The sequence below is a fragment of the Typopeltis vanoorti genome, chromosome 3, assembly GCF_054136105.1.
Source record: "Typopeltis vanoorti isolate ZY-2024b chromosome 3, IOZ_Tvanoo_1.0, whole genome shotgun sequence".
Lineage (NCBI taxonomy): Eukaryota > Metazoa > Arthropoda > Arachnida > Uropygi > Thelyphonidae > Typopeltis > Typopeltis vanoorti.
In genome coordinates, this window is record NC_143551.1 from 154,579,966 (window position 1) to 154,724,144 (window position 144,179).

At 34.1% G+C, this 144,179-nt stretch overlaps 1 protein-coding gene across 1 annotated transcript; it reads right to left on the minus strand.

Annotated features, from left to right (window-relative positions):
• Nucleotides 1-5,381: 5,381 nt before the first annotated feature.
• On the minus strand, nucleotides 5,382-65,240 carry LOC150108677 (nose resistant to fluoxetine protein 6-like). Its single transcript, XM_090390502.1, has 15 exons — nucleotides 64,943-65,240; nucleotides 51,839-52,086; nucleotides 48,013-48,127; nucleotides 43,572-43,668; nucleotides 39,926-40,011; nucleotides 34,948-35,118; nucleotides 32,729-32,822; nucleotides 30,113-30,205; nucleotides 28,504-28,669; nucleotides 26,406-26,485; nucleotides 19,006-19,128; nucleotides 17,435-17,555; nucleotides 13,362-13,548; nucleotides 8,557-8,699; nucleotides 5,382-5,690 (listed from the first exon to the last, which is right to left on the minus strand). The coding sequence occupies exons 1-15, from the start codon at nucleotides 65,238-65,240 to the stop codon at nucleotides 5,382-5,384; spliced, it is 2,331 nt and encodes a 776-aa protein (XP_090246628.1).
• Nucleotides 65,241-144,179: the final 78,939 nt, after the last annotated feature.

A 144,179-nucleotide genomic window follows, 5' to 3' on the forward strand; every position in this document is an offset into this window, starting at 1 on the left:
TTCCTAAATACAATGATAATTAACACGTATGGAAAAGATAGCGGGTTTTAGGTCCTTGATATGTTTCACGAAGTTGGAAACTTTTCAGAGCTTTTGTACATCTTTTTGATTCTATGCTGCTTTAGGAGGGATCCCAGTTTATCTTCTGTACCTCTGATGGGCCGAGAGAAATGGGATATGTGTAGTCTGTTTGGAGGGATTGGGTTAGTTATTCTTTTTAAGGAGTTTCGAATATCCTTTAAATAGTATGTGTCCATTTAGTTCGAATGATACAAGACGTGTGCTTGCAGTTCCAGAAGCAGTGCACGTCCCGAGGACCAAACTCGCTCTGCTCTGGACGTTCAAGTTTTGAAAATTACAAATTTTAGGCAGTGAGAAGTGAGCAGCACGTAGGCATTCGATTAGGCGTATAGACAACCGCACACAGAAAAAGCCCATCCAATTGCCCTGTAACCAAAGTATTCAGTAAGGATACAATATGTTCTATTCTTTATGATTATTTCAGGAATATATATTAATTGTACAAAGTTAGACAGAGCCTGTGGGCCATGCGTCCAAATGGCAATGGTATTATCAATACACCTCAGTCATATTTTGGGCTAGAGAGAGATAGAGAGCAGAATTTATCACCAGAATTTAAAATACTTTTGTTTAGGGTAAAGTACATTACTCTGATTTAAAAGAGTATCAAATAATTCCAAATGTCAGGAGAGAAAATGTTGGTGAAAACCAGTGTATCGTCTACTGAAACATTTGTAAAAAGCAGACGACACATAGAAATTAACTGAGCGCCTCAATGAAGTTTCTGGATAGTGGTTTTAGAATGTTTGTGGTTATATATATATCCCTAACCAGTCTCTACATACACCATATTCTGTCCAAACGTCAAAACGCACAACAGATAAAGTTAGCTCGCTCCAACAATCAGATCACTCTGCAGACTTCTGAACAATGTTAGTTTCCACCTTCCTAAGTCAGATTCAAAGACCTCTAGGTCCTTCTATCCTTGACAGATGTCAATAGCGTCCCCTGTAAATTCGGAACCCACTATTTCGGACAGAGACACAATTGGCCACCTTGGTCAGGAACAAAGAGCGTGAAAATTACTTCGGGATCAGCAAAAAGCAGCCTTGAATGAAGCCCATTTTCATCAGGTGGAAGAAAGCCAAAATTATTACAAGGGCTAGAAAAAATATCTTAAATGCAATAGAATTGATGGTGTAATCTTGAACACATTTTGGCACTCTTTTGTGTCATCCGTGACCATTAAATCACACAAGACAACACAATACTACCTAGGCCGCCACTGTCGATCTTCATGCACGAACTGATGTTGTCCTCGATATTATTTCATTCTTCGTTCAGAGTATCTTGTATCGTTAAAGTGCCTTTGATAACAATAGCGTGAGATGAGGAAAACTTGGCTTGTAAATAAATATTTAATAAATCATTTTCATTCAGTCTTAGCTACATCTTACTCCAGAAACTTCGATATTAATTATTGCAAGCGCTAAAAATATTTCAAAAACTGGAAATATTACTGAACTTTTATTTAATGATTGAGGTAGACGTTTCACTTCAACAATATTTAATGTAGAATATACTAAAAGAATATATGATATCTATTATTTTAGGCATTTGGTTTCTCTTCACGAAACGGTTTTCATCCGCAACAGGCAAACTAGCCAGGAGAACAATCCAATTTACATAAAATATATTTGGTGTAAGACTAACCACCTTATCTTAAAATTATGGTAATGAATACCAAAAATACTTAGTAGGTTGTGGATCTTTAAGGTCTTTGAGCATCGCAGTTATCATTTATTATTAATATATGTATAATTAGTTCTCTTTCTTCTAATTTTTCTTTTAAAGGAAATTCTTCTTAAATAACAGTTTTCAAGTAACTTTATCAAAGTAAATTCGTACATTCAGAACAGGAATCTGGTTACCGAGTACAATGATTGGAGTATTTCTCATGAGCTGTGATAGTCTACTGCTTAGAAAAAAAATGTTCTAGTGGTTAGGACATTGTGTTGTGACTGCAATAACCTATGAATCCTGGTCCCGGCAATTTTTTTTTTATTTAATTAACAATGCAAACTGTAGACATTGGAAAATTCTGTCTAAACATATGTCAAATTCGAGTCAAGAAATTGTTGTAGCAATCATAAAAAAATTCATTTCGTAATTGCATTCTTGTGTAATGACGTCATCGTTCATTATCTTAACAAGCACAACCTGGAACTATTATTGGCATTATGGATTGTACACATACCTCTGTATTATGTAATTTTGCTATTAAAATGATCCAAATGAAAAACTCGCCATTAGTCATTACACTTTCATTAATCATTATCCACCCAAATCAGTATTATTTATTTATTTCTGCAAACAGAGAGACAAAATACATCTGATCAATCCTAAAAATTATCCGAAGCACATCGCCTGTGTAGCTCAGTGGATGTGGCGTTTGCATACCACGGCGCTTGACCGCACTAAGGAAGACTTCTTGGTTTCGAATCTAGTCGGCGACTAGAAGAAATTTTTCTAAGCCGTTTTTCGACCCGTTAGTCGATCTCTGGCACAGGCAAGCAGGTTTTTTCTCTAGGAAAATCGGGTTTTTCGTCCCAAGAAAATCTACCGGAGAAATCCACATTATTTCAGACATTAAATACTAGTGTTGGGTTAGGGACCACGAGATGACGGCACTTGTTGGGCCGTCTCTCTTCACTGCGTGCCGCTTCATTAGTGATAGCCTTGGGCCAGCTATCTCTGATTGGGTACCAGTGGAGATCGAACTGCCCATTCAGTCTCCAAAAGATATAATCTCCTACTCCCTATATACGGGAATAAAAAAGGGTTAGCTGATTTTTTTTTTTTTGAAGTAACTTTGTGGTTACTGGTGTGTTTCAGGAGTTACTACCGTTACTCCCTGGTGGAAGGAAAAATGAAGACACATAAAAAAGAATGTATATTTCAGAATTAATTCGAAAATGAGTGGAGAAAATCGTGCATTCAAGGTTTAAAATGCATTTCGACAACACCTTGTTATGTTAACAGTAAGACGTAATAACCGTTAATACATATCTTTTTGTAACGTTAACTACAAATTACATCTTTTTTCGCACAAAATAAACTTTATATATTATTAATTATATGAAGAGCCAAAGGCTTATTGATCTTTATTATTATACTGTACGTTTCATTCTCACAGGGAATGATATTATCAACAGTAGGAGGTGAACAAATAATATTTGGATGTTAAGGATGTTTTCTGAATAAAGTTCTGATCATTTGAGTCTTTCTACGTTCATTCCGATGTTTTATCATAATTTCATCCATTATCCTATTAATAATAATAATCAGTACGGATTTTTATTGTTAAAAAGTGGGGAGATGTCTTCTTAACGTTTTTGATATGATGCGTCGAAAACAAACATTTTAAAAATATTCGACTTTTGTTGATATGTTAGCAATTTAGCAATGGCCAGTGAACAGGCCTAATTGACTTGTGAGCTGCATGTAATATAAAGTCGTCCGGTTTGTCTTTGAGATGTCTTAAATTACACCAGCAAAGTGAATGAGTGACTGTAAGTTATCATTAAAACTTGCTCTTCTTCACTCGCGAGCGCGTCTGTGCATGTGAAAGAAAGTTCAATAAATTGGGAATTTAAAGCATAAAGTACTTAGTGTTGTGAAAAAAATAAGGAAACTAATAAGTACACTAAGTGATATTTTTATTAACTTTACAAAACCAAAGGAGATCCCTTTCAAATGACTGAAACAACTGATGATAGATATAACGTGGCAAGAAATAAAACAGTTCTATTTATTATGTGAAAACAAACAAAATTAAAATTTTAGTTTGATTAAAATTATATTCAAGAAACTTGCTTTGTTGTTATTATTGTTTTTAATAAGCACTCCCAACATCCGAAAATCGCTTGTTTTCAATTTTAAATTTAGGAAGGGAAAAAAAAAGTCAGTGACTCGAACTGATTAGCACAGCAAGGGAATATTTAATAAATTTACATTTGCAGAGAATATCAACAATAATATGCACGAAAATGTTTTCAGGATCAGATGAATTCATAGGTGAAATCCAAAATTCAACCTAACAAAATTACGACTGCATGATGTTCAGGTATATGCATTTAATTATTTTTAAAAATAAATAATTAGAAACCTACGAGCCGACGTAACTTATTCGGTTTTCACTCTTTGCTTGGAAAGTCGTAAGCTTTAATGCCTTCTGTCACGAGACGGATATTTATCGGGTCTCATAGCCGTAGTGGAAGTGTTTTGAAAAAATGATTGAAAACTTGAATTTCTTCCTGGAAATTCGAGTTTTTCATCCCATAAAAAAATGCATATCTGACATGTCATCTGATCTGATTATATCAGGGTCTTAAGAAGTATGACGGTTAACTCTGTTTTCAAGGTTGCAAAATACGTGATATCACAAATGACATTAAATATTTTCAGACCTTTGATAAATCTAAAATTTGATATTATCATGATGCACAGAAGTGGTGAAATTTCTTTTCTATCATTAGCCCTCATCCTCCAAGAAGTTTAGTTTTGTGCAAAATTATTTATGGTTTTCCAACTAAATTTTAGATAGACTGGCTACAATGATCAGTACATCAATACAGAATACTTAAGAAGTCGTGAAATAAAGAACGTTATTCGCTACACTTGCTTAGGCAGAATCATAACACAACTAGTAGAAAGACCCTCTTTAGTTTACATGTCGGAATACGTGGTTCGAATCCAGTCTAGGACGTAAGGGACTTTTATAAAGGGTTTTCGAAGGTGGCGGATGTTGCAATAGTTTCTTTTGTTTGATTTTCCTTCCTGTAAATCCTGTAAATCCTGTAAATGAAATAGTTGACCGTAAATAAAACAGTCCTATTACCATTTCGAAATCAACTCAAAAAGAAGTTACTGAACTTAATTACAAAACTAGAGTTGATTGAGGCGGAGTATGCAAGTGCTATCCTTATAAATTTCTCTGAAAGTTATCAGGTGATTATGAGAAAGACGACAAATGAATGCTTGAAGTATGATTATCCACATGTGAAAGCATGGTAACAATTAATGCCATATTTTATCTTTGACATAGTTTATGCATTTATGATGGTGTGTGTATCGTTTCCCTTATATAATGAAATATATATTAAAGCAGAAGAAACGTTTTAATACTTAAAAACGATATTCGCAAAGAAATATTACACAGTGTGATACAAAATTTTAAATTAGACTCTCTCTCTCTCTCTCTCTCTCTCTCTCTCTCTCTCTCTCTCTCTCTCTCTCTCTCTCTCTCTCTCTCTCTCTCTCTTTCTCTCTCTCTCTCTCTCTCTGTTAGTTTGTGCGTGTCACATTCGAGAGATGAAACATTCGTTATCTATTCCATTAGCTAAATGTTTCTCTTCTTCGCAATTATTTGAAAGCATAATACACTCGGAGATTTTTAATTCTTTTTCTCGCATTTCGTCCACTGTGATTTGCATCTTCCCACCGATGTCCGTATTAATTTCTGATAAGTTATCGTTTTTCTTATCTGCTCTTTCCTTTCCAATTCTAAAATATTTTTTTTCTAAGGCGAGCATTGGTGATTCGACGAGTAAAGAGATGCAGTAGGAAACTCCATACGTCACCATTAAGTTACCGAAAAAGATCCACACCTATAACACAAAGAGCAAGATAGATTAATTAAAGGACGAAAACTATATTTCTGCGTACATACTAAAAACATGATTCATTCAATAAGATGGCTTCCTTTAATATTTAAAATGCATATTTCCATTAGAAAAAAGTGGGAAGTTGTATTCATTTATAATCGGATGACTGTGTTTTAATTTTTTTTGTGTACATATTAGCTTAATTTGAAACTTTCAGTGCAAGTTATAAAGACTATAAAGGACGTGAATTAGCGTTACAACCTTTCAAATTAAAATTAAATTGGTTTTAATTTTGTTTGATTTTTCTTCCTCCACGCTACCGGCCAGGACGTATATATACGCCCACATTTCCATGGAAGTAGATATTAAAATTGTATTATCATTGATATTACATTAAAATTTATGATGGATACGAAGCTTTTGAGGATGCATATTTGATCTTTAATGTCATCTGGTAAGGTGGTTAAATCAGAAGAAATATTTGACCGTAGATGAATGAAGCTATTGAACTTAATTACAAAACTAGAGTTGATTGGGGCGGAGTATGCAAGTGCTATCCTTTCCACTTGTTCACCACCTATATATCACGACCTTTTACAAAATGATTTATAAAGCGGCTTTGCAATCTTCGTCATAGTTAACAGGTTACCACCAAAAATAAGTTTAGCACCACTTTTCAAAATTCAAAATGCATTTTTCTGCGAGCGTGCTAATAGATCTAAGTTGTAAAATCCAATCCGCTTTTTCCCAAAAAATCATTTATATATTTATGAGGTTATGGTACAGATAAATGTCGAAATAAGATAACTATATAAAACAGACGTTCTGAAAAGTGCTTTCACTTTGGAAAACTAACTCAGCTCTTTGTTGCGTTCTTGATAACTGTATCATCATGAGCAGTGGAAAAAAGCACATTCATAGTTCTTACATCTGCGCGCAGATGCTCAAAAATTAAATAAATTATTGTACTCATTTGGAGAGGATATCCTAAAAGGAAGCTTTTCCTTCCCGGAAGCTACAAACAGGCAAACTTCCAGAGGTTCCCAAACTTTCTCGGTTCACGGTGCCCTTAGACTCTCAGTAAATGCTTATCTGCCTTGCAGTTTCATTTATTAAGTAGTTAGATATAGACTACTTAACTGTGTGTGTCCTAGCCATTTAGTGGCCTTTTGCAAAGGCCACTGATTTCCAAACTGGTCACGCGAAATCCCAAAGCGCGGCGGTGTCCAGGTTAGGAAACACTTCTTCTTCAACTTAGCTAGTCCTTCGTCCAGCAGTGGACGAAGGACTCACCACATTTTCTTCATTACATTATATTTTCAGCTTTTCTCATCCATCACATTCTTACAATCTAAACAATTTCATCTTACACATTGTTCCTTGGTTTTCCCTTTGTCTACCGCCATCCATAGGTCTCCATTCTGTAAATAATTTAGGCCATCTTGCGTTGTTTTATCTCGAAATATATGTCCGGCCCATCTTCATTTTGAATGCATGATGTAACTGATGTTCTCTACATCCGTTATCGATCTAATCAAATGGAAAATTATTCTGTCTTTCAGTGTCACACCAAGCACGTTGTTTTCTATTCTTTTCTGAGTAGTGACCAAGTAGTGACGAAGGCAACAAATCTAGCGTCTAATTTATATAAACGTACTTGCACGTGCTTCATAAGTCCGAAACAAACGAACACAAAATCGTTCTCTCCTCACAATCATTTTCCTCACAATGCTCATTTCATAATTAATATAGTTACTTAACATTATCTCCCTTACACACAGATTTGCACTATTCCTTCCATCATAATTTAGTTTCTCTGACTCTCTGTGTTAGGTCTCAGTATTATAATCTTTGCGTTTCGTATCACAGCCCGCTCTTCTCAATTTATTTATATCATATCAAGGTAATATATTTATTTTTTTTCACTTTCTAACTCTTTACTGTCTCTCTTCATCTTCCAACAACCCTTTCATATCTTCTCTCATACTGAACTTATCGCTTGTTAAGTCGCTCGTCCCTACTAGAATTACGATTGCTTTTCTTTTCTGTTTTTCAAATGGTACATTTTTAATTTTTGCGCCGGAAAAACTGGATGTTGTAACCTATTCACCAATGGTATGTTTTATGATATAATCGCCATTTCAAATAATATCATTAGTCATACATTACCTAACTGATTTTCGTTATGTTTAGTTGTGTTGTTCTTTCCCGTCTTGCTGCTTAATTTTCTTATCCTCCCTATGTTCCTTTAAATTCCACTCAACTTTCCATAATTCCCACCTCATTTGTCTAATAATCTGCTTTAACCTTGCCATTTTGGAGATTAAATCATGTTCATTATCCTGATTAGTGAGGCAAGCTTTCTTGTTCTTGACTTCGGTGTTCATGTCAGCGTTTCGTTTCTTGTGCGTTTTTGGAGCTATTTTACAGCTCTATTTAATATTGCAATATCTCATTAAAACATGTCACGAAAACAATAAATAGTATAAAAACGAGCAAATCTACACTAATTACAATAATTAATTACACACAAATTTTATCAAAGAAAATAGAAACAGATAATAATCTTCAGTTTTGCAGGAGTACTAACTTTAGCGATACATCAACCATATATATATATATATATATATGACCACCATTAATTTTCGTCACTGAAAAATGAACTTTATCCACCGTGATCCACGCTAAAGATGACTTCCGAGCTAACTGCTTATCTCTTTCACAGGCCAGCATACTGAGTAGTTGCCTTCATTTTGCTGCGATCTGATGGATGGCTTTAATTAGGACAGCAGTGCATCTGTTTTTAATATTTCGTAAAAAAGGACTAATTTTAGTAATATTTTATTGATTCATAATAATGCTAACTTACAGCAAAATGATGCCTGGGACGAATTTGTTCTGTAACACAGCCTATTAATACTACTTGTATCATGGGATGTATAAGAAAGGCGATGTACGACAGTCTACTCAGGGGAATGAATGCTTTCCAGGAAAGTATGGCATTCGCCCAACCTGCAGAAATATGTAAAAATGTTTTAAATAAATATTTAATTTTAAATATATTGCCCTGAATGTAAACAAATAAAATGCCTTTAGGCGATATATTATTTTCATTGTTTTATACAAAAAAAAAAAACCTTAGTTATTGAAGTCCTGAACGATAAAATCCACCCTCTATTTAAACGATACCTCGCTTTGTTTTATTTTTCTCTTTATTATATATATATATATATACATATAGAAAAAAAAAAAAAAATATATATATATATATATATATATATATATACAGGGTGTTCGGGATAAATTTGACAGTTTCGTAAGGAAAAAGAAAATCTTCTTTGTATCTATTAAATTTAATGAATTGACAAAAAAACATTACAGGCAGAGTTAATTACAATACTATCAACAAGATTTACTCAAAATAACCACCATTAGCATCGATCACAGCTTCAATTCTGCTTCGGAACCTCGAACAAGCTGATGCTACAGTCTCCCTGGGAAGGGCCGCAAAAACTGTTTTAATTTTATCCATTAACTGGGCGTTTGTATTACTGGAAGTGCGATTGGTGTCTTTTTCAACTGCGCCCCATACAAAATAATCCATGGGGTTAAGGTCTGGGGAGTTTGGAGGCCAAACATTTGGACTGGTGAAGTCGTAGAAATTTTCAGACAACCATTTTTGACTTTTTCCAGAGGTGTGGCAAGGGGCCGAATCCTGCTGCCATACATACGGCCTACCATTGGCTACCCTTGTTATCCAGGGCTTGACTACAGTTAGCAACTCCACGAACAAAGCCCGAATTCCAATGCCAGGGTTCTTCAACACCTGTTCCTGCAGATTTGCGAGGAATTCTGCTGTACGAACGCAATCAGATCGTCTGCTAGGGATCTTTCTTCTTGCTACATCCTCGTAGTCACCATTGCAAGTCTCTAGTTCATGCCTGATTGTTTTTACTGTATTCAGGGAGCATTGGGCAGCAGTCGTAATATCCTTATTTTGATGGCGGGCACGAATCATCATGATACAAGTTATTCTCTTCCATGATTCAGGTGGGTTCCAGCTATCCATCCTTTCTGACATCTTGTATATGAATGAAGAAGGGTCCAAACTTTTAAATGAAGAGAAGTGTGTGTTAATACAGGTAACTTACGGAAAAATATAATTAATTATAAATATGTCAAATTTATCCCGAACACCCTGTATATGTATATATATATATATATATATATATATATATATATATATATATATATATATATATATATATATATATACATATATATATGTATATATATATATATATATATATATATACATATATATATGTATATATATATATATATATATATATATACATATATATATACAAAAACATTCATTTTTTTTAATTTTAAAGACAAATAAAAATAAAACAAATCTAGTAGATCTCTTCCGAGTTATAAAGAAATAATTCACATATAAAGTGACAATCCATTTCCTGAAACACATGCATAGTACAAATTCAATAAGTCCATCTCCATAAAACGGTTGTTTCTGTTAAGAGCGACACATTAACCTTATCTTTTATAGTTGTTTCCTCTATAGTTTCATCTTGCGTTAATTAGATAAAGGATATTTTTGAGTTTTGCGTATTCGATGACTGAAGCATTTAAACCAATTTGGTTGGTTATTATATAAGGTTACTATCTATATTATCGAAGCCTTGACTTGCAACCCTGAGATAACAGTGTGCTTAGTTTTAAGGCATTTGTGGATAGGACCTGAGATGAATATTAACCTAGTATGTTGTGCGAATAAATAAGTCGTAATTTTCTGCGTCAGAAAGTGAATAAATGCGTGTGCCTCAGAGGTTTGGTTTTTCAATAGCTTCGTTTATTACAATACTTCTCTTACGAATGGAAAAATATCTTATTTAAAATGATACAGATGGCACAATGCACTCAAAAGCTAAACATAATTAATATACCTGTAGCAGATATGCAGATATCTATAGAAACACACTACATAATTATATATACATGATGATGCAGGGTGATATTACACAGACTGTTATTTTGTGAGATTGGCTCGAGACTCATGCTCTCTCTCTCCGGTTGTTTACGTTATCCATATGAAGTGCCTGCTGTTTTATTATAACTCGGGTGAGAGCTATAAGTTCATAAAACTTTCGAATATACAGGTATAATGAAATCTTTGTTAGAATAGTCTCTCTCTCTCTGCTACTAGTAATTTTAAACCGTTCTTATTTCAATTGCCATCTCTTTCACCTTGTATCTCGTGCTGAAAACCTGGACTACTAGGAGATGGGATTATCGATCATGGCAACAGAATACTGCAATAAAGAAATAAGTCAGTAATTCCCCTACTGATTTGCTCCGGTAAATACAAAAGAACTTCCAGAAAGTAAACAGGTCAGCAATTTTTAGTATTTATGTTAATATAGTAGCAAAAGTTGAATTATCGCAGCGAAAACACTGCTTTCACATACTGACACCTGGTCAACAGCCAATTAAATATCACTTACGCAAACAACCACACCACAACGTCATTTCCTGAGAAAATACAACATTCATTAAATACTTCTTTGGAAGATTATCTGAGAGCAACTGCCCAGATTAAACCGTTAACAATATTGCTTATGCATCTCCATCCTATCAAGAACCGTACAGTTTTGCTTCGGTCACACCTCGGAGGCTCAGATAGTGCTGCGAAAATGACATCGAATTCCCCTGAGATATGTTGTCAATTTTACAGAGGACTCAACTAAATACGGCTTGGTTACCGGAAAAACACACACACTGTCAACAGCCATTACAAAGTACGTGCGAATCTTCCGAGGTTAACCACGAATGCTCCATGGACCTCCCAAATAATGATGCACTAAGCAACTTGATGATCATCAATTCAGATGTCAAAGGTATCATATACATCTTTTTTGCATCCGTCTTCTAACACTGATTTTATTGGCAACAAGAAGGTTACATCAGAAAGAACCGCTCCACGCTTCCAGTGACATAGAATATATATTCGAACACAGAAAATAGTCATCAGAAACAAGGCATGTAGCTCAATGCAACGTTACTCATGAAAAACTTGAAACAAAATGTTGACATCACACCCGAAACGAATAAACCTGTACAAAAAAATAATAATAATCCCTGTACCAATAAGAGTACATCATGTGAAAAATCACGTCGTGAAACGACATTTCCCAGCATAATGATGGGTCACTGTAAATAAAATCCAACATACGAGAATGTACATTAACAACAGGAAAGAGAGAATTTTCCTCGCAACAGTCTAACTCTCAGCTTGCAGACTTAGAACTGTAGCCAAATAAAGAAAATACTCCTGTTCTTAATACAGCCTCACTTGATTCAGTGAATCAAGTGAGCAGAAATCAGCAGATACAAATGCATGTATTACTTGATCGACCAACTGGAATCACAATACAAATGAACCGACTCTAATTTTTTCAAATCATTTAATCCATAAACGCCTCTACATTTGCCTTAACGCTAGAAGATACAACTATTATGCAACATTTCTTCCACATGTTAATCTAATCCTTCTACTAGAAACAAATATCTATTCAGTTCATCATCCAAACTAACAACAACTGCTGGAGGACTAGTCAAACAAACTCCAAACTCAGTCACCTACTCAACAACATCGTGAAGCAGAAATCAGAAGTTCATCAACAGTACCTTTTCAAGGTCAAGTCGATCTCAAAAGTATCAGGCTACGCACTGCATGCTCGCCTTGAACAACAAACCATAACACTTTCCATATCAATATCTACTTACCGCAGCAGTATACTATGGCATCAGAAAAAAAATCTTGAACTCTGGCTTCAGGTGAACTTCAGTTTTGCAAAACGTTGATATTTTCTTTCCTATTAAGGAAAATTGTTCACAACCAAGACATAAGGATAACCCCTCGCATCTGCTGTTCTCAACACATTCCAAGTGTTATCGATTTTTTTTGAAATGCATGAAATGTAAGTAATAGTGAAAAGTTAAGTTCCTGATCCTTATGAACTCCACTCTGCACTATTATTTGTCCATTGGTCCACTCGGAAGCTATAATGGAATGTGTTTGTAGGTTACAAGCTCGTATTCTTATGAAATGGGTATCGTATCTCTAAAAATATATATAAAGCATATATATATATATATATATATATATATATATATGCTTTTTTTTTATTGCGAGTGTCCTCTTGCTCTCATTTCTATCCCTCGTGACACAATTTCCTAGCAGTCATCCAAAACATCAACTGGCTCATTTTCTCCGTTTTTATTGATCCAGCTAGAACAGCTTGACAACATTTGGCATCATCCACTATCTTATCGAATTAGCACATCACTATAATTTCAGCTAAAGCCCTCGTCAACAATACCATTCCAAGAGTAAATGGTGACATCCAAAGTTTAATTCAAAACACAACTTGGTACAAATTTCTTTGTCAATGAAACAGATCTCTAGCAAATATATTTCACTCGTCTTATAAACTTTCAAATATGATTATGCCTACTAATTAGACTAATGTTGGTAGTTCTCACACGTTGAAATGAAATTCATAAAATATACAAGGAGGCATGGAATATTTAAAAATTTCTAAATTTCTCGTATATCGTTTTTCTTAAATTAGTTAGGACATTTTCACTTACCTCCATATCCGCTGCAGCAAGCTAATATAAGCCATGCAACACCTAATGCCCACGCTGTCCTGCTGACTGATCCATACAATACAGACTCCAAGATAGTAGGATCTCTCCCTTTGTTCCAAACATAAATGCCGTACAGAACGGTCAGATTCGTTGCTGTTGCGGTTATCCATCCAATCAGCTTGAAAACCTACAAAATTAAGATAAGGTATATATATATATATATATATATATATATATATATATATATATATATATATATATATATATATATATATATATATATATATATATAGTTCGAAACCTATTTTGGACTTGAAAAAATATTTTTCAGAGCTTTCCAATCGAAATTGAATGATCCAGTCTAATACGAATATCTCATGAAAATTTGGATTTTTTAATCTCCAGGCATGCAGGAGAAAACACTCAATTTACACACACGAATATTTCATCCTTACAATCTTATTCTAAAATTATCATTATGAAAGCCGATATGGAAAGTGATAAGCTTTAATGATCTGTAAGTACCTCAGATTCGTATTATTATTAAGGGCAGGATAACATCTGTAACACATAGCTAATTAACACCGAGGATATACTGATCAATAGAAAATGGATGAACCATGCGCTAGAGACCACACTTACGGGGTTTATTTCAAGACACCTAAAGTCTCCAATAAACAGGATAATGAGCTTACATTGGAAGATGAAATATGCCTCCCAACTGAAGTTGCTCGTATAACATCCATGTATACGGCGTAATTCGAACACGCAGGCTGTTGGTTGGACGGTGGGTAATGCCAACCGTTACAAATCTCCTTTATACTCAAAACACCCATCTCAGTTCTTTCTCAGCCTCTCCTTGCTGCCTAATAAATTTTGTGAACCCGATTCATACTGAGTAGATGATACTGTATGTTAGTAAAAAAAAAAAAAAAAAAAAAAAAAAAAAAACAGGTTAACAAATAAAATTGGTCAGTCAAGGATCACATGCCAATTTTTCCATTAGAATCAAAACCTTTACCAAAAACTAAGTTAAACAAGCACCTCGAAATAATGCATGGATTGTACACAGAACAAAAAGAAATTAAATTAACTAATGTTTATCTCCGACAGTTTCGAATGTCAACTCTCATTCCTGTACGTGTACGAAAAACATTAATATTCATTTGTAGGATCATTTTTCTGTGGGTTATGTACACATGCGGCCACTAAATCAAGATAATATAGATAGATAAGATAAAATTTATTATTATTCTCATCATGTCTACATAATATTTATATTATACAATTCAAGTTACACAATTCAATGTACAATTATTATACAATAATAATCGTATTTTTATTATTATTATTATTATTATTATTATTATTATTATTATTATTATTATTATTATTATTATTATTATTATAGGGCCGTAGCCATACTGTTTACTACAGAATTAATTTAGCTCAATACAGTCACTGCAAAGTCCAGTGACTGTATCTATGAGGGCTCACAGAACATGGGATATACCTGTTAATATATTAGCGTCATAATTGGATATACGTGTTAATATATTAATGTAACACTTGGATATACTTATTAATATATTAGTATCATAATTGGACATGATATTAAAGTTATAGTGATCACTTATACCATATGTTTTTAAAATAAATGTCAACATGATTTATTCCCATGATGTAGTCTCTCAATCTTTTTTTGAATGCATATTCTGAGGTTATAGATTTGATTTGATTTCATTTGGGAGTTTATTGTAGCTGTTTGTTGCTAGGAATTCACAGGATTTATGAAACATTTCTCTTTTTTTTGTTTTGGGTACTACCAGCATGTTCCAGTCGCAGCCTAATTCATAGTTCAAATTATGTACCGAAAAACCTGCAACGTTCATTCTTATATATAATAGACAACAATAGAGATATAATTTCAGTAGTGGCAAAATATTATGAATAACAAACATATCGTTGGTCAAATGTGCGAAGCCAGTAGTGGTTTTAGCTCTAATTATTTTGTTTTGTATTCGTATCAATGGAAGTAGATTGTTATAATAATCTCCACCCCAACTGGTGATACCATATTGCAGTGAGGAATTTACCCAGGAATAGTATAAGCAGCTTAAGAATGGTACAAATTTTTAACATAGTATAGTCTGTTAATTATGAACCCCGAATTATTTGTTAAAAATGTGATATGGGAGGACTTCCACTTCGAATTGCTATCGATGTGGAGGCTCAAAGACTTGACTGATTTTTTTTTTAAGTTATTGTTATAATTTAGGATATCATTATTACATTTCCTTTCATGCAGTTTTATGGTTATATTGTGGTCTAGCATATTTGTTAACGTGCAGTACATATATCTCGTTTTATCGGTATTAATTTTAAGACCATTATTGCTAAACCACTCATTAGTATCAACATATCACGAGTAATCCTATTTTCTAAATCCTGACGGGTCGTTTCAGTATATACTAATGGCGCATCGTCAGTGAAGGATGTCATTTTGCCAAAAAGTTTGCATTTACATAAATCATTAACATTAACATGGAACATAAATTAAAAATAGGATCGGTCCTAGTACTGATCCTTGCTGGACTCCGTATTTTATTATTTTTGATGCTCTTTTAAATGTGCCGAAGCTGGTATATTGTTTTCAATTATTCAGATAGGATCTGAACCAGTCATTAATAATTCCTCTAATGCCGTATTTGGCCATTTTCAGTAGTATTAGGTCATGATGAACACAGAGTCGAACGCCTTAGATATATCAAACAAAAACGGCTGCTGTGTACATTTCTTTATTTATTCCACTACAGCCTTTTTATGAAACTCGAATAGCGCTTTTTCGGTGTTATATCCGGATCTAAACCCGTATTGATCAGTTGTAAAAGGATATGGTATTTAAATAGCTATTTAATCGTTTTTCATTAGGATTTCAATAATCTTTGAGATTATGGATAGTATATTAGTATAGTAGTAAATTAAAAAAATTTATTTTACGTATAGGAATGCGATTGCTAATACCGATCCTTTTCAATTCCCTGTGCATAGTTCGATGCGATATGGGTTGGAAACAACTTTCATTAAATGTTTTGGTCAACTGCCGCACACAGAAAGTTCTGTTTGTCCGCACAAGAGATATCGTTCCTGACAGAGCGTCTTTGGGACCACAGTTACTCCTCTTAGACAAGCAAAGTGAGTTATTTTTACACTGGTTAACTATGCTGGATATCTCACCTTTTGAGAACCCAGTCAGCTCTGCTGTTTTCGAAATCGTGACTCAAGCCAGATATCCAAAATAAGCCCTTTATCGAACTCTGAAAGCTCCTTTGTTTTTCCTACACGTGATCAATACTATTGACGATTACTGACCAGCAGCATTCTTAAATAGTTGCCTACGACACGTGGCGACGGATGTGACCAACTATTTTCCACATAGGCTGCATAAGTAACGTTTACGTATATCTGCATAAATGATTCTGATTCAATAGCCGGTATGTATATTTACGTTTAAAGTAAAACTACATTATATTAGACGGTGTCGATGATTTTGTGGTGTATTATTTGTAGGATATCATATTATAATTCTTGATAACGTCTTTTCAGTGTAGACACTCGATGCACTGAAGTCAGGATTAACCGGGCTATCAAAATATTATTTAGGTTGCTATGAAACAGTTACTTGTCGAGTAACTATTTCATAGCGTCGAGTCGAATACATCAAGGAAAGTGAGATAAGAATTCGAAGGAGAATAACAAGAAACTGTACGAGTTGGTTCTGGAAAGTTCTAATAAATACATGGAACAAAAATGATATTAAAGCAACTAATATAACCACAAGAAAGAAAGTACGGGGATATAAGAATATAAGAACATAGTTACCTTCATAACTCTGCTACTAGGATGCTCTTTCTTGTAGTTATATCAGTTGCTTTAATATCATTTTTGTTCCATGTATTTTTTAGAACTTTCCAGAACCAACTCGTACAGTTTCTTGTTATCCGCATTAATCCACGACAATATAATGACAGGTTTATTATCTTTTATTAAAGTGCTAAATCTTGCATGCTTACCGGTCTTATTGTGATCGTAGGTCGCGTGGCTAAGTAGTAACCTAGAAAGACACCCACACAGTAAGAACCCAGATGAGTATGTGGAAGAATGTAAGTCTTGGCCGAAAACTCAACCAAATACCTGGAAAGAAGCAAATTAATTTCGCTTTAACTTTTTTTTATACTCAAACTTATATTCTCTTATACCAGATGTCCTTAGTATTATTACCTACCTAAATCAATGTAAGCAATGTGAGATATGGGAAAAATCTCTTTCAAATGAATATTATTTACGTTTACTTTCGAGATACATGTGTAAATCTATATATGGAAAAATAACATTTGTTTTTCATACCTTGTAAAATACAATTATATCAAACAAAGAATTTTTTTCTTCTGTAAGAATTTGTTTTCGCTGTAAGAGTTTTATGTGTATTTTCTACAAATTTTGTTATTGTAATGTACGATGTATACTGGAATAAACAAGTGGACCAAGGTGAACGAGATGAAATAACAAAGAAATTTGGCCATGTACAATTCATGAACGTGGACAAAGACTAAGAGACTTCTCCCTGCAAACAAAAAAAAATCTATAGTTAAAAATATACCTAGTTTCATGTACAAAAATTAAGATGATAAACCTAGAAAAATTCAGGTAAAATGAGTTAATCTCAGGTAGTGTATGGTCACTTAAAAGAATGGGAAAGGAAAGATTAGCAAAACAATTGTTCTCTGCCAGGCTGGAAGCAAAACGACCCACAAGAAGACCAAGATATAGGTGGATTTATACAGTAAAAAGTGCCTTAGAGGATAGAATTATGAGATCTTATAATGTTAGAGTCTTGACAGGTGACAGATTGATTTGGAGGAAAATTGTAGATAGCAATTGTAGATAGTAAGTTTTTCCTGTAGTATATCATATCCTATGCACCCCTTGAGGGTACAAATCAGGAATTTGATGATGATGATGATGATGATGATGATGATGACCGACTTAAGTCTATTATCCCAATGTGTCGAAACCAATCCAGAGAATGAGAAAAGTTAAAGCAATTAATGTGCCAAAAAAGTAAACTCAGAATTATTTGACATAACGATTAATGTTTAAATTAAATTAAACTAGATATATTATCTGAATATTTTACATCGAAATCTGCAGGTTTTTTAATATTTTGAATGGTTTATGAGTTCTGTTGTTTTAATGGCTAACTTGCAAGATCTATTCATATTCATCACATGTTTTCTTGTTTTCTTTTTCTTTTCATCTTAATGAAATATATAAGTAAAATGAAGCATTTTGGAAATAAAAATCAGAAGATATAACAGTAACAGTACTTGTCTTAAACATAGGTGGTGATATCTGAGAAAAAACATGAAGCATAACATTATAAATTGTTACATATGTAAATTGCTGCCTTAGAAAAAAACTATACATAGAATAGCAAATATTTGCTATTCTGTGTATTATAAAATTTGTGTATTATAAAATGATCACATGCAATGTGTTCCTTCTCTTCATTCTTATATAGGCTTATAAATATTCTCAACACTAATTTTGACTTCAAAATTTATATTAAAAACTACGTACTTACTTCTTATCAAAATATAATAACAGGATTGTTGGCGGTAGGTCATATACGTAGATAACCAATCCAGCGGAAATTATCGAAAGAATGATTAGAATTCCATTTAACGTTAGTGCGAATTTCGCCCACCTATGGAAATTATAAAACAGTTTATTAGAGACAAATTACTATTTCATGAAAATAAATGAGTTATATTTAAATAATCGCTACGTGTGCAATATATGTTTACAAATTGTTTATCTTCCTGAATGTTTATATTCCTAAGATATGAGTGTTTTATGTAAAATTTTAATGATAATTCCTAAAATTGTTTTCTTTTTAGCACTAAATAGTTTCTTAGTAAGATCGCAATCAGTCAGAGCACTGAGAAGTATACACTGTGTTGCAATAATGTATGAGGAGACACCACTATTTTTCTCCAATACTGAGTAGCAGTATACCATTATTTACCAGAGAGTAGCATCATGTCTGTTAATTGTGGCGGCCGTGTTGTTATGGGGGGGGGGGGGAGTGCTGCTCTTCATTTGAACTAGAATCTCCTTTAGTAGATGTTCAGAAAAATGAACAGTGCGGTTGCATCCTAATAGTTCAGTGTTAGAATTACTGCTGTTTTTTGGAAACTATCCAGATTGCTATTAACTTAATAATATACCATATCCTACTTCGAAGGTTTTGCCAAAAGTTTGAGTAAATAGCAATGCGACGGTAAGATCGGATAGAACAGATTCCAGGTTCAAACCTTTCATAACACCCGTTGCAATAGTCACACTACTGTTGTTGTTTGGAAGTAAGCCGATGTGACTAAGTCTGTGTGTCAAGTGTATCTTATTTTCTATGTATTCTCTGACAAGTTCTATTAGCGGAAAATTCTAGATTCCGGAAGAAAAACAATTATACGTTAGTATGAGGCCTGCTACCTCGCAATGAGTTAAAATGTTCTTCTATGGATGGAGAACGTCAGTTGATGACAAGGTAAAAACATCTTTCTTCACTAAAGGAACTGTCGGTCATTTTTCAGGAGAAATGGGCCAAACTATCTATCTCTTTATTAGCATTACTAGAAGTCTATTCAGAAGAATGACATCTGTAATTGCAGCAATAAATGTAATTTAAAAAAATAAACAAATAAATATTCGAACGCTATTTATTCACTAACGTTAGTAGGGGGAAATCCTTTAGTTCTATCTTTTGAAGATCTCCATCCTTCAGCCATCACAGAGAGAGTGCTCAAACCACCAATAAAAATAGCTTATGGAGTAGAGAGAGAGAGAGAGAGAGAGAATTAGCTGCCGCCAACTAGTGGCGAAAACATTAATGCAGTCATTAAGTGTCTATAATAGTGTTTTTTCCACAGGTTGTTTTACGGTCAATTTTTGAGATGTGGGTTTGCACACCCCAGTTTCTGGAAGAAACGAAATGATATTTATATGTGCCAATGATCGACTAATTCGGATATTTGCCTAAAATTTGCAAGGCCTATCAAAAAAGAGTTGATGTCTAGAATTCAGAATTCATTCCCTGCTTTTTTATGATGAAGTTTGTAAATGGGACAGCTGTAATTTAGCCTGACGTCGCGCTTCTGTTATAAGCGATGTCATTACGATGTTTACCTCACTTAATCTCATAATTGTTCACAGTCTGATTGATTTAAGTCTATCTGCAAGAACCGTGAATTTTACAGTCCCAGGAGACTTGAACGCTAACTTTCAAAAGATATGACCTTTAAGATACTACAAGAAATTTATTTTATATGTTTGTGCAATAATCTGAACTGCAATCAGATAGATGCTCTGTGTCGCGCAGTAGATAGTAATAGAGCAGCATCGTTTATGTTCTCACTTAAATTACATGTTTGAATAGGTATTTCCTCCAACGAAGGGTGCAGTAAGTATGCAAAATGTAATGTAATAAATATAAAATAATTATCTTACCTCTATTGCATGGTAATAAACCAGCTAGAATGGCCATTTTATTGGCAGTTACAATTAAATTGTAAATTACAATAAACATACTAAGGCTAGTCAAATAAAACTGCGTGGTACAACAGTAATCGCACAATGCGCTGGGATTATAATGAATCGGGTTATGAGAGCAAAGAAGACCATTAAGACTACTCAGATCATCATCATTATCATCATCACCACTTATCTAGTGCTGGAAAGGCCTCATCTAAAGTCTTCTATTCTGGCTGACCTTGAGATTTTGTATGCTTCTGAGTTCCAACCATATCATTAAATTCATTCCCCACCGCTTCTTTTATCTTCTTTTAGTTTTCTTTCCATCTGTCGAATACCATTCAGATATTTACCATTGCCCATTTTTGAGTGTCATATATATATATATTCATATTTTTTTCACTGACTGAAACCTAGAAATTAGATAACGAGTTAATTTAATGGAGCACACAACATCTTTCGTCAAAACCACTTATTGAGGTGTAGTAACACTTACAGCAAATTAAAAAAAAACATAAAAACACTGTGCAATTATAATAAGAGACTTGTAAATTGAAGTTAAGTTTGAATTGTCGTTATAGTCCGCTCTCTAATTCTATTGTTCAACTGCGAACGTGTGAGTTCATACGCCAGTGTCTAATGGTAGAACTATGCGAGTCAGGTAGACTATAACTGTGGTTGCTGTTAATGTGATAAGGGTCTAGAACAATTTTTTGGATTCAACTATGCGCCGTTCCACTTCATCGTGACAAATATAAACGTTTGATGTTGCGTTCCAATCTACTCCGTGTTGGAGGCCTTCATCGTTTGTATTCACTGAAAATAAGACGTGACTTGAGATTGCGCTTGCTCTGATTCTATTGCATGAAATGTCTCTCTGATTTTCCTCTAGCCATAGGAGGATTGACTTCTCAGTCTGGCCATAGTATGGCCTCCCACAATCAATATTATTTTATATACACCGAGAAACTGAAGATGGTTGTGAGCTTGTTTTGAGTGGCTAAGAACTGACCTTAGTTTTGGAAGAGTTTTGGAACACGTTTTTATATTAAATGTTTTCAAAATTCTTCTTAGTTTCCTGGAGAGCGAGCTGGCGTACGGTAAAGAAATATATCCCTTGGGGTTATTAGAGATCTCTGTGTTGTTTCGAAGGCGCTGGTATAGTTGCCTCTTAATGTTTTTGGAAGAGTATCCATTATTTAAGTAAGTTTTTTCTATATATTTTAGTTCATGTTTAGTTCTTCATTAGACAATACTGAGCGATCACGGTGAGCCAATGTGGAAATGATACCTAACTTTTGTGCTGGATAGTGATGTGAGGATGCGTGTAGGTATCTATCCGGGTGTGTTGATTTCCTGAAGAATAAGATCCTTAAAGAATCAAACATCTTAGTAAGCTTCATGTCTAGAAATGAAAGGGAACCATTGTCTTCAATCTCGATGTAAATTTTATTTCGGTGGAAGTTGTTTAAATGATTTAGGAAGATGCGAAGATTCTCTTCACCATGCTCCCAAATAAGGAATATATCATCCACATAGCGGAGCATCTTCTAGGTTTTAATGTTGCTTTAGAGATGGCTTTGTCCTCGAAATCATCAAAGAAAATGTGCCAGTATTGCAGTCTAGCTATAGGGGCTACCTATAGCTAGTCCTTTGTTCTGTTTATAAATATTATCTTCGAACTTAAAATACCCAGAACTAATACAATGTGAGAGGAAAGCAAAAGTCTTTTTAGAGATCTTTTTTAAAATGCTGAGAACTTCTTTCTTTGGAACATTTGTAAAAAGTGCAACAACATCAAAGCCCATCATAATATCGGAATTCTTCTTTATATCTTTGATTTTAGAAGCGAAGTCAGGTGAATTTTTAATATAAGAGGAAGATTTTCCTACTAGACCTTTTAAGGAGAATGCTAGATATTTTGATGATTTTTATGTCGGTGAATCAATACTATCAACTATTGGCCTGAGCGGACAATTTGTCCGCTCAGGCCAATAGGTCCTTCGGTCCTTACATCCACTTATATGGATGTAATAACCGAAAAGAAAGACGTGTGTTTTTTGGAAGTTCGTTGTCGTGTTAAGGAGATTGCTCGATTAGGTATCTCTCTCTCGTTGGGTTTCGGTCACTATACATATTTAACGTGAAAACATTGTAGTTAACGTATTCAAAGTAGTTCCGTCGTTGGTCACATTGTTGGGTGAGTGCGTAGGTATCTGATTCTAGTAACGTCAGGATTTTTTCGCGATAAACTGTTCTATTTAGTACTACCGTTGCATTGCCCTGGTACGCTTGGAGAATGATAATATCTCTATTCCTTTTAAGTTTTTTGATTAGCTAGTCTTTCACCAGGAGAAATGTAGTCGACTTGCAGTTTTATTTTACGTTGTTAATCGCAAATATTGCCTCCATACGAAGTAAACTTGCGTCTGCTGTAGGACGCAGTGAGCTAGCTTTTTCTATCATAGTAAGAAACAATTCCCTACGGATTGATTTTGGAGAAAGAACAAAATTAAGACCTTTCGAGAGAATATGTTCTTCTTCATGACTAAGGGTGTAAGATGATTTGTTTATTACGAAGTTTTAAAGGCCTTCATCATGCTTATTAGGTGCGAATCTTTCTTGTGTTAATCTGAGTTAATTAAATTTCTTAATTTGCTTAGATTTATTTATTTTCTGAGTTCTTGAATCCAGGTGCGTGCTAATCTCTTTTATAGTGTTCCACGACACGGGGTCTAAAGATACTGCTAACGATTTTCCAAAGTGAGTTAGCCTATCTAAAGAAGTAGGTTAAGTTCTGTTTCGTGTCACCGATTCGTTCTAATAAAAGATCTAATTTCGCTTTCTACGCCCTTTCTGTTGTGATTATTTTCATGAATTGTAGGAACTTCGGAATGATTGAAAAGGACTTAAAGCGGTTTAAAAAGACAAGCTTTTTGATGAATAGTCCAATGCTTCTAGTTGTTTTCTGATAAGCTTTTGTAAGTTTAAATGTATCCTCGTCAGAAGGAATATAATGACCATTAGTTACATTGACTCAGTGATTAGATATATTTTTCGGTGATTAGATATGATCTAATCACACACAGACACACACACTGTGTGTGTGTGTGTGTGTGTGTGTGTGTGTGTGTGTGTGTGTGTGTGTGTGTGTGTGTGTGTGTGTGTGTGTGTGTGTGTGTGTGTGTGTGTGTGTGTGTGTGTGTGTGTGTGTGTGTGTGTGTGTGTGTGTGTGTGTGTGTGTGTGTGTGTGTGTGTGTGTGTGTGTGTGTGTGTGTGTGTGTGTGTGTGTGTGTGATTAGATCATATCTGCATAGATGAACCTCCATGCACGTGCATGGAGGTTCATCTACTCGGTTGTTAAACATTTTTTAAAAAGAATTGAATGACAAAAACCGAGGAAAAAGGAAAAAGGTTTAATAGTAGCACACGACTAGTTTCAGCTTTTTACAGCCTTCTTCAGGTGTTTTTATAAAAGAAAAAACCTTAAACATTGAATATAAAAAACTGTGAATAACACAGGAAAGTCACTATACATATTTAACGTGAAAACATTGTAGTTAACGTATTCAAAGTAGTTCCGTCGTTGGTCACATTGTTGGGTGAGTGCGTGTGTACGGCATGTTGTGAGCGCCAGTATGTGATCACAGCAGAATGACAGTCTGGGAGGTTATAGCTTAAATTATTATTTAAATGTACAGGGTTTGAGGATGATTTCTCTAGATTCTACAATTTTCTCTCCAAATATATCTAGTATATAGGTATACTATACCTATATACTAGATGTATGCATTTGGAAAGAACGTTTTTTGCGGATGATATTGCTCATTAACTCTACATCACACTACTTTATTTCTTAAATTCCAATTTCTGAACAATCAGGAAGAGGAAGACCGAACTGCGCAAACACTGAACCTAATTCTCCGTTTAAGAGTAGCACGAAATTGATTATTAGCGTGAAGTATGGCATGATGAGCAACCATGATAGTTTAAAGTTTCCAAGCAACACCTAGTTTGATCTAGCTCTGATTAGGTCTTAACAAACAGCAAAGTGAGCCTCCGCAGCTCAGTCGTTATAGACGAAGCCCTTTGGTGGGAAACACTTGGGTTCGATTCCCGTCCATGACGTGAGGAACCTTAATCTGATCTCTTTCAACTAAAGGTAAGTTAGCCGGTCTCATATGTGGGGGTTTTTTCCACCGGGATACTAGGATTTTTCGTCCAACTGAACAGTCAAACCGGCCCTGTGAGCATACACATCTACAGACATAGGACAGAATGGGAGGCATGGAACCAACCACATTATCCTCTAGATGGTTGTGGTTGCAATAATAAGGACACATCGACACCGTAAAAGGTAGAAGAGGAGGATTAAGAAAGAAAGAACCAGCAAAAAATTCTGGGTGGCCATAAAATAACTTTCCCTCTTTGGAGGCATCTGTTGCTAAAATCAATAAACGGAATGAGACCAAATTTTATATTGAGACTCATGAAGGCATGGGGAGATAATTTCGGCAAAAAAAGAAGATTTAGTACCAAAAGTCGCCGATATAGGAAATTTTGGCGCTGGCGGAGCTGCAAAAATGCGGATAATTACATTAAATTCCATTGACTTTTGGCTCTAGGGTATTTGAAACCGTTGTGTTTGTTGGTGGCATTCCCAACTTGCATGTCTTGAAAGAATAAGAACATAAAACGAACTGTTATGAACATTCAATCAGACTCCTTACGCTCAGCTGTAGAGCATGTCGCACACCGGATGCAATTTATTGTACACATGAAAGGTCAGCACATTGAAAATCGTGTATATGGTCCAGGGAACCCCGATTCTGATGAATAAAACATTATTTTCTGTGAGTTTAATCACTACATTAATTTCTGTTTCTCTCGCTAGTTGTTGTTTTAGTCTAATTATTATAATTATTATTACCATTGTAACGTGCCACATATCCAGCTGGAATGAGTGACGCGGCTGTCACACCGTCGAAATGTTATTCCATTTTATCTGTTTGTTATCAGTTTGTTTTAGGCTCCGCCAGCGCCAAAATTTCCCCTATCGGCGACTTTTGGTACTAAATCTTTTTTCGGGGAAATCATCTCCCCATGCCAAAAGTCTCAATATAAAATTTGGTCTCATTCCGTTTATTGGTTTTAGCTACAGATGCCTCCAAAAGGGAAAATTATTTTATGGCCACCCTGTATATAATATATCAAAAACATACACTTCGTATCCATATTATTTTCGTAATATCCAAAAGTTATATGGACTACGATCGATACTTCTCATTCGTGTAATTATGGAAGTATATACACGTCATGGCGGGTGGTTAAACTAGATCAAAATACTCTATGTAATCCTTAACTGCTATTTTTTCCGAATATTAGAGATGCACAGTTTACAAATTAATCATATATTTGTTGAAACTACTAACAAATTTGAATAATGCTTACCTGAACAAAGGTAGTAACACAATCAGAATGAAGACGTACATTTGAAAGTCATTAGCAATATACCAGGATTGTGGGACGCACTAAAATAAAGAAAAATGACACAGATCGTTAATATATCATTTCGATAAAATTAGGATGTAAAAATGAGTTCATGAATATGACTATAAAACAAATGATGTCACAAATGACATTATGAAGATACTGTTTTATGTTTTCTTTCGATTTTAGCACGTAGAAAGCTAATAATGGACATTAAAGCTTTAATTTATAGTGTCCAGCCTTATTTGGGAAAAGTCATGGTTCATGGACAAAGATTATATCTAGCTTGTGGAGTTTTAGAGAAAGGCACCACTATCCTTTCATAAAGGTAAGTAGAAAAGACTTTTCACAAATTGAAACAACACATTCTTGGAGTTTGACCCCTCTAAAAACATGAAGGAGGTCTTCTTTCTCCATTAAAATTCCCCACTTTACACCAGTTTACCTAAGGGACGCATTTCCAACAATCAACTGGACTGAGTTTTACATCACGTCCATTGTCCCGATCTGGCACCCTCTGACTAATACTTGTTTGACTCTCGTAAGAATGCACTCCGAGCTCGCCTATTTGTGAACGATGAGGAGCTAAATAAAGCTGTTCATAAAGCGCTCCGATGTCGCAGTAAAAACTAAACCCTCTTACGGTGTCAGCAAACACCGACTCAATCAGTAATGGAAAGACTTTAGAAATAACAGACTTTGTTATAAAATGAAAGAACACTAACGACAGATGGTAAGTTTTAATCTAGGTAAAAACCATTATTAAATAAATTAAATGTTCTGAGATAAAATAAATGGCATTCTTACTTTCGTACAGCCCATATTATGTAGTTAAAATATGCACGAAATAAATACGATATACGAATATATGAATATATTTTCTGCAACCACGAACTTTTATAACCTATCGCACATTGCTATAAGTGTATAAAGGGGTTATTGTATTCAGAAACCCTACGCTTGAGACCAAGCATGAGATACTTTCAAACAACTCCATTGCGCAAGGTGATATCGCACACCGAAAAGAATTATAAAATATGTAAAAGAAATGAACCCAATAAGAAAAAAAAATTTATATGTCTCTGTCGTTACAGAGAACCTACTACAGTTCCAGGTTGCTTCTCAGCTATACAAGAAAGTTTGAGTTATATTCTGTAATCCAGAAGAGGGCACTACTTGAATTCCATCTTCTTTAAATTGTGGTCAGAGTACCTCGCTCTCAGCGGTGATAATATTCGAATAACAGATGTCTACAATGTTTATAGTAGAAAATATAATAATATTTTCTTATTCAAAATTAAGTGGATATTGAATACCACATTATTTCGTAGCGGAATAAGAAATTCAAAGATAGAAATCTAATCAAAGTGTTGCATGCCGAATATAGAAAACTATAAAGTTCGGCGATAGTACAATGCTGGGGCAACTCGTAGTAAAGGTGGTGTAAGCTCCGATCACTGTTCTTAGTTTTCTTACATTTTCTTATTAAAGTTTTTCATTGGTTGTTGGCTAGATTTTCTTGCATTGTTAGGAAATAATTGGACATGACAGCATTGGTAGCGATCAAGATGACATTATATTTTCTCTGCCTTATATGATCTGTACACGTAATGGCTGTCTATCTGGTTACATGTTTTACAGGCAGTGTCTAAGGCACATGCTGTGATCTTTTTTTTAAGAACAAGTCAGGTATGTATATTCCAATGTACCCTGTGAGTTGCAGAAGAAACAGCCACCTGATTCGCTTAGTCAAAAATGTTTGAACTTTATAAGGGTTATTATAGCGCATAAATACTCTTCCACAACAGTCTGTATATCTCCATATGGTGTGACGCTTCTTACACTAGAAGCTGAATAGCATATGTAGGCATCTGAATGAGGATGAAGATATTAATGCGCGTCCAAAGAATAAGGCTAATTGTAGTTAAGTAAGGAAGTAATATGTTTTTCATAATGCTGTAGACAAAGCAGTATTCAGAAGACACAAGCAAAATTTCAATCAAATGCGGTTAAGAAATGCAACCAAAGAGTGCAAACGTCTAGGAATACACACACTTACCATATGTTCCATGTCAACGAAATTGTGGATAAAAAGTATATTTCGCCACCAGTTCTCATAACATGCATTGATATACATCTCCGTAGATTCATGAAATAGAGGACCTTGTCCAAGCAACGGTAGCATAAATATCATAACCATGCAGGCCAGATGCGTAGGCTGCAATCTGAAGGAAAGAAACATTTTATGTTTAAGCAACTATAGGATGGTTTTAATGTAACTCCTACTCAACTTCTGTAATTATATTCGTTCAAGTCAAAATATAGTAATCTAACTAAACCAAAAATTAAACAATAAATTTATACTCGTAGTCGACATTTGTAGCAAATATCATTATAACAGATTCAGTCAATAAAATTAAATAATAAAAAAATGCTGAGAAGTTTAACCAAAGTCGAACAGGCTTTAATATTCTATAAGAAACTTCTTATATACTAAATTATCTACACGTCTCATCTGTTTACGGTAGTACGAATCAAGTGTGTTACCATCAAAGATTTTAAATAACATACTGCAGAAGTTTGTATTGTTCGGAATAACTGCCTAAGCAGCCAGGGCTGTAAGAACAGCATGTTATGCAAGTAAATTTAATGTGTTCTTCTGAAATTTGCCTGTTGTATAGAAGGAAAACTCTGTCGCCTCTGTCTTGACTGGATTAGAAACCAGTTCTAACTACTTGGTATAGTCGCTGCACCGACAGAGACACACTGCACAATCTTTGATCGACTCGCCACTAACACGAATAAATGTCAAGTACTTCAGGTTACTGAGCAAAAAGATTAGATGGTACATCCAGCGTAAAAAGGTTGATATCGTACATGTGTTCTGGTAATTTCAACTCAATACAGGAACAGATCTAAATTTGATTTATATATTTCTTGTCCTACCCAAGAGACAGAAATGTTTTTCGTAAAATGCAAAACGTTAAAATCCACTTCTTTATCTTGAAATATATGTAACGATTCTTTATTAAGGAAAATCTCTTATGAAGAATAAAAAGTTAAATGAAACTTCATTCGTTTGGAACATCAATGTTCCAGAACTTTCACCCACATGAATTAATAACATCTTAGCAAAAAAAAAAAAAGATTCATACTGTTTTTTAAACAAATGAAGAGCAAAACGTTTTTGCTTGGAAGTATGGCCTAAAATACATAAACAATGATTAAACATTTTGTTGTTAATTTCCATCATAGATTGCATATCTGAATACGGTTTGTTGAGTTTCCGAAGTTCAGTCGATTAATAATTACCGTTTGATTGAAAAGATCTGGATTGGAATCTGGATTAGGACGCCTAAGAATCTTTAAGCAATTTACATCATGACGGCAAGTTGACGGGTCTTATACATAGGTAGCAGGATGCTTGTTCATGGAAACTCGTGTTTTCAACTAATTTTTAGTGATTAGAATCAAGCGAGAACATTCGGAATATTAACCGATGCATAATGATATAATCTTCGTTAAAATAACTTCTGCAATGTAACTTGGTTACAAATCGTACCACATCTTTGATATGTCTAAAAATTAACTAGTGTGTGGATTTTAACCTTCCTATGGGACTACAAAGTATGGGGCTGTTCATGTAGTAAGAAGAAAATAATATTTACCTCCATATTCGATGAAATATGTACTTAGGAATGCTGAATGGTTTCTTCAAATTAAGCACTGCATCAGTAGTCACATAACTGACAAGAAAACCTCTGAAAAAGAAACGGTTGTGATATGTATCAACAGTTAATCGCTCGAAGATAATCAGAGCATTCAAATGACTATTTAAGCAATGCTTCATTGATGATTCAAGTAGTCATTGTCTAGTGGTTGATGAGTAATAATCTTAATTACAAAAAATTGCAATAAGTATAATTAAAGTAAATTCCATTATGCTACATGCAATGTTATTAATGCACTTTTGATTAAATATCAGAGTTAAATTTATTCTGGTCGCAAGTTATATAATGTATAGAATTTTGGAAAAGTATTGAAAATGCATTATAATTTTTCGTACCGTCATCCCTTCATCCTCTAAGACTGCTAATTGATTATATCTTCCTAATTATATCTTCCTAATTGAGTATATTACTCACTTCTTACAGCACTGGTTATTATTTTGGTATAAGCCATCATCTCACAGACTAACTTCCGTTCATAATTAGAACAGCAGTAATACTGATCCCTTCATTGCAGCCGTGAGAAATCATATGGCAGTAATTGTGAGGCGATGGACTTCATTAATACCTAATTATTTTTCGTCATCTGGATGTCCACCAATTAATTGACATTTTTAGCAAATGAGGTTTCACATTGGTTTGATACGGAGGACTACTTACCAAACTATCATCATATGATTTGCATTCTATTCTATGAATGCGTTTGCGTTTCCTCTATGATTGTATGCACAAGTTTGCTGATGAGAATATATTATATTCATCGTTTTAATTTTATTGTTAGCAACGCTACAGCAATAAATTAAAAAAGAACGGGTATTTGAATATTCCGTATACAATAAGACATGTTTTCTTAGAGCCACTGTACTTTGTTTACTCCACTGAAGACTCTTCGTATAGTGTCATATAATTCTGAATCCAATCTCTACTCATAAAAAATATCAAATATCACAGCTGGTTTCGACCTAAAACAAATTTTATATAAAATGACCTTGAACTCGAGGTGAAAGATGAATTTCTTCCCAAGGTGCGCGATAACTATTCATGCTTGTCATAGGACTGGAGTGGCCAGACAAAAATTTCTAAATTTCTGAATTATCTAAATATAGTCACCAAGTTACTAATGTATCATATGTTTAGAAATTTATATAAATAAAGAGCGATTTTGATCTCGCAAAGGATTTTTCAGATATTTTGTGATTCAGCCTTCAAGCTAAGAATATACGTAGTCATAAATCCGGCTATATTGTGTTTTTCTTTCTTTCTTTTTTTTGTGGAAATGGGAGAGGAGAGATCGTAGTCATCATTGGAAGTAGAAACAAGTTTAACAGTGAACCAAGGTGACACCATATCGTAAAGGTTTGGCTAATAAAAATATCTAGAGGTCCTAGTTCGTACAATGAGAAATGGTTTCAGATCATTACACTTCTGCCACCGAAGTTCACAGTTGAAACATACTCGGACACAAGGCAGTCCCCAGTTATCATACAACCCAAACTTGCTCATTCCATGGTTCGCACGATTCTTACCTCCATATCACGACCATCCAACACTTTAATGAAAGTCTTTCACGAATGTTACTAATGGATTAGCTACTCATATTCAATCTCATAAATGTTGATTTCCTTTTTTCAAGTTTGACTCAAGTTTCTCTTTTGTAGAAATTGAGACTTGTAAATTGTTTGAACTGCTGGCAGATATCACCAGTCGGGCTGCAAATATTGTATTAAAAAGTTCCGTGTAATATTTAGTACCCTTGATGTTAGCTTCATGGACCTTCTTTCTCGTATATTTCTTAGGTACGCATTTCCACTATCTGATAATGTTCTTCAGTTATTGGGTAGTTCAGTCTTTCACGAATGTTACTAATGGATTAGCTACTCACATTCAATCTCATAATAACACCTCTTTCAAAATTCCTAAGTTCTGCTCCTCCCGCCAATGAGTGGACCACAGTAAATATTTCATTTTTCTTGATATCGCATTATAAGCAAACAATAAATATTTTTAATATTTTGTTACTTGAACAAATGATTATATGCGTATGTGTACATATAGTTTTTTTCGAAGCAGTTTGCGAAAATATGTAAAGAAAGATAGCAAAAATGACGAGGATAGTACCAAAACGAAACATAGAAACTTCTTTTAAAAATAGTAGTCTTGTACAATTGTTCATTAACAGAGTTTGTTAATGAACAAAGTTATGAAGAAGTTAGTTCAGCACCCCAACAGTTTAATGTGTGTGAAGTAATGCAATTCGTAATATTATGATTTATTTGAATGTAATCATTTCATGTAGATTAGATTAAAAACAATTACATATGTTGCTTAAATTTAGATAAAAAGAAATATTAAATAAACATAATGTAGTGATAAATTTCCTGGATAACATACAGGTATAAGTACTAAAACTCTTTTTACTGTTATTAAAAATAAACAAGATTTAAATTTAAAAAAATAATAATATATATATATATATGCTCTGCGAACAAACTAACAGGCAGACATTTCTAAGCAGTACGTTCTATCGGAAGAAATATTAATTAATTTTTACTTTACCCAATTAAGAAGAAGGTGGTCACCGATAATGTCGCATTGGCAATGACTTGGAACATGAAATCTTTCTGAAAGTCAATAAATCGTTTCAAATCCCCTATTGTAAGAAAAACAAAAAAACAATATTTTAAATTTTGCACGCTATCTGGATTTAACTTGTGAGAACTAATCATATGGAAATGCATCTCTTTCTCAAAGAATTCTGGTATATACAGTAATAAAAAGAAAAATGTAGAACTGAAATTTAAATTTAAGCTTTAATTAAATTTATCAATATTTCTTACATAAAATTATTTTCCTTCTGCTTTTTAATGTACCGTTGTGGTATAACTTTACTATATACTGTAGTTTGTGGTATAGTTTCTATAAAAAGCAGTGAATTATCTATAAATATACGTCTACTAGTAATTCTTAACTTGAGGATGTAATATGAAGTTTTTTTCATTTCATTGCAAAGTAAATTATTCTTGCAAAGACATTACAGTATATTCTTGTTTAATTCTTTATCCATAAACAAACAAAGGTTGTGCGTGAAATATCTTCCCGACTGGGCTACTTGTATATAGAGGATAATGACTTCACATCGATTATCTCAGTATCCCATAATGCAAAGCACGCATCTTTACAGACATGTATAATGCAATACATTATGGGACGGGCCACTACTCAGACCAGTTTCGACCTTTATTGAGGTCTCATCAGTAGGTATCTCAGCCTTGGTATCTCTTCTGTATTTGACTCCCACTGTTCAATCTCGCTATTCCATAATGCATAGCATCACGCACGTCCAAATGGTTCTTTGCATTAAGGTAATTGATGCTTAAATATTAAATTTAAGCATCAATTTAATCATCCAGTCGTGATAATACTTCATGCACAAAGTTTGTTGTTTACACAATAAAGGATTAAATAAGAACATAATTTCTTGGCAAGTTTAATTTAAAAACCTGCTATGATCAAAGTATTGGCTGAACACAGCACAGCAGCACACAGAGTGCAGGTATTTCCACGCAAAACGGAAATACCTGCACTCTGCCCGTAAAACGGGGGGGGGACACACTCCAAGGAAGTTGCTAGACGAACATTATAAAATTTCATCATTAGGAGTCAGATCCTAATGATGAAAGATCCGTAATCTATCGCTAGGTTGTGGGCAACCTAGCGATGGATTACGGCAAAGAAACGATTATCTCGTGGCAAATTCCCATAAAACAGCACCGAACAGGCAGTTTAAAAAATGTACTGACATTAGTCCACAATGGACTGATTGGTACTGTGGTTCCTTATCCCTTTATCGGATGTGCAAAGAAAATTTGAATTAAGGAATATTGTGCGCTTGGCTCGCCCATTGTGGGCTAATGTCATTACATTTTTTAAACTCTCTGTTCGGTGCTGTTTTATGGGCATTTGCAACGAGATAATCGTTTCTTTGCCGTAATCTATCGCTAGGTTGTGGGCAACTAGAGACTTCAAATATTACTGAATCCTTGTTCATGTTGAGCTTCTGACAGTGAGTTTAAAAAATTATAAATTTTAAATAAATAAATAAAAAATTATATAAATAAATAAATATAATTTTAAATTTAAATATTTTGTAAAAATTAAGTTAAAATAGATTTATAGTTTTCTAAGGGATGTGATATTTTATGAATTTTATGTGCATCCTACCCATGAGAGATTGTTTAAAGTTAAGAAATGTTTAATATATTTGACAATTTATCTTAACATGAGCTAATTTTTCAACTTTTAGAGCGTTTATTTAGATTTTTGTTTCAAATTAAAATCAAGAGCATGCTGCTTATATTGAATTGCCACTGTGAAAATTTGATCATTTAAAGATTATTAGAAACCTACTGAGCCTCTGTTGATTTGTCGGTTTGCCGATGCCCTTTTAGGAAAGATATCTCTCTCTCTCTCTCTCTCTCTCTCTCTCTCTATGTGTGTGTGTGTGTGTGTTTTATTTAAACCTGTCTAACTTGTTAAAAAGTTTGTTTTTACGCAGCAGATATCCTTTTCTCGATTTAATCTCCTGAAAAACAATTCTTGTGTGATAATGTGAAATTTATTGTGAACAGTTGATTAAATCAAAACTGCTTTGAATAATAATGATGGTAGAACAGCAGTAAAATTAGATACGAACAAAATAAAATTCACTCAAAATAATACATTTGTTCCAAAAATATAGTTATAAATAATTCTATTAAGTATTAATAGTTACTTACGTAGAGCTAGATAGTTCATAACAAAGTATGTATGTCCAATAATAACCCAAGTCATGGAGAGAAAACGGATTCCATGAAGACATGTCATTCTGTCTGATTGGGTACTTGTATCAAAAATCTTTCTTGTATTAGTCAACAGTGAAAAGCACATCAAAATACGGCTGCAACAATCTATAACGATAAGAAATCGTATTAGAATAGAAATCCTGTTTACTTGTACAATCGAAATATAAATACATTGAATGTAAATTTTCATTATCAACACAGAACTCTTTTCTATGAGCGTACGGTTAATGGATTTTAGGCATGTTTATTCCTAGGATGATCCTTTTTACTCACGCAAATCCGGTACATACAACGTTTCTGATAACGAAAAAAAAAAAAAAAAATCAGTGAAAAATTCATACAGTATGGCGCAAAAAAAAAAAAGTACTGAATAACTACAACTATCTTTGTTATGGAATAAACGGGTGTCGAAGTTCAGTACTGTTTTTGTGCCATAGCGCATATGCTGAATTTATCGTCTTATTGTGTCAATCTGCACAATATTTAAAAATTATATCACAAAAAGTCACAAAATAACTATAAAAGAAAATAATATATAGTTATTTTATATTTAACTTACTTGTGCATATTCAGAAACAATATTTATCGATTCAGTGGATTTTTTAATTTTTTTTTTAATTTTGACTCAATCGCCGTCTAGAAATCTTCGCAAGAATCTGCAAAATTATGTTTGTAATTATCGCTTTTAAAGCTTTCAAGTGTTCCAGAGTGGATCGCATTTTGTTTAAAACACCTGACAGAATTCGAATCTGATAAATAAACGAATTTAGGTATTTATTTACTAATTAGTTCATTAATTGTTTGTTCTATCAGCAACATAAATATAAGAAATGTATTAGTTAACACGGTCGCTAACACTATTCACCTTTTGAAGGTGGACAAAGACGCAGGTAAAGACGACTTCATTTAAAAAGCGAATTTTATTTGTGTAAAAACACGATAATCACACTGCTTTCGGTTCCTGCTGGCGAAGTGACAAGAGTACAACCAGTCTTCGTATACTTAAGAGTTCGCGCGAGATTTAAAAAAAAAAATCTAAAATTTTAAAATTGAAAAACACCCGTCAATCGCAATTTTCGTGAATTTTTATAAAAGTAACTAGCATCTTAAAAACCGAATTATTTTCAAATGCCAGTGCGTTTTCTGCGACATTTACTAATTCCGCAGAATGTTCTAGAATTCGGAAGGTGGATGTCTTTTTTTTTTTGCCTTAAAGTTGCTGATTGCTCCGTTGCGTCTCTCTCTCTCTCTCTCTCTCTCTCTCTCTCTCTCTCTCTCTCTCTCTCTGTTGAGCTAATATAACTAAACGTGTGCTGTTTCTTAGCAAATTTTGAGATCACTAAATTATTACAATGTTACCAAAAAGACACCCTACATATTTCGTTGCAGTTATGGGATGTGCACACAAATCTTCTAGATGTTTCATCACTTTAAACAGCGATGAAATTCAATCGAAAGTGATGAGCACTCTCAACGATGACCTATGCCTTGAAATTACGAATCAGTAGAAAACTTTGCAGTTTATTTCGACGTGATCAACGATTAACTGCACACACTAGTTAGAATGTGGAAATATGCATAACAAATTAACGAACGTAGGTTTCTATGGATTAATACTACTCAGTTTTTTATTAGCAAAAGTCAGAACGAGAGCAGATGGTCGCTGCTTATGATAAAATAAAACCTTAAATTGTAACGACCTGTCGTTACTTTTATTTAACACACAGTTAATGCAATAAGGCGTTTTCTTCATTCAGTGTAATGCCATTTAATGGCTAATTAAAATTTTAATATTTTATTTGAAAAGTTTCTGCCTTGATCCGCATTAGCTGTTCTTTATCACTTTCCTTGACATAGATTACTTGAAAAGAATACCAATTAACTCAGAAGACACCTTTTCTATTTTGTTCAATATAAATGTTATCTTTAAAAAGGTATATTATTAATAAATTTGGCACTACTTTCGGTTCATTTGTGTTCGTAATTTCTTGTATCTACAAAATCTAAGAATAAACATGATGACATCAACCAACATGTACATGGCCGATATGTGTAAATGATAATTCACGTATCCTGTACTATTAAATGAATGACCTTCATGTTCCTCCAGCATAGTTATTTGCATAGCTTGAGAGAATAAATTAAGTAGTTAGGTAAAAAAAAAGGGCGGGGAGGGGGGGGGGCAGTCTCTGTGGGTCGGTACACTACTCAGGAATAACATTAAAAATAGCAAGGTAAGATAGCAGCCAAAGAATTCATTAATTCTCAGAGCATTTTCTGTTTTTTTTTCACACTTATTGCATAATACGTGTGCTAGGCAACAGTTTGGAGCCATTTCACTAGAAAATGACGTGCTTTCTTTGATCGATTTAAATCACAAAACGTGATGTCGATTGTTCTCTTCTGTTACGTTGGTCTTTATTTCTAAGTTACACAAGAACGTATTTTTCACAAACATTAGTATTTGGAAGGGTGAAAATATGGATTAAAATAAACAGAAAAAGAAGAAAAAACCTAGATATTTACTAAATTCATTTAGTAAATTTCATGTACTAAATGAAACCTTCTCCAGCATTTTTCTAGGAATGCTGCTTAAGTTGTTCTGCAATATTGGACCAACCACATTATTTGCTTAGGGCAATGCTCTTCATATTTGTGTATTATTCTGGGTGGGTCTTTCTCGAATTGATAATACCTTACAAAACACATCTTTATTGCTGCCAACATAATTAAAAGAAAACCTAATTGGGGGGGGCACTTTTCTTGATATAGAAAAGTTTAAAAGGCGATTTAAAAACTTCTAGAATCTTATCCAAAACTTATGTAGGTGAAAGCGTTCGTTAATATATCAATATTTGGTTTCGTAACAGCTGTTAAAGACATTAATATAGACCAAAATTAAATAAATTACAGAGATAAAATTAGAGGGAACAATTAAAATAACATTGAAAAAATATACTACATTATATGGTTCGAAAAAACAGCGACATTGGCATAAAAGGCAAGAATAAAAGGACGAAGAATGAAAATAGGCAGAAACATTGAAAACATCAGCTGTATCCTGAATGATGAATTTATTGAACAAGTAAAACGATTCAGCTATTTAGGCACAATTTTAGTGAAAACGTTATATTAAACATGGAAATAGACAACATAATTAGTAAAGCTGGTATGGTAGGAAGTAAGCTGAATAAATTTATATGGAATAAGAATGAAATTAGTCAAAACACTAAATTAGCTGTGTACAAGACGGTTTTAAAACCAATTTTAACTTGGATCTGAGACTTGGTATCTCGGACACTTGATAAAAGACTAGAGATTTCTGATATCAGAATTCAGAAAAAGACGTGGAGTGAACTGATGACATCAATGACGCTATCAGATTAAAAGTGGTGATATTAGGAAAGAACTTGCCATTGTTAGCATTCAGAAATGTGTTAGTAAAGCTAATCTCAGGTGGTATGGTCACTTAAAACAGAATGGGAAAGGAAAGATTAGCAAAACAAAAAAAAACAGAATGCTGGTTTTGTTTTGATTAGCAAAACAAGTGTTCTTTGCCAGGTTGGCAGGAAAAAGACTTAGGAGGATGACCAATAGGTTGGATTGATACATTAAAAAGTGTCTTAAAAGACAGACGTATAAGATCTGATAATATAGGAATCTTGACAGATAACAGATTAATTTGGAGTAAAATTGTTGATTGGAAGTCATTAATGCAGTAACTTTTTCTTATAATACTGTCATAAGTATCCTGTACATCTCCTGAGAATACATATCAGGAATTTTATGATAATGATGATGAAAACAGCGACAATTAAATTATAGAAAGAAACGTAACAAAACATTAAAACATAAGCCAGCAGGGAAAAAAATGGAATTTTAAAGAATAGTTAAATGATATTTAACATTAGATTAGATAAAATTTGAAAATATAAGAGGTGAGTTATACATTTACAATTTAAATGAAAAGATAAAGAATGCAGAGAGAAATGGAAACGATGGGAGATATCGACGAGCAGAAGAAACAAATAAAAACAAACCGTAAGTAGAGAAACCAAGAAAAAGAGAGAGAGAGAGAAGAGAGAGAGAGAGAGAGAGAGAGAGAATCTGATGCACTGGAGGAGCAAATGCTTAATCACTGATTTTAAAAAATGAAAGAAAAGAAATTCCTTATTTTAAGTACAGTTAAAATATTTTCTTCGAAGCAAAAATCGGCTCTCTTTTCCCTTGTGTCACAGACAAATCAACAAAACAAATAAATGCCAACATTGAAAACCGAAACATGTTTGTTCAGATTTTATATAAAATTGCTCTGCTACGTTACAAATGAAATTACCTCTTAACTTTGCAATTCTTAGCTAGTCACCCAGCACCACATTCGTCCATAAATTCGTGCATAAAATTCTTTTTAGGGTTTTATGGACGAATTATGGAAGGGTAAAAACACACAATACGAAAACGTTTTTGACTACCTTTGAATTAAAAAATTTGTCAGCGGTTGAAATAATGTTGAAAGAAGACATAAGAATTATTTTCACTTCCAAATAGTTCACTTAAGAAGGATTCCACCGTACTTGAAAATAGAAAATATTCCTTTTAAAACACATATGTCTTCAAAAAACTTCTTTAATTACTTTGAGTCAATTAAGTAAAATGTTATTATTTAATTCCAGCCAGTTCAGTTTGTGTATGCATTGCTAAATTATCCTATAGATTCTAGATTAAGTTTAACAAGAATAATATATTACATCATTTTGACAGAATGAAATTAATGTTATAATTTCGTTTTATGAAACTGCATAAAATTATTAACCGCATTACCGTCTGCAGCTGATGAATGTCATGAAATTCGAATCCATTTCTTGCAGTGAAAATTAATAGTTTGTCATGATTTAAAGTGAAAAACACTTACGGTTGTACTGGACATTCTTCTTTTCTTGCCAGACATCTAATATCGTTCCTAACAGGACTAAAAATCCCAAAAAGCTGAAGAAAGCCCTGTAATAAAATATTCGGAAACTATTATTGATATTCATATCAAAATAGGATATGAAATCTTATAAACATGTCCCTGTAGGATCCAAACTTCAAAAAAAAAAGTCGCACAATTTTTTTTTTGGCAATATGGAGGCTCCGCATTATTTGACAGGCATAATAGTAATACAGATTATATTAAAGATTCGTTTTAAGATGCAAACCCATCTTTTTCTATATAAAACCGGACATTTGTTTTTACGTCATTCTAGAATATATAATAAAGAGTATTGACTTCTCGAATTCAAGCATTTAGACTTCTAAAATTCAACCATTCTAGGAAACATAATAAAACAGCATTAACTGTTATAGAACGTTTCCGATAACATCCCAACTTTTGTGAGAAATTAACTTCCTTTTTTGTAAAGTACGCGGATCGAATCGCATTTACTCGAAGATGATAAATGCCTTCATCATTAGTTATAATGATGAAGGCAGTTATCGTCTTTATTTATGCATGTTAACTGAGTTTGATTGTAGCATACTCTACATACTAAATGTTTGATTGTAGCATACTAAACAGACTACCTCTGTTTTTCAGAATCTGGAATCAACGCTTCAAGAGGTTCGACAAGTAGATTGATCGAATCAAAGCAATGATAACTGCCTTCATTTATTACAGCTATTGAGGAATCTATTCTGATGCCAGTATATGTATAATCAATTCAAGGGGGAATAAATGTTTCAAGAGGAAGAAACAGTATAATACTATCTCCAAATGGGAGCTAACTCACTTTTAGATTAAACGCTTTTATAAATATTCCGCGAACCCTAAAAAGGATTTTATGGACGAATTTATGGATGAATGTGGTGCTGGGTGACTAGCTAAGAATTGCAAAGTTTAGAGGTAATTTCATTTGTAACGTAGCAGAGCAATTTTATATAAAATCTGAGCAAACATGTTTCGGTTTTCAATATTGGCATTTATTTGTTTTGTTGATTTGTCTGTGACACAAGGGAAAAGAGAGCCGATATTTGCTTCGAAGAAAATATCCTTATCAGTTTTGCTTAAGACTAGATATCTATCATTAGTTGAAGAGCCCTTGTAAAAATACTCCTCATATCCAACTGGATTTGAACACAGGCATTCGAAAGTAAAATATCGCGTGTCACAACTATAGTACAGTGAAATCCTTCTGGTTCCTCAGTCTCAAGATCTGATAATGCTAGTTTTTTTTTTCCTGAATCATAATGGAAGGGTAAAAACACACAATATGAAAACATTTTTGACTACCTTTGAATTAAAAAATTTGTCAACGGTTGAAATAATGTTGAAACAAGACATAATAATTATTTTCACTTCGAAATAGTTCACTTAAGAAGGATTCCACCGTACTACAGTTATGGCACGCAAAATTTTCCCTTCGAATGTCTGTGTTCAAATCCAGTTCGATGTGAGGAATAATTTTACAAGGGTTCTTCAACTAATGATAAGATACCGAGTCTTAAGTTTTCTTCGAAGCAAAAATGGGCTTTCTTTTCCCTTGTCACAGATAAACCAACAAAACAAATAAATGGTAACATTGCAAACTGAAACATGTTTGCTCAGATTTTATTTAAAATTGCTCTGCTACGATCCAAAGAGAATTGAATCTTAACTTTGTAATTCTTAACTAGTCAGTCAGCACCATATTCGTCCATACATTTTATCACATTTGTATCCATTTTGCTCGAAAACAGATATCTCCCATATTCAGCATAATCAACAAGCATCTCATTCAACACTAGAACTGAACTTGTAAAGTAAATTTTAAATTTTCTTATCGATTCCTCTGCCGAAACCAATGTTTTCGAAGAATTCATCAGGGTTGTATTCATGAAATCTACCACAAACTGCGTAGAACTAGACACAGAATGTATATATTTATGTTCTTTACATCCAAGATGATTAAGAAGTGAGTTTTAATACAGTCAGCATAGATTCCTTTTAAATATAGAAAGGTTGTGACAAAAGATAATTTCCACTTGGGTTAAACGTAAGCTGATAAGAATATTATAGAACACGCAGAAACGTATTACTATAACTGTAGGTTAAAGCTTCAGCAATTAAAGCTGAGTGTGCAGTGTTTTTTCACTCAGAAGCATGATTGTAGAACTCATAAACTTATCAAAAACAAGACTGATAAACGTTTATCAACAAACCCAAATCATAGATAATTACATTGGTATGATTCAAGTACTCGTTACTCGTTCTAATATTAGATATATGAAAGAGACTAGATATACCGAATATTGAATTAGAAACTTTTATTTGATACTGTGGTGAACCTCTTTTAATCCAAATTCCAGCACATACGCGGTTTGGTGTAGATGACGCAAGGTGTTCCATAGACAGTCCTTTTCCTGGTTCAGTTTTAACAGGAAAGAACTTTGTTCCAGGATCTGTTTTTCTAACATGTACCATACAAGATGGTACACGTTAGAAAATGCTGCTTTATGGTGGCTAGGGATGATGGTGGAAGTCACTGTCATGCTTGCTAAACCACTGCTGATCAATTCTTGAGTGATGGACAGTAGCATTGTTATTGTCGATGAAACAACCGATTCCTGATGAATAAAAAGTCAACATTGCAGATGGCTCTGATCAGCAACATTGACTACATGTTCCTTGGAAGACATCAGACCAGCAATATCAAGGGATTCGTTCTGTACCAAGAGAACACGCCCTGCAACATGACATCACCTCCAGAATCTTGAATTGTGTTTGCAAGGCAAACTGGGTTCATTGCTTCATATTGCTCCTGCCAAACTCTCAGTCAGATTTTTTCAGTCTTCCAGTGTCCTGTCACAATGTTCTCGGCGCCACTGTAGACAGACGTTCCGGTTCTTTGTATATCATGCTCGCTGAACTAATGCTGAACAGTTCTTGCACGATGGACAGTAGCATTGTCGTCCATGAAGCAACTATCACTTGTGTTGTTTCATTGCTTCATGGGGCTCCTGCCAAACCTTCTGCCTACTGTCGCTACAGATCAGAGTATATTGTGAGTCGTCGCACCACATGACTTTTTTTCCCGTTTTCCAGGTTCAGTCAAGGTGTTCCTGTTACCAGTGTAGACGAACTTTCCTGTTCTGCAAAAATCAGTGGTTTCCATAGGCATGAGCCTGCCAATACCTATCTTCTTCAATTCTTTAAGCATAGTTCCTAGGGGGATATGGGTCGGTAGCATCTTTTATTAAGTACTTCGATCAATTGCTGCACTCAGGAAGTTTTGTACGAGCCTTTTCAGATGACGCGATCTCGTTCAAAAACCAGTTAGCTCTTCTATTTTCAGAATAGAGGCTCTTGCCAGATAGGCACCCACAATAAGGCCTTTATCGAACTTCGAAAGAATTCTTTGTTTTCCCATTTGTGATCAGCACTATTGACGATTACTTACCAGCAGCTTTGTTAAATAGTTGCCTAGAACACGTGGCGAAGCACATGACCAATATTTTGCACATACGCTGTGTAAGTGACGTTTATGTACAACTGTATAAAAGTTTCCGATTCAATGGGCGGTATGTGTATGACGTATACCTACATTATTGATATCTGTAAAGCAGTGTAGTAGACCTTTTCCTGTTTCACTTCACAAAACGCAACCTCTGCTGATAAGCTTTTTATAAGACGATTAACGACTGAAAGAGAAAGAACGTATCTTAAAGGTTTATTTTCATTTTACATTATAAAAAATTACTTTTTTATGGATTCTTAAAATCTGTAAACAAAATTATCAGTAATAAGAATGAGTCCTACGATCAGTTATAATAAGAATTAATTGAAGACGTATCTTATGAATGGCCTGCTTCAGGGCTAAAATGCAATGTAAACAGTAAATTAATAAGTTAAAAGAAACAAAATGTTCACTAATTAATTTTACATTGACTAATGTGGCAGCAAATAAACCTGTTGGTTCCAAAGAAAATTAACAATGAACGGATTTAATCAAATTATTCCTTCATTAATTTTTTTTTCTTGTAAAAGACTCATACCGAAAATTTCCTATTGCAACTCTAATCATTTCTCCAGAAACACATAATAAGGTTTTCTATTACTTTTCCTTGAAGTTCGTCAATAGAACCCAGTCCAAAACAGGAAAAGAATCTCCACGGCAAAATACCTCCACTATACTTACTAAATCAACCAATATATAGACACACACTTAAGAACAATTTTCCTAGTAGGCGCTATAATCAAACTTTCAAGTGATTTCAAACTCAGTATTTCAATAAAGTGTTTACTGCCCAATAATTTTGATAGCACGTGCGTAGCTGAATTTTCAGGGAAACTGAACCTGGTGCAGTGTAGTTTATTTATTACTGACACGAATGTCTGCAGGTGGACGTCCTGAACACCAATCTTGTTAAAATAAGACATTGATGTATTACAAAAGGAATCTATAAATGTTTTCAGGGATTCCATGTCCCTTTCAGGAATGTAAGGAACAGGAAATTATGTAATGTTTGTCTTCATTATGTTTCCAAAATTACTTTGCCTTCTTTTAAATGAAATCTTGTCACTGCCTTATCTTGGATACTCTAATCTCACTGCGATCATGCAAGACCCATGACTAATCCAGCGACATGTAATAACACTTGATTGGAAATTAATTAACGCTAAACTATATATAGTTAAGTAGTCTTGCAATATTTGAAAATTACGTCTATTTTACTATTGAGATGAAAAGAGTTCTGGTTTAATTGCAAGTAATCCCAGAGCTCTTAAACTATTTACAGCTGTATTTAACATTTTACAGCATTACCCCCCCCCTCCCATGTTTCTAGATGTTTCATGACTGCTTCGTTGCTCTTGGAAATACTCGAAAGGAACATTTTGAAGCAAACCACCATCAAAACCTCCACTGCAATGTTAGGACGTGTATTAGTTCGCGAGGTATTTTCAATACCAGAAGTTCGCCATCTTTCCCCAATTTTAAATGACGAGAGCGGAATACTATGTTTAAGCTAGCTCTACTGCAACATGCTATATTCTTTTGATAAATAATGCACATGATTAAGTAAACTTATATAAGTATCAGGGAAATATCATTTTAGATTACATTATCTCTGTAAAATTAAACCTATGTTGACAGAAGTATTTGGACACAGTACGTGCCATGAAAATGTTGGACCTACCAAAGTAAGTCTGGTAATAAAAAGTGAGATATGCTGCATGTTTTGCACTATACTCAATGTCAAAATGCCACATTCAGCTGAACTGACACTCTTCCAACATGGGATGGTAGATGGGTGTCACATCAGTAGTCTTTCTGTCAGTGACATTGCTATCATTTTCAGTATATCGAAACCACCATTGTTTATGTCATTCGTAGATGGAAAATTAATGATCTACGACCTGGGAGGACACCGGCACTTGTTAATAATTATAATCAATTATCCTGTAGGCTGCGCCATTGTTATTTTTTATACTATATACTTATGAGGTGATTTATTATATAAATCTCTTTTACTAACAATTATTTTTATTTTGACTCCGAGTGTCCCTATATGTTATTATATTTGCACAAAGAGTTCACTCCAATTGGTGCAATGACTTTAACTCGCTCTTTCAGAATCCAACTAATCATTGACTCAATACCAAGTACAAAATAAACACATTTAATAAAACTAAAACAATATATATACACTTCTAGTAATAATACATAACTATAACTATAGATTATATGGATCCAAGGCCTTATTTAAAAATATAAACTTACTCTTAAGACTAACCACTTTTTCTTTCACAATCACAAAAAAAATGTTCATAGTCTTTTTCCCTTTCTGTTAAGGCTCTTTTCCAGAAGTTACAAGATTCTGTACTTCATTATCAGGATCCTTTTCATCAATCAATATAACACACATAAAGTGTTCTTGACTAAATCCTGTTTTCCTTTTAGTAGTAATACTCATCAGATCAGGCACCTTTAATACCTAAAAAATCTTCTTAATCAATATATTGTCCAAACTTTCACTTTCAGGCATTCTTAATACTTATAAAACTTCCTTATCAATATTTTCTCTAAGAAAAACATTCACTTTAGAATGTAAGCAACAAGTTCTCCTTTCATTCACAATACTAAATTGACAGTCTTAACTTATTTCACCATAAAAACTTACAGTTTCAAGATTTCCTTTTATTCATTACTTATTTCTCCTTGAAACCTAATATTTCCACTATTCCCTTTTTGGAATACACTATAAAATATCTTCCGACTGCCACACACAAAAAAATATCAAGTTCCTTCTAACTTGAATATTTACCGGCCAACTTACAGTTTCAAGATTTCCTTTTTATTCTTTACTTATTCCTGCTTGAAACCTATTATTTTCACTATTCCCTTTTCGGAATACATTATGAAATTTCCTTCTGACTGCCGCACAAAAAAATCAAGTTCCTCCCAACTTGAATATATCTCGGCCTGTGTTCTAAAAAACTTCCGAACGCTCTCTTGTTTACAACTGTAACTTGGATACGCAACGCTTTCCTTGTCAGCTGTCAATCACACATCAAGTTCTCTCCGGGAGCATGCGCACTTCACAAAAGTCAGAAACTACGCACTGCAATAAAATGGCTGACTCGCTGTATCCATCAGCGCTAAAAGAAAGTCTTTCACAAACACAAAATTCAACATTTTAAAATACAACAAACTTTCTTATAAGTAACACAAATAATCAGTTTAGTAAGTACTTCAATATTTTTACTTCTTTACATGTTACTTCTAATATAACATTTTCATAACGAGCACATCACAAGTGCAGACACTGCGTGTATGAAAACAAAAACTAACAAGCATAATTAATACGTAAAAATATTCAGAATTTTTAATATGATTATTTTTACACACTCACACCGCGATCGGCGCACTGTCTCTCTCTCTCTCTCTCTCTCTCTCTCTCTCTCTCTCTCTTGGAATGTTCGAGTGATTCCGCATGTCATTAGCGGCAGAGCTGTCAGTCAAACTGAAACATGAGGCAGGGACATCTGTCAGCACTAGAACTGTTCGCAGAGAGTTGCATGCCTTACGTTACCACGTCACAGCTCTTAACGCCAAAGAATGTTTGCGCTGGTGTCTTTCACACCGTAGATGATTGGAAAAGGGTTCTGTTGAGCGACGAATAATCACGCTTCCAAAATGTTTCTTTCTGGTGTTTAGATCTGGAGATTATCCGGGGAACGGTTCCGGCAGGACTGCATCATTCCAACTGCCAAGTTTGGTGGAGGCTCGATAATGGTATGGCGGTGTTTCATTTGGAGGGGCTTGGTGCACTGTTTGACGTAACCAAAAAAAAATAATTTCTAGGTTGACTGGACATCCTGAATAACTTCATGCTTCCGACGCTGTGGAAATACTTCGGCATTGATCCTTGCATATTTCAGCACGACAATGCTCCACCGTACTTCACTGCGTGTCCGAAACTGGTTTCCACAAAACAACGTTGACGTGTTAGTCTGGCAGCCTAAGACCTCAACCCAATTGAACATCTTTAGGACAATTAGAATGCCGAATTCGCTCCAGATCACAGCATCCGTCATCTGCGCCAGTAATGGGAGAAGATTTGTGCGAGTAATGAACAATATTCTTGTTGCAGAGTATCAAAAATCAGTGGAAAGCATGCACCGAAGAGTACTTGCTGTCATTCTGTCCACCCAATACTAAAAAAGTAATTAAAACGCATTTTTGACTACAACTAAGTGTCCCAATAATTTTTATCAAGATAGTGTATAGCATCAAATTATCTCTGTTCTACTTTGTTCTACTTATTCCTTCACATATGTAATCAGCAAATCCTAAAATCCATCAGGCAGTTATTATCAGTGTTATTTATAACACAGAAAAGGAACAATAGAATAGAAAAAAATCAAAAATTTCTTCCATGCCTTAAATGCAATATAGAAAACACTCCTGTCATCTCAGTCATATTCTGTTTTACGGACACATTTTTAATGAGAATTTCAACAGCATACATGCAATCTCTTACCTACTGAAGCCATTTGAGAAATGTCGTTTTCCGTGCATTTAGATGGAACACATACTCCCACGCGTAAGCTAGAATGATATAATATTTGTACACGTGCAGCTAACTCTCCTATGATCTGTAAGAAAAGAAAACTGATAATTAAATCAGGAAAATGGAATGTTATTGAGTATTTCTTGAATATGTACTCATATAAAGTACTGACAATATAAATGAATTATACGTGAAACTTTTTGTATTATTATTACTACTATTCGGCTTTTGTAACCAGCTTATATGACCGATTTTTAGGGAAAAACACGATAAACCTAAACAGTCACTGGATAATACCTGAGATCCTGAGATCTCAGGTATTATCCAGTGACATGAGCAGATGAGAAATGAGCAGAAAAGACAGGCTAAAGAATCTCTGAATAAATTATATAATTCCTGCAAAACCAGCATAAACAGGGTTGTGGAAATGCAAAAACAGATAGGCTGAATGATAAAGCAGACAAATGTGCGGAAGATTATTCACGTCGCGATTCCAAATACTAAGATTTGTTTCAAACTACTACCAGAATTCAAGTGCGGCGGAAGTTGAATATGAAAAATTATCACAACTAAAAATCTCTAAATCAAACGAGGAATTATGCAAGAATGCCAACTCTCCTTGTACGCGTTTACCATTTTTTCTCCAAAAATTCCTTAAAGAAACATTTAAAGCCGTTATTCGCCTTAAAGTGCCCTTGAGACTAATTCTGAATTGAAAAGTTAAACTTTTCGACTGTTTGCGGCTTGCTTTTAATCCCGGATATTCAGGATAGAATAAGAAGTGGATAACCTAACATGTATACTGTTTCTGCTTACAATATTTTTAAATATTATAGGTGGTTTTTCTTCTTCTGGAAAAAACTTATGAAGGTGAAAAAATGTCATCCATGTATTAAAAAAAAAAGAAAAAAAATATATATATATATATGTTAAAGATACCAAGCTATTTTAACCTGGTTTTACTCCATTTCCCAGGTAAGCAAACAGACAAATAAGTCAAGTTGGCGCCTGCAAGGGTTGCAAGTCTAGCTGACCCTGCACGTAGTGCAAGACCAAGGCAACTCATGGTAAAATTAGAATAAGCTTTAATTTTACCATGAGTTGCCTTGGTCTTGCACTACGTGCAGGGTCAGCTAGACTTGCAACACTTGCAGGCGCCAACTTGACGTATTTGTCTGTTTGCTTACTTGGGAAATGGAGTAAAACCATGTTTAAAATAGCTTGGTATCTTTAACATTTATTATACCCAAGGTAAAATACTTTCTACACACACGCGCACACACACACACACACACACATATATATATCACCACATAAATAAATATATATATATATATATTATATATATATGTATATTTATGTGGTGATCGGCTTTTACTCGGTTGATGTACATTTGAAGAAAATATAGATTTAATGACTATAAAACCGAGATAACATATAAAAATTTTAATGATAAATACTACTAGTTTCGGCATATGGCAGCCTTCTTCAGGTATTTATAAAGGAATACTAATAAACATTGAATTATTTAAACAAACTGGAAATTACAGGCACAAATTGCCTCACATAATCGATACATAAAAACGTTGTATTTTTTCAAGTTGTTCCAACTGACGTGCCATTGTTTATTGCAATCGTGCGTGCAGGTTCACGTGAACGCCAATATTGAACAACTGCAGCATGGCTATCTGGGATGTTATAACTTAAATTGTTGTTTAAGTGGACCGGGTTCAGCAGGATTTCTCTTGATTCTACAATTTTCCTCTCAAACCCATCATCACAGCGAAAGATATTTTCTGATTTATTCCAGTAAACAGAGTGGCTTTGTTGGTTATCATTAGAATAGAAGAGCATAAGAGAGACATCTCTTACAAAAGATCTCATGCAACGGCATTATCCAGTCATATTCTTTTTTCAAATAATCCTAATGATAACCAACAAAGCCACTCTGTTTGCTGGAATAAATCAGAAAATATCTTTCGCTGCGATGATGAGTTTGAGAGGAAAATTGTAGAATCAAGAGAAATCCTGCTGAACCCAGTCCACTTAAACAACAATTTAAGTTATAACATCCCAGATAGCCATTCTGCAGTTGTTCAATATTGGCGTTCACGTGAACCTGCATGCACGATTGCAATAAACAATGGCACGTCAGTTGGAACAACTTGAAAAAATACAACGTTTTTATGTATCGATTATGTGAGGCAATTTGTACCTGTAATTTCCAGTTTGTTTAAATAATTCAATGTTTATTAGTATTCCTTTATAAATACCTGAAGAAGGCTGCCATATGCCGAAACTAGTAGTATTTATCATTAAAATCTTTATATGTTATCTCGGTTTTATAGTCATTAAATCTATATTTTCTTCATATATATATATATATATATATAAATGTATTTTATGAAACTTGTATAACCCATTCGTCTAGCTAACTCAGCATTGCCTTAATCCAATGTTTCTCAAAGTGCGGTAAGTATCCCTTAGGTGTATGTGAAAGATCTTTAGAGGGCACGAGGCATTTTGTATTGCTTTTTTTTTTCACTTTCGTGTTGATGTCAACATATTGTCGCAGATAAGTGCATGTCTCTTCTATAATTAACTTTTTAATAAATAAAAAATCTAAAGGAAGCTTAAGCATTGATTCGCATATTTATAATTAATTTTATCACAAATATTAAAAAATAAATACCTTTATAATTATGCGTATTTAAAGGAAATATCATTATAACCTCTGAAATTTCTATTGTCTGAGAGGCAGTACGCCGGTGTTACAAAATTTTAAAAGGGATTCACGTGTACCGGAAGTTTAGGAAACACTGTGTTAATAAGACCTAATACACCTCCATCCCATATAGTTAGTTTTTCACATTTGACGTCTTACATTGGAAGCTGTATGGTCACTTGTAGATCAACATACGTAGGGTTCTGGGTGTGAAGTCTCTGCTAGAAGTGGTAGACTCGCAGCTCCTTTTCCACACAGGTTTAGCAACACAATCAAAATACTCATGCCGGTGTTGGAATTCGAATGCACACCTTGTTGGTTTAAGAGCAAGTACGCTATTCACTTGAACAACCAAGCCGACACTTCCCGTAAGAAAACGATTAAATCTTAGAGGATCAGCAGGGAAAACGTTTACGGAAATATTGGAGGGAAATTAGAAGGAAGTAGATTTCCTGGTACACCAAGAACTTCTTGTATTGATGTAACGAAATGGATGGATAACATGAGCTATTATGAGATCAAAAGAATGCAGAAGATTGAATACTCTGATGTACCATGATTGGTAACGTCCAAATTGAAGAAGCAAAAGAAGAAATCCCAGTACCTTATCGATCATGTGGAGAAGTTACAACTAAAATGTTCTCTAACTCCAACTCTGTGCTGTATATTAGATATTTCTATATATAGGAATGTATTTTGTTCTTAGTGCTTGGCTAAGAACAAAATCATAAAAAATGCGTTTAATATTGTTCGTTATCACAGTACCTAGCCTTCAAGCATGTTCTCATTACGCATGTCGAGAGCAGTTACTGCTATTTTCTGAATCGCCTTTATTGAATTTTTCTGCTAAAAACAATCCCTTGATAAGAAAATTTGATAGTTATCTAAATTTTAGTTAAGATCCGAAATCTATTTCAGTAAAATTAATCCAGCTGTCCAAAAAGGAAGAAATCACTGGATGATCAGATGCTTTTACAAACCGTTGAACATCCCTGCTTACTAATCTAGAATAAAAACAAGAGATTATTTTCATGTAATATAAAATAATTGCCAGGTGAAGTTTTTACTTACATTTTTACGTTTAACAAGTTCCTTTACTTCTTTCAGAGGTTCGTCAAACCTGTACCGCCTCGGCTTTGGTGGTAGACTGTTTGTTTTAAGGTTGATAGCACAATATTTTCCTCTGAAAATTTCTTCCGGTTGAGAAGATCGACGACGCTCTTCCATTACAGCGATATCTAAGCACTCGTGATAAGAACCAAGCATCGCGAATGTTCCTGTCATAATGCCATCTGATGGTTTTCCTGTGGCATCAATCACTGTAATCGAAAACAATTGTTATAACAATCGAAGTGTAAAGAATTAAAATTTCCTCTCATACATACGAGTATGTGTCAAGAGATAGTCTTAATTTGGTATCATCGAGTCAAAACAATTAAATTGCCCAGTGAGGTGAGACACTTCGATGCAAAACTCAACACACACACATACAGATGCACTCACGCAAACAGAAAGTTTTTGCTACAAAGCAGAAGTTGAGAGCGCTGAGGTGGCACCATAATTATCTATACAATAAATATTTTTGTAGCGCGCCGCCCATTTAGCCATTAATATAGCACAAGCAGGTAAATTAAAAGTATTACGTAACTATTGTGTTGCAATAACTTCTCTAATTAATAGTTCTAGAAAGAAAATGAATTCCAGAATGGTAAGTCCAGGTATTATTTTGTATTATTTGCATTATTCTGAGGCTAAATTGATTTGTTGGTTGTTTTGAATTAAAACCACCGAGGCAACAAAGTTTAGGAGTCCGATGTCCAGAACTTAACGTGTTTGCTTCTGACTGTTTCTCTATTTTATGTTGAAAAACCAGAGATTTGTGGAGAAAAACTTTGCCACTTTCATATGAGACCTCTTTAACGTTTAATTTGCTCAAACACATACACAAAAAAGGCGACTAATTATAAAGTTTAATCAGTGGAATTTCATGAAAAGAGGAAAAAAACGAATGAACCAGCATACTATATACAGAGCTTAGATGTTTCATCTTATGCATTTTGGGATAAATAAATTACATGCAGTGTATCACATTGGTGGCATTGTACTCCAGGTAATAGATGAAGGTAGCGATTTAGGGATGGTGGTAGATAGAGAGTTAAAATTTAGATGACATATTGCTAAGGTAGCCCATAAGATTACTTGGCTAGTGAAAAACACATAAAAAAGTAGAGATATGGAAGTTGTTATTCCACTTTAATAAGGCCTTGATACACCTACACCTGGATTACTGTCCTAAAGTCTGGTCAAGGTTTCTTGGGGATGAGGAAGCAGTAGTGGAGATGATTCAGAGGCGAGTGATCAAGTGGTGAGTGGCCTGTGGAATGTTCCCTATGAGGATAGATTGAAGGTGTGTTGATTGCAAAAGTTGGTTGACAAGAGAAACATAGGAGATTTTATAGGATTTTATTTTATAGGACTTAAAGGATGTTATAGGATAGATGCAGGAGAAATGTTTCAGCGCTTCGCTAGACTGACCAGAACAAGGAGTCATCCCTGGAAGTTGAATAAAGGTGTGGTCAGTAGGGGGTGCGAGGAGTAGATTTTTTTACTTGGAGAGTGGTGAATGAGTGCAATGGGTTGCCAGAGTCAGTTTTGAGTGCTTTATCTGTTAATGGGTTCAATGAGAGGTATGATAGATTGGGCCTCCCGCGATGAGTCTTCGTACTCCATGGAGGTGACGTATAATAATATTAATAATAAAATAATAGTTTAATATGAGTGGTTGCTTTCATTAGAGTAAAAGAGAATACTCGTGAAGAAACTATTCTTCGCTTCGCAGTGACTTTCTTCCTCACAATATCCTCTTTACCCGATCCACACCTTATACTTTGAGACATATGAACAAACAAACAATTAAAGATTTCAAATTTATAACTGCAGTAGTTTAGTTGAGGTGCTCTTTGAGCAACTCAAACAAGAATAATAGTGCGTGGAACATTCCAAATATGGATACTGCTAGGTAATATCATTTATTTAATATAACTAATTTATTTAAATTGAGTGAGTAATGTATTTAAGTTGATGAAATTTTAAATTTATTGAATATCATTTAAAATAAAAAATAAACGAATAAAAGTATTTAAATTTATTTATTTATGTATGGATTTGCAGGTCTAGTCATCTGAATGGGTAGGATGGAGACAGAAAGAATTAGCATATAAGCCGAGTAAATCTGCACAGGCAATCCGATATGTGGGTGGTGAAAGTCTTGGTATGCACATTGGCCACAGCCTACCGCTCATTTTTTTTATCAGTTATTGATCTTAGGCTGAGGCATTGGAATTAGTTTTCCTCCGAGTACTTCTGTTTTCTCTTACAAACATACAGCCGCTTTAATTAGATTTTTGTTTTAATAACATGTACATCCTGATATACATATGAGTTTGGGTATTTCTCTTAGTTCATTCCGCAGCTCGACATAATCTAGTTCATTCTAGAAGGACATAATCTCCGGTTTGGAGGCCTGGAGAATCTACTTGTATATAGATGCTGTTGACTTCATATCAGTTGCCTCAGTATCCCAAAAATAAAGATATTTGGGGGTAGGGTCACTACCCAGACTAGTTTCAACCTGTTATTAAAGTGCTGTGTTCATTTTCAAACCTCTGAGTCATTCAAGAGATCATTCTAAACCTTACTGTTCACACTAATTTCATCATTCCTGAATACTCACCAGTGGCTCCACCTAATGATAGGCAAAAACCTACCACCGAGGGGAGCCGCTCTACAACAAGAAAGCCAAAAGGCGAACGTTATTAAAATGGGATTAGTGTGAGCTAGACCCGAGATGATACCAAAGTTAAATCAATGGTTTTCATTCTTTATCTAAGAGTAACCACACAAAGTTTGCTCGTTAAGTATCTTCCAGACTTGTCTACTTGTATAGAAAACGTATGATTTCTACTCTGATTTAATATCATTATCTTCCTGGATTTAATTCACACTAATGAAACCTCAATGAAGGTCAAAACCAGACAGGAAAGTGCGACCTTTCCTACAATGTCTTTGAACAAAGTAAAGACATCTATAGACAAATAGACTATTCATGAAGATACCTCAAGCATAAACTTTGTTTCTTGAGCTTGAACAAAGAATTAAAACAAAATATCATTTCTTCTCATTCGTTTTCATATAGAAAAATGAAGTGCAAAAGAAATAGTGATTACTGGTACATTAATTTATCAAAAAGAGAAATGTTTAACAAATTACTATAAGAGATACAAGCAATAATTAAAATCCATTTACAAAGCATTATTAAAGTAATTAAACGCATATGCACTGACTCAGCTGTAATAACAGTCGAAAAAAATCACTAATCGAAAATTTATAATCAGTAAACTTCGATGTGATATCAACAGTCTAAAAAACTTGAAAGGAGGAAAACTGAAGAAATAAAATTCAAGAATCACTTACATAAACGACACAATGTAGGTAGAAACTAGTGCAAAACAGAAGCCTCGGACCATAATTAAAAATTAATAAGAAAATCACATTTGTTGTGAGTAAAAAGAATCATTTAGTCGTTCTTCACATTTCCAGATTATCTGGTTGTAGCATAGACCTCTTTGCCGAGTTTTTCTTATTATTTTCATGTTTCTTCCATTCACGAGAGGTTGATTCTTGTAGTGCATTAGTATCATGAGTGAGTTAAATATTTTTTCTATGTTTTATTATTATTTGTATCATTTTTATATTTTATTGATTTTTACAGTCCGAAAACAATGCTTTTGTTAGCAAACGTGAATCTATTTGAGTCACTTCAGGCCTCCAATAAGTGGCGCTGTGGTCTCACACGCAGATGATATTTTCTACCACCTGAAGATAATCACAAACATCCATACGCATAGCTGGTTTCGAACCCGCATGTGTTGGTCGGATTGTGGATATGCTAACCACTCTGTTTGCCAGGATTGCAAGTTACTATATTATGTCTATGTAAGAAGAGCCTTCTTTATCAACTGCACCAAGGGAAACTGCCTTGTAGATTACAGACTCCATTTCTTTTCTATCCTTATGTATGTTAATTAATAATAATGATAATAATAATCTTCGTCCCAGTGAAATTCTCCTATATCTCCTGATCCAAACTTTCATTACAGGAAAGTACACTTTATAAACTTTTTGCAGCTTTCACAACTCTTCTTCGGCACTACCAATTGTCTAACACCACTAACTTGCGTAATTTCGCTTCGATTTACTGCGATGGATATATCAAGGAATTGTTTCTTCTATTTTTCATAAATTTATATCTTTTTTGTATTTTGTTTTAGTTTTCGCATAATCCTGACCTTGTGTGGACACCATACATAGAACTTTTAAACCATTTCAAACCTAAAATAAGTAAGACATTGGTCTATCACCGAGCTACGAGTACCTCTCCCACCTAAGGACAATCAGAAATATCTATGACAACTTTAGAGTCAAACCTGCGGCCTGGACAGCGGATACGCTAACCAGTCAGCAACGAGGCTGGCAAATTACTACAGCCAACAGCAATGAAGATGAGACACTTCCATATAGCACTACATTATTCATTTCTGATCATAAACCACTCCAAATAACAAATTTAATCTTCACACCGCTGTTACATTTTACAAACATGTTCTTGATTATAACTGTTTCTTCTTTCCTACGTCTATCTTCCAGAATTGTTCCCTTTGAAACACAATCAACAGTCTTTTACAAATGAAAAAGAGCCACAAATAGTTTGTTTGGAGTCAAAGCTGCAGAACTGGGAGGAGACCTCCATGTAGCTTTTTAAAGAATGTCGAGAACCGACAAGGGCTTCTGACGTAGTGTCCAATCCTCACCTTCTCGTAGTGCAACCTCTTAGGTATCTACACGAGGATCGACTGGCAATTTGGGATTTAGTCGAAAACTTATATTCTTATTGGTTTAAACCACAATATAAAATCATAGTAGAACATGACAGAATTTCATGCCAGCTAGGGAGTCGCCGGTTAAACAAGTTCCCCGTTGTTTTCGCTAGGGAACCAGGCCGAACGGCAAAAAGTCGGGTACTTGAACAAATCTTGAAAAACACCCCAACTCATCATCATCAGAGTTCAAGATCAATAATATCAACATAAGAAGCCTGAATGGTAAAGAAATGAAACTAGCTGAGGAACTGGATAAGTACCAGATCTGCATAATAGGAGTGACTGAAACAAAAAAGACAAAAACTGGTGAGATTCTGAGCAATAAATATAAAATCTTATATTCAGGCAATAACAATCAAGGAAAGGAGGTAGTGGCCAGAGTATTCAACACTAAATACGAGGCTAATCTGCTTCATTGGCAGGCGATGCCAAGCAAAGTCATGTGGGCAAATATCAGAATGGGGAACTGAAAAATGGGATTTATTTGTCTATATGGTTGAACAGAAAGTTCTACTGAGGTAGAAGTGGAGAAATTTTTTGAGGCTTTAGAGAAAGCAGCTGACACAATGAAAAAGGAAAAGTTGGATCTTGTTGGGGAATTAAATATCAGTGTGGGAAATTAAAGCCATACAAAAATATTTTGGGAAAATTTGGAGAAGAGGGCAAAGCTAATAATAATGTCAAATACCTGTTGGATTTCTGCTCAGTACATGGACTGGTTATTAGTAACACAATATTCCAACATAAAATATGAACAAATTCACATGAAGAGGCAAGGAAAAAGAAAGTCTCACTGACTATGTTATTGTTGATAGTGATGTTTTCTCACTGGTGCAGAACGCTAGAGTGTACAGATACCCAACAAGGATTTGAAATTGGATGTGATCACCAATTAGTCTTGTGCAGGATAAAATTCAATTTCATACTGAAAAGAAGAACATGTAAGAAAGTTTTGAAACGAACAAAAGTTAAGCGGCTTTAAGGCGTAAAGTGTAGACTAAAATACACAAACATTATTTTAAAAAAATGAAAGAGTTTGAGAACAGGAACCAAACATTGGAGATTCGGTTGCAATTCCTGAAGAAAACACTGATTGATTCAGCCAGAGAGACATATGGCGAGGTTGTCTGCAAGGATATAAAAATCAGGACTTCATGGTGGACACTGGAAGTTAAAGAGGCAGTGAAGGAAAAGAAGAAAGCATATCAAAAGTTCCTGTCAAATAAGTCAGCTTGTGCTCTTAGAGAATATAGAGACAAATGCAAGAATGCTAAACACTGTGTAAAACTAGCTAAACAAAAGTCGTGGGAGGACTTTGGCAAGAATATAGAAAATAAATATCAAGAAGGTGGAGAAATATTCTGGAGGTTGTTGAAGAAGTTTAGGAATGGAGGAAAGAGTGCTGTAAAAGGAGTTAGAGATGATAAAGGTGACATGAAAACAGGAGAAAAAGATATCCTTGAAGTATGGAGTAATTACTTTGAAAAACTGCTTAATGAAACAAGCAGTGATGACAGCACAGTGGTAAAAAACACTGACCAGGCATGCAGGCAGTATTACATATCCATACTTGAAGTAGAAAAAGTCATCAATAGCTTGAAATATGCAAAGGCAGGTGCAGCAAATATTTGACCAGAAACGCTCAAGTATGGAGGTACAAACGTTTTACAGTGGCAGCACAGAATACTTCAGAAGACCTACACAGAGGGATGAATTCCAGACGATTGGAGTACAGCTCTCATATTATCCGTATATAAGAAGAGAAATAAATCTGCATGTGAGAATCACAGAGGAATTTCCCTTCTGAGTGTTCATGGTAATATTTATTCAAGTATGTTTGAGAAACGGTTGAGAAGAAATGTAAGGAATGAAAGGGTAGCTTGGTGCAGAACAAGCTGGATTTAGGCCAAATAGAGTCTGTCAGGATCACTTTTTCACTTTACGACAAATAGATAATAAATAATAGGAATATAACAAAGGATCTGTGTTTAAGTTTTTTTTTAGATCTGGAAATGGAATGTTACAAGAAAAAAGCAATACATAACTTTCCAGTTGTATAATGTGAAAGTGGCAATATATCAAGCAATACTTCGTCTTTATTCGAGATGTAAGTCAGAAGTTAAAACTGAAGGAAGTACAGAAAGATGGTTTAATGTTAAATCTGGTGTCAGACAAGGATGTACGTTATCCCCTCTGTTATTCCTTATCTATATGAATCACATTATAAAGGAAAGTGGTATTAATCCTGATATCAAAATTGGAGATGTTAATCTGAGTTCTTCACTTTATGCAGATTATGTTTTACTTCTAAATAAATCCGATACAAGTCTGCAAGATTCCATGACTAAATTGAATAACTGTTGTAATAGATATGGTATGAAGGTCAGCAATATTAATTCAAAGGCAATGAAAATATACAGGCGCATTGAACATATCAACTCCATTGTGAAAGGAGAACCTATACAACTAGTAAAATATTTCAGCTATTTAAGCTCGATTTTTAGTGAAGATGGTAAATTAAATTAAATAAAATAGATAACGGAATCACCAAAGCTGGTATGGTGGGAAGTCAATGGTATAAATGTATATGGAAAAAGAGAGAAATTAGCCAAAACACTAAATTAGCTGTATGCAAGACAGTGTTCAAACCAGTTTTAACCTATGGATCTGAGAGCTGGGTCAGAAGTAAAACACTTGACCAAAGACTAGAGACCGCAGATATGAGAATCATGAGAAAGATTAGGGGTGTGATTAGATGGTATTAATGGCAATATTATATTAAAAATCAGGATAATAGGAAAGAACTTGCCATCGTTATTATTCAGGAATATGTTAGTAGAGCTAATCATAGGTGGTATTGGTCACTTAATCAGAGAGAAAAGATTAGCATAACAAATGTCCTCTGCCAGGTTTGGCAGGTAAAAGACCCAGAGGAAGACCAAGATATAGGTAGATTGATACAGTACAAAGCACCTTAGAAGACATAAATATAATATAATATCAGATAATTTTGGATTCAGGTAACAGATTGATTTTTAGGAAAATTGTTGATAGGAAGTTAGTATGATGTAAGTTTTTCATGTACTACTATTATATCCTGTACATTCCTGTCATGTCAGGATACATGTCAGGAATTTGATGATGATGAAGTTGAATTTTTTTTTTTTTTCAAATTCTAATTATCTCTTCTCATTTGATTTACAGCAAAACATGAATCCCAACAGTTGATCTCTCGTTTCTAAAACTAAACTGCCCTTCTGGCTTTCTTCGATTTCATTCCTTATTCTTCTTAGAGTTGTTGGATACTGTTGTTAAAGTTACAAATCGGAGCCTGGTGTGAAAACTGAACTGGAGCACATTATTTTTATGACAAAATGAATAAATAAATTGACAATCCAACAGATACTTTATGGTCTTATGTATTATATTAATAATACAAAACATAAATTCGATTAATACAATACAATTATATTTACATATTATAATATAAAATTACATACAATCACGCATAAACAATAAAATAAATTTAATGTCGCAGCTATACTCCTATAAGTCCAAATATACCCAAATTAATATAAGTTCGAGTGTTAAAGTTCACTCTCTCTTGCTTTTAAAGATGCAAACTGTTTAGTCAGCTGGTCATAGCTCTAAGGTGGAGGAGGAGGATATTTTGCTTTCTATTGAAGATAACCAAACTCGTTGTTCTCAGTGAGATATGGAAGACCTTAAATAAGATTTCATTAAGTAAAAGTCTGATAAGCTCAGAGAATTCTTAAAAATTCTTAACAGTTCATAGGATTGTTAAAAATATTTATTAACCTATTTCTGCGTAGGAATATGCATCTTGTAATCGATATGAATATACTTACTGTAATAAATGAATTGTGGAAGCATTAATGTTATCATCAGAATTATTGAATTAAGACTGCACTTGCATACGAAACTTTTTAATGTTAAGCAAAATACTGGTCCATCAAAAATCCCCTTTATACGAGAGTGGTCTGAAAAGTTCTCGGCCTCGATCAAAGATGGCAACACTATCGGTAAGATTTTTTTCTAAGTTGGTACATCTGTCATAAGCATCACTGTGAAATTGCAAGTCATTCTATCGAGTAGTTTGTTTTATACAGCTGTCTGAAACAAAAGTGTTGTCTGTATCCCTTCTATCCCTCGGCCAGCCTTATTAGCCGAGTGGTTAGCGTATCCGCTCTCCAGCCAAAAGGCTGCGGGTTCGAATCCCGCCGTGGGCATGGATGTTGGTGATTCTCTGTGAAAATACTGGTAGTGGTGGTGGACAGTAGGTAGCGTTGGTGTAGATAATAATGCTTGTATTTGGTGGATGTGATTGTGAGTGGTGGAGACGGAGATTTGTAGAGGTGCCCTCCCTCGATGAGTCTTTGGACTCCTTGGAGGTGTGATGTAATAATAATAATAATAAATGGATAAAATTGAGTATCGTGCGGTAAAACAATTCTTTGTAAAAGAAGATTTAACGACAAAAGAAATTCTTTCGAAGTTCACAAAAGTTTATGGACACTCTTCTCCTTCGTTTTCGACAATTAAGAAATGGGCTGCTGAGTTTAAATGACAGTACCATCCTTGAAAATGATCCACGTGAAGGACGTCCAAAAAGTGTAACAACACAAGAAATTATTGATGAAGTAACGATATGGTATTGGATAACCGGCGAGTCAAAGGGAGTGAAATTGCTTACAGGCATTTCAAAAGAACGTGTAGGATATATTTTGCATGAAGAATTGCAAATGAAAAAGCTTTGCCGATCTTGCTCACCGCAGATTAAAAACGCACTCGAATGAAAATCTCTGAACAGTGCTTGGAGCATTCTAACAAGAATAAAACTCATTTTATGCATTGGTTTATTACTGTGGATGCGACTTGGATTTACCATTACACACCAAAATCCAAACATGAGTCAAAAGAGTGGGCAGAAGCCGGTTGTTCAGCACCAAAGAAGACAAAGTCGGTTCCATCAGCAGGAAAGGTCATGGCATCAGTGTTTTGGAATGCTAAAGGCATTTTGTTTATTAATTATCTTGAAAAGGGTAAAGCAATAACCGAGGAATAATATTCCCCAGTTATTGTTTTACCCTTTTGGGTCCCGGGTTCAGTCCACGGCATCTCCATGCAGTTTTTGCCGGCCAGGTTGGCAGAGTGGATAGCGTATTCGCTCTCCAGCTAAAAAGCTGCGAGTTCGAATCCCGCTGTGGGCATGGATGTTTGTGATTTTCTATGGAAATACCAGTGGTGGTCGGCGGTAGATGGCGTTTGTGCAGTTGCAGTTGTATTTGCAGTTGGTGCAGTTGCAAGACTTTGTAAAATGACAGAATAAGTTTACTTCTCTACAGTTACTACACTCCTTGAGCTTCCTTTATATATTCAGACGATAATCCAATCATCAGTAATATTTTCTTTCTGCAGATTAATTTGAAGATATCACACAGCGATATCACATAGCATAAATTAAACAGTGATACACTAGTAATTAATATATGCGGCATACTCGCATAGATAGACTGCAACGAACACCACAGTATGATGACCATAATAGTACCTTGGAATTATGAAAACATAAATTTAAATTTCGCCCATCTTCAGGATCATCTGAGGTGAAAAAATAACGAAAAACTGATGGAGGATGAAATGTCAAAAAAAGTGTAGCATGTTTATAAAATTCAAAGAGTTCGACATTTACAACATAATATGAAAAATGTAACTGTGGTTGAGAAGAAGTGGATAAAGAGGCATAAAAATTATAAAATACAAAATTTACAACTTACTTGAATCTGAATAATAAAATATACCGTTGTACCAATAATAAACTCTCGAAGAAATGCTTAAAGAACTTCAAAAAATATTTACATAGTTGAGACTCTTGGAAGTAAAAACTTTAAATGAAAAAGCTGGATATGTATACCAGAGTATATATAAATCCCATTAAAGTTTGACTGTAGTACTTCACAGCCAGAATTAAAATTCTATATAAAATGAAATTTAATCTGACTGTGAAGGTACTCACAACGAGCACATTTCACACTCAGAACAACAAACATTAACAAGGAACTTCTGTTTGCTATTCCTAAAAATGAATAAATTAAAAAAATTCTACTTTAATACTTTTCATTTTTTTTATATTTTACCAAATATATTTGACTCATTTATGCGATCAGCTATATAATTTCTATATAATTTATGAGTCTCAGAATTTCTTCAGGGTAAGCTAAAAGTGAGTATGTTGATTGCTCTTCTAATTACCTCAACCGATCACCTTGAGAACTATCATGTATCACGAAACAGCAAGGACAAAATAATCCTTTCTGATGAATAGCAATATTGTTAATAAAATTACATATATCCTATAAAAGGCATCGAGTGTATTACAAGTATTTATTAATAAAAGAAAGCAAACCATACTCGAGAAGCTCGAGAAGCCATACAAACTCGTTCAAAGAGATTTTTCACAAACACCCCTGCTTTACTTGAGTTTCAAATCTGCAGCCTTTGCGTTAAAGGCTGCTTTTTATCAGTCTTTAACACAAAGGCTGCAGATTTGAAAAGCTGCAGACTTCACCACTCAATTCACCAACTGATCTGTCGGGGATGACTTTTAATACAAACTAAATTATTAGTGTAGATTTTGCTTTATAATATACCAAATACTCTTTGCGATACGCTGTTATTGTAATCACTATAAACTATTTCAAAATGATTAACTGGTAGAATAATCATTAACAAAGCGGACGGATTGCAGAATTAAAAACAGAAGACCTTTGTTAATGACAAAACATATCAAAGAAATTATTGTATTTCCAACTAGGAATGAAATTTCTACTTCGCTATCAAGGAAATCAACAAAGTTACAGCTGTTAAAGAAATTATGACTATACTATTCTTGGTAATATTAAGTGCAAATGTAGCAGATGTCTCCTCTCACTGGAATTGTATCACTGACAATCGATTCACATGGGTTCAATTTTAAACTGGATCCGAATCCCAATGGCTTTAACAGGCCTTTAAGGCTCACAACCTTCGAAGCATGCTTGTATTTCGTAACCGAAATACGTGGATAGAATGGTAACGCCCTATGCCTCGAAGTATTCCTGGATGTATCCCTGTGTGTTCACGGGACGGTTTGCCTGCTTGCGGGATGAAAAACTCCAGATAAACTGGCGGAAAAACCCTGCTGTCCACTCCCAAGAGCGGCTAACTTGGCTATGGCTGAGGAAGATTTCTCACGTCTTCGACGGGAATCGAGCCTAGGACACTCCCTCCCCAGGCATATGGTTGCGAAGCGCAAAGCCACTAGGCTAACCTCGCGGACTAATTTTAAACTGGAGGAGCAAGGAAATCGACGTGCTTGTTCACAATATTAATTTTATTAATCGGCAGAGCAAAACTAAACTCATTCGTTTTTAGGACTGCTAATCAGTTATAAGTGATAAATTTTAATACATCATTCGTTTTCAAACATAGCTGCTCAATTCACGAGACACGGATTATATAGGTCTTTGAATCCATTGTGTGGGTCTTGAAATGATTACTTCAAAACATATGGCCCTTCGAAAGATACATACACTGTTAAAAACATTTTATTCTGGTTTCCTGAAAGTTCCACTACCTAGTTAAATTTGCACTTGTTGTTGAAATCGTCCTATTTAACCGGTTTGTTATGTTGGCTAGACCATCGCAAATAAAAATTATCATAGCATTCGTTGGCACTTACAACTGAGAGAAAGCGTTTTCAGTGATAAGCATTGTTTCTGGCTTCGAAATGACATGTACGCTAATTTATACAGTATGTCCATCAGTTTAAAATTTTATATACAAAATTTAATAGGATTCCAGAGTCTGTATATAATACAGACTCTGGAATCCTATTAAAGTTTAAATTTTCGGAATAATTTTAATACACAGCAGCATTTTTAAAATATAGTCTAAGCACAAAATTAAGTTATAAAGCAGCGTTAATAATTTATAATTTCTGAAATCTAATATGACTGTGTCCCAAAAGGGCTAAAATTTGCTGATTCGTGTTTTACAATAGGTGAAACATATATCTTAATTTCTCTAGTTCGTTATCTTTAAAAAGTCAAGTGAGAATAAATTATGATATATAAAAAATATAAATACCGCTAAGAAATATGCAGCATGTTTATATTGCACTGACTGAATGATTAATTCCATAATTACATGAAATCATAGTCATTAGATTACTTACTATGGAAAGCCCAAGGAGTAAGAGCCTTCAAGGCAGCAGTGAGTCTTAAAAGACTGTTCATACACTGAGAAGATATATTCAGGTGTTCTGCCTCGCGTATAACTACTGGCAATATCCTTTTTATCACGTTCTTTATGGTAGATTTCAGCGATATTTCCAACTGTTCAAAAGCTTCCACAATAGGAGGCACTTCTTTTGTTAAATTTGCGCTTGTAGTTGAAATCGTCCTATTCAACCCGTTTGTGTTCAACGGATCAAACATTGCAACAATAACGATTATTAATAATAGTTTCTCCATTATTCCACTCTTCTAGATCAGCTAATGACAAATGCAAATACTAGCCTGATTGTGTGAATTTCTATTTCCAAATAAAATTAGATAAACTCATGATTGGTTTAAAAGAAAAGCAGTCACTTACTACGTCATACATCACCAAAAAGCCAACTATTTGACCTTGAATGCGATGTTTATAAATGTTACCACTAACTTCATATGATTTTCACGTTCTGCATGATTACGATACGATCCACCATCGTAGTTGAAAAAAACTATATCATTTCATCTAAAAAAATGAAAAGGGGGAAAGGAAGGTTCAAGGTAAAAAAGCCTAAAAACTAGTTCTGTTTGGATTGTTGTAATGTTACATGATAAATTACTAAATTATGAGCATTATATTTAATTTTTAAACTGGTAAGTAATGTTTTTATAAGTTATTTTTTACATTTATTACTGAAATACAGACTTGAAGATATAAAGTATTGTGTAGTATCCTTGTGCAAGAACGTTTCGACATACAAAATGAGCGGAAAAAGAAAATAACGAATAGAAGGTCTTTGTTTAATTCCAGTAATAATGCAAGAAGTGTTTGGAACTGACGAAGTCATTAAAATATGTTAAAGTAATGAATGAGTGGTAGAACGTTAATAACAGAAGCTTCTGAAATGCGTTTCTTCATTGATTGCAATATCAAGATCAGTTACTAGAGTCCCTTTGTGGTTTTACTTGCAAGCAGATCCAGATGAGACCAATTCATGAAAGACTGCATAAAAGAAAAAGCTAATTTCAAGGATCTGAATGCATCCCATGACAACTAGTCATTTTCTTTTTGTCTTCATTTCTTCCTATTATTATTATATAAAATTTTAATGTGGAGCAAGAATCCATCATTGTCTACTGTATACTACTTTGTGTGTTAAATGCACGAGCTCCATCTACAGAGACATGAAGAATAGAGTATTAAATCTCAATACATTATAAGCAAACGAAACAGCCTAGAAATTAAATTACGCGATACGATTCAGTGGTAATAAATTATTACTATTACATGGCACCTCCAGGGAGTCCAAAGACTCATTGTGGTAGGGCAGCTACTCTACAACTCTCTGTCTTCACCACTCAATTCGCCAACTACAACGAACCGCAACTATACCAAAGCCATCCACCTCCAACCACCACCATTAGTATATTCACAGCCAATCCCAAATATCCATGCCCACATATAGGGATTCGAACCCGCTGGCTTTTGCCTAGAGAGCGGATACGCTGACCACACGGCCAACCAGGCCAGTTAGTTAATATGTAGTAATTAGTCAATAATTATTAACTAATACGGAATCTTCACAAATGTTCCCCGAGGATACTTTGAGGGTACCAGTAATTATGATTATTGTATAATATTTATTTATTTAGTTATTTTTTAAAACCGAACGTATTTATGCATTTTGAACTGATTAGCAAATGTAATAAGAATGTTCTAGCTGTATGTAAGTAAATGCAGGCGTTATGCGTTATAATAATAAATTCGTCATTGTTAAAAATAAAGAAATAAACAAAAATAAAAAAATAATTTTAAATATTATCATTACTACTACTATGAAATGATAAGTCACTAAATGATATGATGCAACTCTTAATTTATACTGGAAATAGAAATAAGACAAATACGTTACATTTATGATTGAAGAAAGAAAGAGTTTCCTTAAAAGCAGGTGATATTTCGCTATTGTTCATGCCAATTAGACAAACTAAGTTTGTCTAATTGGCATGGACAATTGGAATCTAACTATCTACTAATAATTAGTAATCTGATTAAAACGTAACGTCTCTTCATTAGCAAACTCGAACTTCGATATTTTTAACACTTAGTTTGGTTAAAGGATTGGAAGAATAGTTTATTCGTTTATTCATAAATTTTACGGTCAAACGAATCTCTTTAGTACCTTTTTTTTGTATTCTTAGTTTTTCCGCACATAATTTGATACTGCATTGCATATGGTGTTGCCATAATTCTGTTGCATAAAGTTTCCAATAAATCTCTCTCTCTCTCTCTATCACACCCACACACCCACACCCACACACACACACACACACACACACACACACACACACACACACACACACACACACACACACTTGCTCACTCATTTCTATAGAGCTGATTAAAAATTAGCTCATTGAGTTTATAAGGTTTGTTTTTAAAACAAATCACATAATTCAGCTTTGTAGGTTTCGACTCAGAGCGTTCGGGTCCAAATAGCTTTAACAGCACTAAGGGGTATGTTTTTTGACTACCCTTAATATCATCTAAAATGTATGTTAATGTAAGTTTGATTTGGTAAGCTGAATAGCTCATGCCCGAGAACTTTCGCCATGTCTGTCATTACCTTGATTTGCATTACTAGTGACATCTGCAGATCATATGGGTCACCATAGCTAATTTTGAAAACGCGTGAAGACTGCAAAGACTCATATACACTATCTACTAATAATTGTCCGGTCACTTTAGCAATTTACAAGTGATACCACCAAGCGAAACTTAACATTGGGTTTTCCCTCTTTGGGGTGATAACCCGATATTAAGTTTCGCCTGCACCTTTTGAGGGAGGTTTCCACCAATATGCGACAGACTTCAGGTGGAATTTGTCTCCATTCCTTCATGAAAGCAGCACTAATTTCAGAAACAGATCGAGGACATACTGCTCTAGACCTCAATCAGCCGCTCCAATTCTTCCCACAGGTGTTCAGTGGGGTCTTGACTGCAGGTCAGGACATTGCTCACGGCAGGTCAGTCGTTTAACACTCATCTCTTCATACTATTCCATAACAGCTGCAGCTTTGTGGCATTGGGAATTGTCGTCATCATAGTAACACGGTTCTGTTCCATAAAAACTCCACAGTGTAGGCAGCACATGATTATCCAATATCAAGGTACTGAGCTGCCTTCATGGAATCACGGACAAGTGTTCCCACTCCAAACCAGCTGAATGCACCCCACACCATTACGTCTCCACCACCATACTTTACTGTGGTAACAAGCGGTCACTACATCGCCTCCACATCCACACGCTGCCATCAGACGGAGACAGGAGAACCGTGATTCATCGCTCCAGAGTACCGTTTCCACTAGTCAAGTGTCCAGTTCGCACTCTCTTTGCACCTGGGCAGAAGAGCTGACTTACTGGTTGTTTGTCTTGTGTGCCGTTCGACTTAACTAAACCTTGCAAATGGACTTCTTTTTGTACAGTATTAGTGCTCACCATGTTGAATTAATGCTTCCTTCTATCAGTATACCGGATTTTGTTATTATCAATCCTGGAATGTTCCATTATTTCAAATAACATGGCTGTCCGCATTATTATTGGTATTTAGTGTATATTAAAGATGGAAATCTAATTAACTAGTATAGTAATGTTAAGAATAACTGGTGGGGAAAAGTCATTAGATTACAAAGAAAAACATATTAGGGTAATACATGAAATTTGTTCATCCTTTAGGAACTCAAACGAGTAGTTTATATTAGAAGGAGATTACCTTTACCATATTCTGCAGAATTTCTTTCTTAGTGAAGTCTTTGGATTCATATTTTTGAATCCAAATTTTCTTTAAGAGAATATCCTTAACTTTATTATGTAGTTCTGTTTGTAGCACTATTCTAATCACTATTTTTCATTCAATAAATATTTGCATAATATTGACCGGCACATTTTGAATAATTAAGGAATATAGTACCCAAGATGTCATATTCCTCAAGCATCACTTCAGAAACTTAGTCCTCCCTTCGAAAATAACAACAGAAATCAGCTGAAGTCTATCAGTTGGGGATGTTGCAATACCAATTACGTAATTAAGCAGAGGTGTTGTTGCTTGTTTTGTAACTTAACCAATTCACCTTATAAGATTAATATAAACACTGTTGGATAAGCATCTGTATTCTTTTTGTCGATAGGAAATTGACAATAGGAAATTCCGGAATGTCCTTCAGTGAATTTCCTTATGATAAGCATTAATATTATCGGATTTTCTGCGCATTTTCAACGTCGCTCGGAATGTCACTCTGTTGTGTGAAGTAATCCGTTCTCTTTTGCAATAAATTAAGTATTTTACAACACTGATTTTTTATTTATTAATTTATTTTATGGGGATTTCCAAGATACTTTCCTTGTTTTTAAGCTGCAAGTGTTGTCTTTCCAGAAGCTTAATCTAATAAATGAATTTCTCATTCATTTCCATTCTTCGGAATTTTAATTTATAAACACCTGCTAGTGTGAAACAAAAAAAAAATAATAAATAAAGGGACTCGAGTTCTTCTTAAGCGAGAGTCATCGTACATACATAAATGGTATTTCAGTCGCATGAGTTTTTCACTGAATAACAGTTGATTCACTGAATTCTGATTAATGGATTTTTTGTGAGACACCATAACTGAGTGGTTAATGATGATTTATTTTAATTGGAAAGGCCGCGATTCGAAACTCGTCCATGACTCACAGAACCTTTATAATGGTTATATAAGTTAATAAGTTATATTTATGACTTTTATAAGTTATAAACCTTTATAAGTTAATATGATTTAGCTGATTTCATTCGGTTGTGTAAGGGATTTTCGCCCTTGTAAACAGGACTAACGGGAAAAAAAGAAAGCGTTACTTATAGACAAACATTCTAATTCTCATAAAACTAATCACTTTATTCTACTAAACTGAGGTTACCGAAACCAAGGATATTTAGCAGGTCATGGCCTGAAGGTCCATAAACGACATAGAACAACATCAACGGAGTGGTGTAATGCAATACTGAAATGTTTTCTTGTATGCGTTATTGATCTACTAGAATATTTTCATTTAGACTTTTCGTTTCGAAAAAAAAAACAATTTATTTAAACTAGGAAAAATTCTTAATATTATTATTATTATTATTAGGAACAGCTAATACAGCGAGGCGAACATACACATGTCATATTTAAGAAACGTTAGTTCTCCGACTACAGGTTTTGAAGCGACCTTTCAGTCTTTCATCTGAATAGCCTAAAAATGATATAATGATTTTAGCATCCTAGACACAAGTCTGGTTTGTCCTTCTAAACGTGTTTCGTTGTTTTTGATTATGCAAGGACCATCCAAAGTTATCCAGTGAGTATTTTACCTCTATCAACATCGTATGTTTTACAGTCGGAATTCTATTTACCGGACTAAAAACATTGTCTTTCTGATAGCAAAAATCCTGATGACTTCATATGACATCGACTGCTTCTCTTGCACTTGCGAAGCCTTTATAAATGTATCCTGCTATACCATGACTGAAATCAAATGAAGATTCATCTCCAATCAAGAAAACACAACCTTCTTGCTTTTTACAACTTAACTTTCAAACAGAGTACTTATCCATAAATTAAAGATGCCAAGAAATTGTATTCTTGGTTTAATCCTTTATCCAAGTGTAAGCCAGTTTGCGCCCGAAGTAATTTCAGGACTGGCCAACTCGTATAAGCTAATACATCACTTGCCTTAGTATCCCACAATGCAAAGCACATATCCTTACAGACATGTATAATGCTATGCATTATGGAAAGGTCACTATCCAGACCAGTTTCGACTTTTATTGAGGTCTCATCAGTGGGAGCCAGACACACCAGTTAAAATACTCTGGATTAGAGATAGATGTGATGTGATGTGAAGTCATTAATTTCTATATAAGAGTTGCCCAGTCCTGAAATTACTTCAGGCGCAAACATTTCTTACACTTGGATAAAGGATTAAACCCAGAATATGATTTCGTGGCACCTTAAATTTATAGCATAACCAAGTGGTAAAACTTCCAAGAGTATTTATCTTTTATAGATTTTAAACCTTTCTTTCTGAGAGAATTATGCATATAATTCGATATAATACTAAATTATATGTATAGTTTATGCATATTCAATATTGTAATTACAATATCGAATTGTAAATAAATTCTGTAATAATTTTAAATACTAATATTTATTTTACGAATATTTTATAAAAATTATAAACATATTTATTAAAATTTATAAAGTATAAAAATAGAACTTTAAACAAATAATATTTTTATAAAAAAAGTTTTAATAATAATTATAATATAATAAATACTGCAATTATTATTACAGTGATTGCCAATAGAACACAGACATCATTACAGCATAATTATTAATAAATAGAGTATCCGATATTATTATATTCTGATATGTATATTCATGTTATAAAAGGTCTATAAATCGTTTGTATCTAAATACTGTCAGCGGCACGTAAAGAAGAAATCGCACACTTTGGAAGAAATGTTATACTGGTTACAATATCAGTGGCCTATCCTATCGTTGAGCCTCCGTAGCTCAGTCTATATAGACGAAGCCCTTAGGTCGAAAAAGACCTGGGTTCGATTCCCCTCCAAGACGTGAGGAACCTTTATCTGGTCTCTTTCACTGACGGAGAGTTAGCTGGTCTTGTACGCAGGTAGAGGGTGTTTTTCATCCGGAAACTCGGGTTTATCGTCCCTCAAAACAGGCAAACCGGCCCTGTGAACACACGCAGATTACAGTCATGAATACGTCCCAGCCATGTGTCGGTCCTGGGCCTGGATAAAATTGGGGGAGAAGCAATGATGAACTACCTTGTAAAAAATCTCACCACGAGCACTTTATAGGCAATCCCTACAAAGTCACCTTGGGTCAGTCACCTAGATCCTATCATCCAAAATCAACTTCAGGCAGCATTTTCAAACGACGAAAACTATAGTGAAAATTTAGCAATAAACACACACATACACACACACACACACACAGAGAGAGAGAGAGAGAGAGAGAGAGAGAGAGAGAGAGAGAGAGAGAGAGAGAAATAGGGACGTGGGATGCTGACACCAATTAACTAATAGATGCCTGGGAAAAGTCTGTAGAATTTCATCAGTATGATGTCGAAAAGGATCAATTAGAAGTTCAGAGGCTAAGTTCGCCGGAGAAATAGCGATCCATTCTCCATCCAAAAGTAGTGGTTCAAATCCGCAATAGCATAGATGTTTATGAATGTAGTTAAATTATAAATTATTATTATCTCCAAGAGGCCAAAAAATTATCTAATCCGTATCCCAACCAAAAAATTAAAGCATAGCAGGTTTAAAATCTTTTATGAGTGAGGCGCAGAATATAAAATTGCCACAGATCAATGATGGCAATCAGCAAAGCAGTTAGCACATTAATGTAAAAAAATAGAAATCGCGAATGGTCCGCAGAGCTCTGAATGTTTGAAAAATGCAAAAAAAAAAAAAAATTACTTTGCATCCATCAGCTTTCGATCGTGTGTGTGTGTGTGTGTGTGTGTGTGCGTGTGTGTGTGTGTGTGTGTGTGTGTGTGTGTGTGTGTGTGTGTGTGTGTGTGTGTGTGTGTGTGTGTGTGTGTGTGTGTGTGTGTGTGTGTGTGTGTGTGTGTGTGTGTGTGTGTGTGTGTGTGTGTGTGTGTGTGAGAGAGAGAGAGAGAGAGAGAGAGAGAGAGATTTCATTTGAAGGTGAGTTAGCTGACTTAAGAACGGAAATATCAGTTTTTTTTACATCCCTATTGGGTTTTTCATCAAGCTTACAAAGATATAGACCACAGAATTCATATAATTTACAGAAAAAACTAATGGTTGCAAAAGATGACGTTGTTTGATGATTACGCTTAGTGCCGTTGAGTGTAGATCGATATATTTATTTATTATGGGTGTCCCTTTTTCTCCGCCTCCTAATGGGGATTAAGTATATATATATATATATATATATATATATATATATATATATATATATATGTAGGAAGTATTTTTACCTTGGGTATAAATATGTAAAAGATACCAAGCAATTTTACACCTGGTTTTACTCCATTTCCCAAGTAAGCAAACAGACTAAAAGTCAAGTTTGCGCCTGCAATTGATGCAAGTCTAACTGATCCCACAGGTAGTGCAGGACCAGGGCAACTCGTGGCAAAGGTGCAACAAGCTCCGATCACTAATCTTAATATTTACCCTTAATGCCAAACCACATCTCCAAGAAGGGGATGTATGATGTTTTGTATTAAGTGTTGCCCTGGTCCTGGTCCTGCACTACCTGTGGGATCAGTTAGACTTGCATCAATTGCAGGCGCAAACATGACTTTTAGTCTGTTTGCTTACTTGGGAAATGGAGTAAAACCAGGTGTAAAATTGCTTGGTATCTTTTACATATTTATACCCAAGGTAAAAATACTTCCTACATTTATATCTCCTCCAGAGATTTATTTAATAAGGTTAAAACACCTTATGGTAACTTGTTTTGGTGAAATACTTACAAGCTATGTATTGCTAAATCTTGGTATTTCTAGCCTAGCTCCCACTGACGAGACCTCAATAAAGGTCGAAACCGGTCTGGGTAGTGGCCCCTTGCCTTTAATTTAATACAAAACATCATACATCCCCTTCTTGGAGATGTGGTTTGGCATTAAGGGTAAATATTAAGATTAGTGATTTGAGCTTGTTCCACCTTTGCCACGAGTTGCCCTGGTCCTGCACTACCTGTGGGATCAGTTAGACTTGCATCAATTGCAGGCGCAAACTTGACTTTTAGTCTGTTTGCTTACTTGGGAAATGGAGTAAAACCAGGTGTAAAATTGCTTGGTATCTTTTATATATATATATATATATATATATATATATATATATATATATATATATATATATATATATGTATATATATATATATATATATATATATATATATATGTATATATATATATATGTATATATATATATATATATTATGAAGGTAGATAAATATGTGTTCATGGAACCGGTTTGCCTGTTCTGAGGGAAGAATAGCCACACAGCAGCCGTCATAACATGCAAACTGGCAGACCACTATTTCACAGCATTACAGTTTCACATTGAACCAGAACCCATAAAACTCACTGACACTACAAAACAGTATTATAGCATTCTAAACGAAACAATAGTAAACGACGAAATCAGAAAAACAGACTGGATACAGATAGCATCTTCAGAATCTTCTGAAGCTGCATATAATAATCTTAAACTTGCATTTAAAAAAATACATAACAAAGCATTAACAAAAAATAAAAATAAGCGAACAAACAAAACAGAATCCATGGATAACAGACAACTTATTAACAGACATACAAAGAAAAGATTCCCTATGGAAACAACTTAAGAAATCGCCGAACAATACCGCTTTACAAGCTGAATACAAATTACAACCGAATCTCCTAACAACACAGATTAGAACTGCAAAACGAAACCACTACAGCAACAAATTAAAATGGCTCAGAACGACATAAAGGAAGTCTGGCACCTGATTAATGAAATGCCGGATAATATACACACAACCGCTGCATCAGAAACAATAAAACATAGCTTTACTTGCGACCCCAAATCCCTCAAACAGTTGGCAAACATCTTTAATAAGCACTTCATGAGCTCTGTCCAAAAACTAGAAGAAACAACCTTTCCTCACACAAACGAATATTCTCCACTAGGACCACGAGCAACCCAGCCGATGTAGTTCCCAACAGTAACAAAAGAAGAACTATTACTGGCAATTCAACATATTAACCCCAACAAAGGAACTGGGATAGAGGGAATCAGACCAAAAGACATCAAGAAACACTCAACCAACCTATGTCCAGTTATACAAAAACTGTTAAATAAAATCGTCGAAACGGGACACATACCTGAAACACTAAGGACTGCATTAATCACACCCATACACAAACATGGAAAAATAAACATTATAATTAATTACATACCCATCGCCACCTTGTATGTTATCAACCAAACTATGGAGCGCATTGTGCACTGCAAACTCTTCACATACGTTGAAAATTTTCAAATAATACCCAAAACACATTATGGCTTTTACACAACACTCTTGAAAGATTTCACAGACCTAATAAACGCAGCATTGGATAAAAACAGAATACATTAGTCATATTCATTGACCTAACAATAGCATTTGACACACTAACACACAAAACCTTATTAAGGAAACTAACGCATATCGGAATCGGAGGTCGTCTACTCTAGTGGTTTAAAGCATGCATGGAAAACAGGAAGCACATCACACGCACAGGATCAGTGTACAGCAAAGAGGTATGGTAACCTGTGGAGTACCGCAGAAAGCTGTCCTATCTCCCATTCTATTTAACATACACGACATAAGCCATCTTTCCTTAAAAAGTAAAATCTTCCAGTATGCAGACGACACTGCCATAGTATCCATTCACAACAATGCAAATATCGCTTACAAAAATATGCAACACGACATCAATCAAATCACTGACTGGTTAACCGAAAACGGCATATATATAAACTCTGGAAAAACAAAGCTAATGATATTCAAAAACCCCCAAACCCTGCCCATAGAAACTAAATATCTCACTATCAAACATTCATCCTCCTATACACAAAGTGCAGAACCTAAAACCACAACCATCGCACAGGTGAAAACAACACGCTATCTAAGACTTCACTTCGATGCTGATCAAAGTTGGAATAGCCATGTAAACTACCTACACACCAAGCTTAGGATAATAACAAGCCAACAATACCAATTAAAAGACATAGCCCCAACACACATAAAAATACTACTTTATAAAGCATTATGTGAAAACATTTTAAAATATGCAATCACATCATATGCATTCTGCGCAGACTACAGACTTAACAGGTTACAACGGTTGCAAGATAAAATGGTAAAACTGATACTCTGGGAACAATCCACACCTATGCAAGCAGAGCGGACATAACACAAAATATTTAAGGTGAAACACTTATGCCACTACACAGTAAGGTTAAAACATTACTACAGTCCAACCTATAGAGTAACCAGAACAACATATCAGATAACAAGACCACAGTCAACAAACTACATAACATATAAGAACAACAATCAGAATTACAAAGCCACACGAAACTTCTATGTACCTTTCATGATAAACAAATTGCGGTTCGACGACAGAAACCTAGGGACATACAGAGAGCTGAAACAGGCGCTATATAAATATTATAGCGAGAATGGAAATTAGAGAAATTCCTGTTTCTCTCTCTCTCTCCCTCACACACACACACACACACACACACACACACACACACACACACACACACACACACACACACACACACACACACACACACACACACACACACACACACACACAACCTATGGGAAACCCCTATCAAAAACACCACTGCAAGGGCACAGACAAACCACGCCATGTCCAAATCCAACCCTACTTGCAAAAAAAAAAAAAGTTAAACTGTGTAATAGCAGTTGAAGCCTTCCAAGCACGTAACAACAAACACTAAAATCAACACCAGTATTGAAATATAACCACGAAACCACCACCATCTGTTATATTCCTCAGATAAGCTCTGCAAAACGTCGAGGAAGAAATCAGAAATGCCTAATAAACTATTACTAATATGTTAGTTATTCACTTGAAAAAAAAATAAAAATTCTGTAAAATCATCACTGTTAATATTACAACGTGCGTTGTAAATGCACAGTACAGTGGCAAAGAGTGTTATTAAAATTCTTAACTGAAATCCAATGTAGAAATATTTTGTAAAATTATACTTAAGATAAGTATTGTATATGTGTAAATATTTTAGCAATGAACAAAAATATTATTTATTTAAAAAAAAACTATATATTATTATTATTTAAAAAATATTATTAACTCGCAAGTATCTGCTATTATAATACAATTATAATGTATTATAAATAGCATATATATATATATATATATATACTTGTATATATAACTATTATTGCATTTATGTATGTAATTTATCTGAGACACAAAAAAAAATATTATTATGGCAAAAAATAGATAAATAAATAGATAATTTATTACACTGAATATATATATATATATATATATATATATATACATATATTATTAATTTTTTTTTAATTTTACAATTATTAAAATTGTAAAATTGCAGTCTCGTTGTTCATTAATGCCTGTCTATTTTTTATCTTTATTTTTATTTATTTTAATTATTATTATTAAAAGTGAAATGAATGCATACAGCATGTTAATAAATATAAAAATAATTCTTAATGTGAATTGTGAATGCAAATGAATTATAAAATTAAAATGTAAATGACAAAATGCAAAAACAGCTGTTGAACTATTTATATGTAAAACTAACTGTAAATTGTTTTTGTTAGGATTACAATTGAATTTAACATTAATTATAGTATTACATTGGCCCAATCATAATAATTTTAGTAACATGTAACAAAATGTACCCTACACTCATGTAATTTCCTTGAAAGATAATAAAATGTGTTAAAGAATAAATTATTATTATTATTATGGGCAACTGCAAGGTCCTTAGACTCATCGAGGGAGGATCCAACGTCATGTCAAGAACAACTATTCAACATTCACATAGTATCTATCATACTTCACCTTGAACACATTCGCAGGCATGGCACCCACAACAGACTCTGGCAGCTTATTCCACTCATTTATCTGATATGGCAGCTTATTCCACTCTCCAAGTAGAAAACCTAGTTCTAACCTAACACCCTTGCTAACCACACTCTTACCCCAGTTTCCATCGATGGCCCAAAGTCCTCCCACCACCAGTCCTGTTCTGAAAAATATCCTCTGCATTTATCTTATAGAAACCTTTCAGTAATTTGAATGTCTCAAACATATCACCCCTTTTCCGCCGATCAACCAATTTCTGCAACCCACAGATCTTCAACCTGTTCTCATAAGGTTCATTCCATAGACCTGCTATCATCTTGGTCACTCGCCTCTGGATCCTCTTCACCTCCTCCCCATCAAGAAGAAATCCTGGGCACAGTAGTCAAGATGGGGTTTTTATCACGTCTCGATACAGAGGAACGATAACTTGCTTGTCTCTACTCGTCAAAGTATTCTTCAGTAACCCCCAATTCAGAAATACCGAAGTTTCCTGGTGAAAATTCATTTAAAGCTTTTTTACTTCTGTATTGTTTTGTAGCTAGATTTTCTATATTCGACGGAAATCGAACCCAGGTCTTTCCAACTAAAGGACTTCGTCTATACCGACTGAGCAACGCAGGCACTAATGGAGGATTAAGTACATGTGATGGCGAGGTGAGATATGGCGTTTTTTTTGTTTGTTTTTTTGAGATTTCCTAAAATATAATTTTTATTGATCTCTGAAATATTTATATGTACAATAATCGTGTTGGGTAATATTTCAACATAGTATTTTACTGCGTTCAGCACTAAGCTCTGAATATATAGTTCATTTCTAAACTGATTACATTTCAATAATAATGATGATAATATTACTTTTTTCAATCAGTCAATCAATAATAATAATTTTGAATCAATCAATCAATCAAATTTTTATTGTTCATATATACATATATACTATTTACAAATGTATGTAGTATTATATCGCATAATACTAAATATGTATAAAGAGGTATTTCTCAGATATTTCTCAGATAAATTACATACAATATATGAATACAATTATGTATAACAAATACTTTCTCGTAAATAAAGTTGTTTTTAAAATAATAATAATAAAAATAACTGTTTACAGCGTATATTATTGCAATATTCATAACGATGATTATTTCAGATGTTTCTTTGCAATTTTACACTCGATATATACAATATCAATGGATATAATCATTCTATATTGCATACTTTTGTTACAGTTATTACATACATTTGATTACATATGATATATTATGTACATTTGGTTACATATGATACATCCCGGATGAAAACTAATTTCTCTGCTTTCATCCTCGAAGCTTATCTGAGGATGGCACCAGTTGGTTATTGTTTATTGTTTTTTTTTTTTTTTTTGCTGTGTTGGGAAGCTATGAAATCTATGATTGAGAAATTCGGGCGCGCGCGCGCGCACGCACGCACACACACACACACACACACACACACACACACACACACAATAACTTGGAATATATTGATGCGTCGCTGAACTGGAAGCTTGAACGAATATATAGTGTTTCATTAAGTATGTATGGTATTTTCAGTGTGTGTTTCTTGTTCATAGTATATCCTTAGAGTTTTCAGGCTATTGTAGTTTGTAAGATTTCTGTATACAAAAGGTAGTTTGTTTATTATGTCTGGGATGTAGAAGTTTCGCGTGGCCTTTCCGTAGTGATTATTGTATTTTTATGTGATATAATTAGTTGTCTGAGGTCTTGTTATACGGTATGTATTTCTTCCTGTCCTGTAGTTGGCATCGAAATAATGTTTTAGCAAAGCTGCATATTGACATAAATGTTTTGCTGTCAGTATTTTGTGTTCTGACATTACAGTGTATAGAAGGTCGTTATTTTCTGTTTGTTCCCAAAAGATCAGTTTTATCATTTTGTACTGTAGCGACATTAATCTATTTAATTTGTAGGCTGCATAGAAAGCATTCGTTGTTATAGCGTATCTTAGTATATTTTGGCATAGTGCTTTGTATATTAGTGTTTTTAGGCGTATAGGAACTATGTATTTTAACCTGTAGAGTTTGCCACTTATTGTTCGGAGTTAGTTGTGTAGATGGTTTATGTGACTATTCCAGTTCATATCTGCATCGAAGTAAATTCCAAGGTATCGTATTGTTTCAACCTGAGTGATTGTAGTGGTTTTGCTGTTCTGTGTGTTTTTTATGTTGGAAAGTGGATGTTGAATGGTTATATATTTGTTATCAACTGATCGAGTTAGTGGAATTCTGAATATCATTAATTTTGTCTTTTCTGAGTTTAGGTGTATGGAGTTTTTCGTGAGCCAGTCTATGATCAGATTTATGTCATGTTGCATATTTGTTTGGGCTATGCTTGCGTTATTATGGATGGATATTATTGCTGTATCGTCTGCGTATTGGAATATCTTACCTTTGAGTGGTAGCTGATTAATATCGTGCGTGTAAATGTTGAATAGAGTTGGGGAGAGTACAGCTCCCTGTGGTACTCCACAGGTTACTGGTAACTCTCTGCTTCGGTGTGACCCGATACGTGTGATATGCTTTCTATTTTGAAGGTAATTTGTAAACTATCTGTAAAGAGGCCCGTCTATTCCAACATGCCTCATCTTTTCTAACAAGGTTTGATGTGTTAGTGTATCGAATGCTTTAGTTAGATCAATAAAGACTACCATGGCTATTTTGTTTTTGTCTAAGGCGGTATTAATTACGTCTGTAAAGTCTTCCAAGAGAGACATTGTTTCCTTTATTTTTCTGAAAACTATATTGTGTTTTGGTGATAATATGAAAGGTCTCTGTGTATGCTGTGAGTTTCTTCAGTATGATCCGCTCCATAATTTGATTGATAACTGTTAATATTGCTATGGGTCTGTAATTGCTGATTAAATTTCTTTTTCCATGTTTCTATATGGGTGTGATTATGGCGGTCTTTAGCATACTTGGTATCTGTCCTGTTTTAAATATTTTATTTATTAATTTTTGTAGGACAGGACTTAAACTAGTTGCATGTTGCTTTATATCTTTAGGTCTTACACCATCGATTCTGGGCCTTTGTTTGGTTTGATTTCATGTAATAATAATAATAATAATTTTTTTTTGTAATAATTTTTTTTTCATTTTATTATTTCTTTTTATTACATTGCATACATTTGTTACAGTTATTATATACATTACATACTTTTGATTACATATGATACATTACTTACATTTGATTACATATGATACATTACTTACATTTGTTTACATGTGTTACTTACATTACGTACATTGGTTTACATATAATACATACGTTACATCCATTGGTTTTCATGTGATACGTACATTACATGCATTTGGTTACATATGATACAGCTTGGATGAGAACTAATTTCTTTGCTTTCATCCTTGAAACTTATACGTAAGCTTATCTGAGGAGATGACACCAGTTGGTTATTATGAATTATTATTTTTTTTAATTTTTTTATTTTTTGCTGTGTTGGGAAGCTGCGAAATCTGTGATTGAGAAATTAGCTCGCGCCCACTCACATAAACACATGCACGCACGCACAATAACTTGGAAAAATGTATTGATGCATCGCTGAACTGGAAGCCTGAACGAATGTATCGTGTTTCATTAAATTTGTATGGTATTTTGGGTGCGTGTTTCTTGTTCATAGTATGTCCTTAGAGCTCTTTTCAGGCTATTGTAATTTGTAAGGTTTCTGTATTCAGAAGGTAATTTGTTTATCATGTCTGGGATGTAGAAGTTTCGTGGCCTTTCCGTAGTGATTATTGTATTTATATGTGATATAATTAGTAGTCTGAGGTCTTGTTATATGGTATGTATTTCTGACTGTCCTGTAGTTGGTATCGAAATAATGTTTTAGCAAAGCTGCATAGTGACATAAATGTTTTGCTATCAGCATTTTGTGTTCTGACATTGCAATGTTTATAAGGTCATGGTTTTCTCTTTGTTCCCAAAAGATCAGTTTTGTCATTTTGTGTTGTAGCGACATTAATCTATTTAATTTGTAGGGTGCGCAGAAAGCATACGTTGTTATAGCGTACCTTAGTATATTTTGGCATAGTGCTTTGCATATTAGTGTTTTTAGGCGTATGGGAACTATGTCTTTTCACCTGTAGAGTTTGCCACTTATTGTTCGGAGTTTGTTGTGTAGATGGTTTATGTGGCTATTCCAGTTCATATCTGCATCGAAGTAAACTCCAAGGTATCGTAATAATAATAATAATAATAATAATAATAATAATAATAATAATAATAATAATGACTGCCATTTTGACACGAGCTTAATATGAACTTTAAAATGCAGCATAAGACGAGAATAGTCTCAAGAGATACCTGAATGCCTGTAGCTGAATATCAATAAATAATGGCACATTATACTATCATCACCATCATGACCTTAATCTCATATGAATTCCATAAGACAAATCGCCTTCCAAATATCTTACACTGAATAGCTGCTTTGTTAGAATAACTAATCATATTTCTCATCTCAGCTACGTGTTCGAATGCATTCAGATGACGCGCAAGAAAGTAAAGAATAACACGAAAGCAAACTTCTTGGAATCATATTTTACCTCATAATGATTCATTATTAATCAAGTAAAATATCTTCTTATCACTACGCCAACTGAATAATTTTTCATCAGTAAGAGATCATGTAGATTAATGGATGATGAAGAAATGGATTTAAAATGCGAAATTACCATTAGAACCACTTAGTTTTTATTACTTAACTTGGCACAGGTGAGTTGAAAATACGCTATTTCAGTTCAAAGAGAAAAGGTTATTCTTTGCAATTCAAATATAGGATTACATAACTCATTCACTATTACAAAAATAGAAATTATAACTTCTTTCTAAAATTTTGATTAAAGTGTCGTGAAGTGGGTTTCAACTACCAGACGATCAATTTTAAATCAATTTCAGGTCATGATTTTGTTGTGATTCCAAGAAATTCCGTATCTAGTCTTAGTGGCACAGTAAACATGGTTAGCTTTATCAGTTTCCAGCAATCTGATGAAGTCCTATTGTTCTTAGATTCCAATATCAGCAGAACGACTTGTTTGTCAAAATCATAAACGTGAACATGAACACGGTACGTGATAAAAACCAGAAAAGGAGAGAGATGATAATTTATCTTTTGTATATGTTATAAACGTGTCCGAAATGATTTAAAAAAGGGTGCAGAGGATATACTTGCGAATAACCCGATATTCCTTTAAGATGCATTTCACAACTGGTTTCAACTTGTCTGAGGGATTTATCAATTAATTTCTGGCTAACTGTGGGTAGCCTATGGCTGTTAGCATAATTAACCACTGCGCTCACTAGCTGCGAATAAGAATTCCATGGGGTTATATAAAATCATGGGAATAGTTCTTCTCTAAATAAAAATAAGTATTCCGAAGAATTTGGAACAGCATTCAAATGTGAGAACAATATTCTCAAGTGGATGCGAGATTTATAGAATATTAGGAGTTGCACAGGAGGAAAAAATCCGAACAAAAAAGAATACCAAGGTTTTTTTTTTTTTTTTTTTTTTGCACGCTGAAGAAGCTATGGAGTTCACATGTGTGTGCTAGGATAGGCTGTGAAAGTCAGACCAAAAAAGATACCTAATTTTGTTGACGAGCTAAATGCTATTAACAGTAATGGAGAGTGAGTTAGAGATTTCTTCGGTGAAATAAGACATAATATCAAATAATATAATATAATTATATTATATTATATGATATTAAGACGGTACAGAATGTTTTTATTCTGTACCACTAGCTTTGCGAGTGCTACAGAATAAAAACTGGAAACTTAGTGCAACTGGAAAAATATCATCTCAGTAAAAAGATTATTAGCAGTATCAATGCTATTGAGCATTTTTCTGATGTATGTTCTTCTGTTGAAAAATACGAGTAGGCATCCTGAGGGTGGTTTATGGAATAGTAGGGGAAGATTCGACTTGTTTTTCGAAACATATGTTGAAGAAGAATACTGATGCTACGTGCCTTATCTTTAGGATATGTTGTCATTGTTCCTTGACGGTGAGAGAGGTGTGAAGCATAGCATAGCATAGTAGATTTGTCTATGCCTTGGCAAAGGACTGAAATGCTCCACTGCCATTTTAGAATGTGCAAACATCGTAGATTCGGCTATTACAGCATCTTATTGTTTTTGCAGTTGTCGCGAGCTGTAATGTAAGCGGAGCGAGAAGTAGGGGTTTTTAGATTCGAAGATTCAATGATTCACTAAATGTGCGTGAAATTTTGATCTTGGATTTCTTTGGCAAATTTGTTGTAAAACGAATGCTTGGATAAGGATCGGAGATTTGGAGTAGAATGTGGACTGAAGCACATATCCCAGAAAAATTAATATCAGTAATTAGATAAGAGAAAGCGCTTGGAAGGAGAATGGAAGCACTAATCAGACCATCTAAGAGAGTCATAAAAATTCCGTACGTCTTCCAAATTGGCACTGTTGTTGTGCATAGAATAAGTGGCAAAGATGAGCTGGGAGAAGGAGCTGTAAAAATTGAACCATGAGCGAGGTTATGGTCATAGTAACCAAGAAAGCTAACATCAGCTTGATCTATAAAATTAGAAAATGAGAGCCAGTCGGAATTGCAGGAATCTCCAAGGAAGATTATCTCACTGTTTGGGCGAAATTTTCTCATTTAAATGAGGCAAGAAAATCTTGATATAAAAAACATCTTATCAAGAATATTCCAGGTATAATAACCTCTGGATGGTTATCGTAAAAGCAAATGATCTTCCCTTTTTGCGGAGAGCATCAACAAAATCGGTTGAGATTCTGTAACGATCTCCGCTCTAATTAGTCACATAGGTGTTCCATGTGATTAAGTTCAGGACTCTGCATAGGCCAGTGTAGTCGTTTAAACCCATCTCTTTCTACCATTCTATAACAGCAACAGCTTTTTGGCTTGGGACATTGTCGTCTTGATATTAACATGGTCCGTTCCAAAGAAAAAAAAACTCCACAGTGTAGGCAGCACCTGATTATCCAGAATATCGAGGTAGCTGTCTTAGTGGAACCACGCACAACGACTAGTGGTCTCACTCCAAACATGCATCCCGCACCATCACTCTTCCACCACCATACTTGACTGTGAGTACAACACACTGTGGCCACAAATGTTCACCAGGCTGCCTCCACATCCACATCCTGCCATAAGATTGGAAACAGGTGAACCTTGATTCACCGCTCAATAGTACCGTTTCCGCCAGTCAGTTGTTCAGTTCACACGCTCTTTGCACCAGGCCAGAAGTACCGCCTTGTTTGTTGTTGTGATGGTCTGCTTATGTGCCGCTGCTTTTCAGTAGAAACCTTGTAATTGGAGTTCTTTTCGCACGGTATTATTGCTGACCATGATATTACTGGCACTCTGCAACTCATCACGGATGCCGAATGTAACCAGTTTTTGCGTGCTACCCGTTTTAACACCCTCTTGTTCCCTGTCAGTCATATTTGGCGGCCGCCATGGGTATTTTCCTGCACCAGTGATGTCAGAACGTCTTAATTTGTTGATCACTTTGCTAACCGTTGAATTAGGATGCTGCAATCGACCGGCAATGGCACGTATGGACATGCCACCAATGTGACAGCCTACGATGACACCTCTCTCGAAGTCTGAGTTCATGTCTTATTGCCATACCCACCTGTATTCAACTGCTACGATAAAATACTCTTTCCTGCTGTCTGTATACCCGTTTTTATTTATTAATAACCCTGGAAAATGTTCCATAACTTCAAATAACATGGATATCCAGACAGATATTGGTAGATAGTCTATATTAGTTGTGTTTTTCGAAATCTTTATACCGCTATTCGATTTGATTTGCTCTTTTACACGTACACACAAGGGGTTCCTTTACTTCACCCAAGTGAATTTTATTATGTTAGGTTAAATAGGAATGACCTATTTAACGTAATCAGAAGGGTAAATACGTTTTTCAAGATTATTATAATAATCCTGTCTGTCCTAATATAATTTAATTAATTTGTTATTTACAATCTCCAAGAAATATATGTCTAATAAGTTCAATTACGTTTCCATTTCGGATGATTTTACTGGTTAAAATAGATAAAACCGAATTACATCTGCAATAATGGCTCAGTATTAAAATCGTCTTAATAACGAATGCCGTCACTATGAAATAATCCCGTGTAGATAGTAAATTATGCCAACTCTATGAATGCTATTTTAAAAATCGATTATTTTTAATGATTGTCTTCAATGATTTCTTAGATCATTTTTATTAAGGTATTTTGCTATTTTAAGTTTGCTAATTTCAAAAACAAATGAAAATAATTTATTTCTGTTATTCGTGCACTGTTACGCTGCAGTGTCATGCCCTTTCATTGTATGAATTACATATCTTCTTAAGGCATATCTCTGCTTTAAAAAATATGTATTTTACCATTATTAATAAGTCATTTAATTTAATGCTTTTGTAATTATTTAAAATTGTCGTTACTAAAATGTATATGCGTAATTAGACAATTAAGCATTTGCATTTAATACAAAAATAAATAAAATAAATAACTTTATAAAAAAAAAAAAATCAGCCAACGCCTTTTTATTCCCGTATACGGGAGTAGGCGAGGCCATTTAGCCCTATCTAACTTTTGGAGACTGAGTGGGCAGTTCAATCTCCACTGGTACCCTATCAGAGACAGATGGCCCAAGGCTATCACTAATTAAGCGGTACGCAGTGAAGAGAGACGGCTCAAATGTGCCGCCATCTCGTGGTCCCTAACCCTAACACAAATATATTTAATGTCTGAAATAATGTGGGTACTACGGTCGATTTTCTTGAGTTTACAGGACGAAAAACCTGCTTGCCCGTGCCAGAGATCGACTAACTCGGGAACCGGTCTAAAAAAGGATTAGAAAAATTTCCTCTAGTCACCGACTAGACTGGAAACCAAGACTTCCTTCGTGCGGCTAAACGCGGCGGTGTGCAAACGCCACATCCACTGAGCTACACAGGCTCTTATATAATCATTTTAATATCTTTATATTAACTTTACATAACTTTATAATAGCTTTATATTATAATAGTTATATAACTCTATATAACTTTATATAGCTAGTACTTTATATATCTTTATATAACTTTATAATCTGATTTAAATTATCTTCTTCATTTACAAGAGGCTTTTTCGACCTTTTTAGACCCGTTCGGTTGCTTTCCAGGCGGGAAACAAACAAACCCTTTCTGGAAAATGTCTTTTAACTTTAAGTGTCAGTTGCTCACTTAAAAGTCTCTGGCTAGAATGATAGCCGAGGTCGCACCAAAAATGGGTGTGTATTGTTTTTCGGAAAATGTCATGGAAGTCAGATGCGGTTTGATTGATAAGGAAAAAATAACTACAAATAACTTTGATGATAAACAAAGGCCAAAACAATTACATGTTTGCAAATTTGTTGAAGAACTTCTCAGCTGTGTGTGTGTGTGTGTGTGTGTGTGTGTGTGTGTGTGTGTGTGTGTGTGTGTGTGTGTGTGTGTGTGTGTGTGTGTGTGTGTGTGTGTGTGTGTGTGTGTGTGTGTGTGTGTGTGTGTGTGTGTGTGTGTGTGTGTGTGTGTGTGTGTGTGTGTGTGTGTGTGTGTGTGTTCGTCCGTCTGTCCGTCCGAACACGTAAAAGTAAGAGTAAATGTTCGCTTTGTTTGCTAAGCTTTTATCATAAGTTTCTCATAACTTAGTGATTTACTTTTTTGTTATTCCTATAGTTATATTTGTTATATCTATAGCCATACCGTCGACATTCGTAAATGGATACGCAATCTGGCGGGTATTCAGAGGTTCTTCGATACTGTTATACTGAAAGGACGTTCTCGTGCGTGGAGTAGCACTCATTTCGGTCCACTCTCGCTCGCTTAAAAGAGTAAATCGTGCCACAGATGGTGCCACATTCAGTTGGAATGTGTATGCGAGTTAGGTTTCTCTGAAATATAATGCTTTTTTAAGTTTTTGTTTCCTTAACTCAGGAAGTAAATTATATTGTTTTGAACCTTTTCTCAAGTGTGCGCAAACCGTAGTAAAGTGCATAAAGAGAGTAGAAACAAAAAAAATCTGAGATATTTAATTACCTGAATAATTCAGGTAATTAAATGATGATAAATACTAACCATCATGAAATTCGTGATATGAACCCTCAACGGCTGTACAGAATACTATGATAGTACTAAATGATTAAGTTTACGTTATTAGTAATCTCCTATCGACAATTTTCCTCTAAATTAATCTGTTATCTGTCAGAACTTCATTACTGCCAGATCTTATATTCGGTTTCCAAGACACTTTTAGGTGACCCAGTAGCTGAGCTGGAAAGACCAGATTCGAATCCCGTCGCGAACGTATAAAATCCTTATCTTTCAATCAAGTGGCGAGTTAGGTAACCTCATAGGAGAGGAGATAGATTTTTATCTCGAGAAAACTCGGGTTTTTCGTCCTTACAAAAAGCAAAACCGCCTGGTAAACATGGAAATACAGCCATAAAATCTCGATCTTACGGAATGCAGCTGCATTAATCCGTCGTGACCTAATCAAGCCAGATAGGTTGAAGAATAAAACGAAGAAGAAGGCACTTCTAACTGCATCAGATCATCTAGCCTTAGTCTTTCTACTGGCATCAGACAGCTGTTTTGGTAACGTTTTCCTTTCAGTTCTATTAAAGGGAACATACCACCTTACCTGTGTTCACTCATTACTCAATGCATGTCTAGTGTCATCCAAATATCTTCATTTTTAATATGATTTTACCATTTATGATGCCACCTGATTTGCTCCCTAATCCGATTTTCATTCTGCTAAAGACTGTGGTCTCCAGTTTTTGATTAACTTTTCATTAACACAGCTCACAAATTCATGAGTTAAAACTGGTTTGAACAATGGCTTGAACAAGATTGAAATACATCTGTATTTACTTCTATTTAAACCATAATTGTTTTATGTATGTTAGCAAGCAGATTTCTTAATAAGAAACTCGGTATTGTAGTGGGCTTTGAACCAGAAAGAATATAATATTTTTAATATTTCTGAATTTAAGAATGTATCAAATAATAAAATCTTCTTAACATCAATAATAAGAACGTTAACTAATTGTGTAGTTAACATACGCTGTTAACTACATTAATAACGCTCAGTTTTCAACATAAATTGCGTCTTTAAAAAAATCGTAAATTGGTTATAAAGTTGGTTAAAAATTGGTTATTTTTCTATTTTACATTGTTGAAAGATTCTTGAATATAGACTTCGAAAATATAAGTGCAGAGAATTTATTGTTTTCTGATAATGAGTAATTTTCATCCCCATTTCACTTTAAGGAAAACCAGCCAAAAGTGTATTGGCAAGACATAATAGTCTATACTTATAGCCAAAGTTGTTTTATTTGGAAATTCAAATTAATTCAATAAACTGATCACAACTGGAATGTACAAACAGAAGAAAGTTGGCACGCTGAAATCACCTGTTGAAATGGCCTAAAATGGAAACAATAATGCAGGCGATTCTAAAGAAAGTAATTTCTTCCCACGGCTGCATTCTTTCCAAAACGAAACCCACAAGGAAAAAGACAACAAATTGGAAAGTTTAAAATTGTAATAAATTAAAAAGAATAAAGCATGTAAAATTGAAATAAAAATAATAAAGTTCTTGCTACTCATTAAGATAACACGTTTCTTTTTAATACACGCGAAAATAGAAGAAAAGTGGAGAAAAAATCTCTGGGTGTGCAGAACTGACGTGTCGACGAGGAGGAAAACGATGTCTGTAGTTTTTTGAAGCCAGCGCACCAGGTGAAGGATCGTATCAACAGATGAAGTGTAAATTATGGACAACATCCTATATTGTCAGCAAGAAACTAACATTTTCCTTTCTAGAATTCTTATTCAGATCTTTCTGATTAAGAAAAAACTAGTTTATCTTGACCAATAGGTTTTGTTTACTTAAAAGTTGTTTACGGTTCTGTTTTATTCTTTCTGAATTTCTCAGTTGTTTACGGTTCTGTTTTATTCTTTCTGAATCTCTCAGTTATTTTTTAATCTACTGAAAGATGATAAAAATGCAAGTATCGTAGAGTTCTTTATTAAAGATTGGCCTGAATTATGATTAAGATTTGAACATATAATATGCATGTCTGTTAATAGTGTTTTGATTCCTGCAGAGAAAAATCATCCACCTCTGTATGAGACCGGATAATCACTTTTTATAGAAAAGTCGTTATTAGGGTTCCTTATAACTTATGAGAATAATGCGCATCAATAATATGAAAAATTATTACCAATAATTAATCAATTAACATTCTAAGTGAGAAGGACGTAAAATTTGGAAACGTTATACGAAGCGCATACTAGTCTATTTGAAGAGCTTATTCACTTACTTTTCAAACTGACTTCTTTTTCTCAAATGACTTATGGTGTCTCTGAAATGAGTTGAAAATCCAAGAAGCAAATAAACTATGAATTATTAACAATATTAATAATTCTTGATTTAATGACAACAACTAAACTTTTAAACTTTAACACTAAAGTTAAGAGATGTCATTATGTCCTTCAAATTTTCGATTGTGTTTCTGTTCTTCTTTCAGTAGTTGTTGTGTGTGAAAAATTTGTTAATCCCAACGATACTCCTCTGACAATAAATTATTTATCCCTGAAAAAGGCTGTATTTCCAGATGCTAATTTCACTTGCTCTGGAGGTGTATTTTTTCTTTTTATGTTTTTCTTCATTTATTTCTTTGCAGTCCACCTGTAAGAGTGAAACCAATGATAATCCTACTGCATTATTCTGCAGCAGCTGCTATCATTTCATTTATAATCAGAAGGATTAAAGAATTTATGATTCGTTCTATCTATGCAATTTCGAGGTAAGGACTAACACTCAAAAAAGTTGGTTTATGTAATGAATTCAGGAATAAATAGAACGAAGGAAACAATATCATCTGGATAAAGTGAAATCTTGTCTTAGCAAACTTCACTTATATAATGGCAGTGGCTATACTAGTAATAGTGATATCGAGTTCCTTACGATGTAAAGCACCAAAAATATTATAAACTTATCGTGCATTTTAGTATCATTAGTACACTAAATGTTGCCCAATTAAATCCTACTAAAGAATCTAGCATCATACTTTTTGAATCCAGTTCAGAGGGATAATTAGTAGGATGGCAGTTGCCTTCTGACCACCGAAGGAAATTATTCCCAATTTAAATGCTTAAAATACTCATGGACTCGAACCTATAACTTGTGTTGTAGACTACACGTAAACGCTGACGATTTCAACCATATAATCAAATGAATGCAATACTTACGAGTGGGGGAAACATAATGTAAATTAAAATGGTTGGAAGCAGGTAATATGCTGTTGACATCAATAAGATGGGACTGTTTGAGTGATATCAAAGACTAGTCGGAATTCTGGATTAAAAGATCTTCTTCTTCTTCTTCTTCCCTTCAGGTATAGGCCTAGTGGCCTATTACGGAGCTTTCTTTAGCCCTTCTAAGCCGTATCCGTCCCGAGGACAAGGTGGCTAGCCCTACGCCTCCCGATGTGTCCTATGTCTGTAGCTGCGTGTGTTCACGGGGCCAGTTTGCCTGCTTGTGAGAGGAAAAACCCCAGATAAACTAGGGAGAAAAACCCTGTAGTCCAAGCCCAAGACCGGCTAACTTGGCTATGTCTCAGAAAGATCCTTAAGCTTCTCACGTAGACGACGGGAATCGAACCCAGGACACTCCTTTCCCAGGCATATAATTGAGAAGCGCATAGCCACTCGGCTAACCGCGCGAAGAATTAAAAGATAATTCTAACATTTCTGTCTCTTCAAATCGAATGATTAATAAGACTGAATTTATGTCACTGAATAGTGAGGAGCTTAAGGATCTTTCTCAGACATAGCCAAGTTAGCCGGTCTTGGGCGTGGACTGCAGGGTTTTCTCCCTAGTTTATCTGGGGTTTTCCTCCTGCCGGCCTGGTCGGCCGAGTGGATAGCGTATCCACTCTCCAACCAAAAGGCTGCGGGTTCGAGACCGCCGTGGGCATGGATGTTTGTGGGTGTCTGTGGAAATATTAGTATTAATAGTGGGCTGTAGATGGCGTTGATGTAGTTGGATTTGAGTGGTGGAGACAGAGAGCTGTAGAGTAGGTGCCCTCCCTCGATGAGTCTTTGGACTCCCTGGAGGTGTCACATAATAATAATAATAATAATAATAATATTTTTCTGCTATAATAGAAAGAACCCAGATTCATGAAAGTACAGTAACGAAATCATCACCCCATTTGTCCTTCGATTCGCAAGTCCTCGATTCGAATACTATCTAGAAAGCGAGGAATCTTTATAATGGCATTTCGAGTGAAAGAACGTTTGATGTCTCCTGCTAAATTGGAAACTTAAGTTTTTCATCATACGAGACAGACAAACTAGAGGAAAACACACACAATAAACATTCATGATATGCAGACCTCATAACGTCGATTGCCGCCTCTGCTGTAATTTCAGCCAATCCAACCCACAGGGCTGCTATAACACAAGTATCACGAAGCTATCACGGAGTACGATGACCTGAACATTCTACTATTCGACCTTCTAGATAACTACTACATTCATCATTTGAGATAATTCTTATCGATAGCAAAGGTCTTCACCCGTTTCTAAAGAACAAGTTCTCCATCATATATCTAAATGTCAAAACGTGCAGCAACAGCAACATAATGTTAGAGGACTGGGCTAACGACTGGACTACCCTCTTTGCTGGCTGTTTTAAAAGATGTTCTGTGAAGAGAAATACTGGCTTACTTTGATGAACCATATCTCAAAGCATTTTCGAATACGTTTGGAAATATATTCTATTTATATTTTAGAATTTGCATAGTAGAAATAACGCCACTTGAATGGAAAATCCTGGGTTCATACCTCATCAGGAATACAAAGAAGCATATTCATAAGCAATTATCTGCAATGAATGGGGTCATTAGCTCTCATACAACACCGTCTTGGTGTTTCTTTTCTCTCCTAGAAAATGGGATTACGTCCGAGGGAAAAAAAAAAAAAACTATCTGAAAAATGCAAAGAATTATTATTGACGATATATCTGTTTCATAGTCCTAATTGCATTGATATAATCATAAAATGACTCCAATTTATTTGAATTATTATATATAGAAATCCAGACAGATATACATCACTGATTTCCTTAGACGTCTGTCCATCTGTTGTAGGCTGCTTATCTCCGGAACAGACTTAAAAACAGAATTCACGTAGAACACACGGTAAAGGTTATTCAAATAAAATTAACAGAAAAATCTATAATCCTGAAAAAAATAATTTTAAGCCCATTATAAAGTGGCTACCATGTATCAACGTATTGAAGATATGCGTCCTCATGTTTTGTCTGTTATGTTTACAAATTATAATGCTTGGCAGATTAATATCCTGAGTGGGTCAGAACCCTGCCTTGAAGTTCGAATATTTTTAGCACTTCGGGGGGGGGGGGACCGGCAAGGCGACTGTAATCACCTTGTTCGTTCAAGGAGCAAGGTGACGGTATCGCCTTGCTCCATGTGTAGGCATTGCTCCGAGTATAGGCAAGGTGACAGCATCACCTTGCCTATACTTGGAAGTGAAAGCCATCTAAGACATCATTATAAGAAAGGTATGTAATTTTGAATACGTAATTTTTTTCCGAAATATTCATAATCTGTAAAAGTTTACACTTCGTGTTATGTATTACTTAACTGTCACTCAAGAAGGAATACTTATTTTAGATAGAAAAACGATATGTTCTTTTTAAACCGCAGGTTGTGTTTTTATTTCGAGTGATTCTTATTTTTCATCACAAATCCATGCCATTACAGCTGCAAAGGGCAAATATATAAATTCTTCGGTGCAAAAATATTGTAATAATCTGTAAGACCGCAAATTCAAAACGTTTTAAGTAAATCTGAAAGGAGCACAATCTAATAAAAGATTTTCAAATTTGTTCTTTCATTATTATGTGTCTATTTGTTCTTTTATTATTATACTGCATTACGTATGGTCATGACAGGAAAGAATTATTTTACTTTCGATAGTTATTTATAAAGTCATTTATAATTAACCTTCTCATGCATAAGGGCCTCATTTTTAACATGTACATGGCACAAATTTAGCAAAGTTAATGAATTCATGGTAATAGTGTAAGATTAAGTGGTACTATGTCATTATTATAATTTTTAATAAATGAATATGAAAATTCATGCATGAGAGAGTTGGACATATATAAAAATAATATGAATATAAATATTCATATTCGTGCTTCAAAATATCTCAATTCAAGCGCCAAGATACCTTAGCAGCTATGTTTTCATTAATGACTGTGTCTACCACTTTTAAATAACAAAAGAAACTTCACAATATCACTTTCAAAATAGCAAGCAAGTATACGAATGTAAACCCTTGTGAAAAAAACCGAAACGTATGTCAATTTTGCAATATCTTGCACTATTTGCTAACCAAGAAGACTGATAACATATAATAGAGAAGCGAGACAATTACCTCTTCCCTTATGTCACAACGGTGTTGATTCATCCTCGTAAATGGATATAATATATTCCTGGAAATTATCATTTAAATCACACACTACTGTGAAGGTAAACCAGACAAGTCCGCTTTTTTTGATTGTCCAGCTGCATAATTATGCAGTCAAGTCGAAATAGTCAACTCACGCACTGTTATTTTCATTATAATGGGCTATTACGAGGTTCATTGAAAAATGGTCGTTTCACTTCAAAACGACCAACTATATTAATATCTAATATATAATTATATCTCTATTTCGCTGATTTTACATTTTCCCTCAATTTAATTGTTTCATGAACTCTCTATGACGCACTGATTGTATTCAATTTATTTTTAAGTGAGTAATATATGCATTTTTGTTTATTATGCTTTACCTGTTGCGGAATCTTCAAGTGTGTTTGAATTTCTCAATAAATAATGTCATCTCTCTGCTGCTTGTGTACTGAATATCTCGAAATAATAGCAGTTGAATTTTTGGTGATGACATTAATTGGTTTAATGTATATATTTAATATATAATAAGTGGCCAACTTATCTAGACACTCGCCTAATATAGTGCTGGATCACCTGATTCAGTTCTACCGGATCCGAAATATGTTCGTTTTGACTGAGATCCACTGACTGAAAGGGAGGGGGCATGGAAGTGGTTAACCAACGAAGTAGTCCGAATCATGATTAGTTATTCTGGATGTACACTGCACCTGACATAGCTCTTTATCCTTGAGATATCCATTGTTGTCATCATTACCTTATCTTTCCATCCATCAAATAACAGGAACCAGGAATCATCACTTCATGAGACTCTTCTCCAGGGTCTGATGTCGATGACAAACATAACACACTCGACTAATATCATTAGATGCTTTAGAGTAACCTAAAGTAATCTATAAAATGAAAATATAATATATAAATAAATAAATAAATAAATAAATATATATATATATATATATATATACAGGTTGATCAAAACTTCGCGACAACTACAACATCATCTGTGCATGGATTCAGTCATTTTCATGCAGGATTCCGCCTCATCGGTCGATCTCTGTAAAGGAGGGCGTCAAGAACATTTCACAAGAGCCAGAGTGATCAGCTGTGCTTTTCCTATCTTTAAAGAGATATCTTTAAGAAAATAAAAGTTAAAAACCACCACCAGGGAACGTTGTAAACATCAAATGCATGGAATTTGCATATCAAGCAAATCAGCAGGTGCTAGGAGGATTTAAAAAGATGGACACGGGATTTTCTCTTCATTCTGGTTGTTAATACCGTCCACAATGATGGCACTAACCTTGTCTCCCAACGTGCTTTACTTGTGAAGCTGTACTGCTTAAACAATTGCAATGCTGTTGCTGCATTCCGTGAATTTCATCGCCTGGACAATGTAGACGAGGTCCACTCTCTACATGTGCTCTGCATGGAATGATTATTCGTTTTGAAAAAACTGGAGAGTTGGGAGTTAGACCTGGCAGAAGTCGCAGACCAATCAATTCACAAATGAATGAAGTTGCTACTGCCGTTATGGAGCAGGCAATGAATAACTGCGTTGGTTCATGCGGTGCACGTACTCTATCAAGACACATGGATTTGCGATATACGACTGTCTGGAAAATTCTACGGACGAAACTCTGCATTTCTACCCATTCAAGAGTTGATACAGGAGTTGTGCTCTCAGGACTTTGAAAGTCAACTGACATTTGCTTTAACATTCCTTGCTCGAGTGAAGTTGAACTCTGGAAAGTGAGCCTCATCTCCCCACTACATCTTCTATGTGACCGTGGATGATTTTGTGGGAGATGAGGCTCACTTTCACTTGAATGGCTGTGAATATCCACAATTACCAAGTATGGGCTACGCAAAACCCGCATACAATCCAACAAATTCCTTTCCATTCACTCAGTTACTGTCTGGTGCGGGATTACAGCTTCGTTTATCATTGGACCATTTTTTTTGAGTATCTTCGCCAATCGGGACCTGTGACCTGCTCAATTACCGCGTAAAGGTATCTCGATATGATAAACAGCTTTGTTGTGCGACAACTACAGCATCGCCTGTGCATGGATTCAGTCATTTTCATGCAGGATCCAGCCTCTCAACTCATCAATCAATCTGTTCAGGAGGTTCGTCGAGAACATTTGACAAGAGCCAGAGTGATCAGCTGTGCTTTTCCTACTGCATGGCTGCCTCATTCAGCAGATTCCATTCCTCTGACTTCTGGATCTAGGATTTCTCAAACATAAGGTTCATCGGGATTATCCTGATAACTTGCCAGCGCTGAAAAAATCATAATGTAGAATGTGCACAACATCAGTTCCAACCATCTGCGTTCTGTTCAAAGGATGCAGTTTGAGGCATACCGGGAAGGGCAGCACATTAAACAGCCCGTGAATGCATAATGGAAGTGAATGAAAATGTGTTATTTATGCTTGTGTCGCGTTTCACTTTCTCACACACACACACACACAGAAAAATTACTACATCTACATTCGGTACAACTTACAGCTCCCCAGTGGTGATTATTGAGACTACTTATTTTTTCCCAGATGTCGCTTCTGCGTGGTGCACAATGTATTCCTGCAAAGTTTCGCAGCATTTGGATCACTGGGTGACCCTTCACAAGGCCTTGAACAGGGATACTTTAATTTTCATCATCGTGTATATAACCATAAATAAACCAGTCTGAAACTATGCTCCGAACATCCAACTATGGTCTAAAGATCCGAAAGGGAAAACCCAAAAGCCCTTATAAGTATTTTTTTTCTCTATCATTCTAATGGTAATTGAACCGAAGTGTTATAAAACAAAGGGTGCAATGTTCTTATAAAGACGCCTAGCTCTCCTGCTCTATCTCCCACTGTTTGATTGAAATATGTAAAAGATTAAATGTGTTGCTCAAAATCAATACATTTGCTTTTATTTCCCGTGATTTCCTAATATAGCTCTCGCTTTCCTAAAGTATTAAGATATTCCAAAGGAAGCATTATTTGTTTATTTTGTTTAATTCTGTTCACAGGACGCTCCTATAAATAGCACCATACGTGGTATTCATTCTAAGTTAGATTTCTGAAACACTTTCATTAAAGTACACACCGGACTTCTGCTTCTTTTCTGACCGAGAAATGATTTTGGTCATTGATATCAATCGAGTTGCGTAAAATTAAGAAAATACGTGAACAGAATAATTTACTCACTGCTGTAACGAGAAATTAATTCTTGCAATTAAGTCCTCCAAGTTCAAGTACGGCAGCCAGAATGTTTTTAATTTGTGGCATGGAATAGGCCGTTGTGCATGAGGATGTGCGTCGAACTAACGTTTTTAATGAGAGAATGCTGATTATTGCCCCCTTCACCTGATAACGATAAAATATGGCTTAAAGGTGATTTCGTTGTTATCAAATGTAGAAATAAATTTCCTTGTATATATCATAGGATTTCTACCCTTCTCTATCAATAAATATATTGATTTTGTCACAGTTCCGTGAAGTTTGCATAATTATTATTCTTTTCTTTAAGAAGCACTGTCATCCGTAAAGAGATGTTTCAGATATTTCACTTGCCCCCAGCATGTGAAGCAAAATGATACTGTCAACAACGACTGGCCAGAGTCAATTCTTCCTCCATTTTCAAGTCTTATTGCGCTGAACAAGAACATCGGTACATCAGAAAACACACGCACACCATTTTTTCTCAGTGCGCGGTTCACGGCTGGTATAAATGTAAACGTTATTACGTCATTCGCTTGCCTTGGCATGAGCATTGAGCTGAACTTTGGAAATAACTCCAGTAATCATAACTTGTGTTTTATCAACAATATCTGCATGTTCAATTAAGCATTTTTAACCGAAAATCCGTTATAAATGTTCGTTGTATTCGCTGCCTTAGTTGGTAATTAACAAGTTTTGGGATCTTTTGTGAAATCTTTAGATTGGACATGATTTTCATTACCAACATTCTTACTGGGGTGCCTTGAAAAATAAACAAACTTGACCTTGACTACAAATTCAATACGTAACTAATACTGCTATCTACCTGTTTATCTCTTGTTGAGTTTGCTCCAAAATTCAGACTTCCCAAATCCACCTAGATAGTTTATCTAAAAATGTAGCACTGATTGGTTTCGTAGTCAATAGCAGTGAAACAAAATTCCTACAGAAATGAATACATAGAAAGGTTAGGCTAAACGCCCAAACTCTCGAAGAAATGATTTTCAGTATCGTGGTACTACATCGATAACATAGTGAAAAGAAAGCACAAAGCTCTTCAGTTCCATAAAAGTCTAACTAATATGTAGAAATCGAATCTCATCACCACAAATATCAAAATTCGTTTGTAGAAAATCATCAGTCAAGCCATATTTACATACTATGTAAATCCTAATAAATCTAGGATATATTAGGATGTACATGGCAAGATCACATTTCTAATACTATCGTTCTTGAATAAAGCCAAACAATGATACCTAACAGAAAAATATTAAAAAATATATAATCTGATGTAGTTCGGACACCAGTTTACACGACCAATTTTAACAAATTTCAGTACCCATGCAGGCCAACTAATTGATACGGGAGAAGAGGAAGACCAAGAAAATAGTTTTAGCAATACATAAGCAAATTTCATTTTCAAGATGAGGCTCATGAATCATATGATTCATGAGCCTCATCCATTAATCATTCTGCAAAATTAAGCCAACAGCTTGGCTCACTTTCATCTAGTAGACTTTATTTATTTGTTTTTGTTATATGAATATTTCTGCGTATATTTCTTTATATTTACACGAATAAACACACACACACACACACACACACACACACACACACACACACACACACACACACACACACACACACACACACACACACACATTTTCTTAAACTTTTAGAACTTTGGTCCAGATTCATCAAAAATATATTCGTTACACACTCCGAGTTTAGTCTTGCTAGAAGTGTTGTTGCAAACAATTTTCGTTGAATCCAAACTTTTTCTATCAATTTCATGATATGTATGAGTTCTGATCTATTTAGTTTACAGCATGTGTAGTGGATTGGTCATCATCTGGCTCATCTGAATTAAGAACATCATTGGACAGTGCTGAGGTCTTAGTTCTACGATAGTAACATTATTATTGTTATTATTATTACGTGGCTCCTCCAGGGAATCCAAAGACTCATCGAGGGAGAGCACCTAATCTATAACTCTGTCTCCACTACTCAATACATAAAACGCCATCTACCGTCTACTGCTACCGCACACTAATACTTTTACAGACAATCACAAACATCCATGCCCAAGGCGGGAATCGAACCCTCAGCTTTTTGGCTGGAGATTGGATACGCTAACCACTCGGCCAACCAGGCCGACATTTCTAACATGCTGTTTTACACAAGGCTCAGTTAATTGTTCTGTTGCTCGTAATACGGGAATTGCAGCCATACCAAAAGTACACATCATGAAACTTCAATTTGTTCTGTTTTGATTTTGCCGAGAGAAGACAGGCTTTTGTGTTTTACTTCTATGCTATGCTTCGAATAAAGTTTTCTCACAAGACGAAATTAGTACTGCCTAGTTTGGATTCTTTTGCCAACTGTTTTTCTTATAGAAATGATTCATAAAATCAAAACCGATAAAATTCGACATATTCATGTGTTAATAATATCATTTGGATTTTGGGATCAACACTAGAATGTGTTCACATTGAATCAATTTCACTTGCAACTGAATTATTTTTATTAGCAAAAAACGAAAAAATATACCAAATGAATTAACTCATAAAATAATTGCGCATTGGCATTGCGCATTCATACCATGGTGGAAAAATGTGGTAAAACAAATGAGTATAACCATACACATGTGACATAAAATTATTTGTCCAAAACTAAAATTATATTTCCGCGTAAAACTGCTCTGTAGCTTTTTTATACTCGTCGGATTTTTAAAAATGTATTAACGTTTGATAACGTCGAGAATCTAATCTACGAAGTTATTTTAATAACTTAGTAGATTATATGCAAAAACAACGAACATATCTCCAATAAAAAAAAGAACAGAAAAGTTATTGTTATTCGTTAAAATCATATTGTCGATATCAGTGCACACATTTTGTCAATATAAATACTGTGCATAGACGTAACATTATATAATGTTGAAAATGTTATGATACAAATTATTATAAATGTCATATCTTTTTAAAGACTTTAAGATAAATAAGCGCTTGAGGAAACTCTCCAATTTGTATGTAGAGAGAGAGAGAGAGAGAGAGAGAGAGCGTATTGTAATTTTGTGCTGATTTCGAATAAATTTTAATCAATATAAGAGAACAAAGATTTCGTTCGTTCGTTCGCTACTAGTAAAGCGAATATTTAACAATGTTATTTATTAATTTCGGGCAAAAGGGGATAAAATTACAAAAATTATATAAAGAGGATATTAAATAAAATGCAATACATTAACGAAGTATATGAAACTTACTGACATAAAGAGAAAAAAAAAGAAAAATTATGAAAATACCAGCGAATAGAATTACCTGCAGCTATTTTTGAAGAAATGATCTGATTCTAATCAGCCACTTTGAGACTAATCCCTGGCCAGTGAAAAACAAAAAACCGACCAAACACGTGGGTGAGATCAAAAGCTGATGAGTTTAATGCCTTGCTTTTCAACTGAAAGAGAAATGCTGAACTCGTGTGCTGTCCTTAGGCTTATCCCAGTTTGACTAAATTTTCTACTTATCCCGCACATGGAAGATAGTGGAATTCTTGTATCGTCTGTGGATCAGAATTTAGAAAGAGAGAGAGAATAGTGCCATTTTTGTGACTCTCACCCGAAAGGCTGTAAACTTATGAAACATTAGTACCACCATGGAAAGTCTGCTCTAGAAACCAAACCTTGAACGTTTCAAGCCAATTCAATCCTCCAATAAATGGAATGCTAGTTTCACTTTCTACCATGGTGTGAAACCATGGTAGAAAAGTCATCTCTTCCCCAAAGACAATCACAGACGTCCATGACCACGGATGAATCTGAGCCTGCAGCCTTTTGTTGGAGAATGGACCCACTAACTATTCGGCCAACCAGGTTGGTAAATTTTCGATTTATCTTATTTTATTTTATTTACTCCCACTGGAGAAAGTTTTAAACCTATAATAGAATACGCTAAGGATTTTTTCTGTTTTTATTCATTTATATATATATTTTTGGTAGATACGGAAACCTTTCTTGGAGACTAGCATGGAACTTTTTCAAGAGCCACTTCAGGCCTCCAGTATCCGGGAGGGAGGCAGTGATATCACACTGTAAAATGAAATTCATCTTATTTTAGTTTATAAACAATTTTATTTTATTTTATTTGACTAGAACGAGTATAAATTGTTACCGCATATACTGCAGTCTATCGAGGAACGTCCGATATGTCTTAAGGAATATTTCTTCAAAACATAAATCAAAATGCGAACCTAAAAACGTCAGTCAAAAACTTGGGAAATCCAGAACATGATAATTAGCTGTGCACGACAAGGAAAATCAGATTAAAATAATATATTTACTTTTCGTGCGTCATAAAAGAGAAATGACGTAAAATAAGTTGGTGAACTAGTTTTTTCTGTTTGCATCTATAGTGCAAAAATTAATTGTTTATATCAACAACTTAATATATTATCAAATCGACTGTCCTTGTGTCTTATCAATGTTAACTCTTTATATCCTTCACTTCACTTACTAGATGACATTACAATCATATAAAGTGAAATGTGATCGGAACACACCCTACCACTTTCAATATCACTGATGCAAAAACATGAGATTAAGACGCTTAGCTGATAATTCTGTCAAAACAATTCAATCAGAAATTTTCAAGTAAAGATGAAAGACTTATATATGGTGTCGATAGTCTACTTCATTGTTTTCAAGAGAGTCGAGAATTTATATGTCGGCTTTTCAATCATACATTATCACGACTGTTTTATTTATTTGTTAAACCGAATCGATCTTCAAGTAAAATAGGTCGTTATTATAGTGAGCGAGTTTATGTTTCATCCTGTTTGGAGGGTAACATGCTATATCATGATATTCGGTCCCAGTTGATAATTAATGTCGTTATCGTATTAATTCTAATGGCATGTTGCGCCCAAGTGTTGATAAATCTAATTTTGTTAATAATGTATTCATATCTTCAGATTCTGACATCAGTGCTTATTCTCTACATAGTAGGAGAATCCTAATCACCTCAGTATAAGACACCTATAACTCTCCAGCAGTTGAAATGTCGCTATAAAAGTTCCTGGCCTCCTCCTAGATGGGAGGCGTCTTTTTTAGGGAGACTTCGACATTACCAATGATATCAGTCTGAGAGCAAACATGTAAAAGTAAATAATACATATACATCCAGGTAGGCGCACGTTACATGGAAGCATTTTATGAAGTCCTATTCCCGGTATCATTAGCAATCTATCACCAACAAATTTCATTTATAGCTCATGCAGAGGATTTCTTGTAGAAATTAGAAATTAGAAATAAGTGAGATATCACTGTAAAGTGTTTCGCAACGGTGGACAATCGAGAATTTTTCAACTTTTTCAAACCTCTTTTACTATTTTCCTAAAGTACTCTTTCCCTTATTCCTCTTTTCCTTGTTTTCGTTTTTAATATTTTGCTGCAGTATTCTTTCCTTTTTCCTCCTTTTCATGTTTTAATTCTTACTATTTCCTAAAGTACTCATTTTAGTACTTTAGGGAATACTCCTCCCGTGAGACACCATTTTTCTAATAAGCAAGATGGTGTCTCACGGGAGGGGAACGAAACGTCTGTTATCTAATAACGTTCAGAAAATCTCATCAGGTGAACAATCTGTGAATGCCATCGTGAAATACGAATCCTTTGAGAATAAAGACAATCCCGAACCAGATAGACTGTTCGTTCGGTATAAGGATCAAATGGTTGCCTCTTCTGAAAAAAGTAAACTGTTTTGCTCTTCTCATAGATGAATGATTTTAATAATGTTTCACAATATATTTTTTTGGCAATCTGAAATGTTTAAACATCTGCATTAGACATGCAATTTTCGACGCCGGGAAAAGTAGGAAAAGAATATTTTAGGAAAGTAATGAAAAAGGAAAACGAGAAAAAAAGGAAATTAGTACTTTAGGGAATAGTAAGAATTAAAAACATGAAAAGGAGGGAAAAGGAAAGAATACTGCAGAGAAATATTAAAAATGTAAACAAGGAAAAGAGGAATAAGGGAAAGAGTACTTTAGGAAAATAGTAAAAAGCAAAAAAAGGAAAAAGTAATACTTTACATAAGTAAAGTACTCTTTTCCATTTTTCTTTTTTTGTAACATGAACATTTCATAGGCTATTAGTACGGGAGAGTGAGTGATATAAAAGATACGATAATATGCAAACTTTGCTCTAAACAACGATGTAATTACTTTATTTCAGGCCATTTCTTCCATTCGATAAAGCAGGATAACAGAATAACAGTATTTTGTCGTGGAAGGAAATCATTTATGACATGAGGATATGCATACACACATCCAGTCCACATTGAGATTTGAACCATATTCTGTAGATTGGAAAGCAAATACAACTATAGCACCCTATATGATAACTGAATTTTGAAAAGGCTCTGTAAATGACATCAAGGCACTGTACATCTGACATAAAACCAGAACTTTCAAAGCCGTCAAATTTATCCTTGCCATATCTCAGTTCAAATTAGTTATAGCCTTCTATGAATGTAAATGACACGAAAAGCTAAACAACCAGTTTTTCCAGCCAGAGAAAATATGACATGTGCTACTTCGTAAACAATGAAGTTGATTATATTCATGTTTTATTTAAGAATCTTATAACAACCTGTTATAAGATTCTTTAAAACCATGCTGATACTACTTACATCAATTATAAATCAGCAGTTAAACCTAATACAGCAAATTATTCTCACTATATGATTGATAACATTCCAGACTCTTTTATTAAGCAGCATAAAATTAATTCTAAAGCACCTCTTTTTACCTTAGAGAAAATTACTTGTAAAAGAGTTTATTTCTATCGAATATTTGAAGATTTACGAATGACAGAGTATGCAAACAATTGCAGTATTCGTAACCATACTAGTATTATCGTCTGAAATATCATGAGAGAGCCAGATCGAATTTTCCGAGTGTTGGGGCTAAATATCCGAGTTTTTCGAAATAAACACTCTACTCGGAATCAAAATGAAAATATCCTTTGAAAAATCACCTGGTGGCGATAGAAACAAATCTATAACGCTCTTCTTCTGACGATCTAGCAATATATGGATGTAGAAAGAAAACAACCATTTAAAAACTTTCTTATTGTCCCTCACGCATTACATGAAGAAGACTCGTTCAAAAAAGACACAAAGGTAAAGGGGATGAAAGAGGAGTGCGAGAAGTGGGTTCTATAGGTTTGATTCTATAAAGTAAACTGATGTTGACCAGTAGTTCATGTGCTTAAAACCTAACGAAATACTGATGGTTGTCAGTTCAGCAAAACAACAGCAATAGAAATTCCTGTAGAAGTGGTATAAGGTAGAAATAGAATTGTCTGCCCGAAACTGATTGGAGTGAATCTGTAAGAAGAGGGAGGCGTCTGTTAAGAGGATTGACCTCTTCCGAATAATATCAAGCATTTTAAGGGAGGTCTTAGTCATAGCACGTTAACTGTAAGAACAGAATTCTAAACTCGTGCAGATTATGTTTAGCGTTAGAAGTTACATATCCAAAAACGTATAGAAATACAAGTCACTCTAAACGGAGAAATCTGCTCTTGTCTGCAGTCTGTATGCTGTCATTATTAAATCATTATTGTTATTAATTACCTTTGTCTATTCTAACTATTTCATAAAGCAGAATTTTCTACTTTTCTCTAGCTGGTTGAGTTACCGTTCAAAACTCATACTTAGATAATAGCTATGATATTACAAAATCTCATAACTTTAATCTCACCTTGCACTGACGAAAAACAAATCACTAATTACTAAAAAAAATATTAAAAAAAGAGCCATAAGTCATTTCGGCGATGTAAAATTGCACAAGAAGTGGATACCAAATTTAACAATATTTCAAAGCCGAATGCTTGTGAAAACTATGAAAGTTTCATAAGTTGACTTGAGAGCTTAAGCGAATACAATCCTCGGCATCACCGAGTTACCTTAGCTTGCACCACTTAAAAGACATGGGCGCTGCCCAAGCGTCCATACCTTTCACTAGTACATTTGATAACGGTTTCAATGGCCTGACAGTTCTTTCTAACTGGTTGGTTCTCCTCAGAGACCAGGCAGAAATCTTAAGAGAGCAAAAACTCTCGTTATTTTTACGCACCGACCCGACAGTTCACTTACGAAAAATGCATTTCTCTGACATTTCGATTTCCTTAGTATTAAACGAGAGTTTTTTATGGTCATTATGGTTAATGACCATAATATGGTAGGGTTAAATACCAAATGACACTTAACTATGGAATTGGTATGCCTTAGTTTTGCATACCGTCCCGAAAGTACTGCTTATAATATTTATTTGTTTTTGCTAAATAACTGTAAATTATTAATGCAAAGATACTCACGAATCTTGCTATCCTCATGACAACAGGTAATAAAGTTTAGAATCCATAATGGCTTGTAAAGTTTCTGGTCTTCATTAATGCTGTATTATATCATTGGTATGATTGAAGATAGTTGATGAAATATACTTAATAAAGTTATATTTATTTATTCTCTATAATCGTTTTTAACTGTTTAATAATTATTATTATAAATTATTATTATTATAATGCTGAATCACGCAATGCTTCTGTTATCGGTAAAGGTTAAGTGGCGTCATCTAGGAATGAAAATGAGAAACATGAACTGATAAAACTCTTAAAATGTTTTCATCAGATAAAATGCTTCGAGGATGCAAGCTAAGATTTTACACCTCAACCAGAATCAACACATAGGAAAAAAAAATCCATTTATTACAAGTACAGCACTTAAATACATCGAAACAAAAATTGCAGATATATATAATTCATAGTTAGCCAAAATGTAACCTTATTCAACTGCACTACTATAAATTGCCAACTACAATTATTATTAATTCACTATACAAAAAATCTGTATGAACTTCATTGTTAAAAACCAGAAATAATTATTATGTTTGAAATCTAATGTAGAAAATGAACCATAATATGCAGCACACTTTGTTCCTGTGTTTTAAAATAACGTTTGAGAATATCACTCAAGATGATTATTGTATATGTAAATATTTTACATAATATTACAGAACAAAAAAAAATATTTTACAGAATAAAAAATATTATGTTCGATCTCCTTGCAATATGGGGAATATTGGGGAGAGTGCGTTCTTTCACTGAAAATGAATAAATTTGTTTTTCTCTCTCATTTATAAGGATGATCGTCTAATTTAATGTCTGAAGTAAATATATATTCAAATTTCAATATCGTACATAATAGTATTACTTTATGTTTGTTAACAAAGATTAGTTTGATTATTTCATGGAGGTATTCATTGTCTAGAGAACATATTTTTGCCACTATTCCGTTCAGATTAAACCAATTAAACTAAAGTCATAAACATTATTTTTATTTATTAAATATGGTTTTATTCCTCCACCAATAATCATAATCGGGACCAATTCTAGGATCAACTCAGGGTTTCATTTTGTTAATCTACTTATAAAATAAAGATGCGAATTTGTTTTGAAGGAAGTCACTACAGCGACATAGTTTCCATGCAAGATTTTCCTGTATTTTATTTTGTTATTTCCCTAATTTCAAATAGGTGGTAAGGGAAGCCATGCTTATTATTTCCGCCATTTTCCCGTTTAGTCAATGAAACGTAGAAAATGCAGTGGAATGTTTCTGAACTTCGTTGCTTCAATATTACACTAAGAAATGTAATCAGCAAACTTGAATTTCCAGAGTTACTCGTTGATTCAAATCCTCACAATAATTAAAATAATAGTGAGTTTTTTTCATCTTTCTTGGTGATTTTTTTGCATTTATTGTTCTTTTCAGCATTAAAACTGATTCTGAAAATACAGATTATATCACAGAATTGAAAATTTTCTCTCATATAGATTTTTAATTCAGATTACACCACCGATATTCAGATTAATTCAGACAGCACTGTAGATTTGAAAGAAATTTAACCTACTATCATCGGCTCACAAAAGACGTTTATAATTTCTGAAAGAGGAAAGTGTTCGCCCATAATGTTCATAAATCGATGAAAATTTTCTTCCTGACCAACTTTATGAAATTGATATCCAGTTTTCCCTACTAAATAATTCAAACAAACGATAATTCTGCATCTGACGAATGGAATTCAATGAAATTCAGTATTCCAGATTTCTAATTAAATGTTTCTGTTATTTTTCATTTTGGCTTGTCTGGAGACTTTCTAAGTTGTAAAATAAATTTACATGTCCAGAGACATATTAAATAAAACTGTGTTCCTAAAACTAAAATTATATGTACGTATAAGAACGGGTTCAGTAATTTGTGACACCCGTGTTTTGATAACAAGAAAGATCAGAAGTGTTATTATTTTAAATTGAAATCTTTTGCCAATATAAACTCAGTGCATAGAGCAACATTGCACCAAATGATTAGGAAAGATTGTTAATATATCTTTCCGTGGTTATTGACGAAACTGTTTGGGTCATAATAACTATCTGTTCTTTTTTTGCTATAATCGGACCGCTTTTGTTGAGAAAACAATCAATTCAAGATGATGATAAAACTTCTTCCCTAGATTGACACATGTCTGGTGATAATGAATGTATGCTACTATACAGTTAAACAGCTATAAACGTAAATCAGTCAATTGTTCAAATAAGATGATCCCACTCATTTCTCTTTCGTGAAACTCCTCAGAGCCTTCTAAGCAACGTAAAAAATAATTAAATTTCCAATTTTCAATTATGCGGCATTTAAAGAAAGTATTGCATTCAGGGTTTCCTTGTGGTCTCTGACGAGATCAACTGTTAGAAAGACGCTATCGGTGAACATAATTAATCCAAAGAGCCAAAAGAAAACTAAAAAGAACTTATACGGATTTTATTTATTTTAATACTGTTCTAGGTCATTATTAAGTTAATTGTAAATACTTGAAGTTTTCAAAATATGGTCTTACTAAAACCTTTCGTCAAAGAAGAAATCGAATATTTATCTTAATGAGGTACACAAAAAAGATGAAGAACACTCATTCTGCAGAACTATGCGGAGGATTGATGTTTCTTGGATGTAGCTTTTTAGCGACAAAATTAAGCAACAGAATACAATTTGAAGACGGGGAAAAGAAGAGTATATTACAAACATCGTAATAAATATGGTATCACAATTGTTTTAAGAAATTTTGATATCGTATTTCCTCTTAACAGATTACGATATTTGTGATAATAATCAAGATCATAAATTACGCATTTTAAAATTTACGGGTATTTAAATTATGAAAACGTATTCTACAAATTATTATAAATTTATAACTTTTCAATATTTTAAGAAAAATGAGAGATTCAGAAAACTCTCTAATTCGTAAGTAGAGAGAGAGAGAGACAGAGAGAGATACTATATATATATATATATATATATATATATATATATATAATCGCAAATTATATATATATATATATATATATATATTATAATGGTCTACATGCCAACATCACAACATAGCGATGAAGAAATAGAAGAAATTTATGAACAAATAGAAGAAATCTGGAGCAGCTTTAAAGACAGAGACAATACAATAATAATGGGAGATTGGAATGCTATAGTGCGAGAAGAGAGCAAATCTTCCTGATAATGTTTCAGGTAGATCTGGTCTTGGAGGTAGGAATGAAAGAGGAAAGCAATTAATAGAAGTTTCTACACAAAAACGTTAGTTATAGCAAATACACTATTTCATGTTCCAAAAAGAAGAAGATACACATGGAAAGCACCTGGGGATTCAAATAGATATCAAATAGATTATATATTGGTCAAGAAATGATACAGAAAGCAAATAAAAAATAGCAAAAGCTATCCAGGTTCTGACATTAGTAGTGACCATTACCTTGTCTTAATGAAAACAGAACTGAGACATAAGAAACAAATCCAAAGATACAAACAATATGATTATTGTTTGTATCTTTGGATTTGTTTGTACCTTGAAAAATTAAAGAGTAAATTAGTAAAGAGAGGATACCAAGAGGCAACTAATCATAACATTCCAGAAAACATAAATAGTCAGAATAATATTGAAAACCAATGGAATATGATTAAAGAGTTAATTACAAATTCATCAAATCAATTATTGAAAAATGTAGAAAAAGAAAAGAGAAAATATTGGATAACAGATGAAATACTTGGCCTTATGGATGAAAAAAGAAAATATAAAAATGCTGTTAAAGAATAAGATGTGGCAAATACAAATATCTTAAAAATCAAATTACAAGAAAATGTAGACAAGCCTAAAAAAATTACCTGGAAGAACAATATAATAACATAGATGAATTATTTAAAAAAAAGAAAACATAGAGAAAGTCTATAAAGAAATTAACAAACTAACTTTCAAATTTAATAAGAATAGCAAAAACAATGCCATCAAAGATGAAAATGGAAAATTACTAATAGAATCTGAGGATATATTAATGGAATGGAAGAATTATCTTGAAAATCTCTATAATGGCGACGAGCTTGATGCATATCAGCATAGAAAATCAAAATGAAGATAATCTAGGACCCCCAATAATGCGAGAAGAATTTGATAAAGCACTGTCCGAAATGAGTAAGGGAAAAAGTCCAGGTGTAGACAATATTCCTATAGAACTGCTACAAAATCTAGGTGATGAGACAAAAACCTTACTCTATCAATTAATAGCTCAAATCTATGATAGAGGAGAAATACCAAAGGAGTTTATGAAATCAACCATAATACCAATACAAAAAAAAAAAATAATGCAAACAAATGCAGCCAATTTAGAACAATAGCATTAATCCCACATGTTAGCAAAATTCTGCTAAAAATTATTCAAAATAGAATTTATTCAAAAATATATTGTCTGTTGGATGAAGACCAATTTGGATTCAGAAAGAATAAAGGAACAAGAGAGGCAATACTCTGTTTAAGAACAATAATAGAGAGAAGATTAGACCTTAGTCAAAATACTTACATTTGCTTCCTTGATTTAGAGAAAGCGTTTGATAAAGTAAACCAGAAAATACTCCTAAATTGTCTAACTAATATCGGCATAGATTTGAGGGATAGAAAAATAATTTATCAAATTTACAAAAATCAAAATGGTCGGATTAAAATCAATGATAAGGAGAAAATAATAAATATAAGGAGTGGAGTAAGACAAGGATGTATACTTTCACCGCTTTTATTTAATTTATATATTGAAAAGGCTATTCAAGAAACTAAATATAAAATAAATAGTGGCATAAAGATAAACGGTGAGCAAGTCATGTGTATAAGATTTGCTGATGACATAGCCCTTGTAGCAGAAAACAGAAGAACATTAAAAACAATGCTAGAATTACTAAATAATAACCTTGAATAATATAAAATGAAAATAAACACAGATAAGACTAAAATCATTGTTACAGGCAAAATCCCTATCAATATAGGGCATAGACATCAGCGGGAAACAAATAAAACAAGTGAAAAGCTTTAAATATTTAGGAAGCCTAATAACAGAAGATAGCAGAACAAGAGAAGACATAAGATCGAGAATAAACAACGCAAAAGCCCAATTCTCTAAGATGAAAAAGGCATTTTAACAGGAAAACTCAACCTACAATTGAAAAAAAAATTGGTAAAGACATTGATATGGAGCATTGCACTGTATGGATGTGAAACCTGGATTCTAGGCAGAGAAGGTGTAAGAAGATTGGAGGCTTTTGAAATGTGGTGCTGGCACCGCATGAACAAAATAAAATGGACAGAAAAAAAATCAAACCAACAAGTCCTGAGAGAGAAAAACGAAACAAGAACTCTAATTAAATCGATCAAAACTAGAAGTGATAGGTGGTTTGGACATATACTATGATGGACTTGTGAAAAGAATAACTGAAGGCATAATAGAGGGGAAAAGAAGAAGAGGCAGACCAAGGAAAAACTTTCTTGATCAAGTCAAAGACAGCACGGGTTTCAGGAGTTATACCAGGAGGTTAAGAAGAAAGCCAATGATAGAACGGAATGGAGGAAATTGCTGCTGAGCTAACAGTTATGATATATATATATATATATATATATATATATATATATATATATATATATATATATATATATATATATATATATATATATATATATATATATATATATATATATATATATATATATCATAACAAAAAGATACACAGGTGGCGCCACTAGTTTCTTCTATTTTCGAAACGTTCGGTTTCTTTTTGGACAGAGGGTGTAAATATCTGTATACTCTCAGTCATACCTAAGGTTTTGGCAAAACTCTAGGGTTCTGCGGAACAGAATTTAAGAATCACTTCTCTAAATATTTCTCTGAGTTTATTCTTGCTCTATGATAACATAAATAAAAGACATATTCTTCAAATAAGTGATCAATTCATACAACGAATTTCAGTGAAATTTCTATACTACACAGTATTTTCTTTAAAAATAAAGACGACTCGATTTTTAACAATATTTACATGCTCATTCTAAAACTGTAATTTTCCTATTCCGCCTGGTCAAACGGTCAATGGTGAGTTTTATCTCGAAGTTTTGAAGCGATTGATAGAAATAATTCGTCGCGTATGGCATGAATATCGTGATGCAGGCAGCTGGTCGCTTTTAGACGATAATGCACCATCTTATTCGAATATTGTGAGACAGTTTTTGAGCAAAAACCAAGTTTGTGTGTTCGATCACTCGCCGTATTCACCTGATTTAGCACCCTGTGACTTCTTTCTCTTCCCCCGACTTCATTTGCCGATGAAAGGAAAGCGATACAACACCACTGAAAACGTTCAAGCGGCATTAACCACGACCCTCAACAGTATCCCAGAGAGCGATATAAAAAACTCATTTAACCAATTAATTGCCTATGCCAAACTCTGTGTCGAAGCTGAGGGAGCTGAGGGAGAGTATATTTGATTGAAATAAATGATTTGAATAATTATAATTGGCCTGTGTTTTATTTTCTATCAAAAGTTCGGTTTCTTTTTTGGACAGAGGGTGTATAACCTGAATTAGATGTAGTTGCAAGGCAAAACACTTCCAGTGAATGTGTAATATACAATCTGGATGACTATGTATGACAAGTATCTCTATAGTTATTACGAGACGTGATTTGCCAGTTATTAGGGTGTAGTGAAGACGTTAATGTTATTTATTATTATTTATTATTTGTTAAATTTATGCACCATGGTCCACTAATTTAAAGTATCCAACTGCTATTGTAAGTCCGGAGTAATCTGCACAATCTCCTTAGATTGATTTAAACATGAAAATCCATATTTCTCATTACTATTTGCGCATTTGATGAGTGAATATTTTAATATTCACTCATCAAATGTTTTATTAAATGGACTTATTTCTAGTTATTTTGTTATTTATAATATTATATATTGTATGCCGTCCTGATTAAAACATTTTTCGCGTAACCACTCATTGTGTTTTACTCCCTTATTTTTTTTTATGAAAATTTTCATGAAGAATTCTGCGAAAGACTTTTTTAACTTATGGTTCTGCAATTTCAAAACGTTTAAGAACAACTGTTTTACAGAAACGCCGAAATTATTGCTCCTGATCTTACGGTATAAAAATACTGTTATTGATTTTAATAAAATAATAAACTTGTCCATACTTGGAAGAATAACTCAATAGTCAATAGCTTAGCTAGGTTTTTAGCGTCATTCTCAAATTCGTAGCTAGTCGCTTTTATAATGTGACAATTTCAATGATATTCACATGCTATGAAAATTTATAGAGCATGCACACCGGTAACGAAAGAGTCACTTGCACATAGCAGCTATTCAAAAAGAGGAAAACGAGGAAACTAGGAAAGCAGTGCTTTCTCTTTCTCACTACAGTAGCGAACAAATTAATCCGGACATACATTTAAAAGAAATTTTTCAATTTCAGAAGAAAATAATTACAAATATTAAACTCCAACTTTACCTCATCATTTATATATGATCCTTTGTTCCTAATAAGTTTGCTAATTCGCCTACGCATGGACTCTACCAACGTACAACACATTTATAATGAATGGTATTAAGTTATCCTTTGCATCACAATTTAATTTTCCAAGTCTCTTTTGCACTATGGCCCACAAATTTTCAATCTGGTTAATGTCAGGAGAGTTGACTGGTCACTGATGAAATCAGATGTTGTGATTTTTGTCGCTTTTCTCTCACTTTTTTGAAGTGCGACATAGAACGAGATCCTTTTGTAAGATGATTCTTTGTCTTTCTGAATCTATGAGACCAATCTTTTCTACAAATGTTTATGTATCTTTTCATCATACCATCAATAGGCCCAAGTGATCCTGGACCACCATATCTAAAACAACCCAAGAATATCTTTATAGTTGGGCGTTTAGGAGAGTGTTGAGGAAGAAGTCTTAGTCACTGGCTTGCGAACATAGGGTGCTCGCTCTTCTTGGACAAATAAATGACTCTCATCTGAGACTATAACCTTCTTCCACTTCTCAACAGTTCAATCTTAATATACTTTTGCCTCTTTTTCTACGTAGCCTTGGTCAACAGTTGTTTCTTTTTTGGTCAGTGGACAATCCTCCCTGCTTCCAACAATCTTCCACGGACTGTATGTCAGAAACATTAATCTCACTAGGTGCCAAGTCTCTATTTAAGTCTACAGCAGACAATCATGGATTCACTTTGCTTTTCCTAACTAGTAAATAATCTTGAAAATAGGAAACTAAGTGCAGTGTTTGTTTTTCGCTCACATCTTCCTTTTCTCTCAGGAGAAAGGGTATCGGTCTTCTAAATCTGTTTAAATTCGCATTAACAGTACCCAAACTAACACCACACTCATTGGTAATTTTTCTTTGAGTCATGGATATGTTTTGAGAAAGAGTACATATTTCTGAACGCTTTCTTAGAGATATATCCATTCTATAGCTACACAAAACATCATCAAATTCCTGATATGCATAATGATTTGCTCCATACTGATATACAAATATCATTATGGAGCACAGGGTGCAATGACAATATAGTATGATTACGATTGAATAATTTCTAGCTTCTCGTAAACAATTTTCCTCCAAATTAACCTTTTATATGTCGGGATTCCGAAATAGCGTTAGGTCCCATATTAAAGGACTTCTAGAACACGCCTGAATGTATCATTCTGTCTTGTTTTGGTTGTCTTCAGAGTGTGTCATCACCGATTATATTATCGACATGAATGACGAAAGTTGATTAAATATAATTAACAAATATAATTTTATTAATCTCTGTAATTATTGTTGTCTAATAATATTGAGTGATTAGCTCAAGTTTTTAGTATGGGTGTAGTGGTGCCATCTAGGAAATAAAATGAGAAACAGCATTTATAAATATAACCAGAAAGATTTTGTAGAAATTACCGTCTGCTGTAAAGATATTATTATTATTATTATTATTATTATTATTATTATTATTATTATTATTATTATTATTATTATTATTATTAACTCGGTAGAAGATGTATTACAGACCATCAGAGAAATTAAAAACTGCGTTAAAGAGCTAACGGAAAGACAGCATGATCTAATGAAAGAAATAACGGAACTACTACAAGAACTAAACTCTTTAAAGCAACAGTACGAACTCTTAAACCAACAGCAGTATAAAAATGATCTCCTCATAGATGGTCTCACGGAAATTGCTACGGAACATCTAAAAAACTCCGTAATACAACTAAGCCAAAAAATTGGCGCTCCCATTGAATCAAAATATATCCAGTCAGTACATCGGTTACCACAAAAAAGGAAAAGAGAAAATAATTCCCGTCCTCCTCCCGTCGTGGTTCGACTCACCAACAGCTTAACAAAAACTACACTTATAAAAGCTAGCAGGATTAAAAAACTAATAGCCAAGGATCTGTAAGGAGCCCACGACACTACCCCAATATACTTGTCCGAATACTTAACGCCTTATTATCAGAAACTATTCTGCCAAACAGAGGAAGTAAAAACAGAAAAAAATTGCCGGTTTATATGGATAACAGACAGCAAACTATTCCTCAAAAAGACACAAGATGCAAAACCAATCCAAATAAAATCCGTAGAAGACCTCAACAGGTTGCCACATTAAAGAATATTGATGATACGTAACGAAGGGAAAAGCACACCAACCTACACGAATGAAGACCATCAAGCAGATGTAATCACCCCCAAAACATGATAATTGCCACATTCTGAAATCAATAACAGAATGGAAACAAGTGACTATCTCCAAAAAAGGACTATCTATTCTCCATGTCAACATTAGAAGCATTCAAAAATTCTGGCTGAACTTGCAAGCTTATTTGAAGGAAGATATAGACAAGATAGAGATTTTAATACTGACAGAAGCATCTATGACAAACGAAGAGGTGTTGGATTCTGATTATGTAGAGATTAAAGTAATTATTATTTGCTTCAGAATCCAACATGATCTTCCATCACAAAGATTAAACTTGTAAATAATATTTAATGTAAACAACTTATTTTACAATTTAATATTCATATAACCACTTTAATTTTGTCTAATATCTAATTATTTAATCAAAGATATATGTATTAATAGTGATAAGACTGTATTAAATATTATTAAGCTATTTTAATTATTACTATGTTAATATTATAAGAATTTATATTCAATATTTTAACTGCGCATTTATTGAAATATAAATATTCTTTATTCCTGTTTGTGAAAGTTTAACGTTACGTAATAGCTCAGTTTTATTTATGTTTTGTTTTGTTGTCATGGAAACGTATGTAAGTAAGCGAGCGCGAGAATTGGAACACAACGTGAGGAGAAGAGTTATTGAAAAGAGTTTTAGATCACGAGAACAATTTAGGCGGGAATAACAGATATATAAGCGACGAACGCTGGAATTATGAATTAGTATGCTATTATTCAGAAATTCAAAAATAAAAATGCTCCTAGACCCGACGGTATCTCCAACAAAGTTATAAAACTTCTACCTCGCAAAGCTATTGTTCATTTGGCAAACATAATCAACTCCATACTTCACTACAAGTATTTCCCTTCCTACTGGAAATTGGCGTACATTGTACCAATTCATTAATCTGGAAAGGATCCCACTTTGCCACAGAATTACAGACCAATCAGTCTCATCTCTAATCTCGGAAAAATTGCTGAGAAGGTACTTACTAGGCTTCAAGATTCTGTACTCTGGTTAAACATCCTGCCTGAGGAGCAGTTTGGCTTCAGGCAGCTGCATAGTACCACACAACAAATACACAGATTGGTGGAACATATCATTACAGGTTTTAACTGGCGTCAATGCACTGGGGCTGTTTTCCTAGACTTAGCCAGTGCATTTGACAAGGTTTGGCATTATGGTTTGCTACACAAGCTTATATCATCCGGTGTTCCAATCGGAATCATTCAACTCATCAAGACGTACCTCTGCGATAGGCGCATGCAAGTGAGATTAAGTGGAGTAGTGTCCTCACAGAAACACATCTTGGCTGGAGTTCCACAAGGGTCCTTACTAGCACCAATCCTATTCTCCTTATACCTGCATGATATACCACACAACCCATTATCTTCAATTAAAGCTCTTTACGCTGATGACACAGCGATATTGGCCAGATCATTAAAGCCTCACTTAGCCATCAAGAAACTGCAAGAAAACCTACTACAAATAGAACAATATTTTGCCAAATGGCGACTCCAGGTGAATCCTCAGAAGAGCGCAGCCGTCTTATTCTCTAGAAGATCAGTGCTTCCCAAAGAAGATATTCTCCTCTTTAACACAAAAATTCAGTGGAAAACAGAGATCGAGTATCTTTGTGTAGTAATGGACAGTAAACTGACTTTCAACTCCCATATCAAGACTCTCTGTGCAAACATATCCAAAACCATAGCCCAGCTCTATCCGCTAATAAACAGAAGCAGTAAACTGAGCACCAGAATCAAACTTCTTATATACAAACTGATGGTTCGTCCAATACCCACCTATGCTCACCGGCCTGGAGCCATACTTCACACTCAAATATCATTAAATTACAACGCATTCAGAACAAGTGTCTTAGAATGATCCTGGGCGCTCCATGGTTCATCCGAACTGTCCAACTGCACCGCGACACGGAGGACCCCTATATCTACACCTTCATGCAGACTATAGCAACCAAATTCTTTTCAAAAGCAACTGTGCATCCTAACAGATTGATCCAACTGGCCGCTGACTATGATGCAATGGACTATTCTAAGCACAAAAGACCTAAAGCCATCCTCAACCCCCTCACTGAGGATTAATCTCCTAGCCCACTCAGGGCGAGCAATATAGCTCATAAACTCTTTCTACTCACAGTCTCTATTAAGATAGCCGGGAATACGAAAAGCTTTTGCTTCACCCGTTAAGCCAGTAATGTTACTATTATGAATTAGTTAGGAGATTAGAGATTTATTAGAGAGAGATTGGCATTAGGTTGGAATCGGGCATTCGGCATTCGGGAATCACAGTGCGATAATAGCGAGTCGGCAAGTCACTCAAGCAGCTAAATAAAGTCTACTAGTCGAAAGGCAGTTAGCTAATAAGTTGTAGAATAACAATTTTAGCTACGGAAGACAGCTGAGTGTCTACTAAATAGACTAGCGATATTTGTATTGAGATTCAATTTCAGGGCCGACCTTTCAAGGACATACAAAACCTTGAAGCAAAGCACGAAGTTACTAAAGTATAGTAAAGGCTGTAAAATTGAGGTTTACCGTTAGCTGTGCTTATATTGCCTAAAGAATTAATTGAATGCCGGAGGAATGAACAACTGTGCATATAAAACCCCAAGTTAAGAATTATTGTGTTCAGTAGTGATCAGTAGTGCTTCATACAAGAACGTCTGATTATATGTATTGTGCCCGTGAAATGATTCAGTTAATGCTTAGAAGATTTATTTTAATGAGTGCTGCTTATTGTTAAAAGTGTTTATGGTTATAAAAAGTGTTTGTGTATAAGTAGATGAAGATAAGGGATTATCGGTAAGATTATTCCAAACCTTAATATTTCTGTACAGAGAAGTGTGTGAGTTTCATCCTAGAATTTCCTTTTGTTAACAGTAACTATCGCGAAGATTAACTGAAGTGAAAATTTAAAAGTGTTTGCTTGTAAAGCGATGTTACTGCGATTTTATTGTATTTTGGAACTTAAGGAACTGTTAGAAGACTGTAAAGTAGAGATAGCAGAATTACCATTGTCTGAGTTTGCATGACTATTGCCAGGAAGGTTGAAGTATTTCTAATAACTTAATTAGTGATTTGAAGTTAAGTGTAAAATTTGTGATTTTAAAATTAAATGTTTGTTTTGTTAATCTAAAGTTGTATTTTGCCTGAATCTCTTTTACTGCACCATTCATAAAATATTCGAACCAAAGCGGGTAAAGTAAGTAAGTCAAATATACTCGGTCAGTATATATATTAAGGAGAAATAGTTGAGGGTTGAATTATCTTCAATTCTTGAACTAATTCAGATATAGAGTGGCGCAGTCTATAAATATAAATTTTCTCTATATTTGTATTAGAAATCAACTAGCAACTATTTTTAGGTTAAGAACATCGTAATAGTAATCATGACGGATCCAAAGTGTAGTTTGATAAGAAGTAGGATCCAACAGAGGCAACCATCTACCAAATGCCACACTTACAACAACACAAACACTGCAGACAAACTAAACGAGGCGGGGGTATAATAATATTCACCAAACATTAACTAGAAGTAACAGAAGTACACTATAAATTTACGCAGAAAACGTATGCATAAATGAAAAACGTGAAACAAGAAAGCTCCTTTATATTAAATGCAATATACAGACCACCCAACTTAAGCACCACAAATTTCCTAGATGAACTAAACAGATGGCTTTCAGTCACGAAAGAAGGCGCCTCAGAATACTTGATAATAATAGGAGACATGACAACACAGAACAATACCTTGACCTCTTATCAGCATGTAACATAACCCCATCCATACAGACGTATACACGAGAAGAGATAGTCGGAAATACAACAACCTCATCCAGTATTGACCATATAAATATATGGATCCCTCCAAACAACCACACAGCAGCCGTCATAACATGCAAACTGACAGACCATTATTTCACAGCATTACAGTTACACACTGAACCAGAACCTATAAAACTCACTGAGACTACAAAACAGTATAATAGTATCCTAACCAAAACAATAGTAACGATAAAATCCGAAAAACAGACGGGATGCAGATAGCATCTTGAGACTATGCTGAAGCAGTATATAATAATCTTAAACTTGCATTTAATAAAATATATAACAAAGCATTAACAAAAATAAAAATACGCTCCCAAACGAAACAGAATCCATGGATAACAGACAACATATTAACAGACATACAAAGAAAAGATGCCCTATGGCAAGAACTTATGAAGTCGCCAAACAATATCGCTTTACAAGCTGAATACAAAAAAAAAAAAACGGAATCTCCTAACAACACAGAGTAGAACGGCAAAATGAAACTAAGAAACTTCTACAGTAACAAATTAACGACAGCTCAGAACGACATAAAAGAAACCTGGCATCTGATTAATGAAATGCTGGAGAATACATACGGAACCACTGCCTCAGAAACGATAAAACGCAGCTTTGCTTGCTACCCAAAATCCCTCAAACAGTTGGCAAACAACTTTAATCAGCAATTCGTGAACTCTGTCCAAAAACTACAAGAAACAACCTTTCTTCACACAAACGAACATTCTCCACTAGGTCCACGAGCAACTCAGTCGATGTGGTTCCCCACAGTAACAAAAGAAGAACTCTTTTAGGGTTAATTTATTGGCTATTCCACAAAATAACCCTAATAAAGGGCCTGGGACAGATGGAATCAGAACAAAAGACATCAAGAAACACTCAACCAACCTATGTCCAGTTATACAAAAACTGTTAAATAAAATCTTCGAAACGGGACACATACCTGAAACACTGAAGACTGCATTAACCACACCCATGCACAAACATGGACAAAAGAAATATTATAAGTAATTACATACCCATTGCCAAGTTGTCTATAATCAATCAAATCATGCAGTGCATCGTGCATTGTAAACTCTCCACATACGTTGAAAAATTTCAAATCATACCCAAAACACAATATGGCTTTCAAAAAAATAAAGGAACAGCAACACTCCTGGAAGATTTCACAGACCTAATAAACGCTGCATTAGATAAAAACAGAATAATATTAATCGTATTTATTGACCTAACAAAAGCGTTTGACACACTAACACACAAAACCTTATTAACGAAGCTAACGCATATCGGAATCGGAGGTCGTCTACTCCAGTGCTTTAAAGCATACATGAAAAACAGGAAGCCCATCACACGTATAGGATCAGTGTAGAGCAAAGAGGTACCGGTAACCTGTAGAGTACCGAAAGGAGCACTCCTATCTCGCCTTCTATTTAACATATACATACACACTACATAAGCCACCTTCCCGTAAAAAGTAAAATCTTCCAGTACACAGACGACACGGCCATAGTATCCATTCACAACAATGCAAATATCGCTTACACAAATATGCAACACGACATCAATCAAATTATGAATTGATTAAACGAAAACTGCATATATATAAACCCTGGAAAAACAAAGCTAATGATATTCAAAAACCCCCAAATTCTGCCCATAGAAACTAAATACTTCACTATCAGACATTCACCTCCTATACACAAAGCGCTGAACCTAAAACCACAACCATCACACAGGTGAAAACAACAAGCTATCTTGGACTTCACTTCGATGCTGACCAAAGTTGGAATAGCTTTATAAACTAACTATATACCAAGCTTATGATAATAGCAAGCAAAATGTAACGATTAAAATACATTGTCCCCGACATACATAAAAATACTAATCTATAAAGCATTATGTGAAAACATTTTAAGATACGCAATCACATCATATGCATTCTGCGCAGACTACAGACTTAACAGGTTACAATAGTTGCAAGATAAAATGGTAAAACTGATACTCTGGGAAAAACCCACACCTATGCAGGCAGTATAGACAGAACACAGAATATTTAAGGTGAAACACTTATGCCACTACACAGTTATGTTAAAACATTACTACAGCCCAACTATAGAGTAACCAGAACAACATATCAGATAACCACAGTCAACAAACTACATAACATATAAGTACAACAATCACAAAATAACCTGAAACGTCTACGTTTCAGGTTATTTTGTGATAAACAAACTGCCGTTCGACGACAGAAACCTAAAGAGATACAGATGGCTGAAACAGGCGCTATATAAATATTATAGCGAGAATGAAAATTAGAGAAATTCCTGTTTCTCTCTCTCTGTCTCCCTCACACACACACACACACACACACACACACACACACACACACACACACACACACACACACACACACACACACACACACACGTACGCACGCACGCACGCACACACGCACACACACACACACACACACACACAAAACCTATGAAAAACCGCTCTCATAAAACACCACTACAAGGACACAAACAAACTCACCATGTCCAAATACAACCTTACTTGCAAAAAAAATTAAACTATAATAGCAGTTGAAGTCTTCCAAGCTGTCTTCCAACAAACATTAAAATCAATACCTGGCTTGCGACCAGTATAGAAACATAACCACGAAACCGCCGCAATCTATTATTTTCCTCAGATAAGCTCTGCAAAGCTTCGAGGAAGAAATCAGAAATGCCTCCCAAAGAAACAAAAGAAACAATTATTATTATTAGTAGTAGTAGTAGTAGTATTAATTGTGTATATGTATATAGGCTGTATAAAAATGAGCTATGATATTGATACTGAAAAAAAAATGTACATTTATATTTAAAAAAAATCATTGTACTCTACATTTTGTTCTGAACAGAAATTCTAATAATATTATTTATGGTATATATATAAATAAACAAAATGTTATTACAGTTAAAAAAAATTGATAATAAATATATTTATATATTATTCATAGGAATGATCATATTATGTATATATATATAATCATATTTTGTCAAACTTTGAAGAAAAAAAAAACTTCATAATTTCAACATGCAATGTTACAGTTTACGTTACAATGTTAACTTTAACAATAGTACACGTAAATTTTGGTGGTATTATAATTGTAACTAATAATACACGAATTATCCTGCTGTAGCATTGCACATTAAGCAAATTATAATTACATTAATTAGAAATTGTTCTTGAAACACATGAAAGAAAATGCAGTATCATTGCTTAATTTCTATATCATATGTATGCAGTTGCATTTGCACCTCTATTGCAGTTGCACCTCGAACATTTGAAAGAAATTTTGATACTCTATACCATCATTGAAAAATGATATAAAATTTCTGTGTGCTTAAAACAATAAATATCCATTCACGAAGGCCAACAAGGATAACACTACGACCTAATGTAGTGCCTAGCCAAAAAATTAGCAGAACTCATGAAAGTGGCAGATCTTTCTCCCTCCTACCCACATTAAAAATGGTCCAACTTATTAAGGAAATTAAAATCCGTGTTCGTGATCATCAAAATCTCTTCAGTTTTGGCATCACTTCTATCTTTACGAACGTCCTCCTCAGTGATTCTCTTCTCCTACTATGGGATGAAATAGAACATATTTCATCCCAACCACCACCACCACCACAACAACAACAACAACAACAACCTGTTTTGCTCACATGCCCTTCTGAGGTACCTCATGTGGCAAAGTAAGTTTTACCTTCAAAACGAAGGGACAACCATGGACTCGCCTTTTTCTTCACCCGTTGTAAATTTCTATACGGAAACATTCGAGAGTAGAAAGTTCTTCAATCTGTGACTTTAAAATCAAAGGTTTGGTTTAGTCATGTAGATTGCGTATTAGTAATTTCGTTCCGTGTTCGCCATTCCTCAGATATTTAAATTAAAAATAAAAAAAAAGACGCATACAATTCATGATAGAAATAAAATAAAAAAAATTCGTGCCCTTTTTGGATATTTTCAAAACTCGTCGTTTTGATAACGAGTTTAAAAAAAAAAAAAAAAAAACATATTCTATTTAAAGGTCCATCTGGAAAACAAATGGTTAGAAATTTACTGAACTATAACATCAAAACATCGTTAAACCTCTATAAAGCCCAAGCACTTTCTTCATATCACATCCAGAAGTATATCAAATCAAATATGTTTGGCGTACATTCTTTAAATAGTACGTACAGTGGAAATTAAAAAAAAATAAAGTCATATCCATTTAATCCAGCGCGAAAAAGCAGGTCTTTCCAATTGTACTCTGAAGCGGTACATATTCCCATCAACCATCTGTTCAACTGTACATATGGTTGATGGGAAGAGACATACAACTAGTACATTAAACCAGAGAGAAAATTTAAAGAATGTCAAAAAAAAAAAATCGCGACAAGGCTGACAGTCCTAAAATATTTCTGAGATTTGGTTCAACACTCGTTCTGCAATGACGAGTGTTAAAATTACCGTATTCTTAATTTCCTTGATTTAAAAAAACTGCTGCTGTTTTTGTGAGGTTTATATTTATTTTTTCCAGCCACCTCTTCATAATCTGCTTTGTAATTTCCTTTCTAAAGTGCAATTTTCAATTCTAAATTCTCCTAAAAATATGGAAATTCTCCCAAAGCAACGTTTGATGTTATTTTAGTGATTCTGCTTTTATATTTATTGCAGTGAAGAAAAAGATCTTAATGAAGTGATTAAAAATAAAAAAGTATGATAAACTCATATTAATTTTTTTGCTTATTTATTTTCCTGTAGACTTGAACTACTAGTGGGTGGTTTCGTTCGTTGGGTTTATGAGCCTCAAGGTAAGTGTATTATTTCTGCTAATTGCATTGTTATGGTATGTCTCAGGTTGAGTCATACCTAAGAACAAGCTTAGTTTTAACGGTAAAAGCAATTATTTCTAAAACAGCTGAACCCAAGTTTCATTGCAAGCATAAACCACTGCAAGTATATACTGAAAGGAAACTTCCTTTGATGTTGTTTCAAAAGTTAAATTGGTTCAGATACAAAATTTTTGAACAAGAATACTTATTTAAATTTCATAAGCTTCTGTGTTCAAATAAGAGATAAATCTTATAGCTCCAGAGTTCTTTAATATGACAATTTACGTCACTTTCCACTTACTCATAACACCATTAATGATTAACACCAAAGTAACTTACCAAATGTTAACTATGAAGCTCGACTAGGTACTCAACAACATTTAGAAATCAATATTTAAAACACGTGAATTTGTTTATAGTCCTACTATATCCTGCAGAGTTCATGTAAAAGTACCAAGCACTTAATAAGTATATAAGATAAAGTTATCATCACTCTACGTTAAAGATACCAAGCTATTTTATATGTATATAAATATAAACTTGGTTTTAATCCATTTCCCAAGTAAGTCAAGTAAGCCTGCAAGTAGTGCAAGTCTGGGAGACTCCGTACGTAGTGCAAGGAGGCGTTCTTAGGAAACTCGTGGTAAAGGTGGAATAAGCTCTGATCACTATTCTTAGTATTTACCCTTAATGTAAAACTTTCAAAAAAACTTTCTACATTATCATCACTCTGTTTTCATACGATTCCCAATTCATAAAGGATTGTAAACCTATAGTACATTTGTAGAGTATGTCGACTAGAGATTATTTCCATTTTTATTACCATTTTATTCATAAATCGGAAACGATATCCTTGAGACCGAACAAGAACTTTTCACAAACAAGACAATTATAAACATTCGTGCCGACAGCGGAATTTGAGCCCGCAGCCGGTTGGTTGGAAAGTGGATACGCTAAGCACTCGACCAACCAGGCGCTCAAATGAAAACAATGAAAGATTTTTTGTTTGCATTTTTTTTTCTTATATTCAAAATGGATTTTAATTAGAATTAGTCGATCCACATTCTCTTCTTATCTACTTTTTCCTATTTTGTCAAATGAATGTAAAATACACGCATTGTGATAACCATCGTGACCATAGTTCTCAGTTCTCACCATAGTTGTCGCAGTTAATGTGTTTTTAATTGAACCTTATACGAAACGGTATAATCAAAAATACATTTTCATTGTTATTCATCCATTTTCAATCGTTTAAAATGAATCAACTATTTAAAAGTCATTGTCACGTGAACATATTATATTGTTTCAGTGAACTATAATTTAGCTACTGTTTCTATGTGTTTTTTTTCCTTGTTTTGAAATCAATTCAATTAATGTAAAACATACAATTTTCTAATATGACTGCCCAACACTGAAAAAGTACAGATCATTAAGAAGCCTATTAGGCTTATTAAGTAGCTTTCCAAGAAGAAATCGATAGATCTAATATTCTAGCTAATGCGCATATTGTTTACTAATATACTATTAGTTTGCATATGCACACTTTGAGGACAAATTCAAAAGTATTTTCAAAAGTTCTGCAGCTTCGTTTTTTCGATTCAAACACTAGATTTCTTTCTTTTATTATAAATAATTCATCCATATTAAGTCACTCATTGATAAACTGGAACAACAATCGTGACGATGCAAGCATAACAAAGAACGTTTCCAACCTGCTTTGAAAAAGTAATGTTAATTATATTTGTATTGTTTTTCATTCTGGAGCTATTTTGACTACGAGTTTCCTTATTTGCTGTCATTCAAGGCTCGACATATACGCTTTCCCACTCGCATCTGGAAATCAGATTTTGCCAATATAAGATAATCTCACTATACAATGATAGTGCTAGAACTGATGCCGTCCGTTGTTAACCAATCTGTATCTGGAATAGTTAATAAGGGATTAGAAAACTTGTGGGGAATTGCATCCGGTGGTAAAGGCGAACAATACTGTGAACTTTTTATAGATCATTTTTACCTTTTGTCTTTTTAAAAATAGGAGTTGTTTTACCTTACTAACATTTTCAATAGAGTGGCAGTAAATTTGGATAAGGAAAATGGATACACAAAATTCTATTTGATTTCACGAAGGCATTCGACTAAGAAGTTTACTATACAAACTCAAAGGGATGCAAAATAGTTTTGTGGCATGGATTTGTATCGCTGTCTGACTGGTAAAGATAACGTATAGAGGATGAGTGTAATTTTTGTGAATGAGGATAGGATACCTCAGGATTCTGTCCTTGGACAGCTCATGTTGTGTTTGTATATTAATGACTTGGGGATGGTATGGAGGCAAAGATTCACTTCATGCGAATGATACTAAGTTCGGTCGAACGATAAATGAGACATTTCTGATGCAGATCCTTTCAGATGATTCTAGGAGAAAATGTTAATGGGTTACTAATCACAAAGTTATTAATTTTTTGCTCTAAAACAAGTGGCCACATTGCCAAGCGGCAAACTTATTAGAATGGATAACTGCAATGCTGAAGAGAACAATAACTTGATGAATAAGGCAGTTACTTGCCACTTTTCAAGGCTTTAATGTTCCCGGTAGCCAGAGAAATTTTATAGATCATGGGAGATGGGGTAGAACACGGGGTCATCGATGGAAGCTCAATTAGGACATGGTCATTAAGAAAGAAGGTCTGGGTTCTTTTCATGGAATACGGTTCCAGTGGACATTGTCAGTGTGAGATATGATAGGTAATAAGGAATTACTTCCAGAACCATCCCTCGGAGATTCGCTGATTCCTTGGAAGCACCTACATATAATAATAATAATAATAATAATAATAATAATATATTTTAACTTTTCTTTTATTACATTGCATACATTTGTTACAGTTATTACATACATTACATACATTTGATTACATATGATACATTAGTTACATTTGTTTACATATGATACTTACATTACGTACATTTGTTTACATATAATACATACATTACATATATTGGTTTAGATGTGATACGTACATGTGATACGTTGTGACAAATTGTAAAGTAATTCCAACAGATCAAGTAGCACAACAACACCGACTGCTGTGCGCAGACTTTAAAATAAGATCGAAGATAAGAACTTCTGGTTGCCATGGGATGAAAACAATTAAGTGGTTTCGCTTAAAAGAGTGTGAGGAATCGTTTTAGGGAGAGAGTGTTAGAGAGGATTTCGGATGGACTGGAAAGTGTACAAGATTGGTGGAAACATAATTCAAAAGTAATCCTGAGCTGTGCAATCGAGGTGCTTGGTGAGACATCTGGAAAGATTAGAGAGCAGAAGGAGGGTTGGTGGTAGAATAATGATGTACAGGTGGCAGTGAGAGCTAAGAGGAAGGCAAAGCAGAAATGGGATGAGTCAAGAGTGGAAGAGGACAGAGAGGTGTACAAAGAGAGAAAGCAAGAAGCCAAGAGAGTTGTCGCACAGGCGAAGGCCATGGCATATCAAGATCTGTATGATCAATTCGAAACAAAGGAAGGACAGAGAAAAATTTACCAACTAGCGAAATGTAGAAATAAAGCGGCTAAGGACATCTTACATGTGAGGAAGATCAAAGAGGCTGAAGGAAGAGTATTATGGAGGGATGTGGACATAAGAAACAGATGGAAAATATACTTTGAGGGACTTTTGAATGAGGAAAATGCAAGGACTCACAGAGGAGATGGGCAGCCTTCTGAGGGGATGGTGCAGAACATCAGTAGAATGGAAGTGACGGAGGCCATGAAAAGGATGAGGAATTCAAAAGCAGTGGGCCCCGACATAATTCCAGTGGAGGCATGGAATGCACTGGGGGAAGAGGGAATGGACCTGTTGTGGGACCTGTTCATGAAAGTTTGCCAACAGGAAAATATACCTGAGGAATGGAGGAAGAGTACTCTTGTTCCCATCTACAAGGGTAAAGGGGATGCACAAGACTGTAAAAATTACAGAGGAATAAAGTTGATGTCCCACACAATGAAGATCCTAGAAAGGGTTCTTGATGGTAGATTGAGGGAGGAGGTGGAGATTGCAAAGGAACAATTTGGCTTCATGCCTGGTAGATCAACAACAGATGCTATCTTTGGGTTACGACAGATGATGGAAAAATATCGAGAGAAACAAAGGGAGCTACATCTGGTATTTATTGATCTGGAGAAAGCATATAATAGAGTGGCAAGGCAAGAAGTCTGGAGGTGTCTGAGGGAGAAGAAGGTGCCGGAGAAATATGTCAAGTTGGTGCGGGAAATGTACAGAAATGTGAAGACAAGTGTTCGGACCTGTTTGGGACAGACAGAAAGTTTTCAAGTACAGTTGGTTTGCATCAAGGGTCAGCATTAAGTCGGTTTCTGTTTAATATTGGGATGGAGGTGGTAACAGAGGAGGTGAGAGAAGATGCACCTTGGACAATGTTGTATGCGGATGACATCTTGCTGTGTGTAGATTCAAGAGAAGAAGCGGAAACTAAACTGGAAAGATGGAGAAAAGTACTGGAAGAGAGAGGTATGAGACTGAGCAGAAGTAAGACAGAGTATATGTGTTGCGCAGTGGGCTGTGGCCAGGAGACAGATCTGGAGCTGGAAGGAAATGTCATCAGGAAGGTGAGAGACTTTAGATACTTGGGTTCAACAGTGGAAGAAGATGGAGGAGCTGAGAAGGAAGTGGGATACAAGCGGGTTGGAGGAACTGGAGGGAGATGGCTGGAGTGTTATGCGATAAGAGGGTGCCGATCAATCTGAAAGGCAAAATTTATAGGACAGTAGTGAGGCCAGCTATGACATATGCTATAGAAACTGTGGCCCTGAGGAAAAATAACATTAGCAGGATGGAAGTAGCAGAGATGAGAATGCTTAGGTGGATGTGCGGTGTGACCAGAAAGGATCATCCGAGAAATGACTATGTCAGGGGAACAGTGAAAGTTACGAACGTAGGAGCGAAAATACTGGAGGCAAGGTTGAGATGGTTCGGTCATGTGATAAGGAGGGAGGACGAATATGTGGGAAGAAGGGTCATGCAGATGGATGTGCAAGGAAGGCAGAAGTGTGGGCGGCCAAAGAAGAGATGGAGGGAGCTGGTAGAAGAGGACTTGAAGATGAAGAACTTGGATGTGGTGACAGCCCAAGACAGGAAGGTGTGGAGAAGACTCATAACAAACGGTGACCCCACTTAAGTGGGAGAAGTTGCAGAAGAAGAAGAAGAATGTGATACGTACATTACATGCATTTGGTTACATATGATACATTTTGGATTGGAAGTAATTTCTCTGCTTTCATCCTCGAAGCTTATATGTAAGCGTATCTAAGGATGACACCAGTTGGTTATTATTTATTGGTTTTTTTGCTGTGTTGGGAAGCTACAAAATCTATGATTGAGAAATTCGCACGCACGCACGCACACACACACACACACACACACACACACACACACACACACACACACACACACACACACACACACACACACACACACACACACACACACAATAACTTGGTCTGTATGGTATTTTCGGTGCGTGTTTCTTGTTCATAGTATGTCCTTAGAGCTCTTTTCAGGCTATTGTAGTGTGTAAGGTTTCTGTATTCAAAAGGTAATTTGTTTATCATGTTCGGATGTAGAAGTTTCCCGTGGCCTTTCCGTAGTGATTATTGTATTTTTTTGTGATATAATTAGTTGTCTGAGGTCTTGTTATGCGATATGTGTTTCTGATTATCCTGTAGTTGGCATCCAAATAATGTTTTAGCAAAGCTGTATAGTGACAAATATTTGCTGTCAGCATTTTGTGTTCTGACATTGCAGTGTATATCATCATCATCATCTATACGAGAGAGATAAACCAAGGAGTCCGACAGGGATGTCCCCTCTCAGCAACTCTCTTTAATATCTACTTAAATGAAATAATAATAAAATGGAATAAAAATTTACTTCAAGGAATTAAACTTTCTCCTACAGTAAACTTAAACACTCTCCTCTTTGCCGACGACCAAATAATAATTACAAATTCTGAAGATAAACTACAGAAAGCTACTTTAGATCTAAATGAGATATACAAAGATTGTGGTATGATAATATTAGCAGAAAAATCAAAAACTATGGCCTTTAAAGGACAAGATCCAGCAAGAACTAAAATAGTAATAGATAACAAGATCTTAGAACAGGGGAATTCATTTAACTACCTAGGATGTATGATCACATATGAAAATGAAAAAGATATAAACGTAAAAATTGCAAAATACTTAAAAATAACAGGTGTAATTAACTCTATATTTAAACCAAACTTAGTTCAAAAACAAACCAGACTAAAAGTATACAATACATTAGCCCTACCAGTCTTAATGTATGGAAGCGAAATCTGGACAATAAAACAAAAAGACAAACAAAGATTAACAACAGCAGAAATGAAGTTTATGAAAAACACTTCAAAGTATACCCTATTTGATCACAAAAAAATTAGAAAATTATGAAAGAATTAAACTAAGAACCAGTAACAGAAAAAATTAAAAAATATAAACATAAATGGATGGAACACGTTCAAAGAATGAAAACAGGAAGATTACCAAAACAAGCCTTAAAATACAAGCCATTAGGAAAAAGAAAACCAGGACGTCCTCTTAAACGATTCAACGATGACTTCTAAGGCCGGAATGATGATGATGAGTTTGTTAGTTATGTTCGGTGTTTGTTGTGTAGATGTTTATGTGGCTATTCCAATTCATATCTGCATCGAAGTAAATTCCAAGATATCGTACTGTTTCAATCTGAGTGATTATAGTGGTTTCGCTATTCTGTGTATTTTTTATGTTGGAGAGTGTATGTTGGATGGTTATATATTTGTTATCAACTGATCGAGTCAGTGGATTTCTGAATATCATTAATTTTGTCTTATCTGAGTTCAGGTGTATGGAGTTTTTCGTGTCATGTTGTCACGTCATTTATGTCATGTTGCATATTTGTTTGGGCTATGTTTGTGTTATTATGGATGGATATTATCGCTGTATCGTCTGCGTCTTGGAATATCTTACCTTTGAGAGGTAGCTGATTAATATCGTGCGTGTAAATGTTGAATAGAGTTGGGAAGAGTACAGCTCCCTGTGGCACTCCACAGGTTACTGGTAGCTTTCTACTGCGGTTTGACCCAATACGTGTGATGTGCTTTCTATTTTTGAAGGTAGTTAGTAAACCACCTGTGAACAGGCCCATCTATTCCAACATGCCTCAGCTTTTCTAACAAGGTTTGATGTGTGAGTGTATTAAATGCTTTAGTTAGATCAATAAGACTACCATGGCAATTTTGTTTTGTCTAGGGGAGTATTAATTATGTCTGTAAAGTGTTCCAAGAGAGATGTTGTTTCCTTATTTTTCTGAAAACCATATTGTGTTTTGGGGATAATGTGAACGGTCTCTGTATATGCTGTGAGTTTCTTCAGTACGATCCGCTCCATAGTTTGATTGATAATTGGTAATCTTGCTATGGGTCTGTAATTGCTGATTAAATTTCTTTTTTCCATGTTTGTGTGATTATGGCGGTCTTTAATATATTTGGTATCTGTCCTGTTTTAAATATTTTGTTTATTAATTTTAATAGAATAGGAACTAAGCTAGTTGCATGTTTCTTGATATCCTTACGTCTTATACCATCAATTCCTGGGCCTTTGTTTAGTTTGATTTGATGTATTGCAGAGAGAAGTTCTGCTTCTTTTATCGTTGGGAACCATAATGTCTGTTTTGATTGTGGCCCAAGTGGAGGATCGATAATAATAATAATAAGAAGAAGAAGAAGACGAGGAAGAAGAAGAAGAAGAAGAGGAAGAAGAAGAAGAAGAAGAGGAAGAAGAAGAGGAAGAAGAAGAAGAAGAAGAAGAAGAAGAGGAAGAAGAAGAAGAAGAGGAAGAAGAAGAGGAGGAAGAAGAAGAGGAAGAAGAAGAAGAAGAAGAAGAAGAGGAGGAAGAAGAAGAGGAAGAAGAGGAAGAAGAAGAGGAAGAAGAAGAAGAAGAGGAGGAAGAAGAAGAGGAAGAGGAGGAAGAAGAAGAGGAAGAAGAAGAAGAGGAAGAGGAAGAAGAAGAAGAGGAAGAAGAGGAAGAGGAAGAGGAGGAAGAGGAGGAAGAAGAAGAGGAAGAAGAAGAAGAAGAAGAGGAAGAAGAAGAGGAAGAAGAAGAAGAAGAATGCGACTTCACATAAAATTGAACGATATGAAGCAAGAATAAACTAATATGCACAAAATATGCAATTTCGACAGAACCAATGTCAGTTCTTTCAGTCTCTCCAGAGAAATACAAATGGCAACAATCATTCACCCTGAAAAGAAAAAACTCTCAAATTTTGGAAGTCAATCTGGGATAATCCTATTGAACACAATAAAGATGCTTCATGGATTAAGGAAATAGAATTAGAAATGAAGCAAGAGCAAATGCAAAATGGCATTATCACTAAAGAAATGATCAGTGCTCAAGCTAGAATATTAAAAAACTGGAGTCCATCTGGCAGAGACGAAGAACATGGATTTTTGTTAAAACATCTAACCAGTCTACATGACCGAATGGCAGAACAATTTAATTATTTGTTGCAGTCAGGCTCAGTGGAATATTGTATGTTATCTGGGCGCACTTTTCTCTTCATGAAAGATAAGGGTGCAGACCCAAGAAACTATCCTCCAGTAACATGCCTACCAACTATGCTTAAGTTGTTCACTGCAATCATAACAAATTCCATATGCCAGTACTTATCAGATAATCAGATTTATTCGATTGAACAAAAAGGCAATGTTCAAAAATTTAGATGAATAAAAGTCCAGATCCTCAGAAACTTCTCAGAAACTCAAAAAAGACGAAAAACTAATTAAACATGGCACGGATAGACTACAAGAAAGCATTCGATTCCCTTCCACACTCCGGGATCCTAAAATCACTACAGATATTTGGAATTAGCAAAAACATATGTTCTTTTCTGGCTGATGCTATGATCTCATGGAATACAAAAATAATAGTGAATAATGAACGATTTGGAGATATCAGCATTAAAAGTGGAATTTTCAAAGCAGACTCCTTGTCACAATTGCTCTTCAACATTACTTTGATACTAAACAAAATAAAACTTGATTATGAAATTCCTAAATGTAATATTAAAATTTCCCATCTGTTGTATATGGATGACTTGAAGTTATATGGAAAATCGGTCCAGCAAATAGATTCTTTACTGAACACAGTTCGTATTTTCAGTCAGGACATCAAAATTGAATTTGATTTAGATAAATGCGCAATTTTATCTATTAAACAAGGAAACGTTAATGACACTAGTAGTTTTAATTTTGATCAAGATAAATATATAAATACAATTTCAGCTGACGAACACTATAAATACCTAGGAATATTAGAAGGCAATGATATTCTCCACTCGAAAGTTAAACAACATGCATCATCAGAAATTCATGAAAATAGTTAGAAATATTCTGAAAACAAAACTAAATGGATTAATCACAATTAGAGCAATGCATTCTTGGGCTATAACAATGACCCAATCCACAGCTGCCATAATAGAATGGACAAAAGAAGACCTACACAAACTGGACCGCAAAATTAGAAAACTAATGACCATGCATCGTGTATTACATTCACGAAGTGATGTTGACCGGTTGAACCTACCGAGGAGAATAGGTGGACGGCGTCTGCTGCAAGTGAGACAGACTGTAGAAGAAGAAGAAATTGGTTGAAGAAATTACACCGACAATAGCTCTGAGCCAATGCTTCAAGCAATTACACAAGAGGGCCTTCTAAAAGAAACAGGAAACAAATCCGATAACAAAAAGGAACAACAAAATATCCGATATGTGCGCTGGAAAAATAAACCCTTGCATGGTCAATTTCTTGGAGATACTGAGGACAAAATTGACGTGAACAAGACATGGCAATGGCTTCAATATGGATACATTAAAAAAGAAACAGAAGGATTTATTCTAACAGCTCAAGAACAGGCATTACAAACTAATGCAATCAAAGCAAAAGTTTTGAACATCAATAATAACAGCAAATGAAGATTATGCGATCAGAGAGATGAGACTGTAGAACATCTAATCAGCGCCTGCGGCAAGATAGCTCAAACTGAATATAAATACCTTGATGATCAAGTGGCCAAAATAATGAATGCAAAAATATGGCTTTCCCACATCTAATAACTGGTGGCAGCTGTATTGGAAAACGAAACAGCAAAAATTCTCTTGTATTTTAGAATACAAACTGATTGGCATTTGGAACACAATAGACTGACATCACAATTATCGAACATCGACAAGTTTGGATTATTGATATCTCAGTACCCAGTGATAACAACATTAAGAACAAAGAACTGGAACAAATTACTAAATATCGAGATCTGCAATCGAAGTTGGCCGACTGTGGCTTAAACACACCACAGCCATCCCAATAGTTGTCGGTGCATGCACTTGGTGCAACTTCAAAACGCTGTGCAACTATTTACAGCAATTAAAAATCAATGAAGTGACCCCATATGACCTACAAAAAACAGCATTACTTGGAACAGTCTATATTTTACGACGCTATCTGACGGACTATTCTTAGATTCTTGGGTAGAATCTGAATTGTTCTGTATCACCAGTCAAGTTTTTGTTTATATTATATCTTGTTTTGACTGTGTATCAATTATGTGAATAATAATAATAATAATAATAATAATAATAATAATAATAATAATAATAATAATAATAATAATAATAATAATAATAATTTTTTATATATATTTTTTATTGTTCTTTCAAATATTTACATAAGTGCAATGATCATCTATTCAGTATATTATTTTACGGTCTCTGTATACGGTCTCTGTATATGCTGTGAGTTTCTTCAGTACGATCCGCTCCATAATTTGATTGATAATTGGTAATGTTGCTATGGGTCTGTAATTGCTGATTAAATTTATTTTTCCCTTGTTTGTATATGGGTGTAATTATGGCGGTCTTTAGCATACTTGGTATCTGTCCTGTTTTAAATATTTTATTTATTAGTTTTAGTAGGATAGGACTTAAACTAGTTGCATGTTGCTTTATATCTTTAGGTCTGATACCACCTATTCCTGGGCCCTTGTTTGGTTTGATTTGATGTATTGCTGAGAGAAGTTCTGCTTCTTTTATGGTTGGGAACCATAATGTCTGTTTTGATCGCGGTCCAAGTGGAGGGTCTCGTTTTGTGATTGGGGAATATTTCTGTGAAGTTCTTGGATGGAGTCTGCAAAGTATTGGTTAAAGTCATTTGCTAGTTGTTGGATAGGTTTTGCGTCTTTCATGAAGCTGTGTTTTATGGTTTCGGAGGCAGTGGTGTTGGGAACAGAATCTAGCATCTCATTAATCAGATGCCAGGTTTGTTTCATGTTGTTTTGTGCGGAGGTTAGTTTGTCTCTTTAGTGGCTTCTTTTTGCATTTCTGATTTGTGTTGTAAGGCGATTCCTTGTTATCTTATATTCAGTTTTTAAAGTTGTGTTATTTGGATATCGATTTAATTCTTTCCATAAAGCGTCCTTTCTGTGTATTTCTAGGATTAAGTTTTGTGTTATCCAAGGATTTTGTGTTGTTTTTGATCGAATTCGGACTTTCTTTGTAGCTTTCTTATATATTTCCTCCAGTGTGAGTTTAATGTTGTTGTATAAGATATCTGCTGAATCTGATGCCAGGTGTTCCCAGTCTGGTTTTCTTATTTCGTGGTTGACTATTTCTTCGTCTATTATTGTTTTCTGTTGTGTTTCTTCTGTGGGACATTGCATGGGTATTATCTTGGTGTGCAGGTTTAGAGCGGTGAAGTAATGGTCTGCTACTTTGCACTTTATGACTGATGCAGTGTAACTATTTGGTGATGCTCGGACGTTTATATGGTCTAGACAGGAGGCAGTGATAATATTTCCGAATATTTCTTCTCTAGTACATGATGTTATTGTTGGTATTAGATTGTACATGGACAGTGTGTCTAGGTATTGTACAGTGTTGTTCTGGTTTTCATTTGCAATATTTATGTTTATGTCGCCAATTATCATTAGGTGTTCGGTTGAGAATATTTCTTGGCTTGAAAGCCAGCAATTGAGTTCGTGTAAGAATTTTATCATGTTTAGGTTTGGTGGCCTGTAAATAGCATTTAGTATTATGAGATGCTGTGTATTCGTGGTATTAATGATTTCGAGGCAGAGGGTTTCAGCATGCTCATACTGATAGGCCATTTCTTTTGCTATTAATTTTTGTTTCATAAATATTAGTATTCCACCCCCCTCTTCTTGTTTGGCGGCATGATCTATGTTGTTGGAAGCCTGGAATTTGGAAAGCAGTCGCTTCGTCATTAGTTATGGATACTTCTGTAAGAATCAATATATCAGTCATATCAGTGTAATTCCTCAGATAAGCCTGTAATAATAACCAATGTTTTCGGATGCTTCTGATGTTAATATCCAAGATTGAGTGACCTCTCGCTTGTACTGTGTTTTGTTTCCATGCATCAAGAGATTCAAAAGTACAATTGCTGATGTATTCTGGTGTAATTACATCTATCTGATGGTTCACATTCATTTTTGTTGTGTTGAGATCTTCTTATTGAACTAAGTTAGAGTCTTTTGTTTCACTCTGGCAACCTGTCTATATCTTCCGAGCTTTATATTTGTATACACTTTGAAGTCTGTGACTTTCTCAAGAATATTTTGCCGTCTTTGATCCATAAAAATTGATACACTTTTTCTGTTTTTTCCTTTCTTGCTTGGTACAAAATATTCTGGTTGAAAGGTGTTAAATATTCAGATAGAAAGATTGGCGTATTGTCTTGCGATGCATTTAAATCCTTGACTACTGGTTTTTTCAGTCTGCTGGCTTTTATGAGATTGTCTCTTGTAGCCTTGCTTGTCAGACGAACTATGACTGGTGCCAGTCGTGGTGAACCTTGTTTTCTGTTCTTCCTGGGAAACTGATTTATGGTCTGAATATCATTATGCTGTAAGGGGATGTCAATTGCATGGCCTAACTTTAGAACTACGTCTCTGCGATTTTCTGTGGATTCGGTTTCTGGAAGACCGTTTATGACAAGGTCTTCTTTATGTTGTTGTTGGTTTAAAACTTCGTATTGTTGTTTGCGGGAATTAAATTCTTGACGGAGTTCCGATGTGTCTTTTATCAATTTGTGCTGCCTCTCAGTTAATGCGTTAATGCTGGTTTTATATATATATTATATTAATTTTATATTAATTATATTAATTATATATTATATATTATATAATTTTATATTATATATTATAATTATATTTTAATTATAATATAATTATATATTATATATTAATTATATTTATTATATTTATTAAATTATATTAATTATATTAATATAATATTAATTATATTAATTATATTAATTATATATTAATAATATAATTATATATTATAAAAATATATTAATTAATTTATTATATCTTATATTAATAATAATAATAATAATAATAATAATAATAATAATAATAATAATAATAATAATAATGCAATGAAAGCAAAAAATTTGAACATCAATAATAACAGCAAATGCAGATTATGCGATCAGAAAGATGAGACTGTAGAACATCTAATAATCAGTGCCTGCAGCAAGATAGCTCAAATTTACTATAAATACCGCTATTATCAAGTGGCCAAAATAATTCATTGGCATGAATGCAAAAAAATATGGCTTTTCTACATAACTGGTGCCAGCATAAAATAGAGACAATATTGGAAAACGAAACAGAAAAATTCTCTGGGACTTTCGAATACAAACTGATCACCATTTGGAACACAATAGAACTGGCATCACAATTTTCGACTATCGACAGGTTTTGATTATCCATATCGCAGTACCCAGTAATAACAACATTAACAACTGGGGAAAAAAATTACTAAATATCGAGATCTGGCAATCGAAGTTGGCAGGCTCTGGCTTAAACACACTAAAGTTATCCCAATAGAAATCGGTGCACTTGGCGCAATTTCAAAGAGCTATCCAACTATTTACAACAATTAAGCATTAACGAAGAGACCCCATTTGATCTACAAATAACAGCATTACTTGGAACAGTGCATATTTTATGACGCTACCTGACGGACTATTCTTAGATTCTTTGGTAGAATCTGAATTGTTCTATATCACCAGTCAAATTGTTGTTTAAATAATATTGTTTGTTTAAATAATGTTGTTTAAATCTTGTTTTGACTGTGTATCAGCTTGTTCTGGTAATCTTTGTGTTTTCATTCTTTGAACGTGTTCCATCCATTTATGTTTATATTTTTTAATTTTTTTCTATTACTGGTTCTTGGTTTAATTCTTTCATAATTTCTTCGTTTCTTTTGTGATCAAATAGGGTATACTTTGTAGTTTTTCTCATAAACTTCATTTCTGCTGTTGTTAATCTTTGTTTGTCTTTTTGTTTTATTGTCCAGATTTCGCTTCCATACATTAAGACTGGTAGGGCTAATGTATTGTATACTTTTAGTCTGATTTGTTTTTGAACTAAGTTTGGTTTAAATATAGAATTAATTACACCTGTTTTTTTTTAACCTTTTGCAATTTTTACGTTTATATCTCTTTCATTTTCATATGTGATCATACATCCTAGGTAGTTAAATGAATTCACCTGTTCTAAGATCTTGTTACCTATTACTATTTTAGTTCTTGCTGGATCTTGTCCTTTAAAGGCCATAGTTTTTTATTTTTCTGTTGACATTATCATACCATAATCTTTGTATATCTCATTTAGATCTAAAGTAGCTTTCTGTTAGTTATCTTCAGAATTTGTAATTATTATTTGGTCATCGTCAAAGAGGAGAGTGTTTAAGTTAACTGTAAGAGAAAGTTTAATTCCTTGATGTAAATTTTTATTCCATTTTATTATTATTTCATTTAAGTAGATATTAAAAAGGGTTGCTAAGAGGGGACATCCCTGTCGGACCCCTTGGTTTATCTCTCTCGTATATGATAGCTCGTGATTTAATCTTATTTGTATTGGATTATTTTCATATGTACTTGTAATAGCTTTTAGGATATTATTTGGTATTTGTCTTTCTTTTAATATGTTAAATAATGTTTCTTTTAACTTTGTCAAATGCTTTTTCAAAGTCGATAAATGCAATATGTGTTTCTAAATTGTATTTTCTTCTTTTCTCTATTATTAATTTTAGGCAAACGGCCAGGTCTATACATGATCGTCCTTTTCTAAATCCATTCTGTACTTCTAGAATAAAATGTTCGGAATATTTCATTAGTTTGTTATTTAAGATTCTGCTATATATTTTGTAACAGGAATTTAGTATACTGATACCTCTATAGTTTTTAGGGTCATCTCTATTACCTTTTTTAAAGATAGGAATCACAATTGCTTTTTTCCATTCTATTGGGGGATACCAGTTGAGTAAATTTTATTTAAAAATAATAAGAATCTTTCTTTGAATCTAGTTCCTGCGTATTTATATAGTTCTGAACCTAGCTTATCTTCTCCAGGTGATTTTCCGTTTCTTGTTTCTTTCAGGCTGATTTCTAATTCTTCTTTAGTTATTTCCTTTTCATTTTCGTTAATTGTTTGCCATTTGTCTTTTTTACAATATTTGTCTGTCCACAGTTCTGTGTAATAATTTAGAAATTCTTCTAATTTCAGTTCAGTGTTTAATTTTATGTTTTCTTTGGTATCTGAACTTAAGTGTTTCAAAATCTTATATACATTGGGTCTTATTTTATATAAATCATGTTCTAAATTAGAAAGAAATTTATACCATGATTTTCTATGTCTTTTTCTGACTTCTCTTTTAGCTATAGCTCTAATTTTTTTTATATTCTATTTCATCTTCTAATCTTTTACTGCTTAACCATTTGTGATAGGCTTCTTTTTTCTTTTTGATTATTTCTTTGATTGTATCATCCCAGATCTTCAGTTTTTTCCTTTTATTGAATTTTTTGGTCTTTCCTAAGCTTTCATTTGCTGCTGCATTTAGTATTGTTTTTATATTAAGCCATTCTATTTCTCTTTCTTCATTTTGTTTTATTTTATCTAGATATTGGTTAATTCTTTGTTCATATAGCCATTGTACATTTGTGTCATTCATTAGTCTAGTTTTATAAAGAAATATTTCAATTTTTCTTTCTGTTCTTGTTACTTGTAGCCATTTAGGTGGTAATCTTAATTTTATTTTAACAAAGAAGTGGTCACTGCTTATTTCATATCCTCTGTGAACTCTAGAGAGATCTAGAGAAAATTTCGATGTCTTTTCATATAATATGAAGTAATCTAAAATTGATTTCCATCCTCTTGCTGCCCAAGTATATTTATGTATGCTAAATGTTTATAGAAGGAATTCATTATTTTTAGGTTGTTATAAACTACAAAGTCAATCAATTTTTTACCATTCCTGTTTAGAGTGTGTTCTCCATGTATTCCTATATTATTATTAATTTTTGTGTTTCCAATTTTTGCATTTAAGTCTCCTGCTAAAATTATAAAAGAATCATTTTATTTATTTTATTATATATGTTTTGTAGCTGATTATAAAAATCAATATTATCCTGTTCTCTTCCTTCTTCTGGGGAATATAAAGCAATTATTGTTAAATAGTCAATATCTATATTTCTATGAATAAGTAATAATAATAATAATATTAATAATAATAATAATAATAGCGCTTGCGTTTCATATCTAAATTTCCAAAAAACGACTCTACCTATCTTTGTCTTTGGATCCTGATGAAATATTGATGACGGTGAAACATTTTTCTTTCACTATGCATACTAAATAATAATGGATAATGAAAGGAAACTTTTACAATAGTGGATAATTTTTATCATCAGGTGTGACACCTCCATCAGCTACAGCGAATTAGCATCAAAATTATCCTGTTTTATCTACAGAACAGAGCTTCGGAATATTTTAAGGTTCACTTTGGATTGATTTAGTGAATGGATAGCATCTTCGTTCTCCATTCAAACGGCTATATGCCAATATCACCATGAATGTTCCTGAATTTCTTTAGCTGTGAATGATTTCGCTATCTACGGGACCCATGGTGATATTAGTATCTAATTAGTATCCTATGTCTGTAGATATGTGTGTTGTTCACGCAATCGGTTTGCATGTCTGGAGGGACGAAAAGCCAGAATTTCAGGGAGAAAAACCGCCTTCCTCCGTACGAGATCAACTAAATGACCATTTAATCGAAGAAGCCAGATAAAGTTTCCTTACGCCGTAGAAGTGATTCGAACCCAGGTCTTTTCAACTAAAGGGCTCGTCTATATGAACTGAGCTACGGAGCTGATTGTGGGCTTATCTTATGATTTCATAATTGAATAATATAGTTATTATTAAGTATAAGCATTCCACTGACAACAAAAAATTAACTTGATTGAAAAATTTAAAGATAAACTTTATGTAATTATATGAAATGTTTCTTTCTTAAAATTTTTATCCCATCTTGAAGACCGAAAGATATTAGGTGGAGAAGTATTCGAGGTCCGATGACATCAGAAATAACCGCAAAAACATATATAATTTGAAAAATTTACGTAATAGAGATATAACATGAATTATATTGCCTCTATATGGTGCAAAAGGACTTTTGTTTACTTCATGTTTAATCATTTATTCTTAAAATAAACAAAAAATAAAATAAACTTTAACAGTCTCTGAAATAATTAATTATTAAACTACTTTTTCAAAGAATTGGCAATTTCCATTTCACTTTGATCCGTTCTTAGAAATTGAATCATGTGAAATCTGAATCTATACAGAAAATATTCTGCGGAAATCAGCTTTTTTTCAGTTCTTTTTCTAATTGTTTTTTCGCAGATGTCATTGTTGGTCAGAAAGTGTCAGAAAAAAATTCCACATAATGCAAAATATGGTTTTAACTGGTTCATTCCTCAAAACTAGATTTGCTTAAAGCTGTCTATTCCAAAAATCATCAAATCAACACATCAACAGATAATCATCGAAGTCAGAAGCTCTGTATGTTACAGTATTTATTCAGATGCTGTGTTTTAATAATAGCTTCTGGGATAATTCATTTTGAAGAGTGTTTTTTTATCCTCATCTTCGAAGTTTGATGTACAATTTTTGTCACTCTCATTACAGATATCCATTATCGAAGGTAATATATAACAGCTAATTAAAAAATATATATATTTTATTATTAGTTATCAATTAAACTCTTTCAATGAATCAGTATTTTCTTAGATCTTATTCTGATTAGAACCATGTTGTTCATATTATATTGTTTTTTGTTAAAAGTTTTTCTAATTTTTGATATTATTTATAACATTCTAATTTTCATATTGAACATAAATTTACGATTTATTGTGACGTTCTTTTATACGTAATAATAAGATATGTTCATCGGAAAAGTATATAGATCCATGCATCGTGTGGTATAAAATGCATTCACTATCAATCGGGCTGTGAGTGGCTTGACTAAGATTAGTGAAATCCAAAATCAACCAACACGCAACAAAAACAACAAAATGCAAAATAAGTAAAGAGGAAGAAGAAAATGATGCTGCTAACTGTTTGGAATCAATCACTCCAATAATGATAGGACATCATTGTTAGATGTAAAAAATAAACTCGTATAGGCTGATTAATAGAAATTAGCTGATTATTAATTGAAAATGGAGATAATCGTATACCGTAACCAGTAAACAGAAAACAACTACATAACTTTTTCTAGTTCCAGTGGTTATGTGTTTCTATTATATCGCTTAATTTATTAAGACGTCTAAACGCGGACACATATATGTCCGCGTTTAGATGTCTTAATAAATTAAGAGATATAACAGAAACACATAACCACCGGAACTAGAAAAAGGTATGTAGTTGTTTTGGACATATATGGTACAATCCGTATCTACTTAAAAACACATTTGTCACTGCAAAGATGTGTTTTAATTCGTGCTAAAAAATATTCTTTTAACCTCTGCGAAACTAAAAAACTATCAGGAGAATGCAGTAAATAAGAGATACCAGAAATTTTCCACATACCGTTCGTTGATTTCGGGTATGAACAATAACAACTCAGAATGCAAGTAGCAAAAAAAAAAAAAGTCTATTCTATCTTATCCAGAGTTATAATCTTGCGGTAACAAGTTCTAATTTTTTTGAATTGCTACAAAAATATTCTCTATTTCAATGATGTCTCAGTATTAATTTCCCCAACTAGTGTCGAATTTAAGTTATTGACAGTACAACTGATTTGCAGTGTACTTTTTTTGTCATTCTCAAATAAATAATCAATAAAATATATTTCTTAAGCATGTATTATATATTTAATTATTTAAAATTATTATATTAATTAAAAGTACGTAAAATTATTTTTTGAATATAGTACATATAATTAGCGCCTCACATAATTTGGCTTAGTAGAGACAGACATAGATATCAATAAAGCACATACAACGCTCTGAAAATCGCAACTCTAATTAAATTAAAAAAAAAAAATAGTATGTTTTTTGTGTTCAGTTAAAAATACATAAATGATTGAGCATGAACCCAGATAGTAAATAATATCGCGAGGACAGATTTTGACATACTATTTTGATGGAAAGTTAACTTCTTTTGAAGCTGCCCACAGTCTCTCAATATGCCTTTTTACATACAAGTAGCGTAAATCTCCTCTTGAACGCTAATAAATTACTTGCCAGTTACTTCCCTCTTTTATTCAGATATGAATAAGATGAATTATTGTAACATGAATGTCAGTAAGGAAATCAATATGTATATGAGCAAGGTTATGGACCAATGCCAAATTTCAACTTCCTTGAATAAGAATTTCG

What these genes read in the sequence shown, in the direction of transcription:
- LOC150108677 (XM_090390502.1), bottom strand. Translation starts at nt 65,240, where the DNA reads ATGGAGAAACTATTATTAATAATCGTTATTGTTGCAATGTTTGATCCG. An exon ending in AACTTGTTAAACGTAAAAAT is followed by an intron (nt 48,128 to 51,838) that starts GTAAGTAAAAAC and finishes CTTTTCTTACAG; the next exon opens with ATCATAGGAGAGTTAGCTGC. An exon ending in TCGTTGACATGGAACATATG is followed by an intron (nt 26,486 to 28,503) that starts GTAAGTGTGTGT and finishes TCTTTATTTTAG; the next exon opens with TGCGTCCCACAATCCTGGTA.